This window comes from Podarcis tiliguerta, assembly GCF_965153285.1.
Source record: "Podarcis tiliguerta genome assembly, chromosome: 4".
Lineage (NCBI taxonomy): Eukaryota > Metazoa > Chordata > Lepidosauria > Squamata > Lacertidae > Podarcis > Podarcis tiliguerta.
The window spans coordinates 22,478,932-22,623,110 of NC_139537.1; the positions used below are offsets into that span (position 1 = coordinate 22,478,932).

The 144,179-nt window shown below is 40.1% G+C and overlaps 3 protein-coding genes and 2 long non-coding RNA genes across 28 annotated transcripts in view; 3 read left to right on the plus strand and 2 right to left on the minus strand.

Moving 5' to 3' along the window:
- The first annotated feature begins 327 nt into the window (after positions 1–327).
- On the plus strand, positions 328–23,227 carry MPHOSPH8 (M-phase phosphoprotein 8). Of its 7 annotated transcripts, XR_014510176.1 has the most exons (16): positions 328–620; positions 2,621–2,776; positions 4,458–5,588; positions 6,232–6,331; positions 7,853–8,080; positions 8,890–9,015; positions 9,479–9,567; positions 10,138–10,278; positions 10,894–10,980; positions 11,905–12,059; positions 13,592–13,746; positions 14,863–14,990; positions 17,374–17,430; positions 18,334–18,417; positions 22,652–22,889; positions 22,925–23,227. XR_014510176.1 is itself a non-coding variant. In XM_083436245.1 (15 exons), exons 1-15 carry the CDS (start codon positions 444–446, stop codon positions 22,772–22,774), a joined length of 2,937 nt encoding a protein of 978 aa, XP_083292371.1. In that variant the 5' UTR covers positions 328–443; the 3' UTR covers positions 22,775–22,898. The 7 variants fall into 7 exon arrangements, 4 of the variants coding, with proteins under 4 accessions (XP_083292371.1, XP_083292372.1, XP_083292373.1 ...); XR_014510177.1 differs by lacking the exon at positions 17,374–17,430 and having other exon boundaries at positions 22,925–23,226; XM_083436245.1 differs by lacking the exon at positions 22,925–23,227 and having other exon boundaries at positions 22,652–22,898.
- PSPC1 (paraspeckle component 1) lies at positions 18,531–77,183 on the minus strand. Of its 4 annotated transcripts, XM_083436572.1 has the most exons (10): positions 76,146–77,183; positions 72,907–73,208; positions 68,839–68,934; positions 67,778–67,974; positions 67,141–67,225; positions 65,903–66,002; positions 27,361–27,471; positions 23,257–23,355; positions 22,439–22,547; positions 18,531–20,719 (listed from the first exon to the last, which is right to left on the minus strand). In XM_083436572.1, the coding sequence occupies exons 1-7, from the start codon at positions 76,524–76,526 to the stop codon at positions 27,460–27,462; spliced, it is 1,173 nt and encodes a 390-aa protein (XP_083292698.1). In that variant the 5' UTR covers positions 76,527–77,183; the 3' UTR covers positions 18,531–20,719; positions 22,439–22,547; positions 23,257–23,355; positions 27,361–27,459. The 4 variants fall into 4 exon arrangements, with proteins under 4 accessions (XP_083292698.1, XP_083292697.1, XP_083292696.1 ...); XM_083436571.1 differs by lacking the exon at positions 27,361–27,471; XM_083436569.1 differs by lacking the exons at positions 18,531–20,719; positions 22,439–22,547; positions 23,257–23,355; positions 27,361–27,471 and adding exons at positions 41,715–42,525; positions 45,783–45,961; positions 49,618–49,675 and having other exon boundaries at positions 76,146–77,140.
- On the minus strand, positions 49,682–61,033 carry LOC310675921. Its single transcript, XR_014510319.1, has 3 exons — positions 60,335–61,033; positions 55,523–60,097; positions 49,682–54,353 (listed from the first exon to the last, which is right to left on the minus strand). It is a non-coding gene; the product is annotated as an uncharacterized lncRNA (long non-coding RNA).
- Positions 77,184–92,039: 14,856 nt separating the features above from the next.
- Positions 92,040–144,179, plus strand: part of ZMYM2 (zinc finger MYM-type containing 2) — a 63,482-nt gene continuing 11,342 nt past the window's right edge. For 2 of the 15 annotated variants that reach the window (XM_083436115.1, XM_083436116.1), the window contains exons 1-12: positions 92,048–92,225; positions 100,915–101,030; positions 104,349–105,200; positions 115,684–115,969; positions 118,801–118,966; positions 119,894–120,106; positions 129,308–129,458; positions 130,428–130,543; positions 139,386–139,502; positions 140,960–141,110; positions 142,883–143,055; positions 143,742–143,907. In XM_083436115.1, the coding sequence (XP_083292241.1) occupies positions 104,426–105,200; positions 115,684–115,969; positions 118,801–118,966; positions 119,894–120,106; positions 129,308–129,458; positions 130,428–130,543; positions 139,386–139,502; positions 140,960–141,110; positions 142,883–143,055; positions 143,742–143,907 (2,314 nt within the window). In that variant the 5' untranslated portion in view covers positions 92,048–92,225; positions 100,915–101,030; positions 104,349–104,425. Of the gene's footprint in view, positions 92,254–99,538; positions 99,701–100,914; positions 101,031–104,348; positions 105,201–115,683; positions 115,970–118,800; positions 118,967–119,893; positions 120,107–129,307; positions 129,459–130,427; positions 130,544–139,385; positions 139,503–140,959; positions 141,111–142,882; positions 143,056–143,741; positions 143,908–144,179 lie in introns of those variants that run through there. The other 13 variants (XM_083436117.1, XM_083436109.1, XM_083436108.1 and 10 more) reach the window with 13 other exon arrangements.
- On the plus strand, positions 112,523–114,614 carry LOC310675908. Its single transcript, XR_014510305.1, has 3 exons — positions 112,523–113,159; positions 113,622–113,897; positions 114,045–114,614. It is a non-coding gene; the product is annotated as an uncharacterized lncRNA (long non-coding RNA).

A 144,179-nucleotide genomic window follows, 5' to 3' on the forward strand; every position in this document is an offset into this window, starting at 1 on the left:
AAAAAAAAATTATTAGATTTTCCACAGTGATAACACACACAATATTTTATTCAGGTTAGCACTCCTGTGCAGAAGGGTTCCTTTTTTAAAAAATAAAAAAGTTCAAAAATTGTCCCAGTCTGACAAACGGGCACGCCGACACCTCATAGAGCTATCGGTTTCCATGGAAACCCCCTCACACCCGCCTCACGGGATGGAAACGGAACACCGAATGAAGAGTTCCCGCCCCCTTCTCTGACTGGCTGCTTCCCGGAACCTGCCTCGCATTGGCCGCTTCTCCCGAAAGCTGTCCTGATTGGCTGCAGCGGATGGCGCCGACTGCGGATTGGCGGGCTGCCCTCACCGCCCGCTAGGCGGCTTTGTTGCCTTTAGCGGTGAGGAGGGGGTAGAGGCGAACGCAGCAGCTTCTCCTCACAGACGCCGCTGGAACGTTCGTCTCCAACATGGCGGCGGCCGTCGTGAGTGGGGCTGAGGAGGAGGAGGAGGCGGCGGCGAGGAAGGAGAAGGCGGCTGCAGGAGGAGAAGGAGCGGGGACTACAGCGGGGGGAGGCGGCGACAGCGACGAAGACGATGAGGACGTCTATGAGGTGGAGAAGATCCTCGACGTGAAAACCGAAGACGTGAGTCCGGAGGGGGGTCGGGCCTTGAGAAGGCAGCGAAGGTCTTGGCAGGGCGCTTTCCCTTTGCCTTGCAGCAGGATGCTCTGCCTTGCAGCTGCCGGGCTGTTCCTGTTGATTTTTAGCGCACAGTTGGGACACAAACTGTCCCGGGATGTGTAGCTGGCACGGAAAGGGCGGGCATTTGATATATGTGGGGTTTTTTTTAATCATTTAAAGCATAAACAGCGTCAGGGAGAAGTAGGCGCACCAACTTTGTGAGGGTTAGGATGCGCTCAGTTTCCGCCCTTAAAACTGCCCAATCCGTATTAAAACGCCTCCTTCTTTTCGGCGCGGACCTCTTTATCTTCCCCTTTCAAGAGACCAACACTTCTTCATCGCATCCTTGTTAAATACCTCGTACCTATTTTCCTCTTTCTGCAGCCAATGCAAAACAGCTGGTCTGAGAGCCCCCCCCCCCGTTAGTGGCAGTATGTTATGTTTGATGCAAATATTGTCTTGTTTTTCCAGAGGTAGTCAGGCCGTGCTTTAAAAAAACAACCCACTTTTGAACACGGTGCTTACACTTTTGAGTTTCTATCCACATTGGCACTGCAGGATTTGGCAGCAAGTATGTGGGTGAGGATTGTGGCAATTTTACTTGCAGTTTGAGACCCTGTGAAGAATTGTATATTGCCCCTCAAATCCATGGTGTGTGCACACACTCAGCGCCCAACATTTCATCAATGAATGGATACATTCATTGTCCCCACCCCCCACAAAACACATGAGAGACAGAGAACTTTAGCCATATATGAACCAGAGGAGATCCAGTCAGTGAACCAGTGCGTTCATGGGTGCAGCCAGGGGTGGGAGGCAGCTCCCCCCATCAAGTAAATAAAAAATACTTAACTGATCAATTGCATCACAGATAACTCTGTTTGGCCCCCCCAGCATGAAGCCTGCCCCCCTAAAATAAATCCTGGCTATGCCCCATTATATTATTAATATCTGTTGAGTGTCGGACTTGTGTTCAACCGAGCTGGAAAAGCTCAACCTCCGGTCTGAGTCCTTCGGAATCGCCTCCGACAAGACCTGAGCCTCTGATAAGACTCCAGGCATGTTCCCTCATTACACATAGTATCCAGCAACAGGGAAGGACGAGAAGTTTGAGCTGCATTGCAAAGATTTTTATTCCGAACTACGCAGACAGAAAAGTAATATACATGCTTTATCTGAAATCAGAGAGCAACTGAAACAAAGGAACAGGAAACCAGTAACACCACATCCGTCTCCTGTCTTCCGTGAGACTTCCAACAGCCTGGAATCTCTGGAATGCAAAACAGAGTCTTGTGACTCCAAGAGCACAGTGGTAACACTGAAACCCTACTTGCTTGCACACTGTCTCATCAGAGTGGTACACGCTCTAATTATCTCCCACTCGGCTGAGACCCTACCTGCTTGCACACTGGCTCACCAGAGTGGTACACACTTTGATTATCTCCCACTTGGAGTGCTGCAATACACTTTACATGGGGCTACCTTTAAGGGTGACTCAGAAATGACAAATAATCCAGAATGTGGCTGCCAGACGGGTGACTGGGAGCAGCTGCTGGGACCATAAGTGTTGGTGCTGAGCCCTAAATGGTCTTGGCCCTGTATACCTGAAAGGACATGTCCACCCCCATCGTTCATCCCGGACACTGAGGTCCAGTTCTGAGGGCCTTCTGACTGTTCCCTCACTGCGAGAAGTGAAGTTACAGGGAACCAGGCAGAGGGCCTTCTCGGTAGTGGCGCCCATCCTGCGGCATGCCCTCCTGTCAGATGCCAGAGATGACCAATTACATGACTTTCCAAAGACATCTGAAGGCAACCTTGTATCAGGAAGCTTTTCATGCTTGTTGTTTAGTTGTATTTTTATATTGAGTTGGCACAACCCAATCAGATGGACAGGGTATAAATAATAAGTTGTTGTTGTTACTACTACTACGTCATATGCTTACTAACTCTCTTTCCTTTCTTAGGGTAAAATACTATACAAAGTACGGTGGAAAGGATATTCCCCAGATGATGATACATGGGAACCTGAAGAACATTTAGAAGACTGTAGAGAAGTGCTGCTTGAGTTCCGAAAGAAAATAGTGGATTCTAAGCCTAAACCTGTTAAAAAAGAGATACAGGTATGTTTGATTTCAATTTTTATCTACCACTAAGGAATTTATTTTATACCCTCTCCCCCCCCCCCCATAAAGGGCACTACCGTTTTAACAGAAATTGGTCTTTTGGGGGGCTGTGTGGTTTTCTCCCTTCTGTTTTGGCAAATTGTGTAGTGAGATAACTGTTGTCTGTAATTACTGTCTTCAGGGTTAATCAGCTGCCTGCTTAGGATGATTTATTATGATTGAAAATGCACCTATCGTTAATATAATCTGGTCCTATTACTTTAGTTGGGAGAAAGCATTTCATTATTCGATGAACTATGGTGGTTCTTTTCCTGTACAGTGGTACCTGTTCTTAACCTGAGGTACCACTGTACTGGTTTTTAAAATAGCCTTAGTTTATTATGTGCATATTTGATACCCTTGATGTTTGTACAGACCCCTTTGGTTAGATACTACTTACTGAAAATTCTATCAGCATCTGTTGTGAGGGGGAAGGAATCTTCAAACAGAAATTTTGCTTGTTTGTTACAAAGGAAATTAGTTTGGTCATTTTGATCCTTGTAAAATCTGCACATTTTCACTGTGTTCCTAAGCAATTATCATTCATTTTAATAAGGAAGAGGGTAGTGCTCATCATTACCTTTTTATTTAAGACTGCAATAATAAAACCACATTTAATAGAGAGTAAATCACTGAAGTCAATAGGACTTACAGTAGTGCCTCGCAAGACGAAAAGAATCCGTTCCGCGGGTCTTTTCGTCTTGCGGTTTTTTCGTCTTGCGAAGCAAGCCCATTGACTGATTAGTGCTATTAGCGCTATTGGCACTTTAAGGGCTAAAAATGGCTTTTTAAGGGGTGGGGGATTAGCGGTTTTGCTGCTAAAATGCTTTTAGCAGCTTAGCGCTTCAAAATAAGGGGTTTTGGAGCGGGGAAAAAATTCAGATTTTTTCGTCATTTTTCGTCTTGCGAAGCAAGCCCATAGGGAAATTCGTCTTGCGAAGCGCCTCTGCAGACGGAAAACCCTTTCGTCTTGCGGGTTTTCCGTCTTGCGAGGCATTCGTCTTGCGGGGCACCACTGTAGTTCTTTTTAGTAAAATGTTCGTTTTTGTTAGCTGAGAATCACACAGTTTTTGAACATTTGTTAAATGCTTTTTAGGAGTTACAGTTTTAGACTAAAGAACCATGCATCTTAGTTCTACACAGCACAGGGTGCCTGGGGTTTCTTGAAACAGGTTACTTTTAGAGTTAATGTGTAGTATGCCTCGTCAAAGAGAAAATAGTAAAAAAATGCTACTAGGAACACCTGAGCCCTTGGCTGTGCCTTCGATGGCCTTTGGATTCTGTCCTCTTTTAGGGCAAGGATGAGCAAGAGGTAGATTGGGATCTACTCGTGGATCTCTGAGTGACAGGCAGTAGATCAGCAAGGATTTCTGACTTCCAGTTGTTTAACAATAACAACAGAGTGACTCCCCACTCCGCCCTAAACTATACTGCTGAAATTAAGAAAGTTTGGGGGAGTAACCAGGATTGGACTTTTGTATGAAAGGACCATGAGTTCAGTTCTTTTACTCAAAACAAAATCCTTGGAAGCAACAGTCAGAGTCACTTTAGCAACAGTCACTTTAGAGTGCCATTAATCCAGATTTGTCCATTTAATTAGGCACTAGATCACTAAATCAACTTTCCTTCTCTTCTCTAGAAGCTGCCTTTAAATGATGATCTTTTTGAAGCAGATTCTGAAGCAGACAGTGACTGGCAAAGTGATACAAAAGGAGACATGTCTCCAAAGAAGAAAAAGAAAAAATACAAAGAGAAGGAGGACAAAAGCCAAGATGAAATGCAAAAGAAAAAGTCTAAATCAGCAAAAGGTAAAGAAAAACCTGCACTAGAATGTGAGAATTCCTCTGATAGTTTGGCTTCAGATTCAAAACCAAAGAAAAGGACTTCAGATTCAAAGGAAGATACAAAAGATTCCAAAAAGCAGAGGAGAGAAGATCTAAAAGACACCAGTAAAAAAAAGGGAGAAATCAAAGATGGAAAGAAAAAAATGAAAGAGGAGCCTAAAGAGAATAAATCTTTGCAAAAGGGAAAATTCAGTACGCAACAGTTGGATGCTGAATCTAGCATGCTGGATGATTTATTTTCTGATGTTGCAGATTTCAAAACTCCAGATTTCGATTCAGACAGCAGTGGGGAGAAACAGAAGACATCTGCTGGGAAAGACCCCTTGGAAGAAGAAAATGTGCCCAGGGTTTCAGCTTGGCAGCTAGACAGTTCAGCAAGCTCAGATGATAGTTCTGAAGTAAGGGTTAGGAGGAAAAAGAAGAAACACATAAAGTCTGAAGAACCTGAGGACAGTAGAAAAGTGGACAAGAATTTGGAGAGAAAAAATGCACACAAAAAGCAGAAGATGGCAGATAAAGTAAAAGCTGAGGCTGACAATAAGAGGCCAGCTACCCCTTCTCCCTTGCAGAAAGGTGTGAAACTGTCTGCTGATGAACGAGGACGCAAGTCCACTGATTCAGCAGGGGAAGTAAGCAATAATTCAAAATTGAAAATCAAAGAGACTAAGTCAAGCCCTTCCTATGCCAAGGATGTTTCTCTAAAGTCAACTGCTGTTGAAAGCAAAGAGAAGAATGTAAATACGAGAGCAGATGAGGAGAAGGTGAAAGAGAGGTCTTTTCAGCATTCCATAGGTGAGAATGTGTTTGAAAAATTCATCCTGGATTCTGAATACAGTAAAGGAGGGAATACAGACAGCAAGAAGAATATCTTTAAAAGTGAGCCGAATACTGATGACATCCCAAAGGAAAGAAGCACTTTATCTAAGGTAATCTAAAGTGGATAATGCATAATCAAAGGTTTTATAGTTTACTTTGTGCCCTTTTTTGGACATCTTTTTGCTCCTTTCTGCTTTTCTTAATTAACTTTTCTAGGCACTTCAATTCCTGTTCAATTCTCTTTAGTGGTTTTAGAGCCAAACTAATGGCTTAAATGCAATTAACATGCAGGTCTTTGGGAACGGAGTGGTTTTTAAGGAAAGGGCATTAATAGTGCTGTGCTGTTTTTATTGTTTTTTATCTTCTTCAATATGGCAAACCATTTTTAAAGCTAATGAATCTGTTCAAAAAAGATCAAAGATTCCCGCTAAACAGGTCTAAACCCTCAAGTGCACCTAAGAGCAGCTTTTGGGATTGTGGTCGTTGCATGAATCCTTAAGCATCTTAAAATACATCTCAATTTTATTTTCAATGACTGCCAACTTTAGGTGGAACAGACTGGCCATTGAGAACATGTTTACTGCTTCTTAGACTATCTCCAAGCCTTGCTGTTAATCTGAGTTAATCTCCAAGCCTTGCTGTTTTTGTTACTAACAAAGCAGAAGATTAAGTACAAAAGTTTCAAGGTTTCTTAGCTTCTGTTGCCATTAAGCATTTAAGAACCTGCTTTCTATATTTAGTGTTCTTTTCCAGGAAAAAGAAGCCAAAAAAAGTGAATCAAAAGAGAAGCTTCTGAAAAGGCTTGTCTCTGAAAAGGAGGAAAAAGGCAAAAAAGATGTGAAGGGAGTGAAAAGTAAGTGTGTAATCTCTAAAGTCATTCTAGAACATCAGTGTACTCTACCCAGAATTATATGCAGTACAGTATGCAGTTTGCCGCTGTTAAAGTTATGGTTTATATTGCAACCATGTTCAGTTTAGTTATATTTGGTCCTGAATTATTTCATGCTGATATCTTTCCAGTGTGTAAAATTAAGTTTCATTTTGATAACATTCCATATGCGAAACTAGTGAATTAATTATTTTTGTTATGCAATATTTTCTTACTGTCTTGCCCAGGTAATATTGTACAAATGCCTTGATAATAGTCAGGGGAAATTGATTGTTCCCAACCTTAAATTTCCAAATAATGTATGCAGGCCGGGAGATCTAATCTGAAGACTCTAGCACATTGGTGCTATTATGTTCTAGTCAGTTTAGTAAAACAATGCAGAATATATTTTTGAAACTTGTAGGTGTGTACTAAAGTAATGTATCATTATAAATAAGCATCTGTACTTGGGTGATATTTTTAAGCTTCATCAAGTTGCTCATAATAAATTTTGAAGGCCTTTCAAAAGCTAAAAAAGTAATGGTTGTTTTACTTGGAGCAGTCTCATCAAAATTAATGAGCATGACCAAGTTAGGGCCATTGATTTCAATGGGTCTACTCTGAGTACATCTTAATTGAATGCCACCCAATCTTTTTTCCATAGAATCAGATAATTGTAGAATTGGAACGGTCCTCAAGGGTCATCTAATCTAAGCCCCTGCAATGCAGGAATCTTAACTAAAGCATCCATGACAGATGGCCAAACTCCAATGAAGCACAATCAACCACCTTCTGAGGGCATCTGTTCCACTGTTGAACAGCTCTTACTGTCAGAAAATTCTGCCTGGTGTTTAGTTGGAATCTCCTTTCTTTTAATTTGAATCAGTTGTTTCAAATCCTACAGAGGAGGAGAAAACAAGCTTGCTCCATATTCCATGTGACATCCCTTGAAATATGGTCTTGAAATATGGCTGTCATATCTCCTTTCAGTCTCCACTTTTGCAGGCTAAACATACCCAACTTCATCAACTGTTCCTCATAAAGCTTGGTTTCCAGACCCTTGATCATCTTGGTCGCCCTCCTCTGCATACATTCCAGCTTGTCAATATCCTTCTTAAATTGTGGTGCCCAGAACTGGACACAGTACTCTAGGTGAGGTCTGACTAAGGCAGAATAGAGCGGTATTATTACTTCCCTTCATCTGGACACTATACTTCTGTTGATGCAGCCTGGAATAACATTAGCCTTTTTTGCTGCTGTTTACACATGTTAAGATTGTGGTCTTCTAAGACCCCTAAATCCTTTTCACATGAACTATAAATTAAGGAGTTTCAAAATGTCTTGACTTTGAACAGCTTGAAAATCTATCTAATATCCCTGGAATGTAATTAGAAAGTGACTTTCACTTTTTGTTGTGCTGTGATATATAAAAAGATTTTGTTTATGGTAGGCTTTATACCCAGTGAAACTGTGCCATTGGCAGTGATCTTGCTAACTGTGTTCTAGGTTTGAAAGAGGTCAAGAGTGCACTTGGTGGGTTTAGCATTTCTTCAGAAGAAAAAAATGAATACTTGGAGAACCGGAAAAGAGAAGAATCGGGGCAGGACTACAGATCTTCAGAGGCATTCAGATCAAAAGACAAACAACCACACAGCAGAAGCACAAGGGATGAGACAGATACCTGGGCTTATATTGCAGCAGAGGGGGACCATGATGTCATTGAGGACAATTCTGGTATGTAGGAAGTGTGAAGTAGAGGATAAAAGATAAAAACAACAACAACATAGATTTCTTGAGTTTGAGTTCTTTGCTAAGTACAGGTTCTAGTTATGTCCTCTGGCTTAAAGAACTTGTTTTGAACACTTGAAAAATCCCCACACACTTGGGCCTCAGATGGCTCAGAATTACATACTCTGCTTTACTTCCCTGTCATGCCCCATTTTACACTCTTGACAGAGCCCATTCTCCAAAAGCAGGTGTATGTTGGTCTTTCTATTTCCTGCTGCCGAGACTTCTTAGTCTGAAGCCCCTTTGAATCTCAAAATCTACAACTTGAGCAGTTCAGTATTCCAGGGAATCCAGCGGTTTCTCCGATGTTCTCTCATAACTCAAAAGTTGCTAAGGGCAAAACTGCAATTATGAGTTGATGCTTTGGGTCTGATTATGGGATCATCTGCCAAGGAACGTGAACTTGGAATGCAATTGTGATCCCATTTCTGCTTGGATAATAAATGATCCACTGACTAAGATGGATCAATGCCCCAGATTGCAAACGTTTATCTTCAGGAGTGCAGATCCATCCAGCAGAGGGTAAGCACCATCTGGGTGAACCCAGGCAGATGAGCCACCCATCAGGTTGGGTTAGTCTTGGATGAAGCTTCACTTTATTGGGCCTCCAGCCTACTGTGCACTGTGATTTATGGTTCTGTTTGACTTGGAGAAGGATAGGTGATAAAGGGTATAAAATGTCTGCAGAGGCTGTGAATTAGTTGGTGATGACAAAGTTGTCTCTCTTCTCCCCCCTAAAAATTCAAACTTCGTAGATGCAAAGCAGCAAACTGTGAATTTGGGCATGGACATGCAGTTAGAGCGGCTGACGCTGGAGGACTTTCAAAAGCATCTTGATGGAGAAGATGAGAATGACACGGCAGCTGAGGCAATATCATCTGGTCAGTAACAAATGCCTTGCCCGCCAAACTTTTAGATGGCTGATATAACAAAACCCTTGTAAATAACAGAGAGGTGGAGTCAGTGTTTCATGTTCTCTTTAAATGCAATTATTATCAGGAGGCTAAAGAAGCAATGGTATATCCCATTTCATAATCCCTTTTGAGACAACCTCCAGAGTCTCTGTTGGTTCTTTTATTGGAAGGTTCTAATTTTTTGATAATAAGTTGCTAGATTTTAGAAAATTGAACTTACCCTTAGATTTTTTTTATATATATTGCTGAAATTTTTTCTGTGTTAAAAATCTTATGTGTCTTACGTTCCTCAACATTTTATTTGTGGTTGGTGGAATGTAAATGGATAGATGGTTAGATAGGCTAGTAGAGGGATATGTTTGTGGGGAGACAGGGATAATCTTAATACCTCTAGTTTTGAAATTGAACTGTTGAACCTATTTACTTTTAGCTCAGCTGCGTGATGCTGTTAAAAATGGACAGTATGCTGTGGTGAAAATGGCACTTAATTCAAAGGAAGAATATAATCTTGATCAGGAGGTAAGCTTTTGTTAAATAGTTTAATGATCTCTGTATAAAATACAACAGGAATTTAATTATTTGAGTGTTCATTTCAGTAGTTCATTTAACTCAACAAATTTCTTGTACATGCAGGTGACACAGTAGTGTTGTATTTAATGTAGATTAAACTACGTTGCCTTCTGCAGTCTTTCGGTAACTAATGTAAAAATGAAACCAGAGTCCAAGTGTATGGTTTTTGATAAATGTTGTGAGCCACACTAAAGATACCAATAAAAAAGAAGATTATAAATCTACAGAATAAAATTCTAAAATAAAGTATAAACATTAAAAATAATAACCTGGGGTGTGAATTCCATTGATTCAGTATACTAATGAAGTATGAAAAAAATTGTCCCTGTTTTCTTTGCTGTAATGATAATAATTTTACTATACCCTGCCCATCTGTGGCTGCTTGAAGAAAAAGCTTAAGCATTAAAGAGGGAACATCAAGCAGCTTTGTGAATTACCTTTTGCTAATAGATCATTTGGTCCTGTTGTATCTTAGAAAAATGTCACCAAAACCCAAACAATAATATACCACTGTTTCAGGATGCTAGTGGAATGACTCTTGTGATGCTAGCTGCTGCAGGAGGTCATGATGACATCATCCGTCTTCTCATCAGGAAAGGAGCAAAAGTTAATTGTAAACAAAAAAATGGAACAACTGCATTGATTCTAGCAGCTGAAAAGGTGAGCTTCTTTTCTGTCTGCCTCTTCCCTTTAAATTGAGGACATTTCTTTAAAAGCTCTTCTCATTTGTTTAATGTTGCTTGTTTGGAATAAGAAATTAAAAGTTGGTCTGTAGCAGGATGATTGGACTGCTGAGGCTTCCAGACTCCAGGATCTACTTGTTAGTTCCTGTATCTGGTTACTGTTTTTAAAGAAACTGAATTTCCAGTGTCTTGTTTGAATTTTCAGGGGACACGCACCCTAAAGTTATGAGATTATGTTACAGGTCTGTTGATCAGGCTTCTTGCTGGTTTGGACTGCTGGGAATTATATTCCAAAACATCTGAAGGAGGTTTTTAGAGATTTTAAAAGCTAAAATTATCACATTTTTATCTGGAGGCATAGGTATCACTGGATGGCTATCATTGGCACTAGAATTTGCTATAGACAGTCCTGCAGAATAGAATTGGTTTCTGAAAACTTTTATTTAAATATATCTAAGGAGCAATAATAGCCTATTACAGAACTGCCTTAAGTTAGTTTTTATGGCTCTTCGCTGTACTAAAATTCTCTGCTTTCAACATTCTATCTGGGTTCGGACTATTCATACTTTAACCATTATTTTGTTTTTTACAGAACAACCTAACTACTGCAGCCATCCTTCTGGAAGCTGGAGCATATGTAAATGTGCAGCAAAATAATGGTGAAACAGCTTTAATGAAGGTATGTGCTACTTACCTGACTTATGAGGAGTAAATTTGAAGAATTTTGGAAAAACTGGATATACTCAACTAAGTTTTACTCAGGGTTGACCTATTGACATTGATGGGACCAACTTCATCAGTATTGGGACTTGTTCTTTTTAACTTGTTCATGTTCAGTTTTGGTTGCCTGGCCTCAAAAAGAATACTGTAGAACTGGAAAGGGTCCAGAAAAAGGTAACCAAATTGATCAAGGGAATGGAACAATTATCCTTTGAGGAAAGATTGCAGCATTTGGGACTTTAGTTTAGAGAAAAGGCAAGTAAGAGACTATAAGTTAGAAATTTGTAAAACTGTGCATGACAGGGGCGAAAGTGGATAAAGCAGGGTTTCCCAAACTTGTGTCTTAGCTGTTTTTGGACTACAACTCCCATCATCTCTAGCTAGCAGAATCAATGGTAAGGGATGATGGGAATTGTAGTCCAAAAACAGCTGGAGACCCAAGTTTGGGAAACCCTGAGATAAAGAAAAGTTTTTCTCGCTCTCTTGTAACACTAGGACTTGTGGACGTCCCCTGAAACTGAATTAAGATAAAAGAATGCGCACAATACATAGTTAAACTGGGAACTTGCTCCCACAGGAGGTAGTGGTGGCCACCAACTTTGATGGCTTCAGAAGAGGATTACACAAATTCATGGAGGGCAAGACTACCAGCTGTTCTCACTCCACCCCAACCATCTAGTGTGAAGTTGCTTCTCAGTCACATTCTCTCTTCCCCTAAGATTGAGTGAAGGTTGACATAGGACTGGTGCTGTTATTTGGACTGTGTGGTCTCTATCTGAAAGGTGTTTAAAACCTCATAATTTCTTTGCATGAGAAGTCCTACTCCAGAATACTTGGTAAATAATGGTGCCTTTGCTGTTGCTTTCTCAACTTCCACTTGCAGGCTTGCAGGAGAGGGAACTACGATCTTGTGCGTCTCATGATTGAAAGTGGAGCAGACTGCAACATTTCATCAAAGCATCAGACCAGTGCCCTTCATTTTGCCAAACAGTATAACAACTTACAAGTACAAGAACTCCTCACAAGTCACCTGGCTACGTAAGTACTTGCTTGAGAGTTGATTCAATTTACCCAGTGAATCAAGGACTATATTTAAGCTGATGTCTTGGTTTTTAAAGATGGGAAACTGGCAAGTCCTTTAGTTTGTTTAAAGTATTTACAGGCTTGCTTTCTGGACAGAATTCTCTCAGGACAGATTAAAATTCAGAAAGACAACAGCTGTATAGAGGTACGGATGGGATGGGAGTCATTCATTCCAAGAAACAACACTGTGTGAAGTTCCAGAAACTGTGCAAAGCGAAGTTTGTTTACAACAGGTGCAAGGTCACTCCAAGAATGTTCTACGCATGCCTGGCTTCTGGGCTGGACAGAGAGGTGTTTAGTCTGATCTGTGTTCTCAGTGTGAAGACGTGAGAGAAGGTCTGGCAGCTTTTAGGGCTAGGCCTTGAGCATTTAAGCTGAACCTCCACCAGGAATCTGATAGATGATTGTATAGTTTGCAACTTGAGAATGACAGTAAAAAAAAACAACCACCTTCTCTCTGTTCTGAATTGTTTCCTGTGATTTATTTCTACATTCCATCTTAGACTTTGAACTACTACAAACTTGGAAGCTGCATGATACTCTGCTACAAAGGAGTCTGGTACTTGGAAGTGTACTAGACCCAAGGGAATAGGAGTTTTGCCTAGAAAATTTGCAACAGGTTTGAGGGCCTTGCCAAAGGTTCTGGATAAACCCAGCAGATACAGCTAATGGAATTTGCTGAAGAATAAAATTTACACTTCAGTTTGAGGAGGTGCTATAGCACAGTTCTACAAAGGGCCTTACATTTTAATGCATAGGCTCCTCCAAGTCAGGCTGGGGAAGACTCCTGCTTAAAACCATAGGCATCAATTGCCAGCCTAGACATTATTCAGCTAAGTGGACTCCAAATAAGGCAGCGTTGTACATTTGCAAGCCAAGTTGCCTTATTCATTAGCTAACGTAAGGGTGCAAAGTATCTAGGCTACGGCTGGTGTACTGAACATCATCAGTATAAGTCAGGTGTGGGGGAGCTTTGTCCCTCCAGATGTTGCTCAACTGCATCTCCCATCAGCTCAGCAAGCATGGACAATAGCTGTGGATGATAGGAGTTGTAGTCCTCAACAGCTGGTGGAATAAAGGGCTCCGCACACTGGCTATAAAGTGAGATTTTTTCTCTCTTTCACTGTTGGTTAGTAGTTTGGAAGATGCTGCCCTGACTAACTATATTTTCCTTTGTTGATGGATTATTTGGGCTTTGCTCTTCCTGTATGAAGTTTTAAAAACACAATGGAAGTGCATACACATAATGCCATAATATTTTAAAATCAAAACACTTGGTAATAAAAATCTGTCCAGAGCTTCTGTAAGGCGTTGGATTTACGCTACTCAACTAGAAATGGTTGAGAACAAAATTGTGTCAACTGCTAGTTTGAAGTAGTAGTCAAGGTTTTGTGTTTATAATAGATATGATACTGAAAAAAGGGTAACTATAATTTATTTACATACATTATAATGTCGACAGCTTGACTTTGTCTTTCCTTGTTTAGACTCTCGCGAGTGGCAGAAGACACAATCAAGGAATACTTTGAAGCCCGTCTTATTTTGATGGAACCTGTGCTTGATATTGCGTGTCATCGGCTTTGTGAGGGACCAGATTATTCTTCAGAGTTCACCTATAAACCCCCGCAGACTGTGCCTGAAGGTTGTATGAGAAGGGATTCTTTCTTCGAACATTGAACTGTGTGTGAGTGAGTGAGAGTCCACCCACCCTCTGGGCAGATCAGAAACCGACTAAGTTGTGCTTAATAGCAACATTTATGCTTTAATCTCTGGGTAGCTGAAACACTGAGCTTACCTGATTCTTCTGGCAGTAGAGAGATTATGGTCAGAGAGAGAAAAAAGCATATCCAAATATTATGGTAAAATTATTGAAACCAAATGGTAGGGAATAAGAACTAGAGTCACCAAAATGGAATGCGGCTGTTTTATTTTGTTTGTTCCTTGTCTGGCAGTCATGTGCTTTTCAGGATTGGCAGTGGAAACAGATACTTAGCATCTCAAAATTACCGTATTTTTTGCACCAATACACTCACTTTTTTCCTCCTAAAAAGTAAGGGGAAATATCTGTGCGTGTTATGCCTATGGGTAGAATGCCTACAGATTTTCCTCCTCTAAAAACTACGTGCGTGTTATGGTCGGGTGCGTGTTATAGAGCGAAAAATACGGTAATTTGAAACAGTTCGGGATTTGCTGTCCAGAGTGCCTCTTTCTCATTTGTAACCGGGATAGTTGTTTTACAAGGGCGGATGGAGGGAATTTGCCCAGCTAGTCAATAGATTAAGCCCACAATTTATGCACATTAAATATGTGCACATTAAGATTTACACATTTGGGAGGGGACTTAAAAGGGGGTAGGTGTCCAGGAAAAAAGACTTTGGCATTCCCACCCACCGTTGCACTATATGTTTTGACTAGGTGATTTTGGCTTTAGGTGCGATCCACAGAACATAACCTCTGCGTAAATTGAGGGCTTAGTATAAGAACAATGTAATCCAGGCTGTGTTGCCAGTTTATCCTCTTCCATGTGGATTTTTTGAGTCTGTCTTTCTCCAAACTTTTATTAGGTATTACAGATTCTTTGAGTCATCTGATCAGTTTTGATCAGACTGTTGGTATTTAAGTATGTTACCCACAGTTAAAATCTCAGGCTATTCAAACATTTTGCTTGTCGAGACAGATTTTAAGCATTTGCTCATGTAAGTGGCAATTCATCATTTGGATTGTACTCTTTTAATGCATGATTGTTTCTTTTCCACAGGTTCTGGCATTCTTTTATTTATTTTCCATGCAAACTTCTGCGGTAAAGTTGTTGCTGCTCGGCTCTGTGGACCATGCGGTGTACAAGCTGTGGTTCTGAATGATAAATTCCAGTTCCCTGTCTTTTTGGTAAATGTTCTTCACTGACCATATAACAATTATTCAGAAATATAAAGTTGGGTAGCCATGTGTCATGGATGCTTTAGTTGAGATTCCTGCATTGCAGAAGGTTGGACTAGGTAACCCTTGGGCTCATGTCCAGCTCTGTGATTCTATTATTTATACCAGACATATTTGCTTATAAAAATATATCTATATCTATATATATCAACCATTTGTATACTGCTTAATCAGAGTTGTTTCTAACAAGTGTACAGGTGACTCAATGCAGTAAGAGTAAAATGAATTAAATCCATTAAATTAATTAGAGTTTTAAACTAAAGCCTGATGGCTGGCATGATAGCTTTTGAGGGTATCAGAAAATTCTGAAAGCCCCATCATTCCTTATCAATGTTATTGTTCAGGTAAATCTTTAGACATCTTTAGACCTTTGATATAAGCCTGTTCTCCAGAGTTTTGTACTTTGTGATGTCAAACATAATGTGTCAGCGCACTTTAAATGCTGTTTTAGTATTGCTTACTGTTTTAATAACCACTTTTAGCTCAGCAAAATGTCTTGGAAAATTTTCAAACCTGAAAGGTTATCAGTTGAGGGTATAGATAATGTTGACCCTCTTACTTGTAACGTCTTGGTTCTGGATTCCTACCAATGTTGCCTGTGGTTTTTGGCTGGCCTTGCTGGGCAGTATAGCCTCCCACCCCCACGCAAACCCTGCAGAACTCCTGAGGAAAATCCTGAAATCTTTTTGCACCTAGCAGCTATTAATAGAAGTTGCCTAACATTTCCTGTATTAAGACAACTTCAAATAGTAAGATTTTTGTGTTTCAACATAATTCCCAGCTTTTTGTCCACCTCCCCAAAATTTTGACTTACATATAGACAAATTGTTCTGGAGAACTTTAAAGCTTGCTTACGACCAGTGTGGTGTGGTTAAGAGCGGGACTTGTAATCTGGTGAACCGGGTTCGCTTACCCGCTCCTCCACATGCAGCTGCTGGGTGACCTTGGGCTAGTCACACTTCTCTGAAGTCTCTCAGCCCCAGTCACCTCACAGAGTGTTTGTTGTGGGGGAGGAAGGGAAAGGAGATTGTGAGCCTCTTTGAGACTCCTTAGGGTAGTGATAAAGTGGGATATCAAATCCAAACTCTTCTACTTTGTAACATATTAGTTGGCGCTAATAAAAGTTGGCTTACTATACACTTTGGATTTTTCCCCTAAGTGACCAGTAGGATTACCTATGATTTTATGTAAAAAGGGAGCTTAAGATTTGTATATATCATCAAGGAAACGTTTCCCTAATGCTAGCTTATCAAATGGGAGGGAAATAGCAAGCTCTGGAATATTTCTGTACTTCTTAAGAGTTTTGTTAACAACAGAGTTCCCTATTTAGTTGTTTTTTTCTGGTTTTGAAGGCACAAGCAAATTAAATGGGGTTCAGATTTTCTTTCTACTTCCTCCTAGGCACTTTGGGCAGCTCTTAGTTGACCCTGTGGCTTACTCCAATAAGTGTCTTTTGAAGGAGGGGGAAATCTGCGGAGCTAAGCAGATTCCACAGTGGGGGTTTTTAAAGCTGTATTTACTTTGAATATCAGATGGTGAGGTGGGCAGCAGACATCTGCAACTGCTTTGCAAGTGACATGTTGCAGGAAGATAAAAATCAGCTCTCTTCCTAGGACCCTGTTGCGTGCCAGTGTGGTTTAGTGGTTAGTATTGCACTAATGGGACGCGGGTGGCGCTATGGGTTAAACCACAGAGCCTAGGACTTGCCAATCAGAAGGTCGGCGGTTCGAATCCCCGCGGCGGGGTGAGCTCCTGTTGCTCGGTCCCTGCTCCTGCCAACCTAGCAGTTCGAAAGCATGTCAAAGTGCAAGTAGATAAATAGGTACCGCTCCAGCGGGAAGCTAAACGGCATTTCCGTGCGTTGCTCTGGTTCGTCAGAAGCGGCTTAGTCATGCTGGCCACATGACCCAGAAGCTGTCTGCGGACAAACGTTGGCTCCCTCGGCCAATAAAGCGAGATGAGCGCCGCAACCCCAGAGTCGGTCACGACTGGACCTAATGGTCAGGGTCCCTTTACCTTTACCTATTGCACTAATGAGACTGTGATTCAGAGCCCCACTCAGCTGTGAAGCTTGCCTTGAGTCAGGCACAGTATCTCAGCATAAGCTACCTCACAGCATTGATGTGGGGATAAAATGGAGGTGGAGAACCATTTGTACCATCTTACGCTCCTTGGAGGAAAGGTGGGCTATAAATACTGTAATAGTAGTAGTAGTAAAATAATAATAATGAGCAGGATGTGGAGGTCTTGCTCCCTTCTGCCCTATAGCACAATACCTAGAGTAGCCAAGTTACCCGTTGCCTCCTTCTCATCCTCTCACCCTCCCTCCCAGCCCAACAGAGCTTTTCATCCTTCGTGGAATGAGCATTTCTCTTCGCGGATGTTCCAGGTGAGTGGCTAGGCTAATTAATATTATTCTGGCATTGGTGCCAATTCTGCCCAGCCTCACGCCCTCCCTGTTCTGGGCTCCTTTAATGTGAGCAGCTACAAAGGCAACCCTTCACTAAGTCCCCTGCCAGTGTCTGCCCAACAGAAATTGGCAGGGCTATAGATAAGCTCCACCTCTCTTCACAGGGACTTACGAAAGGAAGCTTTTAAGCTCATCTCCACCCACGTTAAGAATACCAGGGATCAAAACCAGTTAAGAATGCATCAGCTCTGTTGAACCAGACCAAAGCTTCACCTCATCTAGCATCCTATTCCCACCGTGGCAAGATGCCTCAGAGAGCAGCTTATAAATAAGGCATGAAGGCAGTAGCCCTCTTCCTGTTGCTTCCCAGCTACCCGCAAGGGGTAGCATAATATCCCTGAGCTTTTTATATAGCTGTTATGACTAAGAGCTAGCAATGGGTCTATCATTGTAGCTTGTTAAAGCCGAAGTCTGTAAGAACATGGTGAGACCCGAACCCATCTTCAGATGTCTCTCATGCTGCCACCCCTGCCATCTGTCTCTGAAAACGTCCGTGTGCTCTCCATCATGCCAGAGCTCCTAGGCTTGGCATTAGAGTTTGTTATTCAATTCAGTGCGAGGCTGCGTAGGTGAACAAGCAGGGAGGGAAACATCCAAGAATGTGATGTTGCAGCAGCAGCAGAGTTCTTTGTTTCCCGTTAAACTTCTGGCTACCATTGGGTCTTTGCTCAGCTTAGTCACACACACACACACGTAGTTCAAAAAGGGGTTGCAGGTGAAAAGTTGATGGTTCTCTTGCAGCTTGTCTAGCTTACCAGGAGCATAATATTGTGACATGTGGACAAAGAATAATTTGCTCTTTTCTTTCTTTTTTATTTTTAGGACAGTCACTTCATTTACTCCTTCAGTCCTATTCCAGGCCTTAACAAACTCTTCATACGATTGGTGGAAGCTCCTACTGCCAAGGTGAGAAATCCAAGTCCAGGTGCATGTACACCAACTCACATTCAGTAGAGATAAGGAAATAAATCAACTTAAGTTAGTCATCACCAATGAGTTCAGTGAATCTACACAGTTCGTGAAGTGGTTGGAAACAATGCAGATACGTTTATTAATTGTGTACCCTGCCCTGCATCCAAAGATCACTGGATGGTTCACAAAAATAAAAAACAAGTATACAAAAGGCATAATAAAACAACAATACATAATATATTGTGGTAACAAAATGCAAGAGCTACTGCTTGATGAAGTTGTTTTCATAGGGTTGTCAGACTAGGAGTTGCTTCATCCATCAGAATGTTTTAATATACCTGTGTAAAATGTGTTCATTGTGCAAAATATCTAAACCCATACTTTAATCACTGTTGAGAGAGAAGCTAGCAGCTCTTTGAGAACATACATGTACTTGTGAGTATGTCATTCATGCCTTTTCAGCATTTAATTGGATGGATAGTCAATGGCATTTTTTTCCTTACAGGTGAAGCTGCTGATAGGCGCATACAGAGTGCAGCTGCCATAAGCTAATGAACTTCATGCTGTTGATGCAGTTATTTTCTTGGAAGTATTTGTTTACTTCTTCATTTTTGACTGATCAAGCAGTTTGGGAACTCCTGGTGCAGTCAGGACTCTGATAATTGGTTCAATCCGTTTTTTTTTTTACCTGGTCTCCATTTTACTTGTGAATTCTTATGCAGGTTAGCAGCCATGTGCTGCTTAAGAAAGTGGACAGGATGGTTTTATTTTGTTTGTATATAGGTATTTGTGCCAATGATTGTAATTCTACGTTTCAAAGTTCAGACTGCGTATTTCAGCATTTGCACAGTGTGAAGTGGTGCAAAACCCTTAAAATGATGAAGACTCTTTTAAAAGTCTGGTTCTTGATTGTAGATGCTAAATTTTGTCCTACTTCAGTGTTTGTATTTAAGCTAATGCTTTTTTAAAGCAGGCAGAGCTATATTTGCTATTGCAGTTTAAATACAGGAATATAGATAGGCTTTTGCCTTAATAAAAGACTGGTGGTAACTAAGATATTGTGGCTTATCAGTGGTGGTGGTTGTGGTTAAGCCTGAATAAAAAAACCCTGTAATTGTACTTTTAACGGATACTTTCAAATTGTTTTTTTTAAGGCAGACCATATTTATATCTCCTCACTCCCTAAAGGATTCATCTGGTGTCCTAATAAATGGACACAATTTTATTGGCTAGCAGCATTTCTGTACTAATGAAATGTAAGCTGTATGAATTATAAAACTTCTTTGTAAGATGAAACATTGTTAAAAGATAAAACTTCATATTGAAACTCTTTCTACTGTATATCAAGCAATGTGTCAGTGAAAATGTAGAAAAATTATAGGAAGTAGTGCAACTTTTAAATGAGAAATTTAATTTCTGTGAAATATGTAAGTCCCAAAAGGCAGCTTCAATCTGGTATATGTTGTGGAACATAAAACTTGGGTTTTCCCATATTTGTTCAAAGCATAACCATCTATAAATACTTTGTCCGAAGGACATTTCAGTTGTTAACACCTTTGATAGGTAACCACCAATGTGAGAGACACACATAAGTACTAACTCCCCCCGATGATTTGAAAATTGCTGAAGCTCCTGGTGGGCCACTTGATTGATTTGTCTACATGTAATAATTGTAAAGTGCTGCACTTTCTACTTTGGGTCCTTTTTGGCTGGAGAACGATCTTGATTACCACCAGGGCATGATCTGTGTTGCATTTGGCATTGTGATACGAATCCATGTGATACGAATGCAGATCACTGTGGATGAACTTTCTGCACAAAGCAGAAAGTGCAGCCTCAAATCAAAACTGCTAGAACAACCATACCTGAACTTTGAGCGCTTCTGATTCCCTCGAACAAGCTCTACTGAACTGCCCCAGAGGCATTTATGAAACAGGTGGGAAAGTAAGTATATGCAGTAGGTATATTCATCCCAGCTGGATGTTGATTACTATAAACAAAGCAGTAGTACTTTTTTTGAAACAACAAATTCATTTGTTCCATTCATATAGACTGATAGGATATATTGTCCCCAAATAACTTACCAGAATAGAGAAAAACAGCAGTGAGGTAAAACAGGCCAGTTTTGTTTGAAAGCAGTTAATGAGAACATTCCGTAATGTTCTGGATACTGGATTTTTTTTGTTTTAGGTAAATGAGCAGATCAATATGGTACATGGAGTCAAATAGTTTCCGCTCAAATTTCCATGAAGCATTCCTCACACTGAAAGTTGAACATTTTTCAGCTTTATCCAGCCTGTTAAGAACAAAAACAGCAACCCCAAACGTTTGTACAATCATCTCTAGCAAGATAGGTATTTGCAAAACTTTGGGTGCAATGAATTTTGATACCTCTGTGGTACCTCTAGCTGGCCAGGGCACAGCCTGACTCCCTCCTCTGCCAATCCTCACAGAACTTTTAGCCCAATGTTTGCCATTAATTTGATTGGAATTAATTTTATAATGAAATGATTTTAGAATGTTTTATCGTTTTACTGTTGTTAGCCACTCTGAGCCCGGCTTTGGCTGGGGAGGGCGGGATATAAATAAAATTTATTATTATTATTATTACTGCCTTCTTTCATACCCCTGCTGAACTTTACACATTCTCTCCCCCACCCCAACCCCCAGTATCTGCTTTTTAAATGTACACACACAAACTTCAACCATTTCCAAGGGGGTTGAGTACTTATTTATTTAGAAGTGCAACAATGTTACCCGTGTAAATAGCTGAAACTAGTCAACTAAATATCCAGAAATATCTAAAGTTTATAAATTCAGCAAAAATAAAAAATTACAGTTTAAAGCTTTATTAGCTTTATTGTCTTTAAATACAGAAATGTTAAACAGATTCCATCTTCTAGAATTGTAAGAGTTCCAGGCTCCCAAGGGTCATCTGGTCCAACCTCCTGCAATGCAGGAATCTCAGCTAAAGCATCCATGACAGATGGCCATCCAACCTCTGCTTAAAAACCTCCAAGGAAGGAGAGTCCACAACCTCCCCAAGTAGTCCACAAGACGATAGAACAATAAAATCAAGATAAAAATTACAACTCAATTTTAAAACTGTGGTTCCCAATTGGTGGTCTGCAGCCCCCCTCCCCCCGGATCTGTGGCACCATTCACATAACAAAAAACTACCATAAAGGTATCAAAATTTTCAAAAGTAAGGGGTCCATGGCTTTAAAAAACAGGGAGTCTACAATACTTAGCTAATTGTGAACCACTGCTTTAAAACACAAGATTTAAAATACAAAACAGATTTTAAACACTACACACCATGTATTTGTTCATAACTCAATAATGCAGCTGCCAGACTGGTGACTGGGAGCAGCCGCCAGGACCACATAACACCAGTCCTAAAAGACCTACATTGGCTCCCAGAATTTCTGAGAACAATTCAAAGTGTTGGTGTTGACCTTTAAAGACCTAAACAGCCCTGTATACCTGAAGGAGCATCTCCACCTCCATCGTCCAGCCCAGACACCGAGATCCAGCTCAGGAGGCCTTCTGGCAGTTCCCTCACTGAGAGAAGGGATGCTACAGAGAACCAGACGGAGGACCTTCTTGGCAGTGGTGCCCACCCAAGGGAACGCCCTCCCATCAGATGTCAAACAGATCAACATCTACAAAACTTTCTGAAAGCAGTCCTGTAATGGGATGTTTTTAATGTTTGATATTTTCTGTGCTTTTATTATGTTGGAAATCGCTCAGAATGCATTATTATTTATTGGTTTCATTTTAAATCTGTTAACAGTCTTACAATTTTTTCATCACATAGCACTCATGCTTGCACTATTAAGTCATAAGTTACATGGAATCCACACAGCACTTGTTATTCTATAAAGAAGAGAGATGACTGGCAGGTTCTATATCACAAGCACCCATTGACTGTCCAAGCACACCAGAAAGAATACCCTCACTCTAAATTTAAATGTCATTCTTGTTTTATCACTGGCAGCTTTAAGCTACTTACCTTCCTCAGATAATTCCTTCTTTTGTATTCCCGACTACCTCTGGTACAGTATGATTACCTGCGACTCCACATAGTATAACTGTCCCAAAATATACCTTGCGTACATTCACTAGGAAACAAGAAAAACACAAATCAATAGCACGTCTTCATACCGATTGAAATACAGAGCCTAGAAACAGTGGGTTGACTTCAATTGTGGTTTTTCCTTTGCAGCAACCACAAGAGTCTAGATATAGAACTTTGGTTGTGTTCCATTATTCCATTCTGCTATGGATCAGCCTTTGGGAAGGAAAATTACAGGCAAAACAACAAAACTGGGTACCCCAATTTGCATAAGCAGAATTGCTTTCTGTTCTAACTAAGGCAAAACCACTGGATAGAACCCAGAACTGCAAATTACATGACAGCAGATCTGTTTTACATATGATAAATTCATGGTAATAAACTTGAAGTTTGCCAATCTAATACTAATGCCAAAGCATAAAGGGAGAGCAAATAGCAGCATCAAGAACATTCATGTTTCTTCAAGCAGCCACACCATCCCCTGAGAGGAGTCATAGAACACCCAAAGTTCATAGGTCCATATTGAGATCAATGTGCATCTGCCCCTCTCAGCTCAGTTTCTACAGGCCCACAGCTCATCACAGCATAATCTACCCATTAGAGATCAAAACCAGAAAGATATCTTCAGACATGTGTCTTGAAAACCCTTTGAAATTTTCCTCTCCCCTTCTTTACAAAAATGTAAAACAATCAGAAATAAGTCGTCACGAATCTGGAAACCCAAAGAAGACTGGGGAACGGTGGGAGAAAGATACCTGAAACTGAAGAAAGGATTCAACCTCCTCTGCTATATTCATTGGACAAAGCACTCATGAAGTACATCTTCAACTGCACTTCAGCATCATAACCATTTCCTAGAAGAAGAAAAACAATTAAAGCTTATTAAATGATCATCTACTCTTAATTTGGCATGTCAGAGTGTTTCCCTGCATCAGGGATTCATCAAAAGGGACAGTTCACATGGTGCTACATGGTACCCCATTTAATAAAGATGATGCGATGAGACCTCCCTCCTCTAGTTGTATCAATGCATCAGGTTGGAGTCCCATTTTATATCAATGTTTGTTCCACTAAGGTTGCTCAGGAACTTAGCACATGCTATAGGGGATATAGGTAATTCTTCACTCCCTCCCAGCCAGAGAGGGCAATGAGAGGTAGGAAATTTCCTCTACATTTTTCAGAACATCCTTCCATGACAGTTTATCAGGCTAATGCACCCCGAGTAACTAGGGCTTTCCTTCTGCAAGTGGCTGGCAATGCCCTTCTCTCTAGAAGCACGTATGAAAAGACTGGCGTGCCTCTCATTTCCTGCTGAGGAACATTCAACAATGGGTGTGACTTTGTAAAGACAAGTAGTAAGGCAAAAATATTAATGTTTCTGGGAATGTGGTGGCCACAAAGAGGGCATAGCTAAAGTTAATTCATAACCATCCATTATTTTAACTAAATACGCTCAAATGGAAGAAGCCAAACAATTTCATCCATTGCAGAAACCACTGATTTAGTTAACTGATCCTCTGCTTCTAGCCTATGTCTGCAGAAGGCCAATCCATGTTGGAAATGGATGGTGAAATCTAAGGGGTCAGGGTGGTGACAGAAGGTTCAGATCCCGAATAGGGTTTCAGGCACCAGGAGGTGGGACACTGCCCATACCCAGGGTCTAGTAGAAGCAGAATTAGATGCAGCATGCCAATTTAAACACATTTCTATGTGTACTTAAACATATATAAGGCCATTGAATCCAGTTTTGCAAAACACAGGTAACATTTTGCGGTGGTCTTTTTAAGTAGCCAAGTACACCCAGCCCCAGATCAAAGAGCACATTTCTTTCATCGTGTCTCCAAGGTGATATTTCTACAATCGACACTTCTTCATTTACTCAGCTACATATCATGAAATGTGGTGGTGTCATATCCAGAAAGCTATAAAGTCTAACTGTTGAGAAAGTGCTTTCTCATTTCAGTTTCTCAGAATGGCGTTAGACTTTGGTCAAATATTGTCAAATAACAATCACACATGCTAAGTATTAATTTTAAGAGATTATACATACACCTATTTTCAAAAAAATAAATCTGAATGAATTATTATAATATTTAACAACATTATTTAAGAATTCTTACAAATGTGGTCATTTCACTGGACAGGTCTATTCTGGCTTTTATCCTGGGAACACTAGTGTCAGCCCATAATCACAAGATTTTAAAAAAATCAATTCAAAACAAAGTGAACTAAGAGCAAAACACAAGCCAGTTTTTAAACTGTTGTGGAAAGTAGAAAACATGTCAATGCTTTACTCAGTATCAGTTTCAGTTGGCTCTGTACCTCCATCAACGTCAAAGTCTCAAGCAGCAATGGTAACGTCAGTGCCTGCCATTGCTAATCAATGGCAGCATAATAAAAGAAAAGCTTCCATTCTTGACTCCATGTAACATTTGACAATATTTGATCAAATAGGTAGCCAACTGGCAGGGCTTGACTAGTCAAACTGACCAACACGCCAACCCTAAGGCACTTCCTGACCACATTAACAGGCTTCCAAACACCAGTTAATCCAGGGTTTCAATCTCATATTCCAAAGCATTGCAGTTTAGCCAAATACACCCAGACAGCCTAGCAAAAGGACAGATTATCCTTCTTGATCTGGTGCTGCGACCAAACTCCATCACCAACAGTATTGCGCAGCTTATTTTTCAGTGTGTTTGTGGCATGGAGGAGGATATCGGTTCTTCCAACAGCTATCACAAGTGTAAACTCAGAAAAAGCCTTTCGAGTGACCTTACCTCTCCAGCACCTGCATAATGTTCTTCAGGTGACTTGGAGCTTTTAGGCGCATGCATGCTGAAAGTAAGGAAGGTGCAAGCTTCTAACCCACTTGCAGAAGTCCTGGATGTGCTTCAGTTGCATATAGGATTGAGACTCCTGACATTTAGGGTAAGCAGCTGCCCAGTGCAGAATTCTGTACTTTGACTTGCTGGCAACAGATACCTATGCATACCCTTACTAAACTTCGAAAGGAGATTTTACAATCAACAGGCTTTCTCCATCTTGTAGTCAGAACATTTCCCATCTTTTCAAACATTTGAGACTACCTAAACTTTTTCTTGGCTCGCGATTTTACTGTTTACATCCTTTAATCTGCAGCAGTTGTACCTAAATCCTTGCCAGCCAATATAGAGTAGACTTATTTCTCAACTCTTGGGTAAAATGCTTGTCTTACTGAAATCGTAAGTGAAATTTGGCTGTTCATATTGGTGCCATGATGCTACATTCTTGACACATTTGTAATTTGGGGAAAAGTAAAAAATTGCAATGTTACATACGAGTGTTTTTCTTAGAATATTTGGAACTTACCATTAAAAAAACTATCACTGCCTACCATGATCTCTGGTGCAGAGTAAGAGGCTAGAGCAAGCCCCAGTACACATCCTGCATCAGTCACAAATTCACTGAAGGTACCAGCTAGCTTTGAGTCCTCCAAGACCCAGTCTCTGCTGGCTGGCACATTTCCACTTGACTTGAGATGGCATGGCCCTGACTCCAACCCAAAGACTGCTCCTGCTGCTCCATGTGCAATCAGGGTGAGGTCTAGTTTAGGAGGCTGTTGCCGAGGGGAACAGTTTGCCTCGTATTTAGACTGCTAAATCCTATCATAACTTATGGATTGTTAATTTTTGATGTACCGTATTTTTCCATGTATAGGACGACCCCCCACTTTTTAGCATAATTTTTAAATAACCTAGACTTACACACGGAAAAGTACAGTATATTTATTCGAGATGTTCTGATTAGCCTATTAACTTTATAGAACCATAGAATTCCACAGGTGGCAGGGACCTTGGGGGTCATCTACTCCAACCCTCTGCAATGCAGGAATCTCAACTAAAGAATCTATGATTCTGCTTAAAAACATCCAAGGAAGGACAGTCCACAACCTCCTGAGGAAGTCCATTTCCACTGTCAAACAGACCTTACTGTTAGAAAGTACTGTTGGAATCTCTTCTCTTAACTTGGAACTCATTGGTTCAGGTCCTACCGTCCAATGCAAGAGAAAACAAGCTTGTTCCATTCTCCATGTGACCTTTAGATATTTAAAATCATAGAATTGCAGAGTTGGAAGGGGCCATGTGAGAGCTAATCCAACCACCTGCAGTGCAAGAATCTTTTGCCCAATGCGGGGCTCAAACCCACGACCCTGAGATTAAGAGTCTCGTGTTCTACCAACTGAGCCAATTTGAAGGTGGCTATTGAATCTCCTCTCCTCTTTTCCAGGCTAAAACACACCCAACTCCCTCAACTGTTCCCCATAAAGCTTAGTTTCCAGACCCTTGGATCATCTTGGTTGCCCTCTTCTGCACATGTTCCAGCTTGCCAATATCCTCCTTTGTATGGTTATTTAAATTTTGTTTATGTTCGTTAATCTCATTATCGTAAGATATGGTTTTTAGATATATACATTGCTTGATCTTTTGAGCCACTAGAAGAATGTTTTGCTCCCGATCGCAGAAGTAAAAGCATCATAAACGATGGCAATGATATTGGGTTGCCTTACACCAGATATCCTCTTAAAACCTCAATAGCCCATCTGCAATATGTGGATAATACTGACCGAACAAGGTTTTGATAAAATTGTTGAGAAACTTTAGAAGTGTTGTGAACTCAGTACTGCTCAGTAATGTGGATCAGTATAATTTCCCCAATCAGAACTAAATTGTCATGTTCACTTTATCCCCCAAAAGTTTGGCAAGATGTTTATTCCTTCCTTAGGTATAGCAATGATGCTGAAATCAAGATCGACTCCTGGAATTGAAGCTGTTCAGTATCAACTTACATTCTCTTTATCAATCCGTTAAAATGATTACCTTTTATGTGCAGTATTTCAAGCAACTTTGTAGCCCCATTATGTCCTTTCCAATCCGTATTTTTCAAGTTTATTTAGGAAGATGCCATGTGTGAGTAAGTCAAAAGTTTTGCTGAAAGAGAGATATATAGTCTGTTGACGGTATTCCCTTTCAAACTAAACCAGGGTTGCTGTTTTTAATCAAGAATGGGAATTGTATAGGTTTGTAAAAGCATTGCTGCTTCTCATTTTTTTCAGCTCCCCTCAACCCCAATCCTAATAGCTACTTCAATTTTACAATTGGGTAATAGTTTTAAAACGAATGCTTGCACTCAAATCCAAAAAAGGTATAACTCACATTCCAGTCACATTTTTAGAACACCCACTGAAGAGTCTTAGCTAGCTGTTTAGCTTTGTATGTATAATGAATGGTACAGAATATAGTTTGCTTGATCTCAACTCAGAAAACTAAAACTAGAAGTACACCATCCCATCCACCACTTTCCCGCTGGTATTTTCGCCATTGATCATATATATGTAGGAACAGAGCAGCCTGCACAATAAGCAAGCATTTGCTCTGAATAGTGAGCAAGGCACAATGGCCTGCCCTTGCGGACAGGTCATCTCACTTTGGATATGGGGAATGATAATGAGCAACAGGTAGATAGGTTGTCCCCAGATGGAATGAAAAATCGTGCTGAAGTAAGCCTACCACACATTAAATGCACAACAATGTGAAACAGCCTTTGCAAATTGCCAAAAATCTGAGAAAATTTAATCCTATTTTTCATTACATTTGGTGTTGTTTTTTTCTTTGAAAGCCACCTATTGCTGAAAGGTGGCCTAAATCTCTTTCAAAAAACTAAGTTACCCCAAACACGCAATGCCAGTTTTAAGGGATGCACTATCAGACAACCTTCCCTTTTCTGTGCAATTGGCTTCATTATGGAATATCTTCCCTACCAACCTGACAGTTCTTTGCCCGCTCCCCACCCAAAGGCACTTAGTAATTGCATGGAAATGTATCAATTGTTTTGTTACACATATCTGCCCCAGTGTGAATTGTGCTCCATGCAATTACAGAATACACACTGCATTGCTAAGCCAGAACAGATTGCAGAAGTACATTGATCAGGAGTTTCCAACTTTGGGAGGGCTTGATGGCTCATTTGAGGAAATTGTCATGGGCACCATACACAGCAAAACCTTACACACTGGTTACAATGGAGCGCTTCTTTCAAACCAGAGGGGAGGGAGAGTAAAGCACCTTGTAGGCACCAAGGCAGGCCAGGGGGTGGGGAGGGATGTGTGCTTGTGGGTTCAGTATTGGCAACCACTGGCATTTATAGCCCCTCCTAAAATGACAAGTAGTGAGAATATAAATTTCTATGTTAAAGGTATATTATACTTATAGTGTCTGTGGACACCATGGTGCCCTTAGGAACTGTGTCCCCACCATTTTAAAAAATAAATAAATAAAGTTTTGATTAGGTTGGGTGTAGCCTGTTTTTTCCAGGGGATGTTGCCTGCTTTTTCAGGTGTGTAGGCGGTTTGCTTTGTTTCAGGTTGTGCTTTGAGCATCACCAGTTTGTCTTATGTGAAAAGGGCATCACATGCTACCTACCATCTGTTTCTTATGCCTGCTGGCCCCAAAAACTTGAGGAAGCTCTCATTTTTAAACACAATATTGGTATATTTTTGATCTTCTAAACATTCTATCTCCGTTGTTCTTTAAAAGGTTTTCTGAAACAAATTTTGAATGCTTCTGTACTCAGTAAAAAGCTAACTAAGTTACAATTCTGATTTGTCCAGTGTGTAAAAAGCTAACTAAGTTACAATTCTGATTTGTCCAGTGTGTAAATATGTTTGATATACCATCAAGGAAGGGAAGGTTTAAGCCTCTATCTTTCTGGTCATTTCTGCCAGCCTCACAGTCTGAACTTTCAGTATGAATGTATATTCATATACTTATCAACAGATTACCTTCTAAGACATTTAAGAAGTTAAAATCCAAGCCTCTTGTGATTTACATATTTAATGCTTTGGACTTTGCTATGTCCTAATACAACAAAATCCTCAATTTAGGCTGTAATCCCCCTTCTACTATTTTCCCTAATAAATTACAGCGAGACAGAAGTATACACGGAAGTGGTGATACACCAGACTTTAAAAGAGGAGTTTCTTTATGCAAAGCTCTTTCAGTATCAGGCCCCTATCTTTAATTCACAAGATTTCAGTGAAAAAAGTCACTCTACCTTCAATACTATATAAAAAGGGTTTCTTGATTTTCATATTTTCTCTCATCCCTCATTTTAGTTTCAGTACTATTAACATTTTAGAAAAAAATGACTCCTTTATATTTGTCTCAAAATACTCAATTAAATGTTTTTAATTTCAGAACCCACCCACTTCGATATTATAAAAATTGCAAAAAAATTACCTAACACAATAGTTGATCAGAAAAGGACGTTCCACTGCTGTGGACTCAATGGCCAGGAGTAGGAATTGCTTTACAATCAGAGCATGTCCACTATCGTCCACAGAGAAATGGGGGGAAATCCACTTCTGAGAAGAAATGTACGTCGCCTGTCTTGGTTATTTTTTTTTTGGGGGGGGGGGGGACACATAAGTAAAAACAAACAAACCAAGATAAAAGTTATCCTAGATGTGCATCCACGGACTGTACACTGGTTTAACCTGACAAACAGTAACAGATAACAGCATTCACTGTAGGTGTGTAGGTAAAACCACATACTTTTTCAAATTTACCTCATGGGTAACCGCCACCACAAGTGACACAGAGAGCATAGGTTTCAAGCAACTGGGCAATGGCAACAGTGTCAGGCATTTATTTCTCCTTGACTGTGCTGCTGCATTGTTTGTCAGCCCAGAAATTTCTACACACACACACACACACACACACACACACACACACACCTCAGTAAATGGGAAGGGCCCACATGTGTATATACAAAAAAGTACACTAGACTGGTACTATTTCATTCTTTTAGACTTCCTGTGTGTTACAGCTGACAGGAAGGCTGACCACCACTGAAGCATACAAAACTGTCTTCCATTTTGAATAGTTATCCTTCAGGATCAAATTCTACATACAGTGATACCTCGGGTTACATACGCTTCAGGTACATACGCTTCAGGTTACACACTCTGCTAACCCAGAAATGGTACCTCGGGTTAAGAACTTTGCTTCAGGGTGAGAACAGAAATTGTGCTCCAGCGGCACGGCGGCAGCAAGAGGCGCTATTAGCTAAAGTGGTGCTTCAGGTTAAGAGCGGACTTCCGGAACGAATTAAGTACTTAACCCGAGGTACCACTGTACATGGCGAATGTACATGAACAAGACAGGCAATTTCAGCAAACGTCTTCAGGGATCTGAAGGATAACGAAACATGGTTCGTTCTGAGTATTTAAAATATTGCCATTTAAAAAAAATAAAAAATGGCCAAGGCAGCAACAGACACAAAGCAAAAAATTAAACATTATGGGAAAACAGACTCATAAACTGACTTCTTAGAACCTAAGGATGGCTCTGCTAGATCAGACCAAAGGCTCATCTAGTCCAGTATCCTGTATCACACAGAGCTGCCAAATAGATGTCCATGTGCCCATAAGCGCAACACCAGTGTCTTCCTCAACCATATGTAGCAACCAACTGAGTTTGGGTGGACAGAGACACTGGTGCTAATATGTTCAATTACATGTAATCTGAAAGACACGTTACCCCATTTTGTGTTGGCTGGACGTTAGCGGGTCTGTGCTTGCAGAATACGTGATTCTTTGTGGATTTAGTTGCTGTTGGGCCAAATAAGGCAATGTGAATGCAATACAATGTGCCTTTTCAAAATAAATTTTCATTATTGATGTTTGGATTTTTTTTAAGTCCCATGTAAAGCCTTAGGTGTTAGGGGCAAAAACCCAAAATATTTTAACCCATTGGCCTTCAACTGGTGCATTGCAGCCACTACAGGCTTGCAGCTTAATAAAAGGTGGGCTTTAATACCAACATGACTGCCATATTCAATATTAAAATTCATGTTTGGGTTAAGAGTGGATCCCAGGTCCGAAAAGGCTGAAGATTAACATTTTAAATAAACATATAAATCAAGGGTGGGAGGGAATGCTGTCTTTCCAAACAGTAGTATAATGGATCTTCCATCTTCTTTGGGCTGGGTTTAGCTGAGCGATTTAGCAGGAAGCAGCACAATGAGTCCTGACTTTGCACCAGGAACCGTGTGCAGGGGGAGGTCAGGGGAGATTGTTTCCTCAGACAATCTGAAATGCTGCAAGAACAGTTCAAGGAGTACGACTTTGAATTCCGCCCTGCATCTGTCACAAGTCCAATTTCCCAAAACTGAGTAAAATTTAAAGCAATACTTTACCAAGCAATTTTGCTAAAAAAATACTTGTGAACTCAAAAGCAGAGGTCTAAATTAAATCCAATTCAGCATCTGAAATGGACAGCAAACACACTGGCAAAAATGAAAGTACCTGACCATAGCAACTAAGGTATTCACTTGTAGTCTTTCTTTTTTCTTTTTACTTGCAACCATTAGGAAAAACCCATGGGGTATTCTTTAAGGACTAATTACAAGCGTGCTGGAGCTGATGGAAATATACCTGAAGGTCCAAGAGACTTTTGGGTTGGATCCACAAATTGCCTTGCATGAGACAGTTCACACCCACCCCCCAAATCACTTCTACAATTTCCCAACTCAAGCTCCTCAGAGCCCATTTCCCACAATTCTACCCTTCAAAAGCAGCTTTTCAAAGGAGATGCAGTGGACTTTTGTTGCAGAAGTGAACTTTTGCTTGCACTTCTCTGGTTTCAACTCTGTAGATTTAGTTGATAAACTGGAAGAACAAAGCACTGCTTGTTGCATATGTCATTTTCATATCTACTACATGAGCAAGCAAAGTTTCTATGTTCATATGATGTGTCTTTTTGGTTTTAATCTTCTATAAGTTCCCAATAAACATGACACAAACTTTTGTGAAAGTTTAGGAATCATCAAGAGTAATCAGCATATTTGTGTTGCAAAATTCTCAAGTCTGTTTGGATTCTTCTGAATAGTAGTACAGAAAATGTTACATTCCTATGAAACAATTAATTTGGAAAATCATGTTAACAAAAAATCATAATTCTGACAAATGATCATAATATAAGACGGAATAGGGATTCCCATAAAGTATCTGCATTTTGTAAATATTTTTTTTAAGTGGGTGGTTTGGGGGCATGAAATCACCCTTTCAACACACAAATTTCCTACAAATTAATAGATTTATTCTTTGACCCATTCTTTGATAATCCTAAAAGTACAGAGATATGAGGAAGCTATGAAGAAGGCAACCCACTCTTTGATGGGGGAATATCCATACTCCCCTAATAACCTTCACCCCAATTCAGATGCAAATAAATCTAGTTAAGAGGATTGTTAGAAAGTTATGAACAGAAGTGTATGTTCTGGTTTTTTCAAAAGCACACAGCAGAATCCTAAATATTTGATTGGCTTGGTATATTTTTCCCTGAACAAAGAGCTGTGTAGGGGGAGGCCTCTGCCATCTAGTGGCCGAGGACAGAAAATACACCAGTAGGTACTCTTTTTGTTTCCAGCAACTCCATTCAGAATCTCTCCGGCTTAGCGCCTTTTTCATTCCTCCTGTGAGTGCCCTCTTCCATTCTTTTCTGTTTTCCAAGTGTATTTAACTACATTGGCTTGATGGCTCAGAGGCTGCATTTCTCCTGCTTATGAGACTGTTATTTTTGTACTTATCCTGTTTTCTGGGATTTGTTGTTACTTGGGTTATTGCCTAAGCTTGTGTTTCCTGCATGCACCATGTTATGTTACGCCGTTTGACACTGGCCAGTTTGTTTGCTTATTCTCTGAGGAAGCAGTCGGCTTGATTGCCCCCTTTCCGTTATGTGCTGTTTGCCCCTTTGCCTGAAGCTGGACTTGTTAGAATATGCATTAAGGTCACTGGCAATGAAACACCACCTACTTTCCCACCCTTGACCACTAGATGGCCCTTTGTCCAATAAAAAAACCTTACAGGTGAGTACAAAATGCCCATGATAATAGGCACACCCCTTTGGGCTGCCATATGTTCAACCCCTTTGGGCTGCCATATGTTAGATCACATCCCTACAGGATGATTTTCAGAATTCTTCGACAATGCAAAATTACACACAATGTCCTTGGCATCACCCTTTCTGTGTCTAATCTTACCTTTGACTGCAGGAGGCACCAGAGGGGAGGCACCAGGATAAGGCCAGTGTCCTAGTTCCACTTCCAAAACAGTGTCAGCAGGTTTTAAGTCTTTCTGAAGATCTAACTTCTTAAGCCACATCATGCATGTGCACGAATGACAGGGAAAGGAGAGGAAGTTTGCCACAACACATATATATGGCCTAGTTCTTTTCATATGCTCCTATATTTTATAAAACATCTAATAAGGACAAATTTATGGTTTAATCAACAGGTTTATGCACGTAATATGACACCAAATGAGCATTTTTACTGAACATCTCCTCACATAATACATGAAGAACAAAGGTCACAAGAGCATGCTACTGTATGTCTGAACAATTAGTTTTCCAAAATGATCAGCAAGAATTTGTAAAAATGAAATAGAGTCCAATGTTTGTTGTTGCCTTATTCTGTCTTATGCTAAACCAATATTAAACTGCTGAATAGCACATTTAAAAACCTGTGTTATAACGTTCTTGAATTCCAGGACCCATTTGTGATCCAGGTTCATATAATGCTAATCCATGGTTAACATTATCAAGGTTTATCCAATTACCCATGGCTTATGAACATGGTTTATTAATAGTTAATAAACTATGCTTAAGTCACTGGGCCCAGCTCAAATGACCAAATACACCATGGTTTAATAAACTATGCCTTACCATGTGTTTATCTAATTAGTCATTCACACAAAACCACTTCCAATGTATATTAATGAGGTAAAAAATCATTCTTAAATAAAAAAACCTTTAACCTATATTCATTACAAGGCATTGCAAAAATACTTTTGAGTAGCTATAAATGAACAGTTCATTTTAAGTAATGGAAGAGTACCTGTAGGTTGACTATATACACAACTTTAGTCCCACCTAAATTAAGATCTATTCAATGGGATCAGTACTCATAGATTCACTGTTTCAAGAAATCTAGTTTAGGTAAATTATATAAGGGCTTAATGAAGACTTATGAAGCACTAAAAGAACCCCAAGCACAAAATATTATAGTACCACATTTTCCATAAAAGTATGAATTCGAGTTGTAAAGATTAAAATCTGAAGGGAAAGGAAATCTGATTTCACCAAGTGTTCAACAGCATCCACTATTCTGCAAATTTACTATAGATAGGATAGGAAATATATTTAATCTGAGACAGTCAGTCCATGCACTATATTAATGAAATCCGGTTGCAATTTTCTTTATGGGAAGTGTCTATTTCAGAAAGCATTGTCAATATAATTTCAAACCCTACATTTTAAAATTTGTTTTCCAGATCCACATACAACAGGAAATTATGGTTTCCCATTAAAAGCACAGGCCTTCCATGCACACACAAATACATATTTTTTTCTTTCACACACCACAGCAGAAGATTGCAGGCTTACCTTCCAATTTCATACTGGACAGTTTTCTGTGACAAGTTCAGATGAAAAGGGGGAGGAGAATGTGAACCAGAGACTATTGCATGTAATAGGAAGCCCAAGTTTCCTGTTGAATCTAAACACGACTATATTGTCTTAATTCATGTTTTTGCCTCACTGTGATGGTTAGACACTGAAATCTCAAAAGCCCTTCATCTTCCCACAGAAAACCATCACCTTGCTTTGATTAAAAAACAACTGACATTGAATCCATCTTGCCAACAGAACATCTCGATCAGACTTTTTCCACGGTAAAGTGTTTCCTGTTCATTTTCTTATTTTATTTATAAATCTCTTCCTATAAAGTATCTCAAAGTGATTTAAACATGAGAACATCAAGAATAAATTATTTAATCAATTTATAGACCCCCCCACACTTTTCTAAGCAGTGTAAAAATTATAACATCATGACAATGATGTAAATAAAATGAAAACACATACTGTCAATAAAAATCCAGAATCAAAATATTAGAACAAAATACTGAGCAGTGCAATCTAAATATTGAAGTTTTCAAAAGGTGTCTAAAGCACATCACGGTTGACACCTCTCAGAGGAGGAGGTAAAGGAGACAGTGTTCCAGGAAATCAGCACCACTGCAGAAAAGAACCAGTTTCTTCATGCCACAAACCATGCTGATCTTATCGCTATGTAACGTCCGAACTGATCTGGATTACTTCTCAGTTCTTTTTACGTCTTTTCACATGCTAAGCTGGCCAGTCACTCAAGTGGCTTTTATTACAATTTATTATAAAGTCCTTTTCACACCAAACACAAGGTTTTAAACAAAACCCTTCTCCAGAGTCATAGAGAATTACAAGCTTCCCGGATTTTCCCCCTACAGGTGGAAGCAGCTACTAGTTAGGTGGAGAAAAGGATACTTAACCCTCTCCTTCCTTCACTGTTTGTCTACCTAAAATTATCCCACTCCCATATGCTTTTCTCCCCAAGAGATATAGTTACCACAAGCTTAAATAAATCCAAGAGTTTAAAAAGCCACTGCAGACACACTACAGAAGAAAAGCAATGTGACTGGTTAAATCGGTATACTGTAGCTGGATTTACTCCAATAGCCACTGGTGACTAAAACTCTCCTTACCTTCAGTTATATATCTATCTACATGAAATGTTTGGTGCAGTAATATTAGGTATTAAAGAGTTTCTGAATACTTGTTCCTTGCTCAACAGTGGAATTTCAGATCTATCCCCCAGGTGAGATGCTCAAGATGCAGAACAGTAACATTTGCTAACATTCTATATAATTTCCAGTAAAACAATGTGGAAAGTTCATTCCAGGAGTTACTCACTCTTTGTTTATAAGCAGTGAGAAAGTATGGATGACAATAGCAATGGGGAAAGTGAATGTGGACACTGTAACAAATGGCTTAACTGTAACGAAACCTTTCAAATGCCTTTTTGAAAACATCACTTTTACAGAACAGACCAAGAACTAGCTTTTATCCAAATGATAACTAAATTAAAAGATATCTGAAGGGCCAATAGCAAAGATCAAAGGGGCAATAGCAAAGATCAATAGTTGTACAGTACCCCAAAGGTAACAAAGAATCAAATCATTTTCAAACTCGTTAGCACAATTTCTGGTTCTCAATTAATGATGAACTAGAAATGTACGTATATTAGCAATAAACCTTGGCATATGCAGTTTTCACTCATGATGTTGCAGAAGCTTCCATGCTGGATTTACACACACACACACACACACACACACACACACACACTGCTTTGAATAAAGATAAGTTTGAAGGGCCTTAACTGCAAAATCCTAGATTCAAGTCTCTATCTTTTTATGATGACAACTTAAACTTCCTGTATTAGTTCCCAATTTTTTTAAAAATCACAAAGTATGCAGCCAGTTTCATAGAAAGGAGAAAGATCAGGATATACAAGATGACTCACCTGTTTTTCTTGCTTCTAAAAGTATCGTAAAAGTGGTGATTTTTGTATGACCCATCAGAGGATGCTGCAGATACTTCCCTGGCTTTAGAAGCCGAAGCACTGTCTTTTAGTATATTTGCTGTAAACTAATCGTACTAGAGAGTCGGATACAATCAAAAATATTAAGTACATTAGTAGAAATTAATCTAATATAGATAGAAGGTTACAAGTTCCTTCTAGACAAGAGTTGCAGCGTGGAGGACTGTTTTGGTCCTTTCTGTTTGTTATCACTCATGGCACCTTGTGAATAACATTTAGAAGTACACATTTATTTTCCTTTGTTTTAAAAGACAAACACAGCTTTCTGGATTATATAAAATCAACAGGTCAAATGTAAAGTCACCGGAAGTATTTTCTAAGGACGACATCGAACCATGTCCTCCTACTTAAGCAATAGGACGTCGTGTTTCTTTTTTTCTTCCAGTCCCCACCACACCACCAAAATCTGCTCCAGGGGTCCCCCACCCCCCCAGAACTTATTTTTGGAGGAATGGTAGCTGCAGGGGGGAGGGAAGAAGAGACGTCGCCTTGCATGTTGGATCTCACCCCAAATTTCTATAGTGCTCCAGTATATACTCCTCTAAATGCTTTATAACAAAAGATACCAAGCTGGAACAAACAAGCAAGAGAGATCAGTATACACACACCATAAGTCAGTTCAAATAATGAACAGTCAGCCCAGATCAATGAACAATTTTCTAGCTTAACAACCAAGTCTGATGACTACATATTTATTTCACCTGCCCCCTAAGTCTGCATGGAGAAACATCAAGTGACCTGCCCTGATCACAGAGTTGCACGACTGGGGTGCTACCACCAAGGAGGAGCTAGAAGTTAGATAAAGAACACTAAGTTCTTTCAGATACGCAATAGGTCTTAAAATTCAAACCAAAATATTCAGAATTTGTCCTGTAAAACAAATGCGCCTGTCTTTAGGACAAGAGGTTGACAGAATTCAGTTATCTGATTCCAACAGGTGCATTTTGTAACTGTTGCGATTTCCAAAGTAATTTTCAAGGAATCCCCATATAAAATACATTCCAGTAATCTAATCTAATGTTTAATGTGGTAGGAATCCAGGACGGTATCACCAAGCTGTGAGCTCATCTAGAGTTTACAAGTCACCAATCCCCACCTATTACTATCACCTCCAGTCAGGATTGAGTGCCAGTTTATTAATTCTTGCACAGTGTTAGGCATTCCAACTATGATTCCTAATTCCACTATCTCACTCAAATTTGAGGAAATGGAAATGCTTAATGGTGCCACTAGTATACTGGTAACACTGTAATACTCCAGTGTTATCAGTCTCATCCACGAGATCCTGAAGCTGGCTCAATGTCAGCAACTATCACATTCATAAACTATGATATACTGAAGAATGACCTATTTTCTGCATCTAAAGGATCCAAGGAGGGACCCTTGCTTGTTAGTTTTTTATCTATAAATTGCATCAAGTGAACTGGAGAACCATTCTCCTCAAGGAGATATTCAGTTTTATGGCTTCAACAAGCCTCACTTGACATCTTGAATCAACTAGGAAAAGGTAGGATCCACAACATGTGGGAAGGATTTGGCAAGACTCTTACAAGAACCTTGCAAAACATCCTCAGGCTGTTACAACTCAAATTTAGCCAGACCAGTTTTAACAGAGGAGACTTCTGATTTAGGTGCTGTTAAAGAAAAATCCAAGTTGGATGAGATGCAAGAGGTTTTGGTAACCACAGCAGGTTACCAAAAACATCATCAGATGGGCCAGTGGACAAGACAAGTATTACTCAAATCAATTCTACAGGATGGCTTTGCCATTTTCACTGCCACAGAGTAAGTTCTTCTAATTTGTGTCTTTGTCAGATTTCATTTCCACTTAAACTGGAAAAGTTGTCCCAACAACTCAATCATTGTATTTCTTCTTTATAGTACACCTAACCAGGAGAAAACAGAAAAATCGGACCATAAACATTATTTTATGTTGATTGCGTATCCATGAAATCTAAAGTATATTTTGAAGAACACAACCAGAATAAAAACCATTGGTGTGTATTCTGAGATTCATATAATTTAAAAGTTCACAGGTTACAGACTCAAGTAGGAAGATAGCCTTAGAGCAGAATCATAATCATGCTATAGAATTCTATGAAATTTTACTTTATTTCAATCCCCGTACAAGATATCCCAGTAAAATGATGTGACAGGATAACATTTCTGCAGTGTACCTACTAACTTAACGTTTAGTTATGTTCAATAAATGTTTTGCTTATTAAAACTTAACACAATGGCCTGGTTCCCATGTCACACAAAGCCAACCCATGGATTAGCATAAATGCATGAGTGTGTAGAATCTGGGAGAGGAGCCCCCAGCTGCTTTGCTCTTTCCCTGGTTGTTCTACTGCTGTGCCACGCTAAGCCATAGTTTGGGCTCAGTGTGCCACCTGAACACAGGCTTACAGCTCAACCAACACTTTTGTTTTTATTTTGGATACCAAAATGCTTAAACTAGCTTTAAACAAAGTACTGAGTTCTAAAATTCAAATAAAGTTCACAGAAAACATTAGCTTTCGCTCCAACACTAAAAGCGAAAACTGAGAAGTTTGACATTAATATTGAAAAACAATTCCAAAACAAAAAGTTATCAAGGAACATGTGGTAACTAAAGTAATAGCTGAACTGCTTTATCTTGCCCATTGTTATGTTAACTTGTGTGCTGTGGCTTTCTGAAACGGAAGTAGTCATTAGGTCACAAAGTTTACTTGAAGTTTACATGAACTATCACTGGCTTAAGTCGACACCACACTTTCAAAAAAATATACATGACTTGACTTGTGGGGGGTGTTATTTAGTTTTTTTAAAAAAACACATGCAAACTACCTCAGTAAATATATAGTGAATGCTGGAATTAGTAAAATCAATACAATTTTCTACACGTTCAAAATTAAATATAGAAAAGTGTTAAATGTGTGTTCAATAAATGGGAAATTGCCTAAAATCTTGTAAACATCAGGAAATGTAGCTCATTGTTCCTCCAAGTGTGCTCCACTGAAGATAATGGGGCTCACAACACCAAGAGCTGTCTCAAGCCCTTTGAAGCATCATTTCACACATTTACCTAATGAAACCATTTTGTATGAGATCGGGTAGTAGCATTAAGGCAGGAATTCATCCATTAAGCTGCATGAATAACTATTTCATCAATGAAAGCGTCCAACAGTCCTGTCACACCTTAAAGACGAACAGAATTATTATGGCATAAGCCACCATAGTCCACTTCACCAGGGGTTGAGTCACAGATAATACAAGTCGTTGTGGGGTGGGGTGACTGTAAACAGCGAAGTCAGAGGTCATCAGTTGCTTGTGAACCATTTAGTTATTAATATTTTTACTAACAAGGATTTACCTCCTACATCTATTGCTTGCATAGGGTAGAAGAGTAATCTAACATTCTCCAATATAGCCCATTCTCAAGTACCTCATTTTCTAGTGTTGCAAGTCTTGAGAAAGTATCAGAAAATGCACCAATAAAATTTTACGCATACAAGTCATTTCTCAAAGAAATTCATCCACATTATCTCAACCTTTCCTTTTTAGAAAGTTGAGAGTAAAATGAGGGCAGGAAAAAGCCATTTGCACTTACGTTTAAATGGCTATCATCTTCCTGCATTATTTTACATTTCACACCTTCCATATATGATGAGGATGGCTGCTTCTTCAGGATCCAAACAGCAGCATACAAATATAAATTCCTGGAACTGATAATCTAGATCAGATTTTATACAAATTTAGTTTATGCAGCACCCATGAAGAGTAAAACAAAACACCCACCCAAAACCAGTATTTCTAAAATGTTACACTGATGAAAACATGGTCACTAGTGTCCTGTCTTGGCCCAGGAATACAGGGTTTTCCTTCTAATTATTTAAAAAGTCCAACACTCATATTGATTTAGCAGAAATAGAAATAGGGGGACAGGTGTTACCACATATTTTGCAAAACCATACTCAGCTCACATAATATACCATACTTATTGAGAAGTACTGGTCTCCCATATAACTCCAACACACTGAGGTTTAATAGAATGTTACCTAACAGTATTCATATGCAAACATGCAATATTTACATTAATGAAAAACATTTTGTAGTATAATCACAATATTGGTATATAAATATTGGTATATGTCAGTAACTTCTCACCCCTCTACTTAATATGAATTGTATAACTGGAATTCCCAGTATTATTTTGTCCAAGCTTTTGTACATTGTATCTACTTTACACCATGCCTTTAAAAAGCTAGGTAACAATCCTATTGAAAATGTGTGTACTTAACCAAATGCAAACTCATTTTGCCCATGGCAAGAGCTAAACAGCAGCAGTTATGATCATTATCTGTATATATATAGTAAGCCAGCTCCCTATAACATGGAAGATATTTTTTCATGCTGTGAGATAAAAAACATATACAGTACTAGTTAAGAGCATTGAAAAAAGTAACTTTATCAAGGAAGGAAAGGTCTTCAAACCTATACTGCCAACTCATATTCTTTATGAATCTTCTGCAAAAGCAACAGCCAACCTACACAATCCATTGAAACCCTTAACTACAGGGCAAAATACTGTTTTAACACACAATTACCAGCCAAGTTAACAAGATTTTGGTTTTCTTAAAGAATATTCGAGTTTTGTTTCCTGCGAAGAAATTATTATTCATAATCCCAAACCACAGGTGAACATTTACTACTTGGAGATTTTTCAAGACTTTTTCAAGTGTTTATTTGTAAGCTGAACACAGGATACATTATTATGACATTCCCATTGCAACTAGGTTTGTACATGTTGGTGAGAACAACTTAAAACAGATCTATAAAGTCTTACTGAATGTTTCAGATGCTCTAAAGTTGCACAAGCCTCAACATTTGCTCCATGAGTTGTAAGCTGCACTTTCATTTCCATACAGTCACAATCTATAAAGCATTTGATTTTCAGAAGATAGGCTTTTTGAAGAAAAACGAAAATCTATGCGTACAATTAGAAAGTTAAGGGAAAGAATTCATAACAATGTTTCAAAATCATTTAAGCAGATCTGTATTATATTTTATTGTAAGTATGGAACTCACAAATTTCACAGCATGGTCACATTTTATTTTGCTGAAGTCACAAACATCAGACATGCAAAATGAAGCACATTATTTCTGCTCTACGTTAAAGCCTAAGACTGAATACAAAAAAGTAAGTTTTACTCCCCCACCCCACCCCCCAAAAAAGTTTGGTGACTACATAAACAATAAAACCGTTTTCAAGGTAACAGCTAAAATTATAAAGGCATAACACCAGATAGTCAATCAATTTTCTCAGAAGTAAGAAATAAATTTCAGTATCTGCGACGCTTGTTAGGTCCTTCAAAGCTGCCCCCAGGGTTTCCTCTACCAAAGCCACCGGGTCCACCACTGACGGCACCTACACCACCCATAGCCGGCTGAGGAGTTTCGGAGCCTGCCCTACTAACCATAGGAGAACCCATTTGTGGTGGGCCTCCTTGCGGGAATCTTTCAGAATGCTATTTTAAGTCCATTTAGAACCATTTTAGTTACAATAAAACCAAGGGGGGGAAACCAAGTGGCGTTTTCATGAAGATCGCAGATAGTCCAGCAGAATCAGGATGATACATAGAAGGAAGAAAGGAGCAATTAATTTTAGTCATTATTTTAATAATAAGCTGAAAAGTAAATTAACTAATGTTGCGCCCTCCAGTATATTAAGACAAAAGGGGAAGGGATCTAACATCCAAGTTTTTTTGGTTTTTTTTAAAGAGAGATAAAAAATGCTATGAGAAACAGTTTCTAAGCCACCCAGAGCATTCAATATAAAGAGTGAAATAAAAGTATAATAAATATATTTTGCAGATTCTCCTGTACGGTATACGTGTAAAGTAGTATTTATTCTTGAAATAAAGTAAGCAGAAGCAAAATTCATTTTCTGTTGGAAGACATATCAATACTTTAAATGGTAAGTAAAAACCAGCTATAGCACATTTCAAGTTAGACTAATTTGAGTTAGAAGAGGAAATAAGTTTTAGAGAAGGAAAAAAAAGGAGCCAGGTGCCATTAGCTACCTGCTCATTCTACCGCCACATACTTCCCCAAATCCTTTAGGCATTTTTATTTAAACCTGTTGTCAGCTGAAAAACTAACAACAAAATGCGCTATTATAAAATTTGCAATATATTTTTTGCATTATGATATAGTTTCAGATTATACTCATTTTCAGATATACTCAGAAAACTCGTACGTTCAAACTGAACTAATAAGTTAAGTTCTTACATGCTCTTTTGAATCTAGGAGCATTAATTTAAATATATACATTTTTTTAAAGTCCCCATCTGACTTCACTGCTGTCTTTTTTCTAGTATTATCTGTGTATACCTTCCAAAAATCTGGAAAAGAGGCTCAGCCATTTAAGAAATTACAAAGAATTGGAGAGCTCAATTGAGCAAATAATGTAAGACAGTGTACTGCAGTTGACACTGAATGTTGGACTGGGGACCTAGGAAACTAGGCTTCAAATCCCCACGCAGCCATGAAGATCAGTGGGTGACATGGGACTAATCAAAGCCCCTCAACCCACAAAGAAAAACTGGAAGGGAGACGTCCATCTTAAGCTCCTTGGAGGAAAGACAGGATATAAATACAGTAATAAACTTCCTTCACACTTGGATCCAAAAGGCTTTGTTGTTGTATAGGCTGAAGACACTTCCACACACAAACACACACACAGAATTCCAACAATTCCTAATTTCTACTGCTGGTCCGAACACCAAAGAGCCCCCCCCCTCAAGAATGGGCTTTCTGGGGGCACCAGGGGCTGCATAGTAATGCGGAAGTACAGTAGTTGATTTTTTTTTAAGTGTGCTAGTTTTCTTTGAAAAGTTTACTAGTTCTTTGAAAAAATAACCAGCTTCAGAGAAACATTCCATTTTCAAACAGCACTGTCATAGCTCATTTCCAGAAGTCTTCATAAATGATTATGCTACAAAACATTCAGGGTATGTTGATAAACGCAAATTTCATCTCCTTTTAGAACACAATACAGTGGACCCTCTAGTTACGTACCACTCTGGATACGCAACTTTCGGGTTATGAACACGGCAAACCCAGAAGTGTATACTTCCGGGCTTCACCGTGCGCACATGCGGAGAAACGCTAAATCGCGCTGCACACAGAAGCAGCGCCTCTGCCTACGGACTTTTCAGGTTGCAGACAGACCCCTAGAACGAATTTAATTCATATCCAGAGGGTCCACTGTATATTGTCCTTCCCTTTATTAGATGTTAACATAATATAGGCCAATTTCCTTTGGTTCCCTTATGAGAAGGGTTAGGAAAAAAGGCCCACCTGCCTCTTTCAGTATTCTGCATGCTACATGGGACCTATTAAACCGACTAGTCTATATGTCATGAAAACAGTAAAGGTAAAGGGACCCCTGACCGTTAGGTCCAGTCGCAAAGGACTCTGGGGTTGCAGTGCTCATCTCGCTTTACTGGCCGAGGGAGCTAGTGTACAGCTTCCGGGTCATGCGGCCACCATGACTAAGCCACTTCTGGCAAACCAGAGCGGTGCATGGAGACGCCATTTACCTTCCCGCCGGAGCGGTACCTATTTATCAACTTGCATTTTGATGTGCTTTCAAACTGTTAGGTTGGCAGGAGCAGGGACCGAGCAATGGGAGCTCACCCCGCCGCGGGGATTCGAACAGCCAACCTTCTGATCGGCAAGCCCTAGGCTCTGTGGTTTAACCCACAGCGCCACCCACATCCCTCATGAAAACAGTATTCTGAGTAAAATACATAGAAAAAACTGGTGCTGATATACTTCTCTTCAAAATCAGTATGAGCAGAAATAGCCCAGCTTTCAAGATATTGGAGAGTATCAGAGACAGCAAGAGCTTCATCTGTTGTTTCCACTGCAATCATTTTTACTGACGAAGTTTAAAAATCACCTTGACTTTTCAGCAAAAATAAACTGATACAGGAAAACACAACAAACAAAGTTCTATCTGTTAACTTAAACCAGGAGTAGACAACCATTTTCTCGCCAACGGCAACATTCATTTAGGGATAAACTGTCAGGGAGCACATGCTGACTGAATGGGGCACCCCTTTTCATTTTGGATCTGCAAGAAGGATGTTCTTGCCAGAGGTCTGGTCTGAACACACTGCAGATGGTTTTTAAAATTAAGCCAAGAACCAGATGCAGTCTGCCAACACAGCCTGCCCACCTGTGAATTATACCCAACCATCTGAAGAAGCTATTCCGCGTGTTGAGTCACACAGATGGTTCTATAATTGTAGCCTCACTTGTATAACACTAGCATGTTAACAAATTAAATTTGTACTTAAGATTCACTTAATCAAAGATATCTTCACACTATGTGTCATTTCAACAGCAATCATATTATAGGTTTACCTGCCCCAATACAGCAAAATAAGAATGACTAATTATATTTGTTGTCCATAAAATATTGTTTTGTTTTTGCATTCCTCTACTTTGATCATTGCAAAAGTGTGAAAAACGGCCTTCTAGCTGTAAAACAATTTTGGCAATTAATTCTGTGTACATAATTCTCAGGTATAATCACTTTTAATACAGTGTCAATAACAATATCAACAAGACTGCAGTTCAGTTTGTTTTCAATCTCAAAGGGTATTTATTAACTCAAAGGTCTATTCTAAACTAGTTTTAGCGTGAAGTTATCTTTGCAGCAAAGAGATCTGCCACAATGAAGTAGAGACAAAATTAAAATTTGGTGATACATTACCACAGTTCCATTATCTGGCATCATTGGGGCTCCAATGTTTGCAGCTCCTTCTGGTCCCAAGGCAGGACCAGGACCCATTGCAGGGCCAGGCATTGTTCCTCTGTTGTTCATATTCATACCCATCATTGGAGGTGGAGGAGGAGGACCTTGGTTTCCAGCAGGTGCTGGGCTAAAGGCATCTATGCAAAACAGTCTACACTTAGAGCTGTCCTAACTGAATTTTAAAATTTACAACAATAACAAACTATACAAAACATCAATTAAATGAACAAATTGCTTTTATCCTTTGAGACTGTACATTTACTTCCACCATAAGGTTTTTAAGAAAAAGTTACTTCCTGAAAGTTACTGCTGAAATGAAATGTTTAAACTGTTTATAGGTTTCAGCTCTACTTATTTTCCATAAAGTTACCAATTCAGACAGGTAACTGCAGTAACTTTCAAGTTGGCCCCAATCCAAAGAGGCCTGGTGCCAGCATTTGTGTGTAACACAGCTTTTTCATAGCTTCTCTCTCTCCCCCCCCCCCCCAGTTTTTAGCAAATAAATTTGAATCACAAGACAAATAAAAGTAACTTAAGAGGTTTACGGTAGAAGATACTATCACATGTGCTATCACAAATAAGAATGAATGAAACTGAAAGCAGTCACCCAGAGGTACTTATGTTCAAGTAGTAGGCAACTTATTCAGCTTTACTAATCAGAGTATGACTCCACTTAACTTTGTGAACATATTGTACTTATTTATACTCAAGTAGTTAACCTCTTCATTTATAAGAACAGCTGCACATTGACTTGTAGTGGAAAATAGTAATACCCATGAGATAAGACGTGAACTGTACATTATAGAAATGCAGAAGGAATCATCATACTGTATTAAAAAATATTCGCGTGCACACAGGGAGAGATAGCAAGAGCGAAATCCATGATTTTAGGGACATGTTTGTATATTCAAGTCAGTGTCTCATTACATTTAAGGCAGGGGTTTATGTTCAATATGTTATAGAAAAAGAGGCATATGAATGAGACCTGAACCTTATACACACACAAACTATCATAGAACTGTAGAGTTGGAAGGGACCATGAGGATCATCTAGTCCAACCCCCTGTAATGCAGCAACATGCAGCTGGTCCATACAGGGATCGAACCTGCAACCTTGGTGTTATCAGCACCATGGTCTAACCAACTGAGCTATCCAGGCTTAATCCAAGCAAACTTACTCTCCAAGGTCACCTCTGGTGAAGGCAGGTTCAGGTATCAGTTGCAGGTTGAGAGGCTCATAAGGGACAAAGAACTGTATGGCTACAGCCCATTTTTAAGAGTTTGGGACCCAAGTTAGAATTTGACCATTTCTAGTGCTAGGGAGATGGTAGGTGCCTCCTGGGGCAGAGGAAGATGGTTATCTTGGATGGAAATTGCTACTAGATTTCCCCCTCTTCTAGGCAGGCTTAATCAGTAACCTTGATGTGACTTCTATCTCCTGTACGTCTTTCCTATCTGTTAAACGAAGAAAGCTGGGCTGGCAGAAAAATGTCTAGGATTATAAGAGCACAGGGAGGTTAACGTGCATGATTTTTGGGTGGGGAAAAAAATCAGCTTTACTCTACCACACCAGCTTCACATGAAAGGAGGGCAGAAACATGAAGAAACAAAATATTGTTTCCACCACGATACCTACTTTGGCTCTGAAACATAGAATTTAGGATTCTAATTTTACCAGTGACAGGAAACAGAGATGAGTGACAAGAATGGTATGCTCTATGCATTTGGTTAAGGACAGCTATAAAATGATATTCAGCTGTCATTTTAATGCTTCAAATAAAGTATGTTCAATAAAGTCTACTTAGCTAGACTTTGTAACTCTTCGGCCACAACTGTGTTTTTTACACTTTTTTACACACACACACACACACACACACACACACGGTTTTGTTGGGGAAATTACTCAAGCTAATCTTGGCTAGAACAATGATGAAGTAGTAGGATTCTTATATATTCAAACCAAGTGCATATTTCTTAAACATAAGTAAACAAAGAACTTAAACAAACTAACAAGTAAAATGAACTTTCATTCTATTACATATAAGCCTAATATTTGAGCACATGTATGAATTATGAATTAATCTGGGTGCCAAAGCTGACAAAGCTTTCTGTATTTTATGTAGACAATTCGACTTAACTAGGCCTCTCCCTTTCTTTCCTAGTAATATAGAGAGGAAAGACCTATGCTCCAACATTAAAGTGCTTGAAGTTCAATAAAGGCCTGAAGTTCAATATACCTGCCAGAAGTGAACATCAAAATGCTGTGCCTCAGTTGTATACTTATCTTATGGGCAACAAGACATCTTGCCCACCATCTCTGTCCACAAATCTGGAAATTACAGCAAATTCACTGAATAAACTACACATCTTTCCAGCAGGTTAAATGTGGGGGACACTCTTAAACATGTGGAGTCAAGCCCTATTTGGGTGTGTTGGTTGTGTGTAAAATTTCTAAAGACAGTGTTCATAGAAGTTTTGTTCACTGTAAGTGCACTAAGAACCTTAAATAATTTTTTAAAGAATGCTTTCAATCAGACAGCTCATTTTAAAACACATGCTGTTTAATTAGCGCTTCCATTCACAAAAGGAAGCTTTTTGCTTTCAGAATTTATACTAACCAATACTAACCGGCTCAAATTAAACCATGGTTTAATTTTAAGCAGTGAGAATACGCACTCCCCCCCCCCATTCTACCCAAATTTCTTCTTTATTATCCATTGTTTGTTTAGTTTGCCCAGGACTGCAGGGCTGCAATGGTAAAGGCCTCACTTTTTCTGTAGGCCAGCCCAGTCTCCACACAAGGTGGAATCTGAAGCAAGGAGAAACAGGGTCGCACATTCAGATTGAAAGGGCCAGGGAGGCTCATGCAGAAGGCAATATTCCGTAAGATAATCAGGACTGTTTAATGCTTTCTTAGTCAACAGAATCAGCAGCATCACTCTCCTCCTACACTCCTTCAGCACATTTCATCTCTGAAGACAACCGAAGCAGTTTCAGTTTCAAACCTAGGTCTGAAACTAGAATGAAATGAATCTGGGTAACCAGCTTCATCCAAGACTGACTGAAGCATGTGCAGCTACCACCCCTTTGAGCAGCTTGCCTCAACAAGGATAATTAGATAATGACTCTAGGTCCAAACATGGATTCTTCAGAATGGTCAGAAAATATAACTAGAAAGCAGTAATGGCCACAAAATCTTAGCCATGGTTAGAAGAGTGGGGGAATTCAAGCATGAAGGAGTGTAGCACATTCTCAGTTGATAAACCATAGCAGACAATTGGGTGCTGCCCCATAATAAATCACTGTGGTGATACTGTATACATAGTGCTAAACTTAATAGAGCATGAAATTTTCACAAAGGTGCTTCATTAATGCCAGTTACAATGAGGAGACTTTGATAGATGTTAACTGTACTTTGTTTCCAATCGTTTTCCAGAATCATCTTCCATAAATAGCAACATATTCAAAAACTTAAATAAGTGAATCTCAAGAAGTAATTTTTAAAAACCCACAACCTTTTCTTCTTGTATTAGATACAATTCGTATTTTGCTTTTCTTCAGAAACAGTCTTAAAATGAAAAAAGTAACAACCCACCAGCCCATATTTACTATGTTCATTTGCTTTTTCCTAACTTTAAGATAACTCACATTTGAAACAAAAAATCCTGAAGAACAAGATTCACTACAGAAATAACTATTTCAAGAATACTTCTCAATGTATAATACTCATAAGTAACATGTACAGTCTCAAATAAATTTTGAAATAACAAGAGCCTTTTGCTTCAGATCCCTACCTCCCATGTTTAATGCTCCACGAGGACCCATATCACCCATTCTCATTTCCTGTTCTCTCTGAAAGTAAACATAATTTTAACAATCAACCTATCACTTATTACTTTAACATTCTCATCTTTTCAAGCAACAGCAAAACTTAATTTGTCACAGTTATTACAAAATAAATCTCATTTTCTGGTTTACATAAAATCAGAGGAATCCTGCAAAAAAGTTTTAAAGCTTAGTAAATTATTGAAGTCCTACAATTTGGGGCTTGCTGAGAAAGCATAAGTACACCAGATTCTTCCAACTGAGATATCTATAGATAGAGGATCTTGTGTAAATGTTATTTTTGCTCAAGGTCAAAGGAACAAGGAGGAGTAAATGAAGTTGAGACTCTCTTCTGATCACAAACCTGGCAGAATCAAAGAGGTGGGTAACAACTAAACAAGCCCCTAGAGGTTGACTACATATCTGGACTGCATACTCTCAACTCAAACTTGTACATTCTTGAGCTTTGGTGCACAGGCATCCAGTGCCACAGGGGCAATGTTCTGGTCCCCAAACAGACAACAGATAATAGCTTGAGAAATATTACTTCTGCACCAGGTCGTAGTGCACCCAGAGACAGTATAAAGAAACTACCATGATCGAGAAAAAGCAACAATTTAGATTAGTGTATCGGGATTTAATTTGTTTGTATGATTCTTCTCACAATCCTGAGATATTCAGAACAAACAGTATGTACTGACCCTAAGAGCATGAAAGTATGTAGTGTTGCTTATATTGTTCTTGTTTTTTAGTTATTCTTCTTCTGAGCCTTAATAACAGAACATAATATAAAAAAATGGGCAGTTTGGAATGATATTGCTTGAAGTCTTAAAAATGTTTCAGACTGGAAGCGTTATGTGCAATGGCCATAAATTAAGAAAACTCACAATATAGAATACAATTAGGAGTAAAAAGTCATACCAGCAGTAGGTCACTGTCGTAAGGCAGGTGGGTAAATACTCATTCACCAGTAGCCTGTACTGAATTAAGAATGGTCTCGGCCAGTAAGAATCAGGCAAGCGAAATTAAAAAATTGAAAATGAAGGGGTTTTTTCAAGCCTTCAAATAACTAAAAGCTATGTGTAGGTGGAAGATTAAGTGTCTCTGTGTGTTATTGGACTTGTTTACAATACTGCCATATGGGCTTAAAATCATACTACTTTTCATTTGAGATCATTAATGTGCAAGTACACTGAACTGTGCAATTAAGAAAAGACACAACTATTAATATATTATCCCTTACAATCCAAATCATGCAAAACACAGGTGTTGAATTCATTACTAAAAACCAGGTCTATAGAAGAGATGGAACAATATTTATCAAAAGCAAAATTAGGACTTAATGGTAGTATTCATAAAATGGGGTGGGGAAGGGGGAGAAAGCTGACTTTTTAGTGAAGTCAAAAGGCTAGTAAAACAGATATTATTGGAGATTAGAAGTTTGTGTGGGTTTTCAAACAATTCCATTAATAGATAACTTGAAGAAATTCAGAATGGAGTAATTAAAAACTGCAACACAGAATAATAAAGGCAAGACACACAGTTTTCCTCTTTCCCACCTTACAACCAGAGGCAACCTAAGGCAATACACACAAGAAAACCATGAAAAGTCAAGCGGCTGTACAAAAATAAGCTGTTCTGATAAATATATCCAACCATTACAAGATTAAAACCAAAAATATTAAAATAACTGTAAGACTAAAAGTGGTCAGTAACAGTATTAAACTTCCTAATAAAATTTATAAATACTGAAGGATCAGATTTCAAACAGCTTCAATACAATATGTTTACAAGCCAGTTTAGAATACTGAGAGAAGCCATGTGCCCCTGACATCGATTGCAACTTAGCACAGACTGCAGACTCCACTGAAGTCACAAGAATGGAACTGTGCAAATATCATAGGTTAAATGAGAAAACCCATTTTCATTTTTTTTTAAGGTACTCCTTTCCCAAATATGATACATTTTCTCATGTGGAGAAAAAAAAATCAAGAAAATGCAGAATTATAAAGTGTTCAGTTCTACTTAAGTCATTAATAGACTCACAGAACCAAGAGTGTCGTATGCTCTTTCAAGACAAGCTGTAGTATTGTTAGCACGAAGTACTAAAAGCCAGTATTCAGAAGTACAAATGAAAGTTAGACATGCAGTCAAATATTCCATAGTTGTATGTAATTATGTTCCAAGACAATTTTAATAAAAATTTAGCAGAACATGAATACTTGTAATGTCAACATAAACAACACAGAATGGATAGAATACCACATAACCTCCAGGCTGATACAGCTGAAATATAAAATTTATACAGCTAAATGTATGTACTATTATAGCAGAGAAGTAGGTTGTATGTACCTGGACAAATAACACATGCAAAACATTGGACAGAAAGTTGTATGTTTTAGAGGTGGGAAGGACTTTGAACTTTTGTCAACAGAAAATGGGGGGGGGGGAGCTTTGTTGGAATAATAAAGTAGCACCTCGCTGTGAAAACCGCTCAGCTGTATTTCATCCTGAAACCTCTGTGCAGCCGGTTTAAATGCTCAAGAGAAAAATCGGCTCCAGTCAGGTCTGCCACCCAAGTGCGGCCCACCAGCTTGGCTGTGACTGGCCATTTCAAATCTGAATGGCAAGGAGAGTCCCAGTAGTGCAGGAAGAATCCCACCCCCCAGATTAGAAATGGCTGCATTGGGCTGTAATTGCCTCTGCCACCAAAATACAAGTTTTCCCAAACGTATGGCTCATATTACGTTTCACATTAGGTACGATCATCATGTATTTAACATCACATTATATATGTGTACATCAAGCTTATTTTCATCAGATTCACACTTAACTGGAGGAGTTACCCTTTGAGAAGCAAAAATGGGTGGGTGATGTCTGGCAACACCCCCAGAATTACTCTCTCAAATACCTTACCTTTTCCTTAGAGAAAGTAACTCTCATCACCCCTAGGTGTCCGTCCACAAAATCTTATACCCAGTAAGGGTAATCTTCAGTGGGAGAGCACCCAAAATCTGTTTTGTTTTTCCCGGCTTCAGCAGCTTTTTCTGAGACAGCCATGTCACACAACCATTAGCTGTCAGTTTTGTTAGCAAAAGCATTTACATTCCACCTATGATTTTTGCAGAAAGCTAAACTTTTGCAGAGGAAACACCAATAGTGTTTTGTCAGGTTCGGTGAAGCCATTACACTAGCTTCCTAGCAGTTGGGCTGCTTGTGCTTGAGAGTAACGTAGGGGTTGGCATACCACAAACACAACACTGCAGCCAATATTCTTGCGCTAACCTGCTGAACTCCTCACCAATTTGCCCTTCCTCCTCTCAGTGAACAACAGCACCCCACCTCCCAGGAAGCTAGCACTGCAGTTGTGCCTCAGATGGCAAGCCGCTTTTGGGAAACACCTGCAAACATAGCATTCTGTATTAGTTAGCAAAAGTAAAAATTCAATATATAGGGCAGATTATTGAAGTGAAATGAAGGAACAAACCTAGCAATTGGTTCAGGGCCTAAAAATAATCTGCCAACACAAGATGGGAAAATATTTTGAATACTTTTTTTGTTTTTTGCAAACACATAAATAAATATTTCTTATCTTTGAGGCACAGGGGCAGCTCTGGATTACTCTAAAACTGGTATTTTGCTGTTTCATATAGTTTAAGGAGAACATCTAAATAAGAATAAAGTAATTTGAAACATTCACTCAGTATCAAACTGACAGTTTACAGCAAATGAAGGCTCCTTGGCAAACTGCACATCTTCTGAAGTTGTGATGGGTGATGTCTACCACAAATAAGCTCTCCACCGTATCTCTCCATGAGCAAGTGCAGAGACACATTTTACCATTTCCTCTATACAGCCTCAAGCTATTATTGCTGGGATACTGCCAGTCTTCCTCTGTATCAAAGAAGCAAAAGGGGAATTTCACATCATTTGTCCTATTATCCTCATTAATCCTATAATAGTAGCAAATTCATTCTTCAAGTGTGGTCCTTATTAAGCCAAAATGGCACCACTCATGCACAAATGTTTCCAACGTTAAAAGTGAGAGCCACCCAAATTAATCAATGGAGAAATCCAAGATTTTAATATAGTTGAAATTGGACACCAGACTGTTCACCCCACCCCAGGAAGACACCAAAAGGTAGTAGAAAAGAATCCAATCCAATTCTCTAGGCAACTCACGTGATATAAAATACAAATAAAAACAGGGTCATTAAAAAGAAAAGGCTGCATTAAAATTTCTAGCGTGGTGAAGAACAGAAGTAGACAACCCAAACGTACAGAACTTATAAACTGTAGTTCAAAAGTTAACCACACTCAGAATTACCAAAGACTCTCTGGAGAGAACATTCTAAATCCGAAATGCCACCACTGAGAAGGCCATTAAGTAGCATTCACCAGCCTCACTTCACTTGGTAGGGCCTCTGAAGAGAATCTTACGGTTTGAGGAGGTTTATTTTGGAGAATGCAGTATTTCAGGAAGCCTGGTCCTACACTATTTAGAGCTTTAAGAGGCTAAGACCACAAATCTGGATTAGGTCCACAGTTGGAATGGGAATCTGAGCAACTGATAAAAGTACTAGAACAATATGATTAAGTTCCTGCTCTAACTCAGGCTGCAACCCCAATCCCATTTACTTGGGAGTAAGCACCACTGAATTCAACCAGAATTACTTCTGAGTAGAACTGGTGAGGATTTAACACACTCCATAATATGTGAGAAAATATGACACTGCCAGACTGCAGTGTCACACAAAGCAACCTCTGGCTTCTGCTTTGGCTGAAGCATTCTGACCTTTGATGCACCTTTCAATGCAATCATTTCAGGATCAAAGAAGTCCTTATCTCAGCCATGAATAATGAAAGCCAATTTACTGGAGAGTCCTGAACATAAGAAAGGACTGCCCTCAGGTCTTTGGGTATAGGGCACTATACAATTTAAATAAATAAATAAATACTCGCCATCCTCTAGTTGGGGTAGGAGTCCTCTGCATCACTGGCAAAGAATGGGGAACAGTGGTCTAGCTAGTGAAGAACAGAACTTCTGGACAAGGACCAAGCCCTGCAGTAATCAAGTCTCAAAGTTACCAATGCAACTTGATTTCAATGCGCTTGATTTCTTTTACTACCCGCTGGTGCAAGGAAGGCATATTCAAACTTTCTGTACTATGCAGGAGCCTGTTTTTCCTGCCCCTCATTAGAACTTAAGTTGCTTTCAAAATGCAAAGTGTGGAGCGAATGGCCAAATAATTGACAAGTGTTATCAAGCTACCCTGTTATCCATCAGTCAAAGGAGAACAGGGAATCACTTGCAAAGAAAAAAATACATATTGAGCTTAGGACTATTTCAGATGAATCTATATAAACTGTTAATTTCATTAAGGCTTGCTCCTTAATTTTTGCAGCTCTGTTCAAGGAGGCAACCAGTGATCATGATTCAACTACTTCTACATACAGAAATGCTTTCCTGAGGGAAAGCTCTCACTTGCCTATTCAAAGCTCTCACTTGCCTATTCAAAGTGCAGGATAAATTGAGGACTTTTCTGCTTCAAAATTTCATTTTCCACATTACTCGAGTTACTTTTCTTGGTTAGCAAAACTGGCATATTAGCTGCTATTTCCAGCCATGTGAAGAGACTCAAGTCTTCAGGGAAAGGCCATAAATATGTTCAAAGTTAAGGATAAAAATAGAAGCTATGACCAAAAAATTAAGTCTGTGGTCTCACTGAGCCAATCAGTCCTATCATTTTTATGTCTTTCAGATTTGTTAATTGCATCACAAATGCAGTTATCAGACAAAGTACGGTAATTTGTGACATAAATGAACACGTGCAAAGCCTCCAAGTACAGTAACCCATTCCCGAGAAAAAATACTACTAGATTAGAAACCCCTTTTGTGAGTGTTGATATTGCTGTACTCTCCAATCTGACTTCAAAAGAACAAGACAGTTTAACAGAACTTTCCTAGGATGATTCTTCTGGCTGACTTCAAAAGCACCTCTCTTGACTTCTGTTCTAAATACCTGGAACTATCCAATAAAGCTGTGAAGCACATTGTGCCTTTTCCTACAATATTTCTATGAAGGGAGATTTTGTGCATCTGCAGCATTGAAATCAAAATATTGAACCAAGCTGGATATGGAACCAGATTTAAGGTAGAAACTTCCATTGCTTCAACCATAAATCCAATCTTTAAAAACTGCAAAACAGCACCAGCCATCTCAGTAAATGTCTCACTATAATGCATAAGCAAATGTTCATTCTGTAGAATTCTGTAGAATGACTATAATAAATCACGTCTCGTACATACATGTTATTATTTATTTTCTCAATTAATGGAGCCTAACAGTTAAGCATTAATGAACAGGAAGAAATGTATTCCTTCTAAAAACTATTTTCAAGGTTTCCGTTAAAAGATAAATATTCCCTCAAATATACATCCAGGTGTGGTTGCATAGCTCAGCAAATCATGTATTAAATCTAACCATGTTATTCTTAAATATATTTGACAGTACAGACTGGCAAAAAAGAATTAACCCTCAAGAATGGACTTATTGTCAGGTAAATATATGAAGGTTTTTGACGGAGTAATTCAATTGACATCGTGTGACATGTTTGTGTATATTTAATTCTTAGGTACAATAATCACCAACCAATGTAAAACTATCACATCAATTTTAAAGGCATTTTTTCATCTCATTCTTCAAGCAAGCTTATGTAGGAAGCTGGAACACCTATTCTGAAGTTTATTCCCACAAGAAAAATACTATTGGTTCATTCAGCTAATTCTCTTAGAGAAATGAAAAATAAATAGATCAAGAATATCTCTAAGTGCACTGAAACAATTGAAACAATTTCACGGTGCTGTCCCCAATGGTCAAGACTTTGTTTTCTAGATGGTGTTGGATCTAGGAAACCAGCAACCCAGCAGAATGGGTGGCATATAAAATAATGATAATAATAATAATAATAATAATAATAATAATACTATTATTGTTTTTATACAGCTCCAGCACAATCAGCTTCTTATTTAAAGTTGATCATGTCAGATTGTACCATAATATAACTACTGTACATAAAATATTTTAAATGTATTTTTAAAATAGTAATTAAAAACTATATGTATCACAATTAAATATATACACATTCCAATTGACCTCAGAAGCAGCATGGATTTCATGAACAACAAGCTGCCTGTCACCATAAAAACATATATGAGCTGCTGTGATATCATTAATACTTCAAATACCACAGAGGGGGACATGGGCCAATCATAACTGTAGAATATTCAGTGCAACTGCTGTGAATGTCAGTTTGATTATCCAAAACCTTATACAAGGCAGAAGGATGACCCATGTATACACTACAGAGGCTAACAAGAGAAAAAAACATTACAAGGCCTACTGACAAAAGAGGTTGGATCATTTGGTAGGCACATATAAGTACAAAGAGGTAGAAGGAAGCATGAGGGGTACACATAACCACTCATGATAGACAATAATTTTATTACATTCCTACTGCATAGATGACATGTAATGTAGTTTCATATTACTTTTTATAATGCTGGCAACTGAAGATTATTAGGAACTGAGAATATTAGCAAATTATAGCACACATTTGTTCTATTTAAAAATGCATTAAGTATACAGGCATACTTCTAGCTAATATCCAAAAAATTTATTTCACTAACGAAGTCCTGACTGTAAAGAGTGCTTACCTATGAAAGGGAAATCTTCGGGAAAACAGCATTCACCATTGCCCTTTTATTGAGAAATACTAAGATTTTAAGCAATTAAACCATTATCAGACATTTTCTTAGATCAATTCAGTGAACTGCTGAGAATACTCTGACAAGTAAATTAGGATGGTGGGTGGTGGCTCAGCCTTATAAAACTTCAGTGCCTTAACATGATACTGAACAGATCCCCATTCTTCAAGCCAACAGAACTAAAAAGAAATGCTTCATATATGTTAATTTCCGACATGGATGCCACTTTTGTTTAGAATGTTTGTAAATTCTAACTCAATGAATGGTATAGAAACATTTGATGGCACAGCATGGTCAGATAAGCAGACATGGAGCTGATCAATAGCCTGGATGGAAGACAATCAGGAGACCAAATAAGCATAATCTTAAGCACACATGTACCACAGCCAAATATATTCATCATGCATGAAAAGTAATATGCATATAGGAAATTCATCAGCTATGAAGTGATCTTCAGTCACCTACAAAGAGCACAGTTCATTTTCACAAGTTTAACTGGCTAAAGGTTTAAATCATGCAATCACTTGTATCTTGAAGCATATCAAACTGAATGACAGAAGCCTTATCTTTATCTCTGTAATAAATGTTCTGGAACCAAACTGCAAACAACATGCCATGGAAAAGAAAGTATAAGCATTCAAGGGGGTCAACGTTTGTATCTCAAACCTGCATGGAATCACAAAATCTCACAAGTTATTTTAGCTGCAAATCCAATTACCAAAAAACTACCGTATTAAAAAACTGAAGGGATCAGTAGTACTGAATAATCTTTTTGTCCTTTTGTATAGTAAGTTAAGCGATTTGTATACTGAGCAAGCACACTGCAAAGATCTACTACAGTGGTACCTTGGTTTACAAACTTAATCCGTTCTGGAAGTCCGTTCTTAAACCGAAACTGTTCTTAAACCAATTGCCACCGGTTCCCTTCCACCATTCAGTTTCCGTTCTTAGACCAAGGTAAAGTTCGTAAACCGGGACACTATTTCCGGAGTTCGTAAACCGAATCGTTCTTAAACAGGACTTTTCTTAAACCGAGGTACCACTGTATATGCAAAACTGTGATCAAAGAAGCAAGAAAATAACAGAAACAGAGCAGTGGTTACACGAATATGATACACTGGTTGCTTACCTTGAAGATGCTTTCTCTCATAGAGTGAACAAAGCACCCATCAACCCTCCACCCAGAGGACAAGCAAATACTCATTTGACTAGCTTCAGTATGCATCCCAGTCCCTGGTGGCTCCTCCCCAGTTTCTGTCCATGGCACAGATATGGACAGAAACCTGTGGAGTTTATTTAACACATTTATAGACCACCTCACAGCATTAACACCATTTAAGCAGCGTAGAAGAATGGAATAGGACATCAAAATACAAATTCTAAAAATAATGAAATCATTTCAACAAGCTATAAAATAAAAAACAATAAAACCATATTTACACATTCTAAAAACAATACAACTATTTCTGGGGCTCTACAACTGACATTCCTTAAATGACTGTGTTAGACCCCAGGAAAAGCCTTCTTAAACAAAACATATTCAGTAGGCAAGAGGTTTAGAGGCAAGAAGTGTGGGAGACTGCACTTAAATGCAACTAGCATGCATGAATGCTAGCAAGTATATGAAGAGGTGAAGACAATACAGCTGGATTCCCAGACTCAACTTGGTCATGCTCCCTCTTCTCCGATGAGAGGAAGTAAAGCCTTCTCATCCTCTTCTCCCTCTCTAATTTTTCCACAGCTTTGGATTTTTCCATAAGAATCAGGTGAAAGAGAAACACAGCAGAAAAAGCAGAGAATTGGGGAGAAGGGTTTAAAATGAGCAAAGGAGCAGAAAACCTCGATGAAAAACTTGAATTTAAGGTAACCAAAATATTGCCCAGACAATACTAACATCGTGAGGCTCAAAGAGCTCTGTCCCAGGCAAAGCATGGCATGAGACTTGGGAAGAGTCACTAGGGCCTGGGAAACATTAAAAAGGGTGATGGGTGCCTTCTTCACCCCAAGCACAGAAATGTCAATCTCCTGCTATTCTCAACAATGAGAACATGGTGCTCTATATAAACCTGTGGCACCAAGGCACAAGCCTGTTCCTTATCTACTTTCATTGTTTCTATATATCCTGAGGCATAATGTTGTGGGGGGGGGGGGAAATAGTAAATATATTTATCAGATGTAGGAATATCCTGAACTTTGGACATAGACCTAGCAATAGAACCCGTCAGCCAGAATAAAAATTGATCGACAGATACTAATTTTCCCCGTTTTGACTAACTTGGATTGTGTTGATCCCCACTGTACATCCCTCAGTTAAATATATTTTCACCCCTGTTATGTATTCTCCCCACTCCCCAGACAGTTAAGAAGTGTTAATATGTCTTCTTAACACATTTCCTCCAGATTCTTGATGCCCAAGCAAAAAAGCTCAGTTAAGAATGTAAGACCATAACTGCTGGATCAAATCAAAGGCACATCTAGTCCAGCATTCTGTTCTCACACTGGCCAACCTACTTGTGATACCCAGCAAATGGTTATTCTGAGGACTAGTGCCTCGGATATTTCAACATATCCATCATTGCTAATAGCTATTGACAGCTATATCCTACATGGATTTGTCTAATCCCCTTTGATAGCTTGTCCAAGCCATCACAACTTCCTGCAGTAGAAAATTCTATATTCAACTATGTAGAAGAGTTTGGATTTGATATCCCGCCTTTCACTCGTCTTCAGGAGTCTCAAAGCGGCTAACAATCTCCTTTCCCTTCCTCCCCCACAACAAACACTCTGTGAGGTGAGTGGGGCTGAGAGACTTCAAAGAAGTGTGACTGGCCCAAGGTCACCCAGCAGCTGCATGTGGAGGAGCGGAGACGCGAACCCGGTTCCCCAGATTATGTGACTACCGCTCTTAACCACTACACCACACTGGCTCTCTGTGTGAAGTACTTCCTTTTGTATCACCCAACATTCAGCTTAACTGAATGAACCCTCATTTTAGTATTGAGTTAGCTATTCACTTTACTGTGCTTTTGGTGACAGAAATTAAATGGCCCACTTTTGGTTCTGAGGTAGGCATGGTTAAATATAAGCAAACTGTGATATTGTTGAAACAAAAGAATTCATGACCCCATAAAGAGCTAGACTGTAGTTGTCTTTCCAGCAGCCGATAGTTCTGCAGGGTATTCAGATGAGGCAAACCTTCACTGAATGTCCAGCAGTTAAGCCAATGCATCTCTTCCCTCCTACTCACCGTCCCAAGCTAGGAATGGGGAAAAGTATGGTTTTTGCATTATTTAATCAAATGTTTCTCAAACTTGGGTCCTCTACAGTTGCTGGACTGCAGTTCCCATCATTCCAAACCACTGGTCCTGTTAGGTAGGAATGATGGGAGTTGTAGTCCAACAACAGCTAGAGACCCAAAGTTTGAGAAACACCAATTTAATCTGTTGGAAAACTCTCTGCTGAAACTCAGTAGTCAGTCTGTAAATTTACTTGACAAAACTTTTTCTTATCCTGTCATTGTCCCTCTGAACTCCAATAAAACAATCCTTACAGTTTAAGATAGAATCTCTTGTATTTTCATGTCACAAGCAAAGTGCTATGAAGTACATTTCTCAGATTAAAATGACTCTGTACTCCACCGCGAGCCAGTGCAGCTGGAAAAGCACTACCACAATTCTCTTACAATTTCATTTTATGACTGCTTTTACCTATGTACTGATTAAAGGCATTAAATTGCAAACATTTCATATTTACCATCAAAACTGCCCAGAACTGCTTTTAAAGCTAACTTTAGGAAGCTAATAGAAAAATGCTAATCTGCACCCTAAGTTATCAGTGATTTGCACTGTAGGCAAATTAAATAACTTTTCCTCTGGCCAAAAGCACTATCCCAAACTATGTGAATAGTAAACTGTGGGTGGAATTCAACTAACTCTTACTCAGAGTACACACTGAAATTTATGAGCACGATTAATATAAGCCCATTCATTTCAATTAGTATTCTCTGAGTAAATGTCAGTTGAATTCTACCCTAAGTATCTACTGGGACACGACTGAAGGTTGGCAGAATTTTTATTTGTTTGCTTCCATAGTAAAATAGTTTCAATAAAAATTGTAAGCTGTTTTCTTTATTTAGCAACTTGTAATTAAATTAATATGCTGATATTGTTTATGAACTACACACATGTCCCAAGTAGAAGCATCTGAAAATTAATTCTGTATTAACTCTAAAAACAAGGACTCTTTTTGTGGTTAATAATAATAATAATAATATTTATATCCTGCCCTCCCCAACCGAAGCCGGACTCAGAGCTGCTAACAACAGTTCCAAGTACACTTACCATTTCTGCCTTCCTTTTAATTAAAAAATGTTGACGTTTACGTAAGTAGACTTATTTTCACAGTTCAAGAAACAAAACTTAAGTTGTTTATAAATACATACAAAAAATAGTTTCAAATTTAATTCTGCAATAAAGTGGCACCGTCAAAATTAATGGGACAGACAACACAGATAAAACATTTTTATAATCAGTCAACCCCCCCCAGTGTGATTCAACAAAAGTAAAATGATGATTATTAAAACAGAAGTCTGCCAAAAACTCTACACAAGCCAGTTTTGTTTTCCCTTCCCATTCATTTAAAAACATTTACATGCTGTTTGACAGAATAATACGGTTCTACTGGTACTAACGTATTAAAATTCAAAGATACAGAATCAATAAAATGCCTTTACCTTAACTCATCTTGTAAAACAAAACATAATTTAAGGAGATGGGGCATGGGAAGAATGTATCACAACCAAAAAGTGTTACCAATTTAAAGATCACTTGACATAAACAGTGAACAAAATCTTTGGTGAAAAAAAGTCTCTCCAGTACTGGCCAATCTCACTAACCAAAACAGCAGAAAAATGGGAAGGGCCTCTGTTGTTAATCTTAAGAGTGCAGGTATGTAGATATGGGTGAAGGAACTCCTTCAAGTAGTTCAGGCCCAAATCATTCAGAGGCTTTAAAGAGTTAAAAGTAGCCTGTTAAATTGGAACTGGCAGCCAGTCGCATGAACTCTTCTACCCACCCAGTTCCCCACCCCCATCCCTCACACATGTCCTGTTCCTTCCTCTTGCAGGTTCACAACTCTATGAGAAGAAAATCTACCTAAGGTGAGGATGGGGCTCTCTTTAAGGTTCACAGCAGATTCTGAGATTAAAAGGGCTACAGCATGTACATGGCTATGCCATGTGGACTTCGAATGGCATATAACTCTGTGCTAACTAGGGTTACACAAGTGAAGCTGTTTATTCTAACTTTTAAGAGGTAGCAACGGAGGCACCTGCCAAGTCACTTGGGAGAATTTTAGTTAAAATGTTTACAAAATTGTAGAAAAGACGTTAGCATAAATGCTTAATTTAATATGCAACTTGTCCAGACTTCACACACGCAGGTTTTATCCACATTCATTGGACGAGAGCAGACGATGTGTCCTTCTAACAAAGCAAGGAAAATATATGAGTGAAATTTTTCCTCTACTAGTATAGTTACATCACCCTCTCTTTTTTTCACAAGAAAATGTTCAGAATGCATGAGCACCACCCATATTTTCCTCTGGAAGAAGAGAGCAGAAAAAGCCCTGGACAAACAGGGCTCTCTACATAAGAGCTAACCTGCTGGACCAAGACCCACAACTACATAAAATGCTATAGAATCTTTCAGGTTCTGTAGTATTTTGAAAGGTTATTAAACTGTAGGCAAACATTAGCTAAGTAACTACACACAGCTGGATGATACCACATTCCAACGTAACATTAACTTATAGAGCAAAAATGTCATACCAGCTTTATGGGAAAGTAGTCATGAAGTGTTGTGCTGAAGCACTTTACCCTCAAGATAATTATTACTGCTGCTTACAAGCAAGTGCAATTACATCTATTTTGCAACATCTTGAAAACAACTTCTTTTTCAAAGTAGATTTAGAAGCAAATTCTGGGGAAAGAAGGCAAAATGAACATCCCTCCCCCGCCCCAAACTTTCAGCTACCAGCTACATTCAATGATTATCCTCTTTCGAACAGCAGATTTCGTAAAATGTTCAGATCACCACTTCAAGTAGTCACATCCACTAGTCATATCCACAGAAGATAGGCCTCCAAACGATAAAATTTATGGGTGCACATTGGCCAGTACCAATCAAATACAGTTTCAAAATTGTTAAGTTGTAACTCAATAAATAGCATATTGTGAATTTACATATATATTCCACCTACTATAAATTAGTATGCCAAATTATGTAGATATTGTTTAAAGCTCGCCCTATCCATTAGGTTAAAGGTGGGATTTTTTAAAAAGTGCAACACATTTCACAACCTATCTTTCATATCCCCTCCCCATGCTAAATAAAACGAACAGCTAATATGTATCACTGAATCTTCATCATTAATAACATTTGCCTTATGAGGATTTCTCACAAACCGATTGATGGTTTGCATGTATGCACAGCAGTTTTCATACATCTCACAGCACCCTGAACACAATTCAGTGGAGGCGACTAATACATTTCGCTGGAGTAATTGAGTGCTGCACAATCATGCATTAATCAGATCTGCTACAGCATAAATAAGAAAAAATAAATGCATAAAATTGTAATATAACACTATTTTTAAAATTCCAGGAGATGATCTGAAGACTTTTCTCCAATTAAAGTTAGAAACACTTGGGTGAAGAGCATGACAAAAGTCTTTACAAATCATTCGACACACCAGCTGACTGCTTTGCAGAAAAATCACCAGGGGCAATAAAGGATCAAAGGTGCAACACAAATGAATAATCAGAGGAAAAACACACTTAAGAATGATGCAGGCACAGCAGAATTTAAGACCCATACGAGGACATATAACAGAACTGTGGGAACACAGCAAACTCTGGTTATTTTATTTCAGCAAACCTCTCTAAGGAATTTCACCTCCATGTAAGTTTAAATGTGAGAGGTGAGCATAGTTATAAAACATACTATATAGCACCTTCCTAACCATTCATGCAGTTGAACTTTCAAAATAGATATGAAAGTAGAGGGAAGCATTTTTCCAAATTTTATTTAAAAATTCCATGGAAAACATGGAAACTGTCTTAGGAACCATTTTCTCTTTTAAAATTATGCTTTTGTTGAGATTCCCTTCCAACTCTACAATTCTATCATTCTATGACTAGCTATAGCTCTCTAGCATCTCAGACAGGTCTCTCTCATTACCTGCTGCCAGATTTCTTTTCTAACTTAAAAGTGCCAGGGACTGAATCTAGAAATTTCTGCTTCCTAAGTATGTGCTCTGTCACACAGGTATGCTCCCCCTGGTTTACATAATATATTTTCTATTCTTAAAAGTAGTAATTTTAGATTAGATGCCTAAGTATTGCAAACTTACATGTTTCCCCAAATTTCCAAGCAATTTCCCCCCTTGTATTCAAAAATTCTGGAAATTTTGCATCTTGACTCTAGGGTAGAAGTCCAGGCATCTGACCCATCTGCTACAGTGAATGACAGGAGAGGGATACCAATGTGGCTATAGTTGTATTTCCTTCCTATGGACAAATACAACCTGCATTAAAAAACATATCCTCTTACAGATGAACCCGAAGGATGACTTCAACAGGGTCCAAATGACAATTCTGACCCTTCTCTGCTTTCAAGAAATGCTCTCCCCCTCTCTTTGTACTTCTTCCACTTTCATTTAATCATCTTAATAATAATTTTTTTCCCTTTGACAAAACCATTAGAAGCTGTTTGTTTCTGGAAACGCATCTTTATATAGGATATAGAAAATGTTCCCAGATTATTATTTTGTATGTATGATAACATATAAGTATAGACGACACTATCTAGCAATTCTGCATTGGAATAATTATTTGAGGTGATTTACAATAATTATTTCTTCATTTTTACTGGTACCAGGTAGAAGAGGACAGCAACAATGGAACAAAAATACCCCTTTATTTGAGTTTCCGTATACTAGCTTCTCATCATATCACACTTGCTTCATGTGTACTACAAAGCCTTCCATTGCAGACAAAATCAGAGTTGAATTAATGCCATTTTTGTGTGTGCAAATTTGACCCAAAGGAAATTACAAGCAGTACAGTCCTGGGAAAGCTGAAACATATGCTTTTTCTGAAAGTTGCTCTAAGTGCAAAGGATTCTACAGACAGTAGTTTCTGTTCTATTAGTACTAATGCTTAGAATCTAAGCCATAGACAACGTAAGTTAGAAATGAATATGAAAAGGAGGGGGGTAATCATTTACGTTATTAATCATTATTACTTTAGAGATGTGGCCACTGTTCTCTGTTATGGAGTTATGACAAGTATTAGATCATTACATTGGTTCCAGGAATAACTTTTAAAGAAAGTTATAATGGAGAGAAAGTAAAGGCAGACAGGAAGAAGATACTTGTATCCCTAGGAAAAGCATGTGTCCATTTCAGTAAATAAGAGTTCTACTTACATTATCCATGAAATTGGACTTAAATCCTCCTTCTTGCTGTCTTCTCAATTCCTCTTGGCGCAACATCTCTTCTTCACGGCGCCTATGTTCTTCTTCATGTCTAATGGTTTTGCACAGAATGCATCTTCCTAAGACACTTATTACATCTTTTCATTCCGAAAACTATAAAATCATTCCCTTCCAATATCACAAAAACATGATTTTCAATCTTAGAAGAACTATAGCCCCCATATGAACCAACCCAGACCCTGCAATCATCATCTGAAGCCTTTCTTCCTGTGCCTCCTCCACAAGTGGTCTGGAACGGGCCTTTTCTGCAGTAGCTTCCAGCACCAGGCAGAAACATTTTTCTTCTCCCAAGCCTTCGGCTAATTAAACTATCTATGGCCCTATGTGGAAGGGTTATTGTTTTTGTTTGTTATTATGTTACATATTCTTGTGTTTTTATACTATAAACTGCCCTGTGATCTTCGGTTGAAGGGCAGTATAGAAATTTAATTGATGGTGATGATATCATCATCCATCTACTGTTCTCTGCTTTATTTGTTGTATTTTGACCACTTTCTCCATCAATAAGAACATAAGAGCCTGCTGGATCAGGCCAATGGCCCTGTTCTTGCAGTGGCCAACCAGATGTCACAGTTTGTATTCTTTTTTGTTCTCTTCATTTGGACAAGACTTCCATTTTTTGAAGAATGCCTTCTTGCCTATAATAGCTTCTTTGAGTCTGCTCATTAACCATGCTGGCATCATCTTGGCCTTCATGATACCTTTCCTCATCTGCAGTACAGACTCCAACTGAGCTTCTAATATCCTGTTTTTAAACAACTCACAAGCATTTTGGAGTGATTTGATCCTCGCCCCATGTTACTTTTAGATACCTCAAGAACCTATGTAAACATTCAGCATAGTAAAATATAAGCAATGGTTTTATAACAAGTTCTAAGGTTCCTGAATTACTACACTGTAATTCCTGTAACTAAAATGATGGAGAGAAGGCATCATAAGCGTTGCATCAAGAAAACAAGGCACTAGCCCTGGCAGCTACTGACACAACCTCCCACATCTGTGTCATGGTCATGGAACTTTGTAGTCAGTCTCTAAGTAGTCAATTCACTATGTATGTGCTTTAAAGGCTACAGAGGACTAGAGCTAGTTTTAAAATGGTATCTCGAGTTATGAAATCTCATTTCACACATCTAAGGGCTACTGCCCTCTAGCATGGATTTATAGAATACCTCAATTGTATTTGCTTTCGTTTCTGTAACTCCTGATTTCTAAGTTCTTCCAAACGTCTCAATTCTTCCTGACGCCTCATAAGATCTGTGAAAAGTCAAAGCAGCAGCTAGCAATTATCATTTTAACAGGAACAGTTATCAATATAAAAATAGACACTAAAAAGCACAATGAAAAGTTATGTTACCTATAAACTATGTCACAGATTACACGTCCACTTTAGACCCCAGTCACAGTTTTATTATTATTTTGCTACTGTGATTTTTTTATAAAGCAATGATACATGCTGCTTACATTAATAACAAAAGGAATAATGGTTGTTCACTCCTGACCTAGTGCATTTATAAAGGCTGGAGTAAAATATTTCAATAGAGGCAAGCTTGCATTTGTGGGTCATGGAGTAGAACATAGCATCAGAGCATATACAAAGTGTCAAATAAGTTTGGTCATAGTATGGTTACCTACAGGTAGCTCTGGACATTGCACAAACTTCCTGAACAATCCCTGCTTGTGGCTTGTAAAAATATGGAAATGTTCACAGTGTATAGACACTTTATATATTTCCTGTGACAACACAGACCACTTTCAGTAATTATTCAGTTTATGCAATAAAAATTACAGAATAGGGATGCAAAATACCTTGTCTCATCAGCATTAACTGGTGCTCATGTCGAGCTGCTTCCATCTCTGCCTCCAGTTTCTCCTTAGCTTCTCTAATGTTTCTATCAACTTGTTCCCGTTGTTGCTTTTCCATTTCATCAAGAGCCTTCCATCGCGAAGCATACTCAAATTCAAATGTTCCAGGCTGAGCGAAACGTGGTGGCTGTTCTCTTTCCCTAGGAGCACATCACATTTGACATGAACAGGATGCATTCATAAATGGCACAGCAAAATGGAGTTAATTGACAAATTTCTCCATTATTTAAGCAAGTCTTCCTTACGCATTCTAAAGAAAGGAATTCATTTCTTTACTTATATCTAGCTCATTTAAATCCAAACAAGATGTGGAGGCAACACACCTGTGTGCTCAAAACACACATCTGCCTGAAACACATAGAAAGAGGAACAGTTCAGGGCATTTTTTTTTAATCAAATGGGGCACATCGCTGCAATAGACAGAACCTTCTCCCAACAGCTTGCTACTGTGCAGCCCCTATTTCCCAGTCAGGAAACCTCTCATATAAGCAAATAAGGAGACACCAAGGGACAGTGCCCCTCACTACCTGCCACTGATCCCTTTGGACAGGATTGAGAGGGAGGGAGAAACCAATTGGGCAAAGAGAAAAGGCGATCATGACACTCATCAAAGCAGGGGGAGGAGTTCAAAATCTTACCAAGAGCCCTCCAAAAAATAGAGCTAGCCCCATCTCTTTCACTACTTCTTATTCAGCCAGCTTTTATCGGTGTGGATATTTTATAAGTTTTGTGATGGCTGAGGTCAGTGAGATGCATTCTAATTTTATGCATCCTTATCCATTAGCTTTCACTTCTGTTGTGGCAAAAACAGAGCCCTTCAACCATGACAGTTTTTCCCTAGTTCATATTATATTTCACCAATCCATTTTAAATAAAGGTATATTGTCATGGCTAGCCTTACTGGTACCAACAATCAAGTTTTTGAATTAGACCCACACCTCTCAGGAGTTAAAGCTTTACTTCCCATTTTTTAATATTCTATAATGTGAATGTATAAAACGTACTTATGATATTGTTGTGTTTTTTGCATTAATTTCTCAGGCAGCCCATCTTCATCATCAAATTGTTCCATAGGTTCTACAATTACTGGTCGAGGGGTTCTTAAAAAGAAAACATTATAAATGAAACAAACTCCTGTAAAATGAAGCTGCAACATAATACAATATAATACAGTGGTGCCTCGCAAGACGAAAAGAATCTGTTCCGCGAGTCTTTTCGTCTTGCGGTTTTTTCGTCTTGCGAAGCAAGCCCATTAGCGGAGTAGCGCTATTAGCGCTATTGGCAGTTTAAGGGCTAAAAACGGCTTTTTAAGGCTTAAGGGATTAGCGGTTTTGCTGCTAAAATGCTTTTAGCAGCTTAGCGCTTCAGAAAAAGGGGTTTTGGAGCGGAAAAAACCCTCAAAAATTTTCGTCAATTTTCGTCTTGCGAAGCAAGCCCATAGGGAAATTCGTCTTGCGAAGCCCCTCTGCAAACGGAAAACCCTTTCGTCTTGCGGGTTTTCCGTCTTGCGAGGCATTCATCTTGCGGGGCACCACTGTATACCAATTATTAATATAACATGCCATAATATTCCAATTTCTCCAGTTCACTTATCAAATAGCACAAATAAGCAAAATCTGCATGTTGAGTCTGTACGCAAAAATGACTTAAGGAATATTGCTTGCATATAAACAACAGGGTACATACAAATTAATTGGCTCAGAGTTGATAGTCATACATATTTATGACTAACGATGAAAGGACATGGACAGTTACATTCCATCTCATAAAGAACACCAATATACTAAGTAACTACTGGCAGCTTTTGCTTCTTAGGGAGAGCATTTTATTTTGTGTGAGATGGTAAAGGGTGACTATATGACAAAAAGATTTTAAACAAAATTACATATTGTGCTGTTTACATGAAATAAGTCATGATCCCAGGCCTTAAGTTATAATAGGTATATCAGTGCCTTTGAAATCCAAACTCTGTCTTTTATCAATTTTTGATTAATTGAATAGAGTTATTATGTAAATCTATTAGAAGCTGGTCATTTGACCATATCATATGGCTGAAAGGAGTCCTTGGTTTTTCTTTAAATATTTGATTCAATAAGGTAATGTTTCTCTTTATTTCTGAGAAACTGGCTTATAAATGAAGGGTATCTCAGGGTGCAGCTAAATTTATGGATTTTACTTCCATTTGGCAGCCATTTGTTGCTTACATGACAGCCAAACATGGAGATGGAATATGCAATTATTCATAACATTAACTTTGTATTCTTTCTGCATCAATATGGTTTGTTGTTACATTTAATACACCAAGTAGAGAATGTACTTTACAGTAGTACCTCAGATTAAGAACTTAATTCGTTCTGGAGGTCCGTTCTTAACTTGAAACTGTTCTTAACCTGAAGCACCACTTTAGCTAATGGGGCCTCCTGCTGCCGCTGCACTGCCACTGCACGATTTCTGTTCTCATCCTGAAGCAAAGTTCTTAACCCGAGGTAATATTTCTGGGTTAGCGGATTCTGTAACCTGAAGCGTATGTAACCCGAGGTACCACTGTATTTTGAAGTAATGGCTGTGAACCTGGCTGTTTTGTATTTTATTTCATATTCCTTACCAGATTGTTATTTTAACTTCATAGCATAGCCTTGAAATATTTTTTACATTCCTTGAGTTTATAAAACCTCAAAGCTGGGCTCCACTGACTGCAGGCAACTGCTGAAGCCCTCACTGATCTTACCAAAGGTATGGGCTGTTAAGAAGCTACGTGTGTTATTCCCACTGCCAGCACAATACTCCACAACAGGGTGTTTCGGGGGAAGAGCAGGCCAAGGCCAGCCCACTTGTTGAAGAAGTTTGATTTCTCCAAGCCTGCAGCTGATGCAGTAAGAAAAATGGCTGATGCCACTCGAGAAACTTCAGAGCAGATTTACGATAGCTCTGTAGCTTTATTACTGGTGACACATTCTTACTTCTAAATGTATTCTTTTTAGAAAAGTTTATTTAGCTCTCTGTGAATACTAACAATCTGAACACTAAAAGGGCCTAACTCAAAATTACATAGAATATGCACTGGAACCTCAACATCCACAGAAACCGGCAGCATTCTCTACTGAGCAAAATGCATTTCAAGCCAACTGTTTTAAGGTCTGTTGCACCTAGTACTTCATCACAGTTCAATGGCTAATTAAAATAATCCCATTTGCAACAAAAATTCCAGAAAGATTTGCTACAGGGGGAGAGGCTTACATAACTGGATACAAAGAAACATATCAAAGTGCCATGGTTATATTTGTACCATGCATGGAATTATAAAAGCAATTATTATTTTACAACATATCATTTCAGGGCCAGTTCCTAGCCCAACAAACAGACAGAGTGATCACCTCAAAGTATTTGTGGCTAAAGCATACAAAGAACAGGAAATTATCATATTAAGTGACATGCCACTGTCATTTTGACAACCATCGTAAACAAAGTTTAAATTACAGCAACAACCTTTGGGAATTTTAACTGAACATGCCTTCCCACGCCATTATGTGTGTTCCTGGGTTTGGGGAATCAATAAAGGTTTGGGGATTCTGCTGGTTTACTACCAGTCTCGCTGTCCAGCAATCTCATTGCCTGAGGTGACCAGAGCTGGTGTCTGAGGTAGTGTTGAAGACTCCCATACTGCTGGTTTTGGGGACTTCTCATCTATGCTGAGGCAACAGGCTCTAGGGTGGCTCAGGACTTCATAGCTGCCATGACGATAATCGGGCTGTCCCAACATGTCATCAGTCAAACACATGTTGCAGGCCACAATCTGAACCTTGTTTTTTCAGTTGGAGAGGTTATATTGACACCCGCCACTTGTCATGGTCAGATCACTTCCTACTGAGGACAATACCCTCTGGATACTTTTGCATCAACATCTCAATGCCACTTAAATCTATTCCTTGGTTGCTTGCAGGTTCACCAAAAAAGAAAAATTGTCAGCTACACTCCTATACAATGTTGGTCTTCTGCCTAGGTTGGCTTCAAGGTTAAATGAATTTACCCTAAACTTGCCTCTTGGAGAAAGTTCATCTAAGGCTCCAGGTGCTGCTCCATCATTGTACTGTGGGTTTTTTTGGTACTCTCTGCCTTCTTCTTACAGTTTTGTACTCTACATTCGGTATACCTTTTGCTTGCTGCTCAATTTCATCGAAATTAACCCCGGACCTTCTGCATATAAAGCAGATGGGCTTCACTTATTTCACAGAGTTGGGATTGACCCAACAAATTCATGCTCCCATAAACTAAGATTTTATTCCAGAGCAATGAATATGGAATTTTGGGGTACTACATAAGCTAAGCTGCAATGTGTCTAGAATCTACATTATGTTTCAGGTATGCTGGAATCAGCCTATCAAGAAACAATGGGCAGGATAGTTAGAAGCGTTAATACCATCTTGCTAAGATGGGAGTAATAACTAAATGTCTTAAATTAGGAGCGGGCTTTCTCCTGTGTCTCTGCATAGTAACATTTTATCCAAGTGATAACTACCATATTTAATAGTAATAAATAATAACTTTATTATTTATATCCTGCCCATCTGACTGTGTTTCCCCAGCCACTCGGGGCAGTTTACAGCATATGTGAAAACATAATAAAACATCAAACATTAAAAACCAACATCTTACACAATATCTTTCAAATATGCAGACTAAGGACTATGAGTAGAAAAGCCAGCAAGATACAGCAGATAAGTGCTGAATTTAGACTCATCATCACCTCTCAGACTAGACTGCTATGGTGCAAGACCCTTCAATTAAGGGCTGCAAAGTAGCATGAGGATTAAAATCATTCTCTTATACTTCCCCCTGCCTTGGATTCCTCTGAAATCTGTAATATATACTTGCTATAAAGTAGAGTCATAATCTTTCACAGAAGCCACTGTCACTATCAGCTTTTTTAGGCTGAAAAAGAAATCTAAACTAGGTTCTGAGACCAGTTCAAATTTCCAAGAGTTTTGAGCAACTTCTATTGCTACTTTATCAGATAGTCCAATTACATAGTTTTCTTTATACATATACCACAATAAATTCAATCAGGAACTTACGTCGTCAGCAGGAATGCTCCATCGTTGCATCTTTCTAGAGCTTTACGTGCTGGGGGTTTTGCAGCAAACTCTACGAAACCTTTCCCAGTTGCTCTACCACGATCATCTACCACAACAACAGCTCTTTCCACAGGGCCAAATTGAGAGAAAGCTTGTTCCAGGAGCTCATTGGAAACAACAGGTGAAAGATTCTTTACTGTTAAAGCAGCTCCATGAGTAGCAAAACGAATTCGAAGTGGTCTGCTCTTCAAAATAGTTCCATCGAGTTCTGCCTTTGCAATTTCAGCTAGTGTCCTGGATTCCTTTTCAGGAAAAAAACATATACACATAATGCACAGTTGAATGTAACACACCAATAATTCATTTCACCATTTTATGGGGGGAATTTAACTTTGCGCTTTTCAAATTATTCCAGCTATGCAAGCATTCCAGCTTGCCAGATGGAACAATACCCGTCCCCCAGCGCTGTTCTAGGGGTTCTCCCAACACACAACTCCAAGTCAATTTCAGAATGCATGTAAAGGGGAAGCCACATTATGCAAGCTGAAGTCCTTGTGCAGGGCTTCCATAGACAGGGCTGGTTAGGTGAATCCACCCTATGTACTTAAAATCTGCAAGTACTGTATTCTGTTTCTGATTTTCTATGACCAGGCTTCAACAATCCCACTCTCCATTGCCCTCTAGTGTACATGGTGAGAATTATAACTTTGAATCAGTATTAGAAACTGGAATAGAAAAGTTAGGGGTCAAATGGCTTCTAGGACCTGGGTTGTGGGCGCCAAAACAGAATGTCTAGTCGCCGCTGGGGTGTGTGTGTGTCGGCAACACTTAATTTTTTTGATAAGCATGAATTAATATGCAATTCACGTAAGTGACACATTGTTAATATCACATTTTAGCAGAAATTCTTAATGAATGTTTAATAAAAATATTGGCACCCTACTTCAGTTTTCAAAACACCCTACTCCTTATTGTTAAACTCCTTAACATATTGCCTATCTGTAACATATACTTTGAGGCTTCAAGGCACATACATTTCTGTAATCCTTGAGTGTCAGCCAGGCACAAAAAAATGGCACCCAATCCTTTTGAGATGCTCACAATGGAGAATTTTTAGGTGCAAAATGCGCCTGGCACCCTGCTAATTTCAAACCCTGCTTTGAATCTACAGAGGTGTTTGGGAATTATTATTATTATTAATTTGTATACCACTCTTCATCTGTAACTCGTAGGGCAGTTCACAACATAAAAATACATGATAAACAACACAAAATGAATGATAAAAATAAGAACAAAAACAAACCAATCACCCCCCTAGCAGCTGAACTGTGATCACTGCAACATCCCCTGATGTGAAGATGGGAGGAAGGTTGAGGGTTGTTTTGGAGCTTGAATGCCGAGGCAAGCTTTTCTTCCTCCATAGAAACCCCTGACTATTATTTACGAGCATCCCCCACCTTTTTAATCTATGAATGCCATGTAATTTTTACGCTGCTCAAAGAACCTCAGTTAGTGGGCAGCATATAAGTCCCATAAATATTCCAAAATAATCTCAGTTTGGTGTTGGGGAAGGAGGAATATCTTAAAGCTGGGGGAACCAATGTGGCACCTGGGGGCACTACAGTACCCTCAAACATCCCTAGGTGTTTGCTGAGGTCCCCAGCCCCACTTAGCATTAAGAAGCCACCGTGTCCCTCACAGAAATTCTGTTGGTGCAAGAAACAGGGGGACGTGTAAAAATTGCAGCAAGAGAAGCCTAAAGTTTTCAAAAAGGTTGTGAATTGGTTCCAATATCCCGTCAATGTCTGCTTATCAGATCAAGTGGGGATAATACATGTTAATTATGATTAGAACTAAGTTTGAAGAGCTCAGTAGGAATGCCTGACCAATGTTGCTGCATTTCGGGCACAAAGAAAAGTTAGTCCTGCTATCTATCCACCCATGATGTTAGATTTGTGGAGCAGCCTGAATATAGACCAAGCAGTATAATTTAAATTTTATAATTTAAAACACAATGTGTCTTCTCAGCCACCTACTGTATTGTGGCATGCAACTGTTATAAAGAATGGTGGAACCAATTAGATGGGCAGATGATATATGAGGATGGGGAAAACGCAGGTGGCGGCTCACAGTCACACGAAGACATGTGAGACCACCCATTAAATATTTGAATGGGGTAACCATTTTGACACAAACTTGAGGAAAATAGTCATGGAGCTTGGGAATATGGAACAGCTTTATCTCTTTTTCAGGATTGGTGCGGACAACGTTTTAACTCTTGACCATGGGATAGCTCAGCTGGCTACAGCATAGTGTTCTTATTGAAGCCGGTTTGATCCCAGTATGGGACATCTGCATACAGTCATACCTCATGATATGATTGCTTCTGGTTACGTGTTTTTGGGTTGGCGCACCGCGGCAAACCCGGATGTACCAGAACAAGTTACTTCTGGGTTTCACCGCTCGCGCATGTGCAGAAGCGCTAAATCGCGTCACATGCTTGCGCAGGCGTGCCGCTTCTATTTGCTAGCACTGCGGGTTGCAGACATGCATCAGTCACAGATTATGTCCGCAACCTGAGGTTCCACTGTATTCCTGCATGGGGGGGTGGACTAGATGATCCTCGAGGTCCTTTCCAACTCTGCAATTCTAAGAATGGTCAATGGTATTTCTGTTGGGGGGGGCCTTCCTCTAAACAGCTTCATACAGGATCCACATCAGTTGCTCCTGGGGTGTTTGAAGGACAGAAAATCGGCTCCATGGCTGCAAATGAACAAAAGCCATTCATTCATCATCAAAACTGGGTGTGAACGTGGGTTAGGGAGGACAAGGGCAAACGGAAGGAAAAGTCGTAGCCCCACGTAAAGGGACTATACAGCAGGCACGTGAAAGGAGGGGAGGAGGCCACCCGCGTGCACAGCGGCTTCGCGGGGTGGGGGCTTGTGTGAATGTGTGTGTGTGTACGCGCGTCTATAGGGAGGAGTGTCGCTCGCTCGTGCGCGCGCGCTCGGTTTCTGCAGCAGAGCTGTTCCCGAGTGAGGGGGCGAGCAGGGATGGACACGTTACGGCCTCGTTCACACGTGAGCGGGGTGGGGGGAGAGAAGTAGAGCGAGGACGGACACTGGAACATTTCCCTCTCATTCTTCTCTCTCTCTCACACACACACAGACACACACACACACTATCTCTCTCTCACACACACACCATTTCCAAGGAAAACCCCGAGCGCGCTTCCTCACCAGCCGGATGAAGCCGAAGCCGCGGTCCCGGTTAATGAAGACTTCGCTGGGCTCCCCGTAGCGCTCGAAGAGGCGCTTGAAGTCCTCCTCGGTGATGTCGGTGGGCAGGTTCCCTACGAAGAGGCGGCACCGCTGCGTGTAGCTCTTCTCGCCGGGCTTCAGGAAGCTCTTGATGTCGACGGTGAAGCCGGCGCCGCCACCTTGCTCCTCTTCCTCCTTCACCATCACCATGGCCGCCGCCGCTGCCGCTTCGTTGTCCGGCGGAGGCTCCAGACCGCGCAGCCCTTTCATGCTGCCGCCGCCCACCATGCTGATCGGCGGGGCGGCCGCCGGGGAGCTGTTCTCAATCCTCACTTGCTTCAGGTTCCTGTTCGCCGACATCGCGCCGAGGGAGGCGACGCTGCTGCGGAGAGGAGGCGGGCGACGGAGAGCAGCTCTCGGGCGCCGAAGCCGTTTCTTTCGGCCACCGGCGACGGAGGGACAAGCTGCGCGCGCGCGCAGACACACGCGCACAAAAAAAGGAAAAAGAAACCCAACCCAAAATGGCGGCGGGAGCCCTAACTCGCTGACGACTCGTAACGCCGCCCCGCCCCCTCCATCTCGCCTCCCGCTTTGTTAGTGCGCAGGCGCGCGAGGTTTGAACTGCCGCTGGGCTGCGCGCTCGGCTTGGAAGCTCAGTGCGCCTGCGTGTCGTCCTCGCGCCTGGACCATTGGCAGTGCGCGGAGACAAAAAGAAAACGTCCCCCGCATGCACTGAATCTCACAGTCCTGGAAAGGGATAGCGGGGGTTACCAGTCACCATGGGGAAACCTTTCTTTCTAAAGGAAGCACTTCGTTAATAATCATCCCTGCTCCAACCTACTTAACTTGAAACGCAAAGTTTTTATCATTAGATGGCTTCCAATGTACCAATGTACTCAACAAATGCTGTATTGTTTTCTGTTTGTAGATTTTCCCCGTTTTTCTTTTTCGTTTTCTTTTTTGTGGGCACTTGATTCTTAGTAGTTAAAATATGGTGTCACAATAAGAAATGTCTCTTGTTTTTTTGTATTTTTCAAATTGAGAATATATAAAGGCCCTACATTGTTAAACTTTTATTAAAATGGAATAAAAACTTAAAAAAACAAAAATTAACTCTGATTAAGAATTGGGGCCTGTACTTGCTTTTCCTCTTGTGCCATGTCTTTTAGAGTGTGAGCCTGAGGGCAGCGTATGTCTCTCCACAGATCCACTCTAAGCAGGGGCTTAGCGTTGGGGGAGCCCTGCCAGGGAGATCGCCGTGGTCCATTTTTCAGGGGGTCGCATTGCTCCCGCTGCCCTCCCTGAGCCAGCCCTACACCACTTTGCGAGACCATTCAGGGAGGGGGCATGAAAGGGATGTGGCAGCCATGCACCCCTCGACCCCAGCCTCATGATCCCCACAGTGCCCTCCTCAGGATGCCTTGCAAGGCTTGGATCTGGAGAGAGCGGCACAAAAAGGGCGCAACAGTCGCCTGCCCCTCGATCCCAGAGCAAATGTGAGGCTGGGATTGAAGAGGGCACAGCTGCTGCGTCCCCATGCCACCACGTGTGCCCCCCAGCAGTCTTGCAAGGCTGGGATCCGAGGAGGGTGGTGCAAGACGGGTGCAACAGCCATGCCGCTCAGGACTGGTGTCATGGCGGCAGGGACTGGGCAGGCGCAGTGGACTCTGTTCATCCCCCAGGCTGAACCACGCAGAGGGCCTTCTCAGTAGTGGCACCCACCCTGTGGAACACCCTCCAATCAGATGTCAATGGGATAAGTTACTATACAACTAACCACAAGGTGACGCAAAAGTAGGGATACTGCTTTAGAAACCACTTTCTTTGTTCTTGTCTCAAGTTCTCATCATTCAGAATATCAGTAAAGAAAAATAAAGCTTTTATTATTTGTTTGTTCGTTTTTATAAAGTATACCTACTTTTGGGACACCCTGTATAGTATGGTATACAATACGAAAGCAGCCCTGTGTTGGGAAGTTTTTAAAGTTCAATGTTTTACTGTGGTTTTATAATTTGTTGGAAGCTGCCCAGAGTGCCTGGGGTTTTTTTTCACCTGGAACTTGCTGGAACTCAGTTCCAGCACCTCTCAGGTGGGCGCCATTGCCACTGCCATTCTAAGAGAACAAGGGAGGTGTTCATGGAGAGTTTCAGCACCTCTTTTTCCAGAAAAATAGTTCTGCCTCTGCCTCCTGAGGCAGCTGCCTCATTGTAGGGCCAGCCCTGCCTATCCCCCAAAATTGATCCAGAATTGATCAGTATAATGGTACCTCGGGTTACAGACGCTTCAGGTTGCAGACTCAGCTAACCCAGAAATAGTACCTCGGGTTAAGAACTTTGCTTCAGGATGAGAACAGAAATCGCGCAGCAGGAGCAGGAGGCCCCATTAGCTAAAGTGGTACCTCAGGTTAAGAACTGTTTCAGGTTAAGAACAAACCTCCAGCACGAATTAAGTTCTTAACCCGAGGTACCATTGTAGTGAACAGAAAGATGGCCTTCTTGACAGTGACACTCTGTTGAAAAGCTTTCCTGGTGCCAACTCTGTTTCATTTCCATGCCAAGCAAATTCATTCTTCTGTGCCCATATATTTCAATGTGTTTTATAACTGTTAGTTTATGGGGTAGCTCTGCTGCCCAATCTTATTAGTTTTATGGCTGTCGTTTATGATGCTTTCATCTGCTTTGATGCCTTTTATTTTCATTTCATTGTTTATTGATGCATCAGCCATATTTGCTGCGTGCCTTTCATCCCAGTGGATCCTGTGGTGGAATACAATATGCAAATGTCGAATGACCTATATCAGCTAAAAACATTTAAAAAATAAACAAACCTGTAGATCAGACTTTGCTTGAAGGACAGTTTTGAACTCATGTAATATTCTATACTTGGTACTCTCTGGTAATGTGTTGATGATGTTATTGAAAATTTAAATTAATTAATAACATTTGTAAACAGCTAGTAAGCAGCATGGTGAGCTACTCAATATCTCATCTGTAAAAATCCTAACCTTTAAAGCTCTGGATAATAATAATTAAAAAAGAGTATTTTACTGACATCAGTCATACTGGAACAGCCCTTCCATTCCAGGAATGAGAAAGTGTAAAATAAACTGTCATAAATAACTAAACTATATTGATAAATGATCTATTCTGAGCACGTCCACAAAAGCATTGTGCTAACATTTCCCCTCAATGCAGCAAAATCCCAAAAACTTGCCATGACATTTCTCTTTCCCCATACTATTTGCTCATTAATACATTGTTTCCTTTGTGTACCAACATTTTATATATTTATCGGCCCAATTAAACTGTTTCACAATGTTACATTTTTATGCATAACTGTTGTTTTCCCCAAAATTTTCAAAACAGAAAAGAGCAATAATATTTTTGTTGGGGAATGATTTATTCTGTCCTCAGAGCAGAAGGATTTATGGAGAGCTGCATTGTTTGGTAGGGACTGAGAGCTATTACTGCCTCCTAGTGGGCGTGCATTATTGAACATTTATTTATTTATACAGTACTGTACTGTACGGTTGAAGCATTTTACCCTGCTCTTCATCTGAAAAAAGCTCCCAGAATGGCATAGAATGATAAATAATAATAATAGTTCAGGGTTTCCCAAATTCAGGTCTCCAGCTATTTTGGGATTACAATTCCCATAATCTCTGGCCACTGGTCCTGCTAGCTAGGCATGATGAGAGTTGTAGGCCAACATTCAGACAAACAGACTAAAATACATGACACAAGAAGAATGTTGGATTGGGAGGGAAAAGGGAAAAGGCAAACTCAGGCAATAGTTCTTATTGGCTAGATGGAATATAAACAGTTCAAAGAGGAGAGCAGGCACATAGGTCACCTGGTGGTCACGATGGTATGATATATTTTATTTTATTTAGATAGTAGCAAGTATTTCTAAATTCACACCTATACATACAAATTTGTATATGCAAATCTGTGTCTGTGATGATGCAGTTCCTTTTCCTTTCTTTCTGTGAGTTAATGTCAGGGTGGGTGTAGGGAGCAATTCAGCAATAATTCGCAAGGTATCAGTGAAGTTAACTATTCAAAGAAACAAAATAGCCCAGGCCTAGTGAGCAAAGCTCTTCCCAGCAGATCTTGCCCCAATGAGGCAGTGGCGAGGAACTGAAGGTCCCCACCTTCCCACCGCCTCCCCTGGTTCCTTCCCATGCAATCTGAGGCTCCTTTGTCTTGCTTGTCGCTGCTCCACCATCTTCATACCTCCACGGGTTCTGGGCAACCAGGGTGAGGGGAGCTGGTCACCGCAGGAAAAGGAGACAGCCTGGCTTCCTCACCCGCCTGACTCTGTCAGGTGTGCATGCAGGAGCCAGGACTGGGGCCTTCCTAAGTTTGTTCTGAAGAGGCAAGGCGTGGCATCACAGGTGAGGCCGATTGGTAACTCACAGCACCTGGTGGCAAGAGCTGGGAAGGGATATAAGGTCAGCATTTCCCTTCAGCTCTTTGCCACAACAACACATTCCCTGCCTTGGTTCCTTGACTCCTTGCTCCTCAGACCCTTGATTCGTGACTCCTTGCTTCTTGATCCTCGGACCCTTGGCTTCTTGACTCCCAGCTCTCTGACCCTCAGACTCTTGGCTTCCCGACTCCTGGCTTCTGGACTCCCGTTCCTGCTCCCACCCTGCCATTTTGCCCCCGGTCCTGACGTCCCCAGCCGGGACTTCGATCGCCTGTGAACCGGACCATGACAGACTCATTGCTGCCTCTTAACCCCTCTCCTCTCCAGCCTCTGCTTCTGCCTCTAATTCTGGACTGCTCTCTGCCACAGCTTCTTCTTGCTCACTTAATCCTCTTACATCTTCAGCTTTTGACACCTCTTCCCTGCCTGCTCCCTCTTCTCCCTCTGACCACCCAATGCTGTCCCACCACCAACCCCCTGGCTCTGCGGCATCTTCCCCTGGGGGTTCCTTTGGGGGTTCCCCAGCTGGAGTCTCCCATAATTCCTCTGCATCCAGCCAGTCCATGACAGTTAAGCTATGCAAAAGTGTGGAGCTCCCTCCCAAGTCACGAGGCACCCTCATTGCTATGCATTAGTCACCTGATGAAATCTGACCTATTCCCACAAGCTTTTAATGGCACTTAATTGATTTTTATGGCATTGCTTCTCCCCCTGAATTAGAGTGGATGTTATGAAGACTGCTTTTTTATTTTATTTTTTTATATGTACTCTATTGCACAGACAAAGCAATCCACTTCTCTAGTTGCAGCTGCCATATCCTAAAAGTCAGCAAGCCTGGTTACTATAATAATTAATTGCCCGTGTTAGCTGCTTCATACACTAAAAAGAAATGTCTCAAAAGAACTTAAGAATGAAAGGAAATGCAAACAGACGCAACCAATTAAAAGCCCATTTTTTAAATGCCATACAATGCAAAATTCCTAAAATGCTCATTCAGCAATACAGTAACAAAGACGAGTCCTACCTCACCTGAGTAAAAGATGAGCACCACAGTAGAAGCTAACTTAACCACCAAATGCCTGGGTAAATAGAATATAGATTAGTTATGTTTTTTTCACATAGAACTGGAACCACTGCAAAACAGGAGGCTTAACCGGGTCTCCTCCTCTGCTGTATGAGGGAAAATGGCACAATATAACTTGAAGTAAATAGTATTTGTGAGCTTTACTCCTTGAGTGTGTAAAGAACATGATGATACATGTCAGAATGCAAGGTCTGCTAAACAGATGCTTCCTGGACCTATGGTGAATATGGCAAGCCTCCTCTCTCAACATTTCAGATGGTGGTCATATGGATCAAGAGATTATGCATGATATTATGAGGTGCTGACAATGTGTTGAGTGTGCTATACAATTTGAAGGAATTACCCACAACCAATAAGCAGCAGTGTGTTGTCCTCTTTGACTTGGAAAAATTGTAAGTGTTATATCCTAAGTGTTGTTGTTTTTACATTTTGGAGTAAGGAAGAGAGATGAAATTGCAGTGTTCATTGACTACACAGAGGGTGAAAAGTGCTACTTTCGTTACTTTGATTGCCAGTATGCCTATTTCCTCTGTGGATAATATTGTCTGAATGTTCATTCACTGTTATTTTCAAGGACAAAAATGATGGACAGCCAAGCAGAAAGAAAGAAAAATAGTGACACGTTAAAAAGCATCTATCCATTCAAAGATGTACCAATGTGACAACCACTAAAGACATCTAAGCACCCATAAGATGTCAAAGTACTTCCTAAACACAAAGTAATCCCTAATCATGGAATACGAAAATACAACCATGTAAGCAGAAGCTTCAGTGATGTAGCTTCTTAAGCAGAAGCTTCAGTGATGTAGCTTCTTATGGAATATTGTCCATAAATATTATTATGCTTTGTAAGCCACTCACTAACATGTACACAAGTTTTTGCAAACCATGATGTCAGAGGGAATCTGGAGTTCTGGTTGTCGTTACTGGGCAGACCCAAACTTACTTCCATTTTATACCAGATTACCAGTTATGGCTTCTGCAAATAGTCCTGAAAATTATAGTTTAGTGAGGATGCTTCTAATTCTCTTAAGACATTCCATAGCTCCCAGAACTGGAGTTCCCGGGATATGTTGGAGAGAGTAAAGGAGCTGTTAAACAGTCAATTGTATACATGCTCCTTTTGAATAACCCTACACTTTAAAGTCAATGCCAATTTGTTTAGTCTTTGTATTTTATAGATAGCAGTTTTGGCTGCAAAATCATAACGGCTATGAATTACATCTGCATAAATGTAAATTTTTCTTTCTGCAGCTTTAAAACTGTTGTAGTTAAGACACCTGCTTTGTTCACTTATTATCCATGTCCTTTGATAAATATAATAGTTGCAAACGTTTCTGTCCTCAATTACTGTTATAACTTCCGATTCATAGTACTGGGAATAAAGAATTAAGACACTAATCTCTTTATTTTTTAAAAAATAAAAAGCTGGTTTCATATATATGCTAGAAATCGTGAGATAATGAATAAACTCTAAATGCTGTCATCCTATATCCCACAATGGATTTCAATTTAAGGAAATCTTAGTAAACTTGTTAAGTTTTCTGAAATTCTTCAAAATAGGTTTCAGTGTTAAGTCCTTCTTGCAACAAACGCAATAGATTGCTAGTTGTACTTTTCATGAGAAATATTTTAATCTTAATACCATCAGTTAAGGTTTGATTAATTAATTTATTTCCAGTCAATAAATTTGGACATCATACTACACTTCCTGACATCAGAGCTGACCCTGAAAAAAGGGTCAGCACATTGAATTGTGCTCAGAAATAAGCCAGTAGCCAGCAGAGTCGTTCTAGAAGGGGACTTGTATGCTCCCTAGAACCAGCCCCAGTCAACAATTTGGCTGCATCTCTTTGAGCCAGTTGAAGTTTCTCAGCCCTTTTCAAAGGCAGCCCCACGTAGAGCGCATTGCAGTAATCCAGATGGGATGTAACTAAGGCATGTGCCACTGTGGCCAAATCAGACATCTCGAGGAACGGGTGAAGCTGGTCCACTAGCTTTAACTGTGCAAATACACTCCTGGCCACTGCAGAGACCTGAACATCCATGCTCAGGGCTGAGTCCAGGAGCATGCCCAAACTCTGAACTTCTGTATTCAAGGGGAGTGTTACCCCATTCAACACAGGCTGAATGACTATTCCCTGTTCTGCCTGCTGACAGACCAAAAAGCACCTCTGCCTTGTGTGGATTATGTAGCAGTTTGTTCACTTATAATTAGCTGATAAAATTTATTAAAGTCAAATTATTTGTACATCCATAGGTAATGTAGATCCGTTTTAGATATTACTATGTCTTGGGTGACTATGTGTTCTGCTTTAAAGAAGGCAGACTTGGGTTTGTAGGTATTGTGACAAGAATTTTAAGGTCTTAGATGTATAATAAATGTTCATAAATGTACCAACCAAGCACGTACATAGATCAGCACAGGAAGACTGACCTAAAACCATTTTTGATTCCCAAACTGACCAAATGTTTTCTCTGCAACATCAAAGGAAAATGAAAAAGCCTCCCTATTGTCTTTTCCTTCACAAACCCTGTCTTAAGGGCACATTTAAAAAATCAATAGGGTGTGAGCCTGTGACCTGGCTCAGGAAATAAGTATTTATCATTACAAAAGACTGGCCAGGCTCCCCAGGGTATCCAATCAAGTAAGCATTAACAGGTATCCTGCCAGACAGGAGATAAACAACAACAGGAGATAAACAATGCACTCAGATTTCTGCTGTAGACCGCCCTTTCCGTGATGTAGTTTTGATGTGTCTTTGGGGTGGTCTTGAGCTACACCCCTTCTGTGATGTATGTATAATGATTATGGGGGTGGTCTTGAACTCCAGGGCGGGCAATTTAAAAGGTCTATATAAGGGCGGACACACCTGGGTCCTCTTCCTTTCCTGCGTGTGAGGGGAGCACCCTGTTGCAAGAGATCAATAAAGATCAGGCTTACTAGCTGCTTTGCTTCTCAGTATTCTCTGGTTGGCCTCTCTTATTTTTCTCTGACCGATGGAGAACCTGCAAAGGACTCTAGAAGGGCTCTTTTGTACCCCATAAGGGAATAAGGGCAGATTTCCGTTTATTACAGTAGCCTGTATTCAAAGGCCACCCAGTCCAAGTTTTGTTTGAAGATAAAGAAATAATAGAATCATAGAGTTGGAAGGGACCCAACTCAATATATCTTTGTATATTGGATGTATGTATGTTTAAGCAATATCAAAAACTAAAACCAAAACCAGAACCCACCAAGGAAGGAGATGCCACAACCTCGCAAGTCCGCAACCACTGCTCTTACTAATAGAAAGTTCTTCCTGATGTTTTGTTGGAATCTCCTTTCTTGTAACTTGAAGTCATTGGTTCATATCCTTGTCAGTTTGCATTTCTTGGTACAGAAAGTATTGATCTGATGTGATCTTTCCTATTCTAGTTAATTCAAGAGGGTTCTGGAAGCTTCTCTGTGTGAAAGAAACTGGTGCAAGCTGGAAGTTTCTAGCTGACAAGCAAGTTTCTATTCTGCCTAGAAACAAGCAGAAGGTTCACAATGTTTGGGTTTTTCCTTCAAAGAAGCCGAGTACAGCTGGCTTAAACTGGTTCTGTTATCTCTATCTGTCAAGGTCATCCTGACTATAGCAGTAAGGCCAGAAGGAGCCTGGTTTCACTTTCTACAGTGATACCTTGGGTTAAGAACTTAATTCATTCTGGAGGTCTGTTCCTAACCTGAAACTGTTCTTAACCTGAGGTAGCACTTTAGCTAATGGGGCCTCCCGCTGCTGCCACGCTGCCACCGCACGATTTCTGTTCTCATCCTGCAGCAAAGTTCTTAACCCGAGGTACTATTTCTGGGTTAGCAGAGTCTGTAAACCTGAAGCGTCTGTAACTTGAAGCGTCTGTAACCCGAGGTACCACTGTATCTCTCTTTCCTTCTGGTGTGACAGCCCTTTAGGTATTTGAAGATGGTTATCATATCTCCTCTCAGTCTCCTCTTTTCTAGGCTAAACATACCCAGGTCCTTCAAGCACTCCTCAAAAGGCTGTTTCCAGACCCTTGATCATCTTGGTTGCCCTCCTCTGCACACGTTCCAGCTTGTCAACATCCTTCTTAAATTGTGGCATCCAGAACCGGACACAGTATTCCAGGTGTGGTCTGACCAAAGCTTTCCTTAATCTGGACACTATAGTTCTGTTGAAGCAGCCTAGAATAGCATTAGCTTTTTTGCTGCTGCATCACACTGTTGACTCATGTTAAGCTTGTGGTCCACTATAACCCCTAGATCTTTTTCACCTGTACTACTAATAAGCCAGGTGTCCCTCATCTTACATTTGTGCATCTTGTTTTTCCTGCCTAAGTGCAGAACCTTACATTTGTCCCTATTGAAATTCAGTTTGTTATCCAACTGTTATCCACAGTTCTCCAATCTATTAAGGTCATTTTAAATCCTGATTCTGTCTTCTGTGGCATTAGGTGTCATCTGCAGCATTAGGTGTCATCTGCAAATTTGATTAGCATACTCACAATTATTTCATCCAAGTCATTTATAAAGATATTGAACAACAATGGGCCCAGGACAGAACCCTGCAGCACCACACTTGTCATTTTTTCCCTGGATGCTGAGGAACCACTAAGGAGTAGTCTTTGGGTTCGGTCAGTCAACCAGCTACAAATCCACCTAACAGTTATCCTTGTTCAACCCACACTTTATCAGCTTCTCACAATAATGTCATGAGGGACTTTGTCAAAAGCCTTACTAAAGTCAATATACACTATGTCCATAGCATCCCCCTGATCCACCAAGCTTGTAACTCCATAAAAAAAGATTTATTTTGCATGACTTGTTTTTGAGGAAACCATCCTGGGTTTTACTAATCACAGCATCCTTTTCTAAGTGCTCACAGATCAACAGTTGAATTATTTGTTCTAGGGCTTTTCCTTGTATCGATGTCAAGTTCACAGGTAGGTAATTACCTGGGTCTTCTCCCACCCCCCCTTTTGAAGATGGGGATAACATTTGCCCACCTCCAGTCTGGAGAGACCTCCCCTGTTCTCCAAGAATTCTGAAAGATTATAGACAGAGGCTCTGAGATTACATCCACATGTTCCTTTAGTATCCTTGGATGCAGCTCATCAGGCCCTGGAGATTTGAATTCATATATAATTGCTAGGTGTAGGGACCTTGAAGTTGCCCATCAACATTCAGCACCTAGATAACAAAATGAGCTAGAGCAGTCTTCCCCACTATGTCTAGGTGTATTATATCTCTATTTGAATTATTATTGTTTTCTAAATTTGCACCTGGACATATAAATTAGAATGTGCAAATTTTATGCAAACCTGTACAGTCATACCTTGGGTTGCAGACACTTCAGGTTGCGCTTTTTCGGATTACAGACTGCCGAAACCCAGAAGTACCGGAACAGGTTACTTCCGGGTTTCGGCGGTCGCACATGCGCAGAAGCGCCAAATCGCAACCCGCGCATACACAGGTTGCGTACACTGCAGGTTGGGAACGTGCATCCCGCACGGATCACGTTCGCAACCCAAGCGTCCACTGTATCCGCTTTTCTGGTGATACATTTCCTTTTTTGGAGATGCATCTGGCCAGTCTATGTCAGAAGTGAGCAGAAATACTTTAAGAAACGTCTGTATTTCTCAAATATACTTTTAGCTAGAAGACTGTTTTAATACCTTTAGGATTTGCAGGCATTTAAGCATGCTTACACTGTGTTCAATGGGTTTATGTCCTATGGAGTGTCCATAGGCTTACAATCTTTCTAAAATATATTTGTTTATTAGTTCATTTTATTAGTGTAACATTATATGCCTGTTGTCTTTGTCCATGGAGTTTTCCCAGTGTTGATGTATGGAAGTGAGAGCTGGACCATAAAGAAGGCTGATTGCCGAAGAATTGATGCTTTTGAATTATGGTGCTGGAGGACTCTTGAGAGTCCCATGGACTGCAAGAAGATCAAACGCATCCATTCTTAAAGAAATCAGCCCTGAGTGCTCACTGGAAGGACAGATCGTGAAGCTGAGACTCCAATACTTTGACAACCTCATGAGAAGAGAAGACTCCCTGGAGAAAACCCTGATGTTGGGAAAGATGGAGGGCACAAGGAGAAGGGGACGACAGAGGACAAGATGGTTGGATGGTGTTCTCGAAGCTACAAATATGAGTCTGACCAAACTGCGGGAAGTAGTGGAAGACAGGAGTGCCTGGCGTGCTCTGGTCCATGGAGTCATGAAGAGTCGGACACGACTAAACGACTAAACAACAACATAGTGTAACATAACTTATCCTATATCTAGTGAAACAGCGTAAGAACAGTTTTGGGTGGATCTGTTGACAGGTGCGGGGAACCTTTGATCCTCCAGATGTTGCTGAACTACAACTTCCATCATCCCTGGCCATCTGCCAGACATGCTGGGGCTGATGGGACTTGTAGCTCAGCCAAAGGTTCCCCACACTTGCATTAACAGATCCAACCATAATTGTCTGTCAATGTGTTGCTGGTGTGTTGCCGGTGAAACTTTTGCTCTTTCACTATACTGAATGAAATTGTACAGTTGTTCAACAAAATAATTGAAATCTGTGTTGTTATTTGTTTTTAGCTGTTATGTTAATTTTTCCAAAAGTGCTGTTTGCCACACTTTCTGCAGCTGTTGATTAAGAGTCAAATTAGAATTACAGAACTATAGAGTTGGAAGGGAACACAAGGGTCATACAGGAATCTTCTGCCCAATCATGACCCCAAACATAAGAGCCTTTTGCCCCACTGAATGAACTATCCCTGGCAGTTTTGTGACACTACCTGATGAACAGGGATGAGCAAAAAAAAAACCCTAATCAAGTCTTTACATAAATAAAGGATTTATTTACAGATAGTTGATGTCAACACTCTGAAAGTATATAAAATTATTTAAGCATTAAAGAAGCAGTATGTAAAAGAAAATGGTTAAGAATTGCATTTTCTTAAATGTAGTCTGGACAACAGAAAAAGATTTTTAATTGTTGAGGCAGTGAAACTATTTTGCTGAACCTAAAACAATTTTGTTATACCAATTCTGGATGATGGCACAGCTTTGGGTTGCATAAGTGTTTTAAATGCCTAAATTGACATGACCCCCTTTTTGTTTTATTTCTTTGGGGGAAGAGTTGTAGCTCAGCAGAAGAGCATTTGCCAATCGTACAGAAGGTCCAAGGCTCAGGCTCCAAGAAGGGGTAGGAATGGCTCTTGTCTGAAACTACCATCAATCAGAGTAGAGACAGTATTGACTTAGGTGGACCAATAGTCTGAATCAATAGAAGGCAGCTTTGTATGGCAGTGGGTGATATCCAATATAGTTACAGAAGCCGATTGATTTCATTGGGCCTACCCTGAGTATGACTAACATTGCATAACACCCTATTTATTTATAATTTTCCTCACACTAATTTACATCTTCGGTATGATAAATATAGCCATGGAGTTAATATATGATTTAAAGGAAGGGATTGCTTAATTCCAATGTCACAGGTGCCATTTTTTTTTGGGGGGGGCAAACATCTGTATATATACTTCAGCATCTCTAGAAGTCACTGATGTGCATATGTGGATGTCATTGGAGTTAATACAACAGTAAGAGAAAGTATTTCTTCCCATCCTCTTTTTGTATACAGTGGTGCCTCAGGTTACAGACGCTTCAGGTTACAGACTCTGCTAACCCAGAAATAGTACCTCAGGTTAAGAACTTTGCTTCAGGATGAGAACAGAAATTGTGTGGTGGCGGCACAGCAGCAGCGGGAGACCCCATTAGCTAAAGTGGTACCTCAGTTTCAGGTTAAGAATGGACCTCCAGAACGAATTACGTTCTTAACCCGAGATACCACTGTACAGAGACTCTTGTGGCAGATACTTCTTGTCCCAGTCTTGGTAAAGTTAAAAAAGAATTTTTTTATGGAATGCAGCAATACCCAAGTGTGACTCTGAGAATGTTCAACCTCAGACTTTGAGAATGTGCAGCATTGAGTGATTTCAACTAGAATAATATTTTTTTCACAAAACTAGTCAACTTAAAAATACTCTAAATCAGTGGTTTCCATTGTGGGTGGCACCCCCCCCGGGGGTGGTGGGATTACCTAGACGGGCGATAAGAGGCAAGTGGGTGGCAGGGAGGTGCTCGAGATGTAAATGATTATCAGGCTTTGAAAAGTTGGTATCACTGGATCAAGTTCATAAATTTTGTTGAATTAGTCAACTAAATATATCACATTTTGAATAAATGTGCAATTAATTGTTACTGCTTTGAATTTTATTGTGTTATCATCTTCTTAGTGGACTGCTCTTCTGAATAATGCTTTTTACAGAAAAAGGAATGAGTTTATGGAACCAAGGGAGCGGTGGCCCAAAATGTTTGGGAACCATTTCTTTAAATTGTGGAATCCTACTCATGTTTCTTCAGAAGTGCCTCTGAATCCCAAGTAATGACCCTTAAATAAAACTCAAGGTTTTCAGATTTCAGAGTACAGTATTTAGATTCCTATAATATGGAGAAAGCAATGGAAATGTTCAGTCTTAAAGAAACCCCAAAAAACCCCACACAATACAACATCAGTCCTGAAAGATGCTGCTGTTAATGACTAAACCAACAAAACTTCTTCCTTTTCTGTCTCCACTATCAAACGCCAATTGAAAATAATGTAACAGGAAATGCAGTTATCAAAGCAGATAATCTCATTGTCCAGCCTTTTAATATAGGCCATCAAGTGAAAAATTAAGTTCTCCCCTTCACTATCCATTAGAGTTTATAGACTTTCTGCGACGTTGTTTGCCCACCCAGAAATGCAAGCTTTCGCATTTCCCATTAAATCGGCAGCATCCTATTAATAGTTTCCCATACGTATTTGGCTAGACCTGTTGGCTGTTGCCTGCGTCTCTGTTTAGGGCCGGTGGCAGGAGGGAACTAGATATGGTACAGCGACAGCGCCGCGTTCAGAATGCTCGCGTCTGCGGCGCAGGGAAATTAGCCACCGAGGGCAACCGAGCGAACTTAAAACTCTTCGAACTGAGCTCCCGCGCAAGTTACCCAGGGACTTGGCATCGCGAGAAGCTCTTGCATATCTGAGACAGAAATGGGGCCAACAGCTCTTGCCCGCTCCCTTTCCCCCGTACATAATAAGCCTTTCTCCAGGGAATAAAATACCGTGCTGCTGCGTGTTACGTTTGTGGAATCGCTGCAAGGTGGAGAAGACTGTGTGGCGTTGTTTCCCGCCTCTTTCTCCCCGTTTTTGTCGAGGAGAGAGAGAGGGACAGCCCACGGGGTAGTCGGTGGGTTAACCAACCAGGCAGAAGACTGAGCACGCCCCCGTCCTCGAAGAAGCGGGCGTCAATCCCATGGCTGGGGAACGGGGAACCAACCGCGCAAGGGAAGTGCGCATCCTCCATTTTGGCTGAGGGAGGGTGGGGAGCGTGGTTCTCGGTGCTTTGCCGCCTTGGCGGCTCTGGGTTCGATTTGTCCCTTTTAGGGCATTGCCAGAGGTTCCCCCCCGCGCTTTGCTGTGCCCCTGAGGCGAGAGGCTCTGAAACCAGGCACCTCATAGAGCCCCAAGTGGTCCCAAGTGCCCTGCCTGCAGCAGCTTCCGACAAAATGGAGGACGTCACCACCATTACCAACCACCACTACCACCACCAGGAGCCGTGCTGGCAGTTGCAAGGGACACAGCTTCCTTTCTCCGGAGTAGGCAGGGGGAGAAAAAAAAAAGGGGGGGTGTTCCTCAATGGAGATAGGGATCTTTGCCCTTGGGAAAGAGCTTGGAGACTGGGAGACTGTTTCCATTACTCTGCCCCCTTATGGAAATGGATCCAGGTTTCCCAGCCTTGCTGTGGGGGCGCGCGCGCGCCTAAAAATGTGGACGAAGCGTGGCAACCATCACTTCCCCACGGAACAGGGTGTTCACACCCGAAGCCACACGTCTCCGCTGCAATTATTGCCCAGAGGGACCGTGGAAGGCAAATTAATGGGTTAAACACACCACCTCCCTCCCTGGCAAATGTCATGCGGAGTAAAAGAGATGCCATCCCGCTTTCATGCAAGGGGGAAAAGAGCACAAACTTCTGCAGGAAAGTACCCGGCAGCAGCAGCAACCTCTGGGGCCCCAAACCCGCCCATCCACCAGGAGAAAGGCAGAGGTGCTGCAGCTGTTGGTGGTGGGCAATGCGATTCGGGTTTAACCTGATGGAACCAAAGAGCGAGGGACCGTAGGCGTGAGTGAGAATCGGATTGACAGGGGCTCGGCCCAACCACCTGCGGCGGGGACGCTGATAGGCGGGAAGCCGCTCCAATGGGTTCTGCAGGCAACGTAGCCCTCTTCCTGGGAAGGCCAATAAGCGGGCGCACGAGGCGGCCTTTCCCCGAGCTCGGCTGGTGGGGTTGGTCCCTGCTCCTCCCCTCCGCCAAGCAGCAGCGCTTAGCCCGGGACTGGACCGAGTTAGAGTTGAGGAAGCGTTGGCGGAGCCGCGGAGGGTGCGTGTGACCCGCCGCCGCCGCCGGGGCGAGCTACTTCTCCCCCCCCGAGACTGGTGAGGGCCGTGAGAGGAAGCGGCTGAGGTAGAGGAGAGCCGGGTGGCTGGCTGGAGCCCAGCTTGCCCCTTCAGGGTGGGGATTGGAGCAGCCCAGCCGTGCCTCGCAGCAACCCGGGCTAAATGCCCCGCTGCGTGTCGCTCTCGCCTCACGCCAGCAGGGATTGGGGGCGGGGGAGGGAGGCGGTTGGGGGGACGGACAGGAGGAAGCCCCCCTCACTGAGGGGCGCTGAGGGCAGAAATGCGGGGGGGGGCTGCCTCGGGGGGTATCTGGGGTGGCGGCGTGGGGAGCTTGGGGGGGGGGAGAAGGGAAGGATCCATTTTATCACGACTTCGTTTCCAACCGCCTCGCCCGCGGTTTTGTTTTCAATGCCCTCCGCCCCGCCAGCTCCCCTCCCCCCCTTTCGCGGCGCCCTTCTTTGCGCCCAGCGCTGCGCTCCGCGTATCCTCCTCTCTCTCTCCCCCCCCCCCAGCTCCCGCTTTCTCTCGCGCTCCCCTCCCGTATTGTTTGGCTGGGTCTCCTTAATGGCGGCCGACTGGAGGCGGCAGTGCTGCCGGCCGACTGCAGGGGGCCAAACCCGACACCCGGGGCAATTGGCAGGGACGGGCGCCAGGGCAGATCTCGGCGCTGGAGGCGCGCGCGCGGGTTGTTGTTTTTGTGTGTGTGTGTATATGCGCGTGTGTTCGTGTGTGTGTTTGTTGGGGGGGTGTTCAATCGACTTAACACTCGGTCCCCAGAGAGAGCTCTGAAGGGGGAAAGAAGAGGCGGCTTTGTGTATGTGTTGGGTGGGTGGGGAGAAAGTCTTCGCTATTGCCTCCTCCTCTCCCACCCCCGCGCCTGTCCAAACTACCCCCCCCCCGCTGCCCTCCAGCAAAGGCTCCCAAGGCTGGGCGCCCTTGGGGAGCAGCGCTGGGGGACGGGGCCGACCCCCCACCCGAGGTGGGGCTGTGGGGGAGGCGCTGGGGCGGGTGGAGCCTGTCTCTGGGGCAATAGGTTTGTATCCCACTGGGAGAAGGGGGCTGTGCTGGAGGGGCTGAAGGATTCAAAGTGGAGGGCCCTGCTGCCAACCCGTTTCTTTGCCCAGGAGGAAGGGCGTCTCCTGGAGGGGAAGATGAGGAGGCGCGCCCACTACCTCGATTAAAACCCAATTCACCCCCTCCCCCCCCACGCTCCACCAGCACCTCTTCTCCCTAGGCTCCAGGCCAGTTTGGTGCAGCCTTGGCAAGAGCCTCGCAAGGAGAAGGAGCTCCATTGTGAGTGCTATTTATATGTTTTTCTGCCTTGGGGAGGAGCAGGGGGTAGATCATCCTTCTCCCCCCTTTTTTTTGGCACGAGGAGTGGATGGGTGTGGGGGGGGTTAAGAGGAGGTGCTTCCAGGGTAAAAGGGGGGGTTGTTGGGTGCAGCAGCTGCTGCCCTGGAGCAAAGCCCCGGTAATGGCCGTGAGGCGACTCCTCCCCCCGAGGTGGGCTCTGCTGCAGACATCGCTCCTGCAATACCAACACCCGCAAGCAGACGACGGGCTCCTGCCGCTCGCCTTACCCGGCTCGGCCGCGCGGGGGAGGGGAATGGAGAGGGTATCTTTCGAGTGCCCTCTAGAGTTTTGGAGCGTATATTAAAGCGCACATTTAACCAGATTTCGAATTAATTCCTTCGCAATTCCGAATCCCTGCAACCTTACCTGACTTCTCTGGCCGGCGAGAGGGAGACGACTTAAAATAATCCAGTCCTGAGCGAAGTGTGTTCTGGATCACACGTTTTGTTTCTCGTTCAGGCGGATTTGCTTAGGCATGGAGGTGGGGAAGACTATACAGTTGGACACAATGGACATTTTCATGTGTTTCTCTGCTAAGGACAAACGTCTTATTTGCCCCATTTCCCTTTAAATCCTGATGCTGTCTGAGAATCCCATCGGTTGTGTCTCGTTGAGTGAATTTTTTCAAGGCTATTGCAAAGTCAGCGAAGAACCATCCTTTTCTTACATTCTGAGATGACTGCAGTTAGCCCCCTTCTCTTCCCCTTAGTAATTTCAGCTCTTCACACTAAGTGGCGAAGTAGCTCTGTGAGGGCAAACCTAATAGAGCAGTTTATGCCGTGACCCATCATCTGGAGACTGAAAGTGATCAATAGTTGCTTGTTAAGGGTCTCTTACTAGAGGCCACTGCAGGAATCCATTGGTGGCATTTCACTTTTTAGCTTGCAGGAGGCAAACATGGGTATTGGATGATCCAAGATCAGCATTCCTTGTCCATTATTCACATAGAAATTAGGGAGAAAGATCAGGAGGAGTATACTTTATGCAAAGTGTTAGTTTACTCAGAGGATAAGGGAGGGTGCTGATTTTTAAGCTGTCTTTAGAGCTACTGGTTTAAGCCTTAAACATTAAGGGTGCAGATTGACTCAAAATTCTAATTTCTCAAGTTTTTCAAGAGTATGAGGAAGACTATGGTAGATAGCTTTGTGCAGACTTTAGTAGACTTGCTGAAATAACCTGTGACAAATTCATATAAATGTGGAAATGAGTATTAAATTGTAATGCCAACAGGGTTGCAGCCCCCAATTATTCCTGATTTTTGATTTCTGACAACTTCCAGCAGGATCATAGATACTAAAGGATGACTTGAACAAATTATAAATGATTAATAAATACTTCCCAAGCAACATAAAAGAAATACCAGAATTGAAGGTGAATGGAAACTTGTTTTGTACAAGTCTTCAGAGAGAAGGTTTGGTCAGCTCTGAAGGGTTTCAGCTGCAAAATTAAACCATAGTACATAGACTTCTTTAAACTGGGGATCTAAGCATGCTTGCTTAAAAATAGTTTATATTGAAAAAGAATAACTTGGATGTATTTCCAAGTAAAACATATTTAGATGAGAGGTGTAGTCGACACACTGCTTACCTCAGAACAATAAAATAGGATAACATATACTAAAGGACTAAAAATTCTATCAGGCAAAACTTGCGTCAATGCCATTTGGCATATGGGACCCATTCATATCTGAGGTGGCTCCCATGTGATCATCTTGTGATAGGTTTACATAGAAGAGCCATTGGTGTATCTTCACATAGGTGTTGATGATGCAGACATCGTTATTGGTAAATTTAAAAGTACTGTATAAATGGTGTTGCATGAATTGGTGCAGTTATGCATACGCCACCAATTTAACTGAGCAAATCAAGTATAGACTGTCTCATGAAAGCTAGTCCTAAGTGTCACTGGGGCAAACAAGTAAGTGATTGGTACTGGGACATTAAGGTTGCAATACTATACCTATTCTGTGACAGAAAGGCCAGTTGAATTCAAGTCTTCTGCATTGACAGTTACTTGTGTAGTACAGAAGTTCTTACACTGTAAGTGTCTTGCGACTTAATTATTGTGGTACATTTTATTTTACTAGAATCTTCATTTGAAATGTAATAGATGGCCCCACAAAACACGTTTTTGGTAGTTTTAAGATACTTCATACTGTGTAGTGGGAAATTCCCAACAGGAGTAGTAGTATAAAGAGCTGGCTACATAAAATTAATAGTTGGATAAGGCACTGAATGAAGTGAATAGAAATGCTTAAGATGAATAACTTTGTGTATATAAAAGTAGCTCTTGGGAAAAATCTGCTTTTTTTACCACTCAATTTTAGGCCCATTTCTAGTATAACATTTGGAGTTTAGAGATAGGGAATTAAAAGTAAATGCAGTGGCATTTCTTTGTAGACATTTTATGTGGAACTGACATTTGCTGCATGCGTCTAGATGTCTATTGGAATCTATTAAGTTACAGTTCCTGAAAGTTGCATGGATGACAGTCATCCCTGTGAAGACGAAACAGCTTTACTGAAACATGTTTGCTACACACCTTTTAATATGTAAACCACTTTGAGAACTACTTGTTGGAAAGTGGCATGTAAACAAGGGAGAGAGAGAAAAACTGATTTATGGAGGTGTTCAGGGTTATGTTGGAAGTGTATCCTGAGACATCTTGGTTGATAACTTCCATGTCACAAGATAACTACATATATTTGCCTGGATATAACACTTTTTAAAAGGGACACCTTCGGCTGATTTTGCCTTGTGTATCATTAGGTAATCAAATTTAAACTTGGGAGTGAATAATTATTGCCAATATTTCTAAAATGATTGGCTAGGACTACAGTGATACCAGAGATCATACAAGTTTTCTTGTTGTATTGAGAGTGCAAATGTAATGGAGTAGTACAAATGTTTTGTGTGCTTTTTCTGTCAATGAATTAACTAGGATTTGCCAGTGAAAACCATTATTTATTTAATTCTTATCTTACTCTTACTCCAAGGACTTCATGCATAGGTCAGTGGTATGGCTCATGCTTTGTACCCAAGTTCTGTCTCTGGCATCTTTGATTAAAAAGAGTCAGGTAGCAGGTGATGTCTGCCCTGAGACCCTGGAGAAATGGCAGCAAGTCAAAATGGACAGAATAATCTGATGTTTAAGATAGATACTTATATTCTGTTTTATCCTCTAACACTGTGAGGTAGGTTAGCATCATGGTTTAGCAGGTATTTGAAGACTGCTGGGGATTGAAAGCAGGGCTAAAGCCAATTTTCTTTCCACTATGCCACACTGACTGTCTGAAACTTACTGTCACCATATTGCATCTTAGTTGCTGTAGGTATGAAAAGTTGTGTGTTAATAAGTAGCAGAAATGACACCTCTGGCAACATGAAGCATGTTATGTTTCTTCAAAATTTTAACTTGGCTATATGCTCATTCCTAAAAACACAAATCTGCTTGGTCATCACTTATAACATAAGGCTGAAAATACATTCTAATTATAAAACAGTACAATTGTTCCACTGATTATATTGCAAAAAGTAGATTATTATTTTTTAATCAACAAATTGCTCTCTCAGGCTTCATGAACATGAATGCTTAACTTGTAGGAAGTTGCTCAACATTTAAATTCTCACACTTTATTACAGCATTATCCCTGCACTGTACTTCAAGATCATATGTAAACTGAATGTATTAGGTAGTTTGCAAAAAGATTAAACCTTTTGTGATTTATTTATTTCAACATTTAATCACAATCATGTATGTACAGTTAAGATTTTAGTTGGGCAACTAATTTTACTTTTTTTAAAAAAACCAGAGCTGTAGTCACAAAATGGCAATTTAGGGAAGGTTGAACCTGGTAGAGTGGGTGAGGGAGGTTGCTAAACATGGTATTGGATGGATTTAAGTATCTTGTAACCAAGATGAACTGTTCACACCTAACAGGCTGCATCAGCACAACATAATACTTTGTAGAATGAAACTGTCACAAGCACAAAGTGGAAACTAAAAGTGAGGCTACCTGTGGACATGGCAAGTTGCATGTACCGCATGTGGAATATTGACATGATACAAAACACTTACTTTGAGATTAGCAGGGAGTGCCTGGCGCTGCCTAAGAATTCAAAGAAACAAAAAAAATAAAATCATGATTTTTAAATGGATGGTGTAACGGCATGATTTAGGGGTGTGTGCATCCACCCACCCAACTCAGGGAACACCTGACTTGACCCTGAATCCATGTGTGGAGTGGTGAAGACACGCCAAAGTGACATTTTGGTCTGCCATCTTGATTCAAAATGGTGGCTGCTGACTAAACATTGACAAAGACTGCTGGCTCCGCCTTGGGAACCCTCACACCAAATTTGGTGATGACTGAGGACAGATACAAACTATTTCCCAAAATATATAATAGATGGTGGGCAATAAAGCTTAAACAAGGACAGTTGGTCAATCCAGGGTACCGATTGACACACAAAACAGATAATTCAAGAAAATGAGCTAAGCTGTAAACTGCTAGTCAAATCTTTCACATGGCAGCATTAGTAGTTCCATTTTACAGCTACAACACAAGGATTAAAAAAGGAATTAAACCCAGTGACTGACTTCTCTTCAAAAATAGACATGAAAAACAAAGCATCCAATCTCAAACATGCTGAAGAGTGATACTTTTTATTAGTGCCTAACATGTTTCCCACTCAAAAAGACTTTCCATGGAGGCTCTTCTATTAAAAGATAGGACAACAATTAATAAACCATGCTTAAAATATTTAAAAGACGTGAAGCCAAATATTAGATATTTGGGAGCACAGTGCAACAGCATTCTGATGGCACATAGCTCTATTTCTTCATAACATTTAAATCGAGAGGCTGCAAGCTCTGGACCAGTGCCTTAATGCAGTGGTGGACTGGATGACCGCCAACAAACAGCTGTGGGAAGACGGAGGCTTTGGGTGGTTCCATTGTCCAGACAATAGGAGGGTTACCTGTTCTGGGTTGGGTTGCACTCCCTCTAAAGGAACAGATGCATGGCTTGGGGGTACTTGTAAATATGTATTTCTCATTCATGGGCCCAAGTGACCCTTAGTTTGGTGCACCAGCCATGGCTGTAACTAGGTTCAGCAGACACCTTCACTTTTGACTTCTGAAGCGTTTTTTGTTGTTGTTGTTTTTGTTTGGTGCTGCCAGGCCTTGGAAGACTTTGATTAGCCAGTTCACTTCAATGATTATGCTTTTATTCATTTATTTTTAGTTTTAAATGAGGTTTTAAAGTGTACACCTTGCTGTATTTTATGATATAGTGGCATAGAAATATAAAATATTTATAATTTTCTCATTAATAAAAAGCACTCTTCAGCATCTTTGAGATTGATTCTCCTATCTTTCCATGTCCTCTTCAAATGATCATGCTAATGAATAAATACCAGTAAAAAGGCTCCAGTCCCATCATATATACCCAGTGTAAGCCCTGTTAAACATAGTAATACTGACTTCTGAACATGCATAGGAGTGGAATTCATGAATATAAAATTGCAGGCTGCTTTCTGCTAAGGTACAGGTAGATAATTTGAAGTATAATACCAAAGGTATGCTGTTCATCAGCTTTGGCTGATAGCCCAGTGTGCCCCTATTTGGGCAGGGATAGCCTAACTTCTGTCGTCTATGCTTTGACAATGTCTAGGTTAGTTTAGTGCAATGCATTATATGTGAGGCTACCAAATGGTTTCTAGGCCCAAATCAAAGTGTTCATTTTGACCTATAAAGCATTAAATGGCTTAGGATTCTATCTAGAAGAGTGTAGCAATAATTGACACTTGTTTAAAAGTTTTGGAAGGTTAAGGCACCTAGGTATTACCACATTTTCTGGTACTACCAATATTTGGGAGCTCAAGCTATATGATGTCACTGTTGTGATGGTTTTCTTGTCTATGTAAATTCCTAGCTGGGTCATAATTGTGCAGTGTCCCATGTTTATGTCCTGTTTTTGTGTCCTTTTCTGATGGGAAAAGGTAGATACTGAGTACTTTGAAAAACAACCTGATAGCTGCTTACCTCTTCTGTGTTTTAGTAGCAAATATTAAGTAAGAATGCCCTGGTACAGATGGTTGGCACACACTTCTATAATGTGCTTTCAGTGGGGGTGGGGAAGAGATTGAATTCAGCTTTCTGTGTGTATATTTTGGAGGGCATGTGTGTATTGTTGGAACAAGTATGAGTTCTGAGCAATGCTAATGGTTCTTGCAGCAATCTAGATAGCTAGGTGACTGGTAGCTTTCTAAATGTGCCAACATTGTAATACGGTATTCCGTTTTAAACTCTTGAAATGAGTGAATATGGAACTAAATTTGTATTCAAGAATAGATTAGTGACATTAAAAATTATATTTTCTAGAGCGATAGTACAAAGGAACGGTGAAGGACAAATCTTGTTTGTGACTTCATTGCCCTGCTTAATTTGGTGCACAGCTGCATTTAGCAGGAAGAGAAAAAAATAACTTGGTACAAGATAGAACTTCAACAGAACGTTATATTTGCTCTTACTATAATGTAGCTATGGTGTCCTCTAAAGAGAATGGACTTTAAAAATGGGGATGTGAAAGGAATGATCTTTTTAGTTACTCACATCCATGTTTTGGGTATCTTAAGTTGGTGAAAGTTTGATAATAGTGCAAAAGTATGTATGTAGTTAATCTATTTTTGACCCAATAGGTCAAAAATTTCTTCTATCTTGGAGTTGTGTATGAATCTCTGTATCTGTCATTATAGAAGTTTTTCTTTAACTATAGACAACAGTGGATTTAAGTGCTTTGTGGAGGTCATGGGCTATGTGTTTGTGAGTAGGGGGAAATCCCCTTGAGTTACCACAGAAAGGTTATGCAACATTCCATGCAACATTCCTTTTTCCAGAATGATACTTGGAAGGAACTTCAAAATCAAAACACTTTTTGAAAAGAAGTTTTTTAGTTAGTGAGAATTTTCCCAGTTCAAAATCTAGAGAATTTATCACTGGGGAATTTTAAGGGCCATAACTTAGTTATGTTGGAATTATTATGCATTAATGTTAGCATGTACTCTGCTTTTCTAGGACTCCTTAAGATATTCGTTATTAGAAATATAGTTTGAAATCTGTGGCTGTTTGTAAATGTTGCTATCATGTTTTCTTTCTACACAACTGATGGTACAAACCAAGCAATTTATCAGCAATGTGAATGTTACTTGAGTTTTGTCAAGTAATACATCTCCCATTTGCTTTAGTGAACATGACACAATTCCTGATGGAACTGGGTGTATTTTTAAGTTTAGGTTAGTTTGGGGGTTAGGACTGAAATATTGTATGTTTTCTGAATAATAAACATTCTTAACATGGATCTAATTTGTTTCAGGATACATATTTTCAGAGATCTCCAGTCTCTCTGGAAGAGAGAACCAGGTTTCCAGCACAAACAAGGCACTGGAGCAACGTTTTAAGCTTAACCTACTGCTACATATTCTTGAATGGGTAAGTGTTTCAGAAGATAATACCTAATCCTCTATAGAAGTGGTATTCAGGATGGTGATTTCAGGCAGACTATAAAGTGTTTCAAAAAGATCACTCCAGTGTAGGTGAATGGGCTACAAATTGGCAGATGAGTTTAATGTAAATGCTCATTGGGAGACAAAAATATACGCCAATCTGCTCCAAGCTGGCTGTAAACTTAGAAAAATATTTTTTGATAAGGGAATGTGCAGGGAAGAAAGCTCATCAAAATCAAGTTGTGTGCTGTAGTAAGAAAAAAGGCACACTGTTGAATATTTCATAGAAAAATAAGTGACTAGTATCTTAATACCATTTAAAAAAATCTATTACACATTCATGTTTAGCATATGTTGAAAATTTCTGTCGTTGGCTCCTTAAAATATTAAAAATATAAAAACTCCAAATGACAGAATCATAAAGGGTAGCCAAAATCTTGTTTTTTCTTTAGAAAAACTGATTAAGAGTAAAATGAGGCTTATAAAATTATGAACATTGTGATTGGGAGTGTGAATAAGACTCTTCTGTAATAGTATGACCTGAAGTTGCTTTACAGTAGAAACAGGATTGACTGAAGATGAATTGCTGAACGTTGTTAGATGGAAATAAGATCAATTTATCTATGAGACTTATTTTCTAGTACAGCCGGATTAAATTCACCCAGCACTGGAAGTTTACTTCACACATTTGTTCATATTGTTGATGGATTTCTTACTAGCAAACTGTTTGAACAGACGTTTTCTAATGACAAAATGATTCCTGCCTTTTAATTTCCCTTCTATTAAACACTGCAATGATACTAATTAACAGAAAACTGCAGAAATTAATAGAAAACCTGTACTAAAAATGATTGAACATTAAGAGACTTCTTTAGTTGCCCATTCTGGGTAGATTTCAACATCACACTCTTCCAGTCACTCTGTCTGCACATGCAGTTCAGCTCACCAGATGAAATGATACTCCCCCTTCTACCACTGCATGCTGTTCTGGGGGTTCTTCCGAACCCATCCGAGCCAATGTCGGGGGGGGGGGGAGTGAAGAAGTCCCATTGTGCAAGCAAAAGTCCTTGTGCAGGGCTTCTGCTGATGAGGCTGGTTAAGTGAATCCTGCCAATTCCTTTTACTGTTTTTATTTCTCTACTAATTTAATTGGGAATAAAGCAGGGTATTCCAGTGATACCTTTTCTCCCTTTTTTGTTCAACATTTTATTGAAAGCAGATTCTTTTAAAAAAAATATCTTAACCCCAAAGTGAATATAATGGATTTATGGAGGAAGCAAAAGTGTAAAAATAAAGCAAAGTACACTGCAAATGAAAAGGAACTGGGGAAGGAAAACCTTGCTTATGGGTGAAAATGAAACAAAATATTAATATTTGTTTAAAGAACTGTTAGAGAAATCATTGACAAATTGCATTGAATGTCTCATAATTCTCTTTTTTTTATGTGGTACATAAACATGTTTAATGGACATTGCTAGAAAATCTCCAGTCTAGTTCTCAGCATCTTTGCTAATCCAGGAGAATAAGTACATTGGACTAAATTTCAATGTCAAACACTTTCTATTGAGGAAGCCTCATGATCAAGCAAATTAAAGTTGTATAGAGGATATTATTGTTATATACCATACATTATTTTTTGTATGTTATAAAACTTTTGAATAAAGTTTTTTTAAAAAAAAATCCCTGAAAGTGACATTTGGTACCCAAGTATTTTTGTAGGTGGAAATGGATATTCCCTTCAGCTATCTGTTGTAAGATAAATTAAATCTTATCCTCAAAAGCTTATATCATAATAAGTCTGTTAGTCTTCAATAGGTAATAGTGGTATAATCACAGAACCAGATTCTGAATTCAAAAACGCTAATGTTACTATATTCGAAAGAGGTATGAGTTCTGTTGGCTGTTTAGTAAATAGTGAAATGTGTGACATTAACTCATAGATTAGGCATGTAACATCTATCTAGTGGCCTACAGCGACACATGGGTCTTTGCTGTTTGCAACAGATTTATATAGCTACCCCTCTGCTTTTGTGTACGTTCACCTTGAGTCATGACCTCATTTTTCAAATATCGAAATCTGATGATTAGATCTAGATTGAGTCTTAACTTATTAAGTCTCTTAATAAATTTAGAGGCCCACATACATAATATGAGCTTAAAGTTGAATTGCCAATTACCACATGTTCAGCAGAGGAATCTTGCCCCATTTTCTTTTTTCTGACCTGCTTTAGAGGTTTAACATGAAAAAAGTCATAGCAAACCTTGGGTTGGTACCCTCCCCCACAAAAATGCATGTTACCTGGATATTGAAAGCTTCCACTTTAGATTTCGAAGAACCAAATTTCTTTTCCGTTCAAATTTGGTAAATAGTGGTTTATTCTAAAAGTCTCTAGTTCAAAACTAATTACAATTAGAATTGTTTCTCAAGATTTGATGTAATGGGAAACTGCTTTATGCAAAATGAAAAATACAAGCCTTTGGTTTCCTGCCATTGTGTGAATAGAGGGGATGGAAATCATCCTGGTTTGAAGCTTGCTAGAACTAGTGGTAAATCATGATTTCATATTATATCTGCACTAGGCCATTAGATTGCTTTCCATAAGTCCTTTGATGTGTGATTTCTCATATAACATGTTGGTCTCTGAATAGCTGTCATTTGTATAAAGAAGAATTTAAAACACTTGTCAAAACTGTTGAAAGGATTTTGACATCTACATGTATTCATGAGATGAGTGCATGACTAGAACAAAAAAGGGATCTCTTGCTTCAATGGAAGAGAGATACTGGCCTCATACATGGAATCTGGAAATTTCTAGATCTAAGTGATAAAAGGAGGGAGGGAGGGAGGGAACATACACATACCAGCTAGGAAAAGAAAACAATTTAGAATCTGTTCCGTGAGTCTCTTCGTCTAGCAGTTTTTTCGTCTTGCAAAGCAAGCCCATTAGCGGATTATCGCTATTAGCGGTTTAGTGGCTATTAGCGGCTATTAAAGGTTTAAGGGATTAGCGGATTAGCTGCTAAAAGGCTGTTGGCAGCTTAGTGCCTTAGAAAAAGGGGGTGGGGGGCGGAAAAAAAACCCAGGAATGGCAAGACATTTTCATCTTGCGAAGCAAGCCCATAGCAAATTCGTCCTGTGAAGCACCTCCAAAACGGAAAACCCTTTCGTCTAGCGGGTTTTCCGTCTTGCGAGGCATTCGTCTTGCGGGGCACCACTGTATGCTGCCTTTGGAAAATACTTTCTGAATTAAACAACCAGAACATTGCATTATAGTAAAACTGCTTTTTTTTTCTTTTATAACAGTTTTTCTGGAAGGTCCACAAGCTGTCTGAAAACTGGCGCTGTCTGAACACCCATCTGAGTTATTGGGGCCTACCACAATGGCAACTGGCCTAGCCAATGTAGGAAACTCTTTCGGCTGTCCATCTAACTCTCTGGTTTCTAGATCTAAGTTCCAGAGTCCTTCCGTAGAAGACGACGATGATGTTGTATTTGTTGAACCTGTGCAACCTCCACAGATTTCTGCAGGGCTGATAACGGATCCTAGAAATGCAGCTTTTAGTTCACCCAGTAACGAAGAGCATCACGGAAATGACCCCAAAGCAGTGGTTTCAACAAAAGACCTGAGTTCTCAAAAGGGAAGTATAACTGAAACTATTATTATTGATGATGAAGAAGATACTGAAGCAAATCAGGGGCAAGAGAGAAATGATTCCAGTTTCAGTGAAAGAAGATTTCCAGAGCCTAAAAACAGAGCCACTGAGATGGAATTTTCACCACCCAGTTTTTCAAGAAGTAAGGTAAATGCAGGAATAGGTAATAGTGGTATAACCACAGAACCAGACTCTGAAATTCAAATTGCTAATGTTACTACATTAGAAAGAGGTATGAGCTCTGTGAGTGTTGGCCGTTTAGAAAATACTGAAGGGCGTGACATGAACTTAATGATTACACATGTAACATCACTACAGAATACCAACTTGGGAGATGTATCTAACGGACTGCAGTCAAGTAATTTTGGTGTTAATATACAAACATACACCCCATCTTTAACTTCACAGACCAAGACTGGTGTAGGACCTTTCAATCCTGGTAGAATGAACGTAGCTGGAGATGTCTTTCAGAATGGAGAATCTGCGACTCATCATAACCCTGGTAGGTTGTACCTTTTTATGCAAATATATATTTCTTCTACTAGTGGCACAACTAATAATACCAGTTACATTGTGGATTATTTCCCCCATTTTTGAGGCCATGGTACAGGTTTACAAATCACGCTGCATTTATTTAATCAAGGTTACTTAAATGGAGTTTTCCACTGTAATTAGTATGTTTGCTGATCAAGTGTGCATAATAGCTGGTTACTATAACAATTAAAGCATATTCTCCTTGGACCATGTAGCTCACATACCTTCTGTGCTACAGAATTATATCTTAATTTGAGACCAAGGTGAGTGGTTGTAGTGTTGAAGAGTTAGGCCCATTGTTTGGTGTGGCTTGCTTATGAGTGAACATAGTGTACTTTCCGGAAGGGATTGTTAGTTACTGGATAGAATAATTATTCTCTATGATAAAAAATATTGTTTCAGTTACTGGAGAAAAATATATTTCATTTGTTAAGAATTTTATTTATTTATTTAAATTTGTATACCACCCTTCCTCCAAAGATCACTGGGTGGTTCAGAACATAAAAATAAACAATGAGAACACAAAGTACATAATAAAAACAAGAACAAAAACAGACCAACAACCTCACTCCTTTTCAGAGCTGTAAAACAATAATGTGGTTACTGAAGAAGGAGCAGTCAAAGCATAAAATTGGCATCTGTTCATAATGCGAGATACTTTAAGATAAAACTAATATGGTACAGACATAATAAGGTTTAAAAGTGCCTCTCAAATCCTATAGCGATGTAGTTTCATGGTCTCTCTCAGAAATGTTGCTACATTATCCATAATGGCAGGCCTACAGCTGTTTAGTAGAAAGGAAACCCTGGAGAAGTCAGGGCAATTTAACCTTCCTTTCAGCATGGGGTTTATATATTTATTGCAGATTTTCTGTGTAAAATGGGCAGTAAAATAAAACATGTGCAATGGTTTTGACCTGTTTAAACCACAAGGACCATATCTTTCTGAATAAGAAATTTTCTAGAATCTTCCTTACAGTAGCAGATGGCATGGTGTTAAATCTTTCAAGGTTCTTTGTCTTTGGGGCACTCAACACTGAGTGGCCCTCAATCTAACCTGCATAATAGAATGGGAATATGAATGGAGCTAAGCTTCGGGCAGTGGGCACCAACCCCACATAAACAGAGAACAAGGTCATATGGAAAATGATTGAATAAGTAAGGGACTAAGATGCAACCCTGTTTCCTCTCCTTTGTTGGCAATATTTTTTTGGGATTCCCCTGCCTAGTTGGGAGCATTTCACTGGCAGCTCATGGAGGTGTATAATAAGAAAAAGTAACCTTACGCCAATGTTCATTCTGGTTAATTTGTTCCAGAGTATAAATTGGGATTGAATCAAAGGCTCCTTTTAGGTCCAGAAGATCATAGAGCTTTGACTTGGATGTCTTAAATAGAATACTTGTCAACAGGGGACCTAGCTATACAGCTGCAAATAAAACAGTTTAAGGGTGCTTTATACAATGTGACACTAGATGGTGATGGTGAGCCTTATGGAAGATTCAATGTATTTTTAAAAGCACTTTAACAAAAAGCATTTTCAGAGCGGTTTTTATGTGTCTAGATTCTATTTGGGTGAGATAGGATGACACAGTGGTCCAGAGTAGTTTACCCTGGCAAAAGACCACCTGCTCTGGGCCTAGTATTGCAAGTTGAGACATCCAAAGTGTAAGTTTACCCAATAGATGTTTAGCATATAACTTGGGGAAAAGACTTACTGATCTATAGTTAGATGGTATTATATGGTCTCCCTTTATATATTGGAATTATTATTGCCCTTGTCCATGCCTCTGGCATGGATCCAGTGTTATTCACCAATGTGAACAGGTTAGCCAGCAAAGGGGTTCACCAGTCATGTATAATTTTAGTACTTTGGAGCCTATCACATCTGGACCAGATGCCCTTCCCTTTCTTTAGCTGGACTATTAGCATTTTTATTTCATCAGGTGAGATTGTGAGCAGAGAATGGTGACCTGCCACTCCATCTAGTCGTTCCTTGTGCAAGACACTTGCAAAGTAATGATACCAACTACTAAGCAAAGTGGATGGAGTGAGGAGGTCTTTGGTGCTGAGTTCCTCAGAGACCAAGAACCAGAATTTCCTAGAGCTATTTGAAGTTATGAAGCAGATTTTCCCATTGCTTTTTAGTATATTCAGTTCTCTCTATTTCTCTCTTTTAGTAAGATACCGCAGTAGATCTTTAGAACTGAAGTAGGCAGCACCCTCTTCCTTCCAGTATTGTCAAGAAATACTCTGGATATAAGATTTTAGAGCTCTACATTCCTTGTCAAACCACTTGTTAGTAAAAGACTCCCTGGATTGTTTCCACACCTTGAATTGTTGTTTTGAAAAATCAGAGATGTTCATAGATTTTCATATGCTTTGCTAGCTTCTTGGGGGTATTCTGGGTTAATTACAGAAACTGCACTCCAGTGTTGTCTTGGTTTTAAATAATGGATGGAATTTATGCAGTCCAAGGAATTCTTGGCAGAATGTCTTATGTTTTCATCAGGAGTTGGGCAGGAAAGGTGTGAGCACAGGACAGTTAAGTTCTATGGCCAAGGTCAAAAATAAGTGGTCACTTAGCAGTGCAATCGCCCACCACGACTCAATCCCCCAATACTGGGGAAACTAGGAAATAGTCAATGACACAGTTAACCCCTTCTTGATATATAGGTGAACTCTCTGGAATTATCAAAACTCACTGAATAATTGAGCAAGACTTTACTGAATTGAATGCAAAAATTGGTGAGGCATATGCCTGCATTGTTCAAGATGTTGTCCTTAGAACAGTAGACAGTTAAAGGCAGGTAGAGAATTACCTTGGTCAAGTCCAAGCACTCTGAGAAGTGCAGAGTCATCATTGCCCACCCTCTCGTTAAAGACACCTGCTAAGATTATTTCAGTAGAGGGAATTTGTTGTTGCAAACTGCTTAGATAGCTTCAGTGAAGAAATGGGGAGGGCCTCTCTGTGCAGGGAGATATATCTGCATAGATTTTGGCAAGTGTCCCTTGATTCTAATCAAACTTGAAGGCTTAGTTTGGGCATAGGCAAACTTGGCCCTCCATATGTTTTGGGACTCCAGCTCCCATCATCCCTGATCATTGGTCCTGTTAGCTAGGGATGATGGGAGTTGTAGTCCCAAAACATCTGGAGGGCCGAGTTTGCCTGTGCCTGGCTTAGATAGTAGAGCTGCAGGCTTGAAGGGATGTCAGGTTTAAATCTAAATATAGAGCAGTAAGAATGGCTAAACTGGCTGGAATCTACTTTTGGGTTTAGTTTGAAGGCTGGCAGTGAATAGGCTTTAAAGCCTTCAGTTACTATTGGGGTTTGAGACCAGGTCTCCTGGAGCATAACTACATCAAAGTTCCTTAGATACTCTAGGAACTCACAGTCATTTGCCTTATTTCTCCAGCTCATAATGTTTCATGACAAGAACTTACTATCTAAGGGTGGAGGAGACTTAAAGTCAACCTTGATAGGTTGCCATATGGAGTTATTATCGTCATGGCATATACAGCCATTTCCCAAGCCCTCATGCTTACCTCCTGATACTGAGGTCCTAGTCCCCTTGGGGCTCAGGGTGTTGTGAGGTGCACTTATGCACACCCACATTAATTCACTTATCTGTAACATGTTCAAAGGAGCATCTTCTGTTACCATTGCTTAGCATCACAGGAGTTTCTGGATTGATGGGGATCAATATGTTTTTAAGTAAACAGGTTTTGACCACTTCTAATCTGTCTGTAATCAGGTGCTGTTCAGAAGTTGGTTATTTCTTAAAGGATTCTTAAATTGTTATCCATGGAGAACTCCCCTAAAGGCACTTTCATCCAAGATGTTCAGTTCTCGGATGGCAAATTATTAGCCACCTTTTTAGATTTTTGAGTGGAGAGGGGCGAAGTTCTCACAACTGGGGTGTCTTCAAGTTAGTAAGATTGGGTAGTAGTAGAACTTTAGCTGCCGTTGAAGATACGAGCTAGAAATATCCAGGGATATTGGATAATGTCTCATGAGTGAATGTGTTACTGGTGGCTTTATTAATACTGGGTGCAGTAGAAACCCCACAGCAATAAATACAATATGGGATCTTTTTTGCTTAGCTTCAAAATACATTCTCTCCTTCCCTCCCCATTTTCTTTATATGTTGAGTTGAACATTTTTGAATTTTCAAGAGAGCTGCTATACACCCTGCTCAGGTTGAGAGTGTTAAGCTTAGCTACTTTAGTTATTCGTGGATTAAGACAGTTTTTGCAGCCTTGTATAGTTGATAATTTTGTTCATTTATGTATGATAAATAGAGAGGGAAGCCTGGTTACTTTTAACAAGATAACCAGCAGACCTTTTTTTTCCTTTTGCTCTGGCATCACAACCAAACTTTTGTGGGGCTTGGTTTTGGGAGTTGTCTGGGTTCTGGTCACTGTTTCTTATATGTGCATCCATTTAAATTGGGACCCAGGTGGCGCTGTGGGTAAAAGCCTCAGCACCTAGGGCTTGCCGATCGAAAGGTCGGCGGTTCGAATCCCTGCGGCGGGGTGCGCTCCCGTCGTTCGGTCCCAGCGCCTGCCAACCTAGCAGTTCGAAAGCACCCTTGGGTGCAAGTAGATAAATAGGGACCGCTTACTGGCGGGAAGGTAAACGGCGTTTCCGTGTGCTGCGCTGGCTCGCCAGATGCAGCTTTGTCACGCTGGCCACGTGACCCGGAAGTGTCTCCGGACAACGCTGGCCCTTGGCCTCTTAAGTGAGATGGGCGCACAACCCTAGAGTCTGTCAAGACTGGCCCGTACGGGCAGGGGTACCTTTACCTTTTTATAGTTGATAATTTTGTTCATTTATGTATGATAAATAGAGAGGGAAGCCTGGTTACTTTTAACAAGATAACCAGCAGACCTTTTTTTCCTTTTGCTCTGGCATCACAACCAAACTTTTGTGGGGCTTGGTTTTGGGAGTTGTCTGGGTTCTGGTCACTGTTTCTTATATGTGCATCCATTTAAATGGGATAGGATAGGTCCAAACCATGTTTTGTTAAGAGGAGAGGAAATAATAAACCTTAAGCAGAAACCAGCTCATTATTGTAAGGACAGTGTTGGATGCAGTTTTGAGCATAGATACAAGTAACTTGGAACACATGAGACAGGTCAAAAGGGGTGGGGAGAACAAAATTTTGCTTCCAGAAGAAAAGAGTGAGAATCCATCCATCTATCTATCTATCTATCTATCTATCTATTTATTTATTTAACAAATTATATCTCTCTAAGCGGTTTACAGAAAATAAAACAAACATTAATATTGTCACCAAAACATTAAATTTAAAAACCAAACAGTGGAAGACTACAAAAGAATTGTATATACTATGTGTCAAAAGAAAGATATAAACCTGTGACCACAAGATCCCTAAGTTACACATGTAGAACCAAACTTGCACAGTGGCATTGAGGTATAATTCTTCTTCTAACGTTTGAGCAGGGGAAAAGGGTTGCCTGCTAACAACTCTGACCTCCAAATCTGCTCAGCCGCTTTTTTAGTTCTTGAGATTTTACCAATCAAGCTTTGTTTCTCTCTAACTAAGGAAGATCTGAAACTAATGAAAACTTGAGTTTCTGAAGGCGCTGAATTTTTGCACCTGATACACAGTTTCAGACGTAAAAGACAAATGCACCTCTGGTCAAAAGAGGTTGCCTGAATATGTTACCGACACCACTGTAAGTGACTGGTGTTTCAGAACTTTATGAAGCTTGGCCATAAAGCTTCATGTATAAACTGATTTAGAATCGTGGGGTAGGTCTCTATCACTCCTATATTGTAGACAATTAAATCTGAGTTTGCCTTGTTACCCAATTACATCAATTATCGCTATGAGGTTTCTGTACATTAATTTTCTGTAGCAATTGACCGGAAACCTGCTTGTGGATTTTAGCATGTCACAATTCCATGTACAAATTTCTTGCAGTATGTATGTGCACTGGGGTACTTAATAGCACATTCTTCAGTCCATGGATGAACAGGAGCTTATATACAGTATGTGATTTACAGGTGTCAAATGCTATTCTATCTTACCCACTGAAATGGTGAATTATTTTAACTTTAGATGCTATTAGATTTAAACACTGAGGTTCATTCTTTCACAATTTCATAGTGCCTTTGAGCCAATAACATACTCCCTGACCGCCACCCCAACCTTTAAACATTTTGTGCCAAAGAGATTTCCCATTTTCCATATTAAGTATCATATACAGTCATTTCTACATAGGAGTAAATTAAATAAATTAAAATGAGATATTTTTCATTGTTGTATTTTATTTTATTTTACAATTGGGAACTGTGGCTAATGCCTAAAGATAACCAATTATAGTTTGGTTAATGAAGGACCCATTTCCCACATGTGTCTCATTGTTTGGAAGAGCTAGCCAGTCTTCTCTCAAGTAGCAGTTTTTGTAAGATTTTCTCTACAAAAAGTAATCTTATGAAAATACAGGCAGGCAGGTTGTATATCCACAGCAGTGACCAGAGGATGAATGACTGCTGGGAGCAGCAAGGAGAAGTGGTGCCATGGTGCTCCTGTAGCAACAAAACTGGATGCCTACATCTGCCTCACCTGCAATAAAGCATGCCTCTCATATCAATCTCTATAGCTATAGCGGGAGCTGTAACTCTCCAGTTCGACTTTACCCCCAAAGGCACACTCCTCCAATGACTCCCAAATCAGACTGATGCCAACAACCACAATGAAAATACTGCAGATTCATGGAGTTCTCGCTCCTTACCTCCTTTTTCTGTGGATGGTTTTCCTCTACTCTAATCATGGTTTATGTAATATCCAAGTTGGCAACTGTTATTAGTGCTTGCACTTGAAACCAGAATGGAAAACCCATAGCTTTTTGTTTGGAGGACAAGCTCCCTTCCTCATTGTCCAATTTAACCATTTAAGTTCACTCTGGGGTTTTTAATTAGTTAATTAATTACTATAATGTCTTCATACCACTCGGTGAGCAACTTTCCAGATTCCATTGTGGCAGTCTATTGCTTGAACAATGTTGGGTGGTTGACAGACTTTACAGTTATGTACTACACCTTAAAAGCCATATTAGGACAACATGCTTATAAAAGTGCAAATCTGCATCTGAACGTAATTGCAGATAGGGGATTTTAAGTTTTTAATATTTGATGCTTTATTATGTTTTATATATTCTGTAAGCCACCAGAGTGTCTGGGGAAACCCAGCCAGATAGGCAGGGTATAAATAAAACTTCCCACCATTATGTGGCCAAAATATCCCCCCCATATAAAAAATGTAAGCAACTTCATTAGGTGTCAGTAATATGCAATGTTGAGACACAGAGGCTTGGCCATGGTTAAGTTTCTCCCAAGGTTGGGTTTTTCAGTTGTTCTTATCTTGTGACTTTAGTCAGCGTTTAGAGGAGTGATCACAAATCCTGGTTAAGAAAGGATGCTGGGATTATTTGTACTGCCAAACAATGGTTGAAAACAAGGTGGATTTTTCAAACTCAAATTTTCTAAGCAAAACATTTGGTTTCAGAAATGGTTTCACAAATGGGTGCTGTACATACGCAGATCATTGCTGAGAACTTTCTAGAGCTAGGTTTTTGGGTGAGCTTTTCCCCCTACTCTCAGTGTGCACGTTCATGGGGGCATGGCCCCCACCTTTCCGCTCAGTACCTTTTAGCAGAGGCATCATCATCAGAGATGATGTCCTTGCTCTCGGGCAAACATTGTCCTTGTTTTCTTCTCTCTCATCTATTTCTTGAGTATTTTGTTACCTTTATCTTCTTGGTTTTGTTGTTTGCTGTTTGTTTCAGGGTGCTTCTAGAGCCATTCCCTGATTAATGTGATGTGGGTCTAAAAAGGTTTTCATCCGCACTGCAGAATATAGGTTTTGTTTCATGAAGGACAATTTCCATAGACCAGGCGTCAGCAACCCGCGGCTCCGGTTCCGCATGTGGCTCTTTTACACCTTTGCCGCGGCTCCGGGGTGGATACTAGCGAGGGGAGGAGGCGCATTGTGCGCCCGACACTCCCCACTGTGGCGGGCACTGTACTGGCTGTGACGTCGCATGGGGGCGGTGCGTGCGTTAGTCACGCACCGTCCCGACGTCACCTTCCCGCCCGCCTGCTACATTGAAAGGGGGCGTGTACGCTGGTCACTGTTTTAAAGGGGAATCAAGAACACACACACAAAAAGGGTAACTTGTTAATTTAACGTTTATTTCTATGAGGAGGAGTAATTCTGAGGGGTCAAACAAAGAAATAATAAAAAAGTGACAAAAAAGTTATTATTATAATGACGAGTTTTGCGGCTCCCAGTTTTTTTTCCTTCGGAAACTGGTCCAAGTGGCTCTTTTTGTCTTAAAGGTTGCAGACCCCTGCCATAGACAATCTACAGAGATTGTTTTCATGTCACAGGTTAATGATAGAAGAGATGAGTTTGGGTTCTATGATAATGTCCAAAGTTAAGTGCTGAAGTGTGTTATTAAACAAATATTGATCTATTTGTATATGAGAAGTTTCAGTTCCTTAAGATAGTAAAGTCCAGTTACTCCTAATATTTTCAGATCTTCAAATACAGTATCATGACACAGCTTGTCATTTACCAGTTAGTTATTTTATCATCTCCATTTCTAAATGGCAAATTACCGAAATTTCTATTTGTTGTTTAGTCGTTTAGTCATGTCCGACTCTTTGTGACCCCATGGACCAGAGCACGCCAGGCACTTCTGTCTTCCACTGTCTCCCGCAGTTTGGTCAGACTCATGTTTGTAGCTTCGAGAACACTGTCCAACCAGAAATTTCTATAGCGCTGTATAAAAGATTATGATTGTACACAAAGTTCAAACACAAAATACCATAAAAATTACATCATTTGTTTTGTGTGGAAATTGTTCAATTTGGTTGTGTATGTTTTGATGTTTATGACCATTTTTGTTATGTTGTAATTAGATATTTTCTTCATCTTGCAAGCTGCCTTGAGTGGCATACAAATAAAATTATGTACTTGTGTATGTATGCATAATCATTAGAGTGACAACCTAAATATGCAATTAAAACATAGGTACCTCAGTTTAAGAACAAACCTGTTTACGAATGATTCGGTTTACGAACTCCACAAAACCAGAAGTAGTGTTGAGAAGTAGCTTTGAGAACTTTACCTCGGTCTAAGAACAGAATACGAACGGTGGAAGGGCACCAGCAGCGGGAGGTCTCATTAGGGAAAGCGTGCCTTGGTTTAAGAACGGACTTCCGGAACGGATTAAGTTTGTAAACCAAGTTACCACTGTACTGTAAATGAAATTCTGCAACCTGACTTACTGTACTCACTAAGTTCAGTTGCTGAAGTTACAGTTCAGACAGTCAAACAGCAACTGTCAGGAATGGGCTGTTTGTTTAGTACAAGAAAAATAGACCATATTTCTGAATCTGAGTGTCCCTCCAAGTTCGTTTGCTTAGGTAACTTGCATTGCTCAATGAAGAAGTGTTACTAACTTGGATAGTTTTTTAAATGATTGATTTGAGTTTCTCAAAAAATGTGTGGGTTCAGTTGAGGAGTTATATAAAACTTGACCAAATAATGTTTCAGCCACTTACAGCATATTCAATTTCCAGTAAGTATTTGGGAGTTTGTGGGATGTCTAATGACAAAACCTATTAACTCCCTGTTCAAAACTAGTTCCTTTTTAGAAAGTTGCTAGCCCTTGTCCTGATAGCTGAAATTCAAACTCAAAGCTTTTTGCTTCCTCCTTGAAAGTGAGGCATACAGCAAATTTGCTTTAAATCTGGAGTGGGGAACCTGAGGCCTGGGTGCTGAATGTGACCCTCCAGACCTTTCCATCTGGCCCTTGAAACACTCCTCAAGCTATAACCCTCACTGACCCTGCTTTGTAACCCAAGTGCATGTGCCTGGCTAGAATATTCTCTTGAACTCTGATAATAGTTTTCTGATGGAGGATAGAGAGGTGTGTGAGTGTGTGTAGAAACCAGCGTACTATACATTTGTTGATCCATTCAGTGTGGCCCTGCCTACCACTAGAATTTGGTCCTCAGAAGCGAATGCTGAAAAAGGTTTCCCCAACTCTGATATCGTCTTCCTCACCCCTTCTGTTCCATCTTCAAAGTCAGTTATCACAGAGTAGGAAAATGTCTTCACATTCACCAAATTCTCCTGAGCATTGTGTTGGAATTTTGAAGACAAAGGCATTCTATTGCTATTCCCATGACTAGCAGGTGGTGATCTGTAAATATTTATTATGCAGTATGGGCGGCGGCGTATCCCAACATCTTTTTATGTTACTAACACTTATTATTTAGCCTTTGGGAAAAACTGAGTGGTTCTCCTTTTAGCTACACTGGGAATAGAATATTCTCCTTCACTGTCAAACAGCTTGTCATATTGAGAGGTAATTTTTAAATTTTAACTTTATATTATTTTGTTTCTTTAAGATTCCTGGATATCTCAGTCAGCTTCATTTCCAAGGAATCAGAAACAACCAGGTGTGGATTCTCTGTCACCGGTGGCATCCCTCCCAAAACAAGTCTTCCAGCCTCCTACACAACAGCAGCCTTCTAAGCAGGTTAAAGTCACATGTGCTAACTGCAAGAAACCTTTGCAGAAGGGCCAGACTGCATATCAGCGGAAAGGATCAGTTCACCTTTTTTGTTCCACTACCTGCCTTTCATCATTCTCGCATAAACCAGCTCCAAAGAAACTCTGCGTTATGTGCAAAAAGTAAGGGTTAGATCTTACTACTTGATCCTTGTCAGTGTGATCAGTATTCTTGTTCAGTGTTCCAAGAACTCAGTAAAATATTTTATTTTTATTCATTTATTTATTGCATAAAATAAATACACTGCTTGATAGTTGGTTTTTTATATATATATAAAAAACCGTCCTTAAAGCAGTTTATCAAGGGCATGAATGAGCTACCTTCTTTCAACTTATTCTTGTTCATACTTGTTATAACAACTGATAGGCATTGAGTTGGATCAAATGTAGTGACCAAATCATTAGCCCATTTTGAAGGGTCTTCTTGGTAAAGCAAACTATAGTTAAGCACAAACCATGATTTGCTCACAGTGGGAGATGGGAAATTGTTGGCTTGGGTGCCCATTCACATTGAGCTAACCATGGATCGGTCATTATCTAGCTAACAAAGTTTATATAACGCTTAGTCAGGAAAAACCTCTAAGCATTTAACATGAAACAATATAAAATAACTAAAATGAAGGTGGTTTGTATAAAAAGTTTTCTGCTTATCACACACATGTTTAGTCCTTTCTCTGTGTAATATAATCCTATGCCAATACAGAGACTTGGAAAGAGGAACAAACCTAGTTAACTTTCGTACTGCTTAGCATCTTAGTTTTGTTCACTGTCTCCTCTTCTGGAATCCATGAAGAATGCTGTTTGGCGCTAATGATGTGGGTGTATAAACAGTTCTGAAAAAACAAAATATAAAATTAAGCTGAGACTTGTGGGAAGCATGGGTGGAGCGTTTTGGCCTAATTTGTACACATTTGTTGAGTGCTAGCAGTGAGGTCTGTGGGTGGTGCCAAGTCCTGCTTTGCTTTGTTAATGAAACATGATTAAATCCAGTGTGTTAATATTCTTGAAGCCCTTTTAAGCTACCCATCTAAACAACATTAACTGCTGCATTGAGATATGTTGGACAGTTAGATAAATTGATTTTGACATCAACTTGTAATTTAAAAATGTATAACTTTGCTTTTGAAGCTGTCAGGTTTACTGAGAGACAGGGATTGTAACTATCTGTTGATCCATTGGCTGTATGCAGCTAGGTAGCTGTCTTCCTGTTTTATTAGAGTAAAATCACTTCAGGTTAATAGGGCTTAGCTTATGCATACTTCAGTACAAGAGACCTAAGGTTTGTGAGTTATCTTATGAGCAATGAGCAGCTATAGCACAAAAGAATTAAATGTGCTCCCATTCCCTTTTGTTAAACAACAACAAACGTTTGCTTTATGGTGTTTCTGTTTATAATTGATATTTTTGCTTCTCGTGGTATTCCACGTGTCTCCAAATAATACTTTTACAAATAAACTTTTCCATTTTCTTCATTGCATTTTCACCACGGTTGAGCACTGATGTAGATATAAGACTAATTCCTTTTAAATTGTGGTTTGTGAAATGGGAGACTCCACCCCCAGTCCCCCAAATCAGTTTATCCCTCTTTTCTGCCACAAATCACGGCTTTACATTACAGCTGCATCTATGGCAAAATAATTTCATAAACAGATTGAACTACATTTTCACACTCTAATTTACAAAGAAACAGGATTTGTTCTCCATAGTTTGCATTAGGTGTCCATGATATATGAAAATATGTTTTCACTGCTAGATGAGAAGGGGTGTACATATCTCCTGATACTCAAGGAGAAAAGACTGGCTTTTGATATGCAAACCATTATTTGCACTGCTCCTTAGTCTACAGCAGGGATAGCCAATGTGGTACCTTCCAGCAGTTTTGTACATGAACTGTCTGCTCCAGCCAGCATGGTCCGTGACCAGGGTGACGGAAGTTGTTGTCAAAAACATCTGGAGGGCACCAGGTTGGGGAATACTTGTTTAACAAGCAGGAATGAGCTGAAGTAAGTCTTGGGCTTGCATGCTCCTCCCTATCCTGGAGAGCCAGTGTGGGCGAACCGGGTTCGCATCCCTGCTCCACATGCAGCTGCTGGGTGACCTTGGGCTAGTCACACTTCTCTGAAGTCTCTCAGCCCCACTCACCTCATAGAGTGTTTGTTGTGGGGGAGGAAGGGAAAGGAGAATGTTAGACGCTTTGAGACTCCTTCAGGTAGTGATAAAGCGGGATATCAAATCCAAACTCCTCTTCTATTCTCCCTCTCAGCCTAGAAGAACAACTTAAAGGATTCCACTTTTAATTGCAATCTGTCAGGACAGCCATAAAAAACTGGTTAACACAAACTGTGGCTGGCTTTTTTAAAACTAACTTCAAACCACATTTTCTGAAGCTGGCTTTTTAAAATTAAGCATAGTTAATGCTAACCACAAGCAGGGATTTGGATGACACCAAAGTTATGTTTAACTGAAGAAGTGAAAGCGTTGTCTTTGGTTGCACAGCTTGTTCCTTCTTGTGTGTGTCACATTAAACCATTTTTAGCATGGTGTTCAGATCCAGCCAATGGGATGCCCCCCTCCCATTTTGGGTGGTGGGAGGGAGGGGGCTCTTGATAATATCAAATTGTTCCAAGTGTGGCGTAGTTGTTAAGAGTGGTAGACTCGTAATCTGGTGAACCGGGTTCGCTTCCCCACTCCTCCACCTGCAGCTGCTGGGTGACCTTGGGCTAGTCACACTTCTTTGAAGTCTCTCAGCCCCACTCACCTCACAGAGTGTTTGTTGTGGGGGAGGAAGGGAAAGGAGAATGTTAGCCGCTTTGTGATAAAGCAGGATATCAAATCCAAACTCTTTTTCTTCTTCCCAGTTTTTTGTTCAGACTTTTAAATCTTGTACTATCTGTGACTATTGTATTTTATGGTGGCTCCTAATATTTAGAGGACGTTCCCTTCTTATCTTTCAGAGACATAACAACAATGAAAGGTACCATTGTTGCTCAGGTTGATTCAAGTGAGTCCTTCCAGGAGTTTTGCAGCACGTCATGCTTGTCCTTCTATGAAGACAAACAGAATCCCTCAAAAGGAATCTTAAATAAGTCTAGATGCACTATTTGTGGAAAACTAACAGAGGTTTGTTTGCTTCTCCCATCCCTCATTTATACACTAATATAATATTATTCTCAGGAAATTACTTAGGTAATATTTCTCACCAATATTTCTTATGTGGGCAGAATTTTCACTTGAGCCACTTGTCATGCTCTTCAGTCTTCTGGCAGCATACAAGTTCTCATGATAGCTAGGAAATGAAAATTATTTACCTAGCCTTTCCAGATTGGGTGGTTTGCATTTCTGCATCCTTCACAGACTTGAATTTTCTTAGATTAAGTATTCTTTGATTCTTTTTAGTTACGATTTGTAGTAGTCTCTATCCTTGTCGTTACCATTAGTCTGTCATTTTCCTTCTTTGCAAAGATAGAAATAATGCATGTACTGTAATGCATGGTTCAACTTTGTCAGTGTCTGAGGCAAGGAGGAAATTTGGTGCATTTTGCTCTTTGTGCTTTTAACATACACGTAAAACTCATTTTTCCTCACATTTGCCCATAGTGCAGCTTATTCTGTGAATATTAGTTTTATGGAAAATGGGGTATTTTTCTTAGAAGAGGGCATTAGTTTCCAATCTTTGAATTTTTGAGAGTTACTGAATTTCTGTGGTGATTGAATACATTGTAAAAATATATTTTGCCTTACATGTGAAAGTTTACTAAACACATTTTATTTCATTCTGGGTTTTTTATACTCAGTCATGTACTGAATCCTTACCAATGTTTACAAGTCATATATTTTAAAGTCAAATTGTATTACATGTAGTATCCTCTGTTCCTGTTTTGTTTTTGCTTTTTAAGTTTCAAAAGTACCAAATGCAGCTTGCATTTCTGAAATTGCATTTTCCACATTTTTCAAACAGTTTAATCCAAATTTATGTTTAAAAGCTGTTATCTGGCTAATTATAACTCACTACAGTAAAATTGTTTCTCTCTCCCCCCCCCCCTTTAGATCCGTCATGAGGTTAGCTTTAAAAATATGACACATAAGCTGTGTAGTGACCACTGCTTCAATCGATACCGAATGGCAAATGGCTTAATAATGAATTGTTGTGAGCATTGTGGGGAATACCTGCCAAGTAAAGGAGCAGCAAACAATATCCTTATGGTTGATGGAGAGCCGAAAAGATTCTGTTGCCAAAACTGCGTTAGTGAATATAAACAGGTAACACTTTATCTTCCATTGTCATTTAGTGATAGCTTATCTAAAATTGTTTAACCAGTTTATTTTGAAACCATACTTGGTATTACAAGTAGTGTACATTTGTTCATCTCGAAGCACATTCCTTATTTTAAAAGTGAAACTGAGGACACGAAACTCCCATGTTGGTTGAAGTAGCACCTCCACAATCAACCTTGGCCCTTTTTTCATTCATTTGGAGGCATGTCTAGGATATGGCAAACATTTTTCTACAATAAAGCTGTATTTCTTGTGTTGATCTTAACATACAGGTTTTGGCCCTGTATGTTAGATTTCCACTTGTTTTTAAAAAATTAAGAAAAGATCAGCCAACAAAATATGCCGCCTTCCATATGTTTCTCATTAAGGATCCTTAAAGCACTTGCTATTACTAGCTGTAGCTAGCTGGTTCTTCAGAAGGAGTGGGGTTTGTTTTTGTCCCATCCCTCCAGTTACTGCATATGTGACACTGATAGCAGACTCTTTGAAGCAACATGACAACTGACAATTTTGTCCAAAGAGCATCAGGGGTAGTGCATATGGGATTTTTCATTCCTTTCTCACAATAACTCCGAATGCCTCCACATTATTTCTCCCAAACCTCTCCCACTGTAGTCGCCAGTCCCGAAGCACAGGTCTTTCTTGAATGCCCTTCGACCTTCTAGGGGGGCTTGAGAGGGGTGGGGTATTCTTCTTGTGCAACTATTCTTGTGCATGTTCTACACTGGATCCAGGCCAATGTATTGTTTCATCAAGGTGCTTTTTAGGTTGATTCTAAACTGTGTGGAAGAATTTTCTATTCCTTTCTTGGAACAAGGTAACTATTAGTCTCTTAAAGTGGAGAGGCTTTATACTGAATAAAAAATACTCTATATTCTATCTCATTTTGTATTAGCCTGTCCTGTTCTTAATGTTAAGATGCTACTTATATATATATTATAAAATGTAAACAGCACTTCTAGAAACATAACATGGGCCTTGTTGTTTTATTATGCAGCAAAACAAAAGGGTCAAAATAGGTTATTCAAGATACTAAAAATGATAGGCACACACTGAAGCCACGGAGAAACTTGGAGAAGCCTTGAATAAGATTTCATGAAGGAACCCAAAAGATACAAGAATAACATGGGAGTTTCCCACACAATCAATAATGCATTGCTGAAATTCCAAGTGAACATGGAATTGTGATCAAATAACAACTCTGTATCTTATCAGTTTATTGTGACATGTACATTTTTTCACCTGTATAGATATTTCATGCTATTTTTGACATATCATCCCATATGTTTTTTTCCCCAAGAGGGTGAGGTGGTGTGATATATGTAGAGGAAATTACAAAATACTATTTGAATCATTGAAGTTTTTATTTTTGGGACCTATATATTAGAATTTATTTGGAGATGGATGAACACTTTAGCATATCAACTTAACTTTATGTAGAAGGCTGTGGGGGCAAATATTTAGCTGCATATAAAACTTGGAACCTGATAAATCCCTCTCCTGTTATGTGCTTGGCCATTAATCTGCAATTAAAGGCCCTTGAATGAGTCTAGTGGTTTCAGTCCCCCTTGGGGCCACTCATAAGCTGTTTGTTGTCCAAGAGTGAGTAGCTTGCATGGGAAGATGATTCTCTGGCTATGGGAGATATTTATAGTCTTCCCATTGCAGGTAAAATGCCTTGGCATTTTGTAGTATGCCTGGCTCCATATGCAGTAGTGCAAGGCCCAGGTGGGGGAGAGCGTATTAGTGGTGTATTGGGGACCCTTCCCATGTGTAGGAAAGGGATGGATCATTCTGTTGGATTGTAAATGGTTTGTTATGGAGAAAGCTAAGTTACTTCTATACTTTAAAAAATAACCAAGAGATTGGTGCTTTGGCTTTAAATTCATAGTTTAGAATGGTTGATAAATTGGTGGCTTTTGGGGTCTGTGTAAGCATAACCTACATATTATTTGGGATTTCACTATAGAAGGATGGAACCATAGTAGTGGACCCTCTGTCTAGCATTTTGTGAACTAGCTTTATTCTGATTTTAAATTACTATAAAGGAATGTAAACTGATTGCATCTTAAGTATTTTAATTTTTTTACTTAAAAATCAACACAACTATACCTTATATTAGTAAACAACTATGGGCACTATAAGTGAGTATTGTTAAATATGTTTATTTCCACACTTAATATTAAAACACAATCGTTTGGAAACATTTGTTTTGAAATTTTTGGTCTGGGCCTAAAGCTTAGCCTAAACGCAATAGGCTATGCAAAACTGCCTTTGCTTTTTGCTACTAAAAAAGTTGTATTAACGAATATTTGGTTTTTATGTAGTAGGAAAACTGATAGACTTAATATTTGTACCTACTTAACATTTTGTTTAAATAAATAATTTTTTCCACAAATAACTTACTTGAAGTAGTTGTTTCAGTTCCCACTCGTTCTGGTCTCTCTCAACATTTTCCTGTGCAATTTTATTATGGTAGTCTTTAGTAACACAGAATTAATGGATAAATAGCTTGAAAGTGCTTACAACGTGACTTTAGAGACCATTATTTTAGTTTGGTTGTTCTTTGAGGACTGACATAATTTCCCACATCATGGGTGCCATGTGAGAAAAGTACTTGGAATATGAAGGCATACTTCCTTCCAAGTGTTCACATGGTTATACTGGAATGCATGAGGAGAAGCGATGGGTTGCTATGTGGCAGTAGATTTGCATTGGTTACATATCATTTCAAGCTGTCCTGGAACATCTGCAAGCCTAGGAATGCCAGTTTGCTGCTTAGCAAAACTTTTCCTTTCACCTTGTGCTTTCAGTATAACCACATCAAAGTGCAGAAGCGAGCAGAATCTTAACATGCTTCTGCCACTATATTTGCTTTAGGAAAGTCCTCCAATACTTTGCTTTATATTCTGTATGGTCTCAGGGACCATCTGAAAATGCATTAGTCCACAGACAAGGGCTTATATCCTTACTGCTCTTCCTCTCTCTCGAGCCCAGAGTGATGCTGGCTTACATGGAGTCAGAACTTTAGCTCTTCGTACAGTGTTTTCTGACTGTCTAGATGGGTAGGCAAACTAAGGCCGGGGGCCGGATCAGGCCCAATCGCCTTTTAAATCCGACCCATAGACTGTGCAGGAATCAGCGTGTTTTTACATGAGTAGAATGTGTCCTTTTATTTAAAATGCATCTCTGGGTTATTTGTGGGGCAGAGGAATTCTTTCATTATTTTTTCAAAATATAGTCCAGCCCCCCACAAGGTCTGAGGGACAGTGGACCGGCCCCCTGCTGAAAAAGTTTGCTGACACCTGGTCTAGAACTCTCTGTGGTCTGTCAGAGGCCTTTCACTACCACGCTGCCCAAGATCTCGGAACGTTAAGTCTTGGATGAGACCCTTTATTATAAAAATAAAAACCTGAAGAAACAAATGAACGTTAAATGTGGAAGACAACACAGTGTTTAAGAAGATATGAAATGAAGCAAATAAATAAATAAATGAAAGAAGCTCAATTATGATAACATGAGTTCAACTGGCTATCCATTTGTATCATTGATGTCCAGCTATTGTAGGCCTGAAAGCACTGCTGCAACATAACAGAAACCTAGGGCTGCATTGGTCTTGCGCTATGCAGGGGTTTTTTTTCTGTGCAACTTTACTGGAGAACTTTGCCAGGTACATTTTGCCTTGATTCCTTTTTCCCATATTTGTCACTGAGAAGAAGCCACACAGTTGTTAAAGGTCCAGGAGTCTGTTCAGAATCCAGCAGGCCTAGAGGAAAGTAATATCAATTTTATCTCCAAAACTCAAACACACAACACATGCAGACTGCTTCCTTAGCCATTGAATCTAAAAGGAGCAGAAAACGGGGGGGGGGGGGGGGCGGTTTGGAGAAAAAGGAAATACAGAAAGTGTCTAAAACTTCCAGGTTATTAGGTGATGGATTGGAGAGGCAGTGCCTCCGAGAAGTCCAGGACCTGTATGTGCTGCAGAAGTGATGCTATAAAGATGATTTAACATGCCTTGCTGAATGCATTTTCGTAACACAAGGAACATGTTGCCATTTTATGTCAATCGCTGTGAGGGTTTTGCTGAGTTCTCCCATAGATACTACCGCAATACAGCTGAGAATGAGCATTAACTCTTTACACTTCAGCTGCTAACCAGTCACTCTTGATGGACGTTACGGCTATGTGTTAATACATGCGTCAGTAAAGGTGTCTGCACTAGATAAGTGAGTGAAGCAGTTTACAGATTTTATTCTGGTATGTGTTTCCAGAATCCAGTCGCATGATCTTTTTGTGTATTTGGAATGACACACACTGCAGCGCACATGGGTTTTCTAATACAAATATTTTTAATACTGTATCTGGCAAAGTAATTCATGAAACTGCACTTAGACCACAAACAGAATATGGCAGTTTAGGCTGCTGTCTGTAATTGACTCGTTTTGTTTGCATTGCTTTATGGTAGCTAAACCTCAATGATTTCTATCTCTTTTTCTTCAGTGATTGATAATTCAGGGCATGTCCTTTTAGTTTTTGCTCCTTACTTTCTTTGCTGCTACTTTAACTGTTAGCGCTTATCTGTCACGCTTTTCAGAGGAGGTAGTTGTATAGAATCAAACAAGTAAACTTTGTTGCCAAAAGGTAGGCTTTTCATTTTGAGCAAAGGAACATGCAGCAACAGTGAAAAGTGGTAAAAGAAGGAATGCTCTAATGAACATGTCATGTGTCTACTTGAATGAGTAAATAATATTAATCTTCAAGGCACACGAAACAGTAATGTAACAGAGATGAAAGAGCCTAATGCCTTAATTTACTTGAAATTCAAATACATAGAGTATGTATCTTCTGTAGTCAGATGCTTCTAAAGATGTCAGAATGAGTCTTGCAGGAGAGTGGTAACTTAACTTTATTTGCTGTTTAGATCTGTGAACCCTAAAAGTAACACCTGAATTCTTAATTCGTATTCTGCTTGTAGGCTTTTTTCCTACCTTAAGGCATCCCCTTACTTACAAAACTGCTTGTACCTTTGTTTTTCTTTTGTTCCTTTAGTAAGCAACTTTCTCCCTTCCTTTAATCTTCTCACCACGGCTAACTCTTTCTGCTTCCAAAAGCTCTTCTGTGTATAAAACACATTGCTGTATCTAACTTAACTTTCATATGCTTTTTTGCTGTATTTATAAGATTTCTTATCCACCCTTTACCGCAAGATTGCAGTGCGGGTTACAAAAATACAGTTATAAAAACAAGTAAAATTGTTCAAACAAAAAAAGGGGGAACATAGATTCAACAAAAGAAGGTGGGTCCCACAAAACAAAATAAGTTAACTGTGAAAAGGCTATGGGAAAGTGTCTTACTTTCACACAAAGTTCTCTGGTACTTTTTACTACATGGTTCCTATATTTAACATCTAAGTCACTGGGAGAGATCATCTGGGGGTGTGAGCTGATTGGTGATTGGGTGTCAATCATCACCATTTTGATGATTCCTAGTTTTACATCTCCTTTTCATCTAATCCAGCTGAGGCAGTGGGAATTGTGAGCGGTGTTTGGGTTTGTAGTGGCTGAGGGCCAGTAAACTGAAACTTGGTACAGGGAAGACATGAATATTGTTGGGGGGTGGTTTGTCTGCCCAGCTAGGTGGTGCTCAATCTGGTTTGGATGAGGTTTCACTCCCCTCTATATCACAGATAGCTAAGAACCCTCAACTAGCCTTTCAGAAGTGTGCTTAAATGTAAGGTGGTTTACACCAGAAAGGGGCATGCCATATCATTTTGGGGGGGGGGGGAGGGAATTTCATGATTCTGAAGCCACCACACTAAATAGTGTGTTTCTTATAGATGTCAACCTAACGTCAGTAACCACTGGTATAAGGGTCTGTGCTTCCTTAGCCAGTCGTAATTATGGGTGATGATGGGTTGTTCAAAAGGGAAAGGTTGCCCATGAGAGTCATACTATTCTGGATACTAAAGGTCACCAGCACCTTAAATTAGTCTCAGAAATATCATGGTAACCAATGAAGTTGTTTCAAAATAAATGTTACAATCCTAGTGGCGCAAATCCATCAATGTACGGGCCAATTGAAGTTTCTGGATGGTCTTTGCAGTTCGCCTACCAACCCAGACTGTTAAAAAGCATTTTGGACCACTGGCACATCCCAGGTATCCTGGAACTGAGGAGGACTAAGATGCTTTCCAACCTGCAAACATGAGTGATATGACTCCCCCTTCCAGAACAGGCAGTTTCCCAGATTGCTGCTTGTTCAAATTTCCAACCATCATTTCTGTTGTGGCTAGATGGAACTTCAGTTTATTCACCCACATCCTATCCCATTACAAATTGAAGATACTCTTTTAGAAGAGGCCACTGCCACGTTTCAGATAAAAAGAAGTGGACCTGGGTGACTTGTAGCCATTTCATGAAGATAAAAAGTTTAGGGGAAACAACTGAACTGAGGATGTGCATTAGTTATTTTCCATGAGGAGAGATTCTGTTGTGCCGGCACTGTATTTTACAGTGGAGTCCATTGGACAGAGCAAGGGAGAAACAGACTTGACCGCAACAGTTGCAGTAGCTGATCAATAAGTTTCTCCTTCCCCTCTGCATGACCTACTTCCACCCCACCCCTATTTGGGTCATCAAAAACATCACCTTCATTCCCTTGGAGTGATGGATCCTGAAACTGATGCTTCACAGCTCCTGCTGGTTTTCCCCAAGGGGTCAGTATAAAAACTGCTTTGCCACATTCTTGCTGTTCAGCACTAACATTCTGATTCAATCTACAGTTTTGGTAGTAGCAAAATGTTCTCGAGTGGCTAACAAGTCTAAACTCCCTATACAAGCAGTTACTATCCCATGGCCCACCAGAAGTTGCTGAGTTGCAACTCCCATCATTCCTAGCCATTGGCCACTGGTTGATGAGGGTTATAGTTTAGCAATATCTGGAGGGCTACAGTTCAGTCACCCATGCCTTATGCCACTTTCTCATTTACATATTTCAGACCGTTTGGCTTTCCTAGCTGGCCCCGCATGTGGGACAGGTAGTATCTCAGAGAAGACTGCTGGAGGCCCTGACTTTCAGTGTCCTGCCTTGCAACTTAAGTTTGACTTCCAGGACTATATGACTACTTCCCCTGTGTCAGTGGTGCTAATGTGGACCATTGGTTCCCACCCAGTATACTTTGCCAGACTGTGTGATACCTGCAACGTTCATACCAGGCAGACAAGTCACTGTATCCACCAGAAATCTAGGTATCTTGGTCTCTAATGATTGAATTAACTACAACAAGGAGCCTGTCCCCATAGGGATATTGTCACTGTGACAGGATATATGTTAGCCCCTCGGCAATGAGTCACTTCTAATGGAACATTTCCTCTTAGAGTGCTGTCCTCATGCCCTCTAGGACTGCAGAGGAGCTTTCGCCTTGAGAATGAAAAGCTGCTCTGTCCTTGAAGGCCTCGTCCACCAACCTCTCTGCTTCCCAGTGCTTCTCTTGGGAGCCAGTGTGGTGTAGTGGTTAAGAGCGGTAGTCTCCTAATCTGGAGAACTGGGTTCGCGTCTCCGCTCCTCCACATGCAGCTGCTGGGTGACCTTGGGCCAGTCACACTTCTGTGAAGTCTCTCAGCCCCACTCACCTCACAGAGTGTTTGTTGTGGGGGAGGAAGGGAAAGGAGAATGTTAGCCGCTTTGAGACTCCTGAAGGGGAGTGAAAGGCGGGATATCAAATCCAAACTCTTCTTCTTCTTCTTCCCTTTGCTTCTCCAGATCCCAAGAGATCTTGCCCCTTCTTTTTAGTGAAAGACTTGATTTTCAGCTAGAGGATGTACTGTTTAAGGAATGGTTATGGAAACACCCTTTGCACGTTTCAAAGCTGTGTTTCTGTACAAAACACAGTTAAATTCCTATCTTACTTAATACAAAGAAACCATTTGTCTAGAAACCGGACGTTTTCCTCCAGACTATTTAGGCAGCTTCTGTAAATCAACTTTCAGATAGCAAGGCTGCCAGCAGATGGCCTTTGGAGACTGTCAGAACATCCTCAGTACAGATATGAAATCATGGCTGTTCTAGCTAGATTCCCCATTAATCACCAGCAGTACTACAGTGACTGACTAATCTTAAAGGAAGACTTTCTTTTTCATGGGTTGCCTAAGCAGGCGCAAACTCATGCAGGGATTGAATGAGTCTGAAACTTTGCTGTGTTTTGCAGAAGGAAGTATCTAGAACATGTTGATTGGTATTTAAAGAAGACTCAAATAAGATCATATTTTCCACTGATCAAGTTAAGGTTTAGGTTTGATTGTTCCCTGTCATTTCTCTTGGTGGGAAAAACTTCTTGGGTGGTTTCAGAGTGGAAAACAGGTTTTAGAGGCTCCTGTTGCAGAGGCAGGAATTACTGTGAGTTGCTCCTATAGTACTAGATAGCATGGGGCAGGGTACCCAGCCTGGTGCCTTCAAGTTGTAGCTGGGCTGTAACTCCCACCAGTCCCAACCAGCATGATTAGTGATCAGGGATGGGAGCTTTAGTCCAGCAACATCTGGCAGGGCAGCATCCTGGCTACCCCATGGTACGAAAATAAAGCATGTCTTGTCCCCTGTAGACATTGTTCCCTTACATGCAAGTCAGTCATTTCATATTGGGTTATAACTGAATTTCCTCCTAAATAAATTAATTGCCTTTGATCATTTCCTACCTAATTAGCCAGTGGTTATAGTAGATGTTAATTCAGTGTATGACAGTTGTGAAAAGGGCAAATTAAGTTACATAGATTAGGTAGGTGATTTAAAAAATCTAAATCTGCTTTGCATTCACAGGGAGACTGCACACATGAACCCAAGTCCTGTCATCCTTGCCCATAAACATTCTGGAATAAAAATAGCATGGGCAGGCCTATATGCAGATTGCTCTGCATAAGCAGACACAATTTGCAGATTATGTTGAATGCATGTTCATGAGGTGGAGCTGGCATAGATGGGATGGGTGGGTGCTATCTCTGTTGTATGTGGGTTCTGCATTCTGTAAAATACATGTGGATAGGGATCCTTTGTGTGGTGACTTGGCCTTGCTGTCACAGTAGCTGAGCTTTTGAGAGGATACTAGAAAATTCCTGTATGCCTATTGTAATAAGACAATCTGATTGAGTCATAACTAATGTTATTTTTACTTTTTCATTATTTGCTTTTTAGAAATATGGCAAATTAACAGCTTGTACTGGTTGCAGAGTTCAGTGCAGGTTTTTTGACATGACACAGTGCATAGGACCTAATGGACATATGGAGCCATACTGCTCAACTGCATGCATGAACACACACAAATCAAAACATGCAAAATCAGAAAGTAAGTGAAAAGGTTGGCGTGTTTTCATCCATGATGATAAAATAATATATCCGAAGTAGGAGACTCTTGTTTCACTTATGCTTTCTATCTGATTTTCGTTTGGGGGAAAAATTATTTTAAATTAGTTGATGCCTAGATTACATTTAGCACATAAAATAACATTAGCAATACTTATTGGTCACATACAAAAGCTATAAAGATTTGATGCTTTTAGACTTTTAATATTTAGCCACAACTTCTTTATAATGAAAAAATGTACTCTTAATTTTTCCATTGCATCTATTTTTGTCTTCAATTCATTGTGAAGCTTTTATTTTATGACAGAGGTATATTGTTGGAGTCATGATCAAAGAACACACATTGCTAGCAAAAGTGCAGTCTGTGTTCTTCCTTGCAAAACAGATGGAGATAGTTAAAAATCAGTTGAATTTGTTTGAAAAAGTGCAAGTACATTTTTTGTAACCCCACCAAAATAATACACTGAGGCATGATTTACACAAAAAGTGTTTGCAATTATGTCTGTATTTAAAAACAATTTAAGCTTTGACATTGGCCTGGTTCAGATGATTATCTGATCATCTTACAATGTCATGATATGAACAAGATGATGCATGGCTTATTTGTCCCTCCTTCAACACTGTGAATAAACTACGAAGCCTGTAATTAACCATAGATTCTGTTTTCATCTGAACCAAGAAACTATAGTTTCGAGCTCCAGAACACCTGGTGTCTTCCAAAGTTGGTAACTGTAGTCTCCTGGTTCAAGTAAAGTGGGAAAATAGAGATTTCCTGGATTGATTTCTTGAGTAGTAAAGAGGCTGCGTTCCCAGCTAAAATACTCAGTTTGTTAAGCCAAGATAAGATGATATGAACACAGCCATTGATGCAAATTTTGAGAAACGCCAACTTGTTATTCATAACATTGTACATTTGCATTTATTTTATTTGTAAACTACATTTTTCTTTTAGGTATGGGGATTGTTTGCCACTTTTGTAAGCGAAACTGTTTACCTCAATATCAAGCCACAATGCCTGATGGAATACTGTACACCTTTTGCAGTTCGAGTTGTGTAGCTAAATTTCAGGTTAGCTGTTGTGTTAAATCTCTTCCTCCCTGGATATGTATTTTTCTGTGCATGCCTGTTAGGTGCTCTTAGTATGTTCATATTAAATAATTTGCTACCTACTCATTGTTAAAAACTACTCTTTATGAATATACGTTTAAACAAGTGGGGCTTCTAATGTACCTGGTCAAATTTTGGCACTTCTCAGTAATTTCCAGAGTTATGGTGAGAATTGTTTGAATGTCCATTCCCCTGCACTAAGAAAAGTGAGATTGTAAGCAGGTCACCACCTGCATTGGGACAACCCATGGTTACTTGAACACAAGATCAACTTTGACCCTGTGTATTAAACTTAGTTTCAGATAACCACAGGAATTCCTGGGTCATTTCTGCATACTGTAATAGGAGCTGGTAGGAAGCATTTATATCATCCCATGTTTAGAAGTTGGTGAGAGGCAGAGAGTAAGTTTTAATATCTTATGTCAATGTGAGTGAGGGTTGGGCTTAAGTTCTCCTTTGGGCTGCAAGAAAACCCGAGTGTTTAATTTGGCATCGACTGGCAACCTATGTAATTGTGCTTCTTTGAGAGATTAAGAATTACACTGCACAATTGGATTGGTTTCCAATGCACTGTTTGCTGGGTGTTCATCCCATATGAGTGACATTTGAAGCCTCAGTGTACATATAATAAGGCTGCCATGTATTCACGTTGCATAGTTTTAAGCGACAGAGTTCTGAATACCTTAAACCCCATTCCATTTTAAAAGCAGTAAGTGTTTTTAAATAAGAAAAGCGGGAGCTCTGTCACAAGAGACTAGGGCCCTGCGGGACTTGACATCTTTCCGCAGGGCCTGTAAGACAGAGCTGTTCCACCAGGCCTTTGGTCAGGGCGCAGCCTGACCCCCTCCTCTGGCAATCTGCACAGGGTCCTGCTTGCTGGTTGCCATCAATTTGTTTCTGATTGATTTTATGGTGAAAAGTTTTTAGAATGTTGGATTGTTTTTATTGTTGTTAGCCGCCCTGAGCCCGGCTTTGGCTGGGGAGGGCGGGGTATAAATAAAATTTATTATTATTATTATTATTATTATTATTATGCTACTTGGTAGTGGCCTCCAAGTGGCCTGCTGCTTATTCTTGAATGTTACACCGGTTTTACTTAAAATAACCAAATGTGCTAGTGTCTACACCATCCAGATTTGATACAAGCCAGTGAGACTTGATGTTGAATGGGCCTCAGCCTCTGTTTCTTTCCTGACCTTTTGCCCACTTTGTTTTCTGTAAATGAAATAGAAATTGTAAATTTGGAGGATGGCGAAATCATCATTGCAAGATGGTGTCTTAACCCTGATGACCCTTTGTGCCCTGGGATTATTAGTCTTAAGTATGCAATTGTTAGCTATAAATGCAAGGGAAAAGAAAAGATTCCCAGATATGATATGCCACATAGGCTGCATGGGAAGAGATATTTGGACCTACTTTCCCCATCATTTCTGCCTCCCAGAGTTACCCCAGAATGAGATTTAGGAAGGAAAAATGTGGATATAGAGGAGAACCTGAGCAGAGCAAGTCCAGCACCATGGCAACCCTTGTCTCCTAACCTCATCAGAAATTGGATGAAGTCCTCCAACTTGCTAAATAGGCAAGCAACTTAGCAGAGATCTCAGCGACAGCAAGGACGGCAACGGAACTCAGCTTCAAGAACAAAGCCGCCATTGAGGTAATGAAACCCCCACAAATTGGCTTAAAGCTACAGCTAGAAGACATTGAGGATCAAGATTGCTGCCTGAATATTAGGGCCAGGGGGAATCCACGAGGAACCTGGAGAGCAAAGTTTGCAAGAAGCTTTTATAGCACAGATCTGTCAGCTGCTTCTGAGGTGAATCTTTAACCTGGGGATATAGAAAACCTACACAGTTCACTTTGTTTCAAACAAAAAAAAAGGCAAGAACCCTAGGGATGTTGTAGTGCGTTTTTCCAAATACTTGGTAAAAAATGACTTAATTTAGGGTTACCATTGTAAGTTAATAGTAATCCAGAATGGAATCTAGAAAGCTTTTACAGCATTTGGAATTGCAGCCTGAATTGGAGCAGTGAACACAAGAAGCCGATGAAGAAAGCAGGGATCCAGATCAAGAGAGCTTTGACCTAGTGGCGAAGAGACAGAAAGGTTTCCCCAAAGAAGAAATGGCCAGAACTTATCCCAGATGGATCCTGCTCAGCTTGGGATTTTATGTGACCGTTCTGTTGACATTGCATAAACATTCATTTTAACTTCAGCATAAAACTTCAGCGCTAACTTCTTTACTGTTAGATCTGTGGAGTGGGGATTTTCCCCCTCCCCTTTGATTCCCACTGCATTTGGAGCTCACTGAGTTTCAGGGGAAGGGGAAGTTGTGGGTGGTGGGTTGTTACTTGTATGGGACTAATGGGTACATGCCAACAATTGTGGGAAGTGGTTAACTACAGGTTCAGTGTATTGCCCCGATAAACAGCAAATACTCTTTTTGAAAAAGACACTTTTTCATAGCAAGAATCCTTTAAACAGGAATGGATGGCCATCAGAGACGATCTTCATTTCATACTAAATGAATATTTTGACAGAAGTAAAAAAATACTTAAGGGAAAAATACATCACCCTCTACTGAAACTCTGCTATATTAATTATTGAAGAAAATACACTTTTATATGATTCACACAACTTCCACCAAGAGAAACATGATTACACTTGTTTTTCCAGTTAACATGATTACACTTGTTTTTCCAGTTAATAGGACACTTTCTTATAGCCTACCTCTTGATCTCAGAGATGTAGTCCTTTTGGGTCCACTCTTCCAACCGTGGGAAGATACACACTTTGATCATATTCCTTTGTTCACTTCTTTGATCTGGGAAAATAATCCACTGGAAATGGATTCAGGATTACTACAAGTCAGTAGTTGTTGAATGGCCACCAAAGGAAATTCTTAAGGCAATGGTCAGAGGAGCATTAATTAATTTAAATTATAGATATCTCTTCCACAGTTAGAAAACGTTAAGCCAACTCCTCTCTATTGAAGAACCTCAAGTGGGCATTAAGAAAACTAAATGTATTTAAACCACCTGTGCCAGATGGCTAAACTGTTGTCTTCTCTAAAACCTTCCAAGACCAATTGGCTTCTTTATTGTTAACATTTTTAAACAAATAAAGCAACAGGCAAATACCAGATACTTTGAAAATTGTTACGATTCCTAAACTTTTGAAGGATTTTGAATCCATTGAACCACACCACTCCGTCCTTTAAATAAATGCCTGTGCTAAGCATCCTGGTAAAGAGAAGGGCTGTGATCTGTATTCATCATTATTAAAGAATTCACCTGACAACACTCAGTTGCCTAATGTTGAATGTCATTAATTTTGGACAAAACCATCCAACGCCTGTAGCCATTTTAGCCCTGGATGCCACCAAGGGGTTTGTTCACTGGGAGTGGAAATTTTTATTCATGACTTTAAATAAAATGGCAAGTGAAAAGCTTAGCAAGCAATTAAATAAATGGGCCGAACTCATCTCTTTTCGTCACACAACTAAAACCGTCTGAGATTCCATATAATTGGATTAACATCCATCAGGTTCTACATGTTTCTTTACCTGACCTATAGCACTTTGAAAAGTTGACTTATACCACAGATCATTTGGATAAAGGCTTTCTGTCAGAAATGTTGAATATTTTGTTCCAGACCTCAATGAAACCTCTAACTTCCTTAAAGGCCCTTTGGGGTTGTGTCCTGGGTGCAGTAATGGACAGTACTCATTGGGAACACATGTGGAGTAAAGCTCGGTTTCTCTTGCCATCTGCTTGAGCACTTAGAAATGCATTAAAAAACTTCTGCACTGCTGGTATATGCACCCACTTCTGTTAAGTAGGATTGCCGAAACAAATGCAGCCAACTATCAAATTATCAGGGATTAGGTTCCCTGATCTATATGTAGTCATCCTGCCCAGAGTTCTAGCAATTTTTGGATAAAAATGTTTCATCACGCTGTACTGATTACTCACCTGATAGCAGCAGTAAGATTAACCATAACTAAAATTTGGAGATAGCTAAACACAAGCTGAATGGAAATTGGTTTCAATAATTATGAGGCCTTCAGATGGAAAAATTAACCAACAAACTACAGTGATAAGACAAAACAAGAAGTCTGACAAGTTTTTTCCTGTTTGATTCAGTTTTATTAGATACGCTATGACAAAAGTACAGTGGTGCCCCGCAAGACGAATGCCTCGCAAGACGGAAAACCCGCTAGACGAAAGGGTTTTCCGTTTTGGAGGTGCTGGGCAAAATGAATTTGCTATGGGCTTGCTTCGCAAGATTAAAATGTCTTGCGATTCCTGGGGTTTTTTTTTTCCTCCCCCCCTTTTTCCCAAGCCCCTAAGCGGCTTAACAGCTGTTCGCTAAGCCGCTTAACAGCTGATCGCTAAGCCGCTTATCAGCTGATCTAAGCTGCTAATAGCCTTTTAGCAGCTAATCCGCTAATCCCTTAAGCCTTTAATAGCCGCTAATAGCCTTTTAGCAGCTAATCCGCTAATCCCTTAAGCCTTTAATAGCCGCTAATAGCCGCTAAACCGCTAGTAGCGCTAATCCTCTAATGGGCTTGCTTCGCAAGACGAAAAAAACCGCAAGACGAAGAGACTCACGGAACGGATTCTTTTCGTCTTGCGAGGCACCACTGTACGTGGGTAAAGAGTACCAGCCTCTCATGATGATCTGTGGAAAGGTGCTTTATTTGATGGGCATTTTTATTGGAGAATTGAGTTTGTTCAGACATGATATGCTGTATTTATCTGTGGGGGTTTATTTTTATGTTTTTTATACTTGAAATGTAATAAAACAAGTTCAGAAAAGGAAAAGGCCCTGTTGATTTTGGTGGGAAAGATTTAGGCATCTTTAGCAGGAGAGTGACTCAATCTTAATACAGCTTAGTTTTGACTAGATTGTATCCATTTCCTTCAAACTTGATAACTTCACTGGTTTTTTAAAAACTTTGTCCAAGTTAATAATAAAATGTGTAAGGAGCCACTTGATTTCATCTCCAGATTTGACATTGGCCTGTTAACATATAAACTGGTCGTGTGTCCTGGAAAGTTCTTAGAATATTCCAGAAAGAAGTTCCATCAAGTGGAATATTCCTTTGCTTGCAATACTTAGAATCTGGCAAACTCTTGCTTTTCTGAGTCACCAAGACTGAAGCCTCAATTTGCAAATCTGTATCGGTATCTACGTACACACTGATAGTTCATTTCAAAATGGCTAGAATATGTTTGACCTACATCTCTATCTGTACCTGTAACCCTGGCTGCTTCCTTTTTCATGTAAACCAGATGCATCTTTTATCTGAAAACTGAGCAAAACAGTAAAAAGAAACAAACCAGTTTGTGTTCTTGGCCTTCTTGCATGCTATCTGTACCTACTAGACTCACCTTTTAGCTGTGCTTTACTTACTACTTTTTATTTTTTTTAACAATTCTAGCCTACATTTCAGTCTACCTCTAAGGGCTCAAGGTGGATTAATTCCCCCTCCCCACATTTGATCCAAACTGTGTATGTGGGTTAGTCTTCTCAACCTCTTTTGCTGCTTGCGTTGTTGTCCTAACACGGTTCATTTCTTGGGGTGACCTTGTTACGTATACGAAGAAGGAAGAATTGGACAGCTCTCACATGATGTAGCTGGCTAATAATACTGCTTCTTATCCGATGGAAAGGGAAGGCAATCTGCAGATCTGGACTGCCCTCATTTTCACTGGATGGATGGAAAATTTACAGGTCAGATACAGTGGTACCTTGGTTTGCATATGTCTTGGTTTGCATACGCTTTGGATTACAAACACGTCAAACCCGGAAGTGCGTGTCCCAGTTTGCAACCTTTTTTTGGATTGCAACCCATTTTTTATTTTTGGGGGGATTATGAACAATTTTTTTTTGGAGGCCCCATTGTGAAAGCACACCTTAGGTTACAACCTGTTTTGGTTTACAAACGGACCTCTGGAACGGATTATGGTTGTAAACCAAGGTACCACTGTATATTTTCCAAGTTAGCCAACATTATGTCACATAAGTAGTAGCTAACAATTAGTTTTCTCATGTTTTACCTCCAAAGCAAGTAACTTAAGCCAGATCTGCTACACACAAGTATGAGAACTACACATACAGCATTCACTTAATATAGCTGGTTATGCAAAAAACAAAATAGGCCATTTTGGCATTGGTTTTAATTCTCAGTACACTGAATTAAAACTATTGAGTGCATATAAATGATTCCCATATAGTGTAAACCAGTGGCGGCCAAACTTGGCCCTCCAGCTGTTTTTGGACTACAACTCCCATCATCCCTAGCTAACAAGACCAGTGGTCAGGGTTGATGGGAATTATAGTCCCAAAACAGCTGGAGGGCCAAGTTTGGCCACCACTGATGCAAACTATGGAACCCGCTTGCATTTTGTGGTGTTCTGACATGCTTGCTTCCTGTTGACTCCATTGTTCCACAATTTGGGATAACTGGGTGTTGCAGGTATGTGCACCATGTTGAGTTTACCATATCTGTAAGATTAGAAGATATGTCAGAATCGCATGAGTACAAATAAAACTAGGCTTGCAGACAAATCAGACGTGTATCCCAAGAAGCCTATCTTTCCAATGACTTCGTGTACCCCACATTCTCCCAGTGGAAATGTTGTGTTAACCTATGTAGCTACACATCACTTTTCAGCTTTATTAACACCTCTCTGCATTCTAAAGCTACCTGTATATATGTGTAGGTGATATCTGAAAGGCTTCAGAGCTTCTGTGGTCCCAAAGGTCCTATCCATGTGGCTTACAGTTTGGCTCAAACATTCAAGCGTCCTGTTGCTCTTCGGTTAAATACACATCCTATTCTGCCATTGATATCACCCACCCCACCCCGCACTATTCCCTCGCCACAGTCCAAGTTGATATAAAATTAAAATAGTAGGTTTTGAGTGGCACCTGAAAGTTAAATCACAAACAGAACTACTTCCGGAGAGAACTGAGCTTTAGTGATACTCGGTTTGGATTTTTAAAAGATGTGCTAAATGAAAATTAATTGGGAGTTGGAGCTGGAGACTGAGTCAAAGGAATACACAGGTTGCAGAGACAAATGACATACATTGTGTGCTTTGCTAATGGAGTACTGTCTGCTTGATTCTGCTGTTCACTACCCCAACTACCCATCAAATACAGTCTTTATTTGCTCTTATCAATTGGGATGGTCTGAAGACCTTGGGGTAGCCCTTTCTGGAAGATTTGACTTACCTAGATGCTTACTGTGGAAAGGGTTTCTCCCTGTTGCTTCTACCTGTACTTGTGGGCGGTTCTGCTCAACCTCTCTATCCCTTTGTTTTGTCGGCTTTTGAAGAGGTGTGAGATGGAGCTTGACTACAGACCAGGCAGGGTCCGGAAAAGCCTTTTGCTACCTCTCCAGGGGCAGGAGTCATCTTGTCCTCCAGCTAATTCTCCCTGCCTGTGGTTGAAGACAGTTGGGCTCCTTTAGGGTTCTAAATCAACTCTGTGTTTTTCATTAGCCTGCCTTCCCTTTTTGTGAACTGTTCTCTTCCTGGTCCTCCTCTCCTCTTTGTTGGACGTTGTGCTGATAGGGAGCATGTGTGCGCTTGCGCTGTTGGTCTCTCCCTTCACCTCAGCTGTAAGACATCAGGTGGAGGGGCTGTGGCTGGGGAAAGAAGGGCCTCACAGGCCAAATGAGGCCCTTTGGCAGGCCTAACTGTGGCTAGCTCAACCACAGGTTTCATATCTGCTTCTGCACCAGCTGAATTTTCTTCTCTACTTCAAGGCCATGTGCTCTTTGGAAAGCATTATAGGAGAAAGAGGTTAGCTAGGCAAAGGATTCATCAGGACCACTCCAGTTGCCCCCAACCCAGAGGACCTTCTGCCACCAAGTGCCCCGTGTGAAGGGTCTCCAGGAAGTGTTATATTTTAATATTGTTAATGTGGCTTTTAGTAATCTTTTAGTAATCTTTCTTTGTTTCTTGTAAATTTGCTTGGAAGGATTTGTGTCCTAAAAGAGAGGATGTAAATAATTGTAATAATTAAGTGCATAGACCTGACTAGTATTTCATTGGAATCTTGTCATAAAGACCTCTGCCTTGACAGTAATGATTATGATTTAATGCCTCCTCGTGTGTGTGTGTGTGTGTGTGTGAATGTGTATCTTGGTGTTCGTGTGGCAGTGCAGCCAAATGGGTTCTGTAGGCTGAGCACAGTGAACGGTCATGAGACGTCACACACTCTTTCTCCACCTTTTTCCATGGGCCTGCCCCTCCTCATCTGTCTACTGTTATCTCCTGATATATTTCTACTAGAGAATGTTGTTCGTCTATCACCACCTGCTGCCTAAAGTTCTCTCTTGCACAGCTTCACTCATCCGCCTGTGATTCCCTTCTTTGCAAAGCCTTTGGTTTAACCTTCCCCAGCTGGACTGAAGCCAAAGAGCACCCAGTGTTCATATTTATCATTGTTTCCTCCATCCCTCTTGCCCCTTTTTGCTGTTGTTATTTTGGAGGCTCTTTTGATACCTGCTTCTCTATGTAGCTCTGAGTTGTCATGTCCATTGATGTCTGTATAAACAGTAAAAGTTAGCCTCAGAAACTTTGTGAATGATCCTATATAGAGGATGTGAAATTTAGCAGAAGCCGTTTCAAGGAAAACTCTCTTCATAATAGCACATATTCTCACTAATTCTTTTTAACAAATGCAGTAATGCACTTCCAGCTCTACAATGCTATGATTCTCACTTTTTTACTGTGTCTTAACAGTGGAGGAATTTGATCTGTATATTTTAAAAATATTTTTCAGACTCTTAGTGTACAGTCTTCAACCAATGGCCAGTTTGTGGCTCCGAGTGATATTCAGTTGAAATGCAATTATTGCAAAAATACTTTCTGCTCAAAGCCTGAAGTACTGGAATGGGAAGTAAGTAAATTATATCAAAATGGGATATGTAGCTCTTGTATTGAACATTAAATGTTGTTGATATTTTATTGATGTATTTAAAATCTTTATAGCCCAACCAAGTCGCTGTTTAATATTTCTTTAATGCTAGTTGAATGTTACCAGCCTATTCATGCTTTAAGGTCTTCTAGACCTTATTCAAAATTCACTCATTAGTAGAGATACACTATGATACCTACCAAGGAAAGGGCATTTTCTATAGCGGTGCCTCAGCTTTGAAAAACCCTCCCTAAGAAGGCGGACCTAGCATTGCAGACATTTCAGCTCCAGACCTTCCACCCCAATTTTATTTTATTGTTCAAATTATGTGTGAGTTGTTCATGGGGAAACTGTTAGGACAGAAGAAAAGGAAATACATTCTTGATCACCAACACATTCCAGACATCTATGGTTCAGTTCCAGTTACTGCCAGTTCTTTCTCTCAGGCACCAGTATGATTAAACACGGTGTCTTGTTTTCTAGTACAGTGGTACCTCGGGATGCAAACGGGATCCGTTCCGGAGCCCTGTTCGCATCCTGAATAGAACTTAAGATGCGTCTGTGTGGGTCACGTTTTGCCGCTTCCACACATGTGCGTGACATCATTTTGACCATCTGTGCATGCGCGAGCGGCGAAACCCAGAAGTAACGTGCTCCGTTACTTCTGGGTCGCCGCGGAGCGCAACCCTAAAATACTTACCTTAAAGTGCATTTATCCTGGGGTATGACTGTGTCTGTTTCTTACAAGTTGTCAATCACCCATGTATTCTAAATTATTAGATGTATGGGAGAAAAACCCAATGTAGGAAACAATGCCCTGCTCACATTGCAGCCCTTGGTTTTCCTCCCATGAAAATGTTGTTTGTGCATGCATGGCTGTACGTAAAATACTTTGTGGTATTCTGAGAGGAGTGTGGAGAACTATTTATCCTGCTCCTAGGAAATGGGGTGGAATGGACAAAGACACCCTAGTTCTTCCAACCAGCCGGAGCGCTTACTGCAGCTGGAACTTGTGGGTGTGCAAAGTCTGCTTTGCAAGTTAGCTGCAGAACATTAATTTGAAAATACATAGAAACAGCTCTGCCTTCTGTATTCCTATAGAATGGCTTTTGCTGATCTGGCAACTGTGCCCAGCAAGCAACATTGCCCAATCCTTGGTTAAAAAAACCACAGTTCTTACTTTTATTAGTCAAAATATAAAAGCCTTAATATGTCATATTGTTGATATTGTTGGATGATTTGACATTTTAAAGAACTAATAGTCAAGCGGATTCTCCTTTGCTTTAAAAAACAAACACGTAGCCTTTTTCCTGAAGGGTAGAGTTTCTTGTGAATAAGGATTTATTTTCTTTGGAGAAAATGTCTTAAGCTAATGTAACTTTTTTGTTTGAAGTCTTCTAACTTACCTATTTATCTTCTGTGGTATTTTTTTCCATTAGAACAAAGTGTATCAGTTCTGCAGTAAAATTTGTTCTGATGATTATAAGAAACTACATTGTATAGTAACATACTGTGAATACTGTCAAGAGGAGAAGACTCTGCATGAAACGGTGAAATTTTCTGGTATCAAGAGACCATTCTGTAGTGAAGGTGTGTTGTGTCTCTCTGGTGCATATTGCTACCAATATTGTCATTTGTAAACGTAGTATTTAAGTATTTCAACATTACAAAAACACGTGAACCAGTTTTGGATGTGTCTGGGGCCTAACTGAAGGAGCCAGTAGGCCGTAGCCTGCCATTTATTTGATCTGAGGTAGTTTTTGTCATCTGATAGACAGACTAATGGCTGAGTAATATCAACATCCAATATCCAGTGCTGTCCGCATGGAAGCCAAATGGACTTCCAAGGTTTCGCCTTCTTGTCCTTCCCCCTGCAGCCTTTTGCTTGCCCTCAGTATATTCTGTGGAGGGTCCTTAGGGGCAGATTTGGGGGTGTTGCAAGGAGGACGAAAGAAGCGGGGGGGGGGCTCCTTGTGTGAGCATGAGTCCATTTGTGCAGCATTAGATTCCACCCCCCCCCCGTGTACTAGTGCTTGAATCAATTGAATTTATTTTTTTGTTTAGATTTTGCACATCTAGTACATTGCAAAATCTAATATAGACCAGCAAATTGCATCACATGCTACAAAAATGCCTTAACTCTTGTCCACTGCATGTCCACACACACCCCCCCCCCCACACACACACTGTACTGTAGAAACAGCTTCTGATACAGGAAACCTGAGCCTATGTTTTTCCACATTCGTTCCCCACCTGCTAGCATTATCTGGGAAAATGGGAAAAGAACAGAGGAGAAGACAGGGCTTGCCATTAGGCAGAGTGAGATGGCCAACTCAGGCGGCAAATGTTTAAGGGACAGTGGCAGGATATTCCTCCTGGTCTCTTGGTTTTCGCCTGCTGTTGGAGGTCAAAACTGTTTATGCTGCATGAACTGTCCTTCACCTCAATAGGATTAATTGCTAGTCCAGTCAGCTTCTGTACATGGTATGGTAGGAGCACCATTCTAACTTTAGCCTCAGGCAGCAAATATCTTGGGATGGCCCTGGGGGTTTGTGCATCTTTTGCCACACAGTGCAAAAAAGCTGGCCTTTTGGGGGGGGGGCGACAGCAAGATCAAGGTGGCCTTTAAAAAGTAAGTGGATTTTGAGGTTTCAGAGTGTGTTCTCCTTTTGGGACCATTCAGACCAACCACTATTTGGGAATTTTGCTGAGATGGTATATAAAACAGTCTAAAGCCCTTGAATCTCTATGCTATTGGATTGTCATATATTGCTAGGAAGCACCTTTATTTAAACCTAATAACCTATGCAAAATAAAACCAGCGACGCAATTCTAATGTGTGGATTTGTTCACGACATCTCCACTAGATGGAGCAGTGAACTGCAGAAAAATAAAATAAAAAGTTATATACTTCAACCTCAGTTGAAAGTAGATGGACATCTAGAATAATGAGCCAGGCAATTTTTTTTTCTGTGACAAAACCCCTGTTTATACAAATCCACTTCAGCCAGGGGCCCGGCTAAATTTTGTTTCATAAGGAAGTATTCTGCTGGAAGAGAATCTTATATAGATATGTTTAGATACGTTTAATGTAAAAAAAGTCTTATTGAGCAAAAGCTTTTCAGTGTTTATTAGTATTTGATCAGTATATTTTATCTTGTATTATTATTCATTTTTCAATCCCCTTTCACATCTCAAACTTTACAGAATCATACAAAAAAAGAGAATAATGAAAAATAGATTTAAAAATAATCCGAGCAACAACTAAAGATAGGTTTAAATACAGTGCACATGGACACCCACGGCAGAGGCCCATATCATATAGGTTTCATCAACTGTCTGTGTCATTTTTCTTTTTCCAGGTTGCAAGCTGCTGTACAAACAAGATTTTGCAAGGCGGTTAGGATTACGATGCGTCACTTGCAATTATTGCTCTCAGCTCTGTAAAAAAGGAGCCACTAAGGAACTTGATGGAGTAGTAAGAGATTTCTGCAGTGAAGAGTGCTGTAGAAAATTTCAAGACTGGTACTATAAGGTAATGCAGTATTCAAAAGCTTGAAAAGAAATGAAGATTGAGAGATAAGCTATCCAAAATATTGTTGATCCAAATGCTGCATATAAATAAAGAAGTGCAGCTATATAACATGCTATAACATTGTTTGCATGATACAGAAAGCCAAACTACGGCTTCCTAAAGGTGTGCCAACATGCAGGCTCCCAGAGAAATGTTCCCAGGCACTTTGCTTTTGCCTGGTCCTTTTTATTGTAGTAGTAGTAGTAGTAGTTGTAGTAGTAGTAGTAATAATAATAAAAATAAAAATAAAATTTCTATATCACCCTTTATCCAAAGATCACAGGGTCATTTACAATATAAAAACACAAAAATACATACCTTATTAACAAACAAACAAAATAGCTTTCCCCCCTCCATACACACACACACAGTTTAAAAAGCCATCAATTGTTTAATTAGCCTATAGCCTGGGAGAAGAGGAATGTTTTTGCCTCGTTCCTAAAGATATGTGATGAAGGCTCCAGGTAAGCCTCCCTAGGAAGGAATTTAACAGTAGAACTGTGTTGCTTAAAAATATTTCAAAGGAATTACTGTTACTTATTTTCCCTTTTCAGCTGCCCAGTGTAAAAACCTTTTAGAATAGTATTTATATCACATGTATGGTAGTAATTCTTTCTCTAGTTAACAACATTGAAATTGTTTTTAAGGCCGCAAGGTGTGACTGTTGCAAAACTCAAGGAACTCTTAGGGAGAAAGTCCAGTGGAGAGGAGAGATGAAGCATTTCTGCGATCAGCACTGTCTTCTACGTTTCTACTGTCAACAAAATGAACCTAATATGGCAACACAGAAAGGACCAGAAAACTTACAGTATGGTATGAGACTTCCCGTAACTAACAACACAGAATAAAAAAGAGATGATGTACTTTCAGGAAAGTCAAGCAATATGAGCTTCCAAAAGAGCTCCTTTAAGATAAAGCACTGGAGCCGTCTATACAATAACTTAGTGCACACAGATGAGCAGGGATCACCCTAGAGCTCAGCATGTCAGCCTGCATGATCGGTGGACAAAAATGGACAGTCTTTCCAGAAAATGAAAGCAGACTCACAGTTTCCCCATTCTTAGGAGGATCCCCTGCTACTTGAT

Coding starts and splice junctions, on each gene's coding strand:
- MPHOSPH8 (XM_083436245.1), top strand. CDS start 444: ATGGCGGCGGCCGTCGTGAGTGGGGCTGAGGAGGAGGAGGAGGCGGCG. Junction 2,777..4,457: donor CTGTTAAAAAAGAGATACAG/GTATGTTTGATT, acceptor TCTCTTCTCTAG/AAGCTGCCTTTAAATGATGA. Junction 14,991..17,373: donor TCCAGTTCCCTGTCTTTTTG/GTAAATGTTCTT, acceptor CCTCCCTCCCAG/CCCAACAGAGCTTTTCATCC.
- PSPC1 (XM_083436569.1), bottom strand. CDS start 76,526: ATGTCGGCGAACAGGAACCTGAAGCAAGTGAGGATTGAGAACAGCTCC. Junction 66,003..67,140: donor CGAAAGCAAATACAATTGAG/GTATTCTATAAA, acceptor CAAAACCATTAG/ACATGAAGAAGAACATAGGC. Junction 42,526..45,782: donor TGCCAGATAATGGAACTGTG/GTAATGTATCAC, acceptor GACTTAAAATAG/CATTCTGAAAGATTCCCGCA.